Below are 107,961 nucleotides of genomic sequence, written 5' to 3' on the forward strand. Positions count from 1 at the left end.
TTTCCTCGTGCCCCTCCAATCCATTCTTCACCCAGCAGACAGAAAGATCCTATTAAAATACAAGTCAGTGTGGCTTACTCCTCTGCTCAAAACCCTCCAGTGCCTCTCATCTTGTGTCAATTAAAGTTTCATATCAACACCGAGACTTCACGGCATCACAATCTGGCTTCGTTACCTTTCCAACGTCATCTCCATCACTCTCTTCCCTATACCCACTCTGATCCAGCTACGTGGGCCTCCTTTATTTCTTAAACACACCAAGTGTGGACGCACCTCTGGACCTTTGCCATTATTGTTCCTTCTGCTTGGAACACACTTCCCCTAGATTGTCACATGACTCGCTCTCCCAACCCAGTGAGTCTCTGCATGTTCTCTCCTCCTGAGGTCTTTCCGACCACTCTGTCTCAAGTCACATCCCGCCCTCTTTCCCTGATTTATTTTTCTTGGAATTCTTATCACCCCTGCGTGTAAGATGTTGATTGATTTTCACAACAACTCGCTGAGATAAATACTGTTGTTATTTCCACTCGACAGGTGAGGAAACTGAGGCTCAGAGGGGTGATTTGATTCATTCAAGATCACTCAGTTGGTACATGGTAGTGACAGGGTTTGAACTATAGACTGACTCCAAAGATGCAGCATTTAACACCACTTCTTGGGGTCTGCTACATTCCCCGTGGCAATGAATGAATAGGCAAAATGTTTGCCATCCCGAGTACTGGTAAGGATGTGTTTCCGGATAAAATTTGTGATTGTACAAATGTTTTTTAATGCTAATATGAGGTAGATAAGAAATACTTTTTTTAATTAAAAAAGAGTGACAATACCAAATTGGCAAGGATGTGGAAAAACTGGAAATCATACGTTGCTGGTTTGAATACAAAATGATATGCACGTTTTGAAAACTGATTTAGCAGTGTATCATCAGGTTAAAACTTACACGTACTATATGACCCAGCAATTCCAGTCCTAAGTATTTACTCAAGAGAAATGAAAACATGTGCAGACAAAGTCTTGTACCTGAATGTTCGTGCAGCTTTATTCATGTAACCAGAATCTGAAAACAGTCCAAATGCCCATCACAAACAAATGGATAAACAAATAGTGATACATTTATACTATGGAATACTACTCAGCAGTGAAAAGGAACAAAATACTGCAACATGTAACAACATGGGAAATCTCAAAAGCAATCCCTAAGTAAAAGAAGACAGACAAGGGATGCCTGGGTGGCTCAGTCGGTTTACTGTCCGACTTTGGCTCAGGTTATGATCTCACAGTTCATGGGTTCGACACCATGTTGGGCTCTGTGCTGACAGCTCAGTTTGGACCCTATTTTAGATTCTGTGTCTCCCTCTCTCCCTGCCCTTCCCCTGCTCACGCTCAGTCTCTCTCTCTCAAAAATTAATAAGTGTTAAAAAAAATAAAAAAGAAGACAGACATAAAAGAATCATACTGTATGATTGTGTTTATAGAAAATTCTAGAAAAGACAAAGCTAATCTAGAATGACAAAGAGCCAAACAGTGGTTCCCTAAGGCAATGGGTGGGAGACATGGACTCCAATAGGCATAAGGGAACTCTCTGGAGTGAGAGAAATGTTCTGTATCTTTTTTTTTTTTTTTTAAGTAGGCTTTACATCCAGCGTGAAGCCCAGAGCGGGGCTGAACTCACAACCCCGAGAACAAGACCTGAGCTGAGATCAAGAGTCGGATACCCAACGAACTGAGCCACCCAGGCACCCCAAAGTGTTCTCGATCTTGATTAGGGTGGTGGTTACACAGATGTATACCTTTGCCCAAACTCATCAAGTTGAATGTTTTAATGGTGCATTTTATTTATAAAACTATGCCACAGTAAAGTTTATAGGAGCTTTGGAAACACATACAAGAATTTTTATTGCAGAAGTACTTCAATAGCAAAAAAAAAGGGGTGGGGCGGGGAGGCAGAATAGGCTATTAAGAGGAGAATGTTTCAGCTATCTGTGGTCCTTTACCATCAGAATAACAAATTTGTGGAAGGTGTAGCTGATGCTAATGATGACACTCTCAAGTCCCCAGAACACGTATCTTTCTTCCTGGAGGCTCCCTGTGGTGGCTGGAGCACACATGGGGCAGGCCAGAAGTGCTGGAGGATTAATACCTCTTGGGAGCATCCCTCAACCAATGTCTGCCAGGAGTTGGTATAGAAATGCCCAGGCTCCCTCATCACCTAGGCAGGGTAACTCTGAAGTGAAAATAGTACACTGTCTCCAGAGTTCCTGCTCCAGCAGGAGTGAGCTCCAAGAGCCCACAGTTGTAACTTGCTTAACAATGCTCTCTTTCAAAAGAAAAACAAACAAAAAACCCCAACTTTATCTTGAGAGAGAGCAGGAGCAGGGGAGGGGCAGAGAGAGAGGGAGAGAATCCCAAGCAGGCTGCGCTGTCAGCATAGAGCCCCATGTGGGGCTCAATCTCATGAACCATGACATCACGACCCAAGCTGAAATCAAGAGTCAGATGCTTAGGGTGCCTGGGTGGCTTAGTCAGTTGAGCGTCTGACTTCAGCTCAGGCCATGAACTCATAGTTCCTGAGTTTGAGCCTTGCATCGGGCTCACTGCTGTCAGTGCAGAGCCCACTTCGTATCCTGTCTCTGCCCCCCTTTCTGCCCCTCCCCCCCAAAAAAATAAACATTAAAAAATTTAAGAAAAAGAAGAGTCAGACGCTTAATCGACTAAGCCACCCAGGCACCCCAACAATGCTCTCTTAGTTGGCTTTCTTCCCTCTCCTGTCTCATCCACCTACTCCCTACCAGTGTTTTCTGCATCTCCCAGATAACCTACTTTCACTCGAATCTGTGTCTAAGGTCTGCTTCTGGGAAACTCAAATTAAGACTAATGGATGATACCAAGAGTCCGTCAAGATGTGGGGAAATGTTGGAAGAATGTTGGCAGCAGCCCTTCTGCAAGCATCCATCATTCTTGGCAAAGAAAGTCTTTACAAAATTCTTACAAGTCCATAGGAGGCATGGTAGTTGGGTACAATGTAGGTGTCCATGACTAGGGGAATGGGTAAATAAACTGGAGGATGTAGACAACGTGGGCTACTAAATATTAGTAACAGTGATGTTGTGGGGGGGGGGCACAAAACTGAGTCTTATTCAAGTACATTAAACACAGAATTAAATGTATTTTTAAAACTCACACATATGTATTTAAGCACATATACCAAACACGTAAGAGCAGGGTCATTATCTTTTAACTCATGGTTCTACCGCCCCTTCCCCCCACCCCACCCCACCCCCCACACACATTTGGTCATGTTTGGAGACATTTTTGGTTGTCACAACTGGGGAAGGAGGTTAATCTAGTGAGTGCAGCCCAGGAATGCTGTTTATCATCCTACCATTCCCAGGACAGCTTCCCACAGCAAAGAATCATGCAGCACCAACCCACCCCAAAAGAATTATGCAGCCCAAATGTCAGAAGTACTGAATTTGAGAAGCCCTGTGTAGCCCAGCACAGCATTGCTGAATGAATGAATGAATGAATGAATGAATGAAGAGATGGTAGTGGTGGGAACATAGAAACGCACCAGGATTCTTACACATCTCGGAAGCGTGCGTGGCAGAATTTAGTGCGACAATATCTCTCTTTTTCCAGGAACAGGTGTGCTCTGCCCTTGCCGGGTCCTGAGCACGATCGTGTGGGGCCTCCAGCTGCCCTCCAAGCCCGGCAGGCATCCCGCCCCCCTAATTTTCGAAGTCCTCTGAGCTGCCGGAAGCCGGCCAAGAATGAGCCAGGGCGGTGCCTGCGGGTGAGAAAATTTGCATGAGGTTTGAATAGCGTAGGGCCTGCGGAGCGGAAACCGCGGACCACAGAAGTACCAGGAAGGCTTGGGACACGGCCTGGGGGAGGGATCTGGGCTGGGACACGGCCTGGGGGAGGGGTCTGGGCTGGAGAGAGTGGATCGGAATGGTAGGGTAAACCGATCAGAATGCTTGGGGCGGGAAGAAGGGGATTAGAATCCTGTGAGAGCGAGGGGGATAGGGGTTAGGATTCTTCTGGACCCAGTTGGAATCCTTTGATGAGAGATTAAAATCTTTGGAGGGTCGGATTGGAATCTTTGGATGGATCGGATTGGAAACCTGGGGCGGGGTGGATTAAAATCCTTTGTGAACAAGATTGGGGTTACCCAGGAGCGGGATTAGAATCCCTGGGGTTAGGGTTATAAATCTGGAGGGCTGGGTCAGAATCGTTTGAAGAGAAGGGTTGGGATCCTTTAGTTAGCTGGATTAGAATCTTTGGGGACAGGATTAGAAACCTCTGGTGGGCGAGATTACAAATTATTCAAATGTGAAATTCAAAATCCTTTGGGGCAGAATTGGGATTTTGGGAGGAGGAGAGGGTGTTGCGGTTCTTGAAGACAGGTTAGGATTCCTGGGGTGGGGTTAAATCCCTTGGGGACCGCGTTAGGTTTGGGGAGGGGGGGATTACAATGCATTGGAGGTGTTGGAGGGGATGGGGTTAGGATCTTTGTGGGACTGGTTAAAGTTCTTACGGGCGGGCTTATTATCCTTTAGGCAGCGGTTTAGGATCCTTAGGGGCAGGTTTAGCAACCTCGGATGGGCGACGGGATTAGGATGCTGGGAGGTGGGGCCTGGGATTAGAGTCCCTGCGGCGGGGTTGGAGTCTTCAGGGGCGGGGCTAGGATACTTGGGGGCGGGGCTAGCATCGCTCAGGGCGCGGCTAAGGAGCCCAGATGGCCTGTGGGTGCCACGGCGTTGCTGGTCCCTGCCCGGGCGCACCGCCGGGGCCTAGAGGCGAGCGGGAGAGGACGCGGGCAGTTCTGCGCCAGGGGAACCGGAGAAGCCCCGCGGCGCCCGCCGAGGCCCCTCAGGGCGTCATCCTTGCCTCTCGAAAGTCAGCCCGTCTCCCTTAGGGAACGGGCGCCCCGGGACGCCGGGGGCTGCTGAGCTGGGGGGGGGCTCGAGCTGCGAGGATCCGGGCTGCCCGCAGGACGAGGAGCGGGAGCCCAGGTGAGTGCGGCGGACGGGGGAAGCGGGGCAGCCTGAGGGTGAGCGCGGCCTGAGGGTCTTTGGCTGTTGCGGAGGGAGGGGGGTGGGGGGCTGGGGCTGCACAGGGCGGGCTGGGGTGCGCAGCGGGAAGGTGCCGTCTGGGAAGCGGCGGACGGGCCGTGGGATGAGGGGCCCACGGAGCGGGGAGTGGGGCAGATGAGGGGCGGGATTGCCCTGCGAACCTGGAAAAGCTCGAGGGGAGGGGAGCTCTGGCCACGGAGTGACTTTGTTCCAGCCTCCACTTTTCGGGGCCGTCCAGGTTCCCCTTCTGCAAAAGACAAGAAAAACGAGAAGGAAGGGATGGGGCTTCGCGGAGACCGGGAGGGGAAGGCCCTTACGGTTCCTGGTGGGGGTGGGTGACGGGTCACGGCAGGTTGGCAGCCGGGTTGGCGACCTTCGTGGGGAAGGGGCCAGCTGGCCGTAGGCGTGACGTGCGAACCACACCCGGGCGGAGCTGCAGCTGGGCCGGCTGTGCTCCCTCCTCCTCCCGCGCTGGGCCCTGATCCCCAGCAGTTCTAGGTCGAACCTCAAAACCTCCTGGACAGACCGCAGGGTGGCTGCCGGTCGCTTTCCTCCTTGTGACACCTTGGGCAAGTCGCTCTCTTTCTTCCAATTCCAGTTTCCTCATCTGTTAGGTGGGGCTGTTGTTTTCCCAAGGCCACAGGGAGCCGGAGTATGTGAAGTCATGTTTAGTGTGGTGTAAGGGGAAGGGGGTTTCCGGGAGCAAGCTGCCTGTTGACCTTGAGCAAGGGATTTTGCCTTCCTGTGCCTCCGTTTTTACACCTGTCGGCTAGGGATAATAATGATAATGGCTCCCTCAACAGGGTTGTTTTGAAGGTTAGATTAAGTTAAGCTCTTAGGACACCACCTGACAGGTATGCATGCTTAATACACGTTAACTGTTGTCATAGCTACATTATGGTCTAGCCCAGTGCCTCGCAAACTTCAGCAGTACCCCGGAACCACCTGGAAGGTTTGTTAAGACACAGGTTTCTGGGTCCTGATCCCAGGGTTTCTGATTCAGTAGGTCTGGCCTGGGAGTCTGAGAATTTACATTCTGGAGTAATGCTGCTGGTGGTCCAGGGACCACACTTTGAAAGCCACCACGTTAGCCTTCGGCCAGTACAGAGAAAGGCCTCAATAGATATTGCTTCCTTTACCCATGGCTTTCTCTTCACTATCCTTTTTTTGTTTTGTTTTGTTTTCCTTAGGAGGGGAGGAGGGAAGGTTAAAATAAAGAAAAGTGAAGAAGACCCTATACCAAATATCCCAGGAACCCCACCACCCAGAATTAACAAATGTTAGCATTTTGTCATGTTTTTGCTTCTGATTTTCAAAAAATGAAATTATTAAAAGTGATGATAAAACGGAAGCCTTTCCGCCTTGTATCCCTCTCAGTCCTGTTTTCTCCCTTCCCAGAGGCAACCATTGCCATGAAATATAATCCTTCCTGGTCTGTGCTTTCATGAATGTATTACATAGAGATGAATGCACAAATTATACATAGAATTGTTTTCTGTGTATTGAAGATCTCCAAAAATGCTATCCAGCTGTGATTCCTCTACAGTATCCTTTGTCCCTGCCTTCTCATCATTAAGGTGTCAGGGTCTAGCCAGGATGAGAAACAGAGGGAGGCCTAGTTCATTCCTTCTAAGTGGAGTGTCCCAGCAAGTGACTGACCTCCCTACCTTAGTACCCGTTCCCCTGCTGCTAAACATTCAGGTGTGGAACAGGTGTTTACTACAACAAACCATTCTGCTGGGACCATCCTGGATGGATGGCTTTGGAGGTGTGGGGTGCAGGTGTTTCTTGGGGAATATGGAGAGAGGGGCCACAAGTCCTCTTGTGTATGAGGTGGACTAAAGCCGGGAAGGGTCACCTGAGGAGTCTGGGTCTGCTGACCTCCCAGGGCCGCTCGCTGTTCCATGTCTCCTGTTCTCCAGCAGGAGGGCAAAGCTCTTCATCTGCCTGACACTTGGTAGAAACTCAGACCATGGAATCACGTCTCCTTTAAAAAAAAAAAAAAAAGTTTTTGGATAACAAATAGTTTGTTTTTGCGTAGTCTTCTTTTCTGTGCCCTTTTTATTTAACATAATCAGTAAACTGCCGCGTATACAATTTTCATCCTAGTGATTTGCTTCGCACTACATTGTAAACATTTTCCTATGTCATTAAGACAGCCTTGGATTTTTTAAATTGTCATTTTATTTTTCTCAGTTTACTTATTTATTTATTTGTTTAAGTCATCTCTACAACCAACATGGGGCTTGAACTCATGACCCCGAGGTCAAGAGCCACATGCTCCTTCGGCCAGGCCCTCCAAAATATCCTTGGGTTTTTAATGGCCACATATCATTCTACTGTTTGGATGCACTATAATTTGCTTAACCGTCCTAGGAGAGCACTGTTAGGTAGTTTGCCATTTTTAAGAAATGTTTATTTATTTTTGAGAGACAGAGAGACAGAGCATGAGCGGGGGAGGGGTGGGGAGAGAGGGAGACACAGAATCTGAAGCAGGCTCCAGGCTCCAAGCAAGGGGTCCGCACAGAGCCCGACACGGGGCTCAAACCCACAAACCCACGGACCATGAGATCATGACCTGAGCTGAAGGGATGCTTAACCGACAGAGCCACCCAGGCGCCTCTGCCATTTTTTTAACTGTTCATTTCTTTTCAAGAGAGAGTGAGCAAGTGGGTGAGGAGCAGAGAGAAAGACAGACAGACAGAAGATCTGACAAGGGCTCCATGTTGACAGTAGAAAGCCCTGATGCGGGGCTCAAGCCCACCAACCGTAAAATCATGACCTGAGCTGAAATTGGACACGTAACCCACTGAGCCACCCAGGCACCCTGTAGTTTGTAATTTTTGACTTTTGAGTCGAAATTCACATAGCATTACAGAATTAACCATTTGAAAACTAACATTTGAGTGGCATTTAGTCCATTCACCGTGCTGTGCAACTGCCACCTCTGTATAGTCCCCAAGTATCATCATCTCCCCAAAAGGAAGCCCTGTACCCATTAAAGCAGTCATGCCCATTCTTCTTTCTGCCCCACCCCCCACCCCCCGGCCCTTGGCCACCACCTGCCTGCTTTTTGTATTTTTGGATTAATTTATTCTGGCATCTTCCACCTAAGATAATAATGTTTTCAAGCTTCACCCAACTTGTGGCATGTATTCGTATTTCGGTTCTCTTTATAGCTGAATAATATTTCATTGTATGTATATGCCGCGATTTGCTTATCCGTTCATCTGTAGATGGAAATTTGGGTTGTCTCAGCCTTTTGACTGTCGTGAATATTCACCTAGTGTATTTGTTTGAGCTCCTGTTTTCGATTTCTTGGGTATATACCTAGGAGTGGAATGGCTGCGTCCTGTGGTAATTCCATGTTTAACATTTTGAGGAATTGCCAGATTGTTTTCCACCGCTTTCCACTCCCGTCAGCCATGTAGAAGGGTTCCAATTTCCCCACATCCTTGCCAACACTTGCTATTTTCCTTTTTAAAACATTACGGTTGGGGCGCCTGGGTGGCTCAGTCGGTTGAGCGTCCGACTTCAGCTCAGATCACGATCTCACAGTCCGTGAGTTCGAGCCCCGCGTCAGGCTCTGGGCTGACGGCTCAGAGCCTGGAGCCTGCTTCCGATTCTGTGTCTCCCCCTCTCTCTGCCCCTCCCCCATTCATGCTCTGTTTCTCTCTGTCTCCAAAATAAATAATCATTAAAAAAAAATTTTAAAAAAATACCAAAAAACATTACGGTTATTATAGCCACCCTAGGGGGTGTGGGAATCTTAATCTCACCCCAACCAGGCTGCTCGCTGGGGGCCCTTACCCCTGAGGGTGAGGAGAAAATTACCTGCATTCAAGGGATCTTCCAGGCCTTGCACACTTTAAACGCTTCTAGAAAGTAAAGGCTCCTAAACCACTCTGCTGCTAACACATACTAAGTGCCTGGCACATGGTAGGGCCTCAGAAACATTGTAGGAATGTTGAACAACCTCTCCCCTCTCTTGCCTGAGATATTTCAGCATATAGGTGTATTTTAGTTGGCCCCACATACTGATTCTTTATAATTAGCTGCCAACTTTTTTTTTTAAATGTTTATTTATTAGAAAGAGAGAGAGAAGTGTAGGGGAGGGGCGGAGAGAGAGGGAGACACAGAATCCGAAGCAGGCTCCAGGCTCTGAGCTGTCAGCCCAGAGCCCGAGGCGGGGCTTGAGCTCATGAACCTTGAGATCATAACCTGAGCCGAAGTCTGCTGCTTAATGGACTGAGACACCGAAGCGCGCCTAATTAGTCGCCAAGTTTTAAAGTCAAGAGAACTCACACAAATCTGGGTTTCTGTCTTGTGAAAAACTGGCAGAGTTGGCCATAGCGAGGCTAGAAATTCCGTCTCCCATGCCCATCTGCTATTCACTCACGGCAGCATCGGTGAAGCGGTGTGGGGGCCGCCCTGTACACTAACCCTGAGCTGTCGGCTTGCACCACCCTTTCTTGGATCACTTTCCTCCCGTGGGTGTCCCTGTGGGCCCCTGTAGCCGTTTTAGTTTTCAAGTCCCGCCTCCCTATCATGACAAGGCCTTCCTTTTCACCGAAAAGGAATGTCAGGTCCGGAGAGGGTAAGTAGCTTTCCCAAAGTTACACAGAACATTAGTGCTACCATGTCTCTTAGCCTCCACCTTTCTAAACAACCCCCGCCCCCGCTCCGTTTGTCCAGTTTCCTTAAATGGAAAGTGTGCCCTTGTTCCTGGCTGGTGCCTGTGGCCACACAGGCTGCACCCTCTGCGTGTCACTGCACCCGCCGGATGGCACCGAGTAGGGCCTGCATTCCTAATACTGCCCTAAGCAGCCCAAGCTCTCACCATCACCCTGAAATCCTCTGGCCTGGGAGACGTAGGTGCAGCCAAGCGAATAGCAGACTTTCCCTCATCTCTGCCAGAGAAATGAAGAACCGGAGATCGGGCGTGGGAGACCTGAGTTTGGGTGCTGACGGTGCCTCAGATAAGTTGTGGTGCATTCAGCCAAGCCGCTCACTCTCCTGAGTCTCAGTTTCCTCATCTGAGAAATGGGGATAAGGAGGATACAACCTCACAAATTCACGAAGCACAAATCCTTTGAGGTCAACACACAAAAAAACAATACTCCACAGTACACAAATTCACGTAGTACAAACCTTTTGAGGTCAACTCACGTAGTACAAATCCTTTGAGGTCAACACGCAAAAAAACGATACTCCGTAGTTTCCATGGACATAGGTCTCAGTTTGAGTTTCCTTAGAAACAGACCTTAGAAAAAATCTCATATGCATTTATTATTTAGTGTCTTTGGGAGAGGGTCCCAGAAAGCCCTGGTAGGAGAGTGGGGAAGTGAGACGGAAGAGAAGGCAGCCAATAAAAGTGTGTTATCGCACCAGTCACTAGCGTGGACACCTGGAGGGCAGGGAGCCCTCGAGCTCTGAGAGCTGGTGAACGTGTTCAAGAGGTGAGGGAGCTGGGGTATTTATGCACCTGCTGCTATCAGTCACTGGTTGAAGGTTGCTCCCGGGGCGGGGGCGGATGTCTCTCTAACACTCCCACTTGCCAAGCTCACGGGCTGAGCAGACACCGATGGCCACAGAGAAATCTCTCAGGGGAAGAAACACAGGTGCTGCCTGCAGGAGTGTTCTGAAACGGTAACAGGCAAGGTGATGGGATGTGCATGGACAGGTTCACGTGCATCAATACGCATAGGTGTAAACACAGAGGCAGAGGCTACCTGAGGGGAAAGGAGTGGCCATGGAGAGCCTGCAAAGGGAGTAATCCAATGGCATCTTAGATTTATCTGCAATGTTATATATAAGGACGATGTACTGTTTACCAGGTGATGAAAGGTAATTTAAAAAACAAAATACCCTCCAAAACAGAAAAGAAACCGAGATTCTGTCAACTATAAAAAAGCAACTGTAACATGGTCAGAGCAGGCATTATGGCAGCTTCAAGGTTTCCCTCTGGGGTCGGGGGGAAGATTTGGGGGCAGTTGACCTTGGAGCATGATGAGAAGCTAGGGTGAAAAGCTCTCCCCACCCCTGGGGGCAAACTGGCCACCATGTCCTGGGTGAAGGGGGCAGACTCCAGTCAGTCACAGTCAGGGAAGGATGTTGCTCTTCTCCAAGCAGAGAGGAACAAACACGGATATCCCTTTCCAGTTTAAACCTGCATATGTAACTTGTTTTGATGGGGAAGGCTGGGGCTCCCAGGAAGCTGAAGGAGACTTAATTCACTTGTTCAAGAATTTATTGAGCACCTACTGCATTCTCATTTTATACTGGGATACAGCAAGGCACATGTGTCTTACATCCTATGGGAGACAGATTATAAACAAATCCCTAGGTAATATATTAGTGCATTAGGTGAGAAGCAGACTCTCACTTCAGAGATTAAATATGCAAGAAAAAATTTTTAAATGTTTATTTATTTTGGAGAGAGAGAGAGAGTGTGAGTTGGGGAGGGACAGAGAGAGAGGGAGACCGAATCCGAAGCAGGCTCCAGGCTCTCAGCTGTCAGCACAGAGCCCGACATGGGACTCAAACCCATGAACTTGGAGATCATGACCTGAGCTGAAGTCAGATGCTCAACCGACTGAGCCACCCAGGCGCCCTGCAAGAAAACGCTAGGAAAGCCAGCCAGCACACAGCAAGGCATGTTTGACTCCAGATGAAGAAGAAAGGGAAGGAGAGGCGGAAATATCTTAGACTACAGTCCAAGGAAGGCTTGGCAAGGCTGCCTGAACCCCTTAGCCAAAGCCCCCTGTCACAGGCCCCCCTGGCACGGCCTGCCTCAGTATCCCTGCCACATTCCGTCATTGGCCGGGAACAGCCCATGGCAACAGTGATGATGCACTTCAAGCACAGCAGCTGGGGCCATTGGTCAATGCCACTGTCTGCAGTCAGAGATCTGGGAGGCTCATCTTCATGGCTGCCACATCAGCTGGTGGTCAACGCCATGAAGAATTCGGCTGGGAAGGGCTAGAAAGTGATGGGAGTTGGGGGGGGGGGTTCCCATTCTTAGCCAGGGTGGTGAGGGAAGGCCTCTCTGAGACAGAGAGGTCTGCAAAGAGACTTGGGTGGCATGAAAGAGGCTTTCTGGGGGAAGGACATTCTGGAAAGTAGCATGTGTGATGGCCCCAAGGTGGAAGCGTGGTTGGTGAATTGAGGGACAGCAAGAGGCTAGTGTGGCTGGAAAGGAAACATCAAGGGAGGATGACAGGACCTCAAGGTTGGGAAGAGCCCAGATCATGGAGCCTTGGCAGCCATAGAGGGGACTTGGCTTTTATTCCAAGTGAGATGGGAGCCCAGGAGTTGTTGAGCAGAGGAGGGATATGACCTGATTTACAGTTTAAAAACCTTGCTTGGGGCACCTGGGTGGCTCAGTCTGTTAAGTGTCTTAACTCTTGATTTTGGCCTAAACCATGATCTCACAGTTTATGGGTTCAAGCCCCACATGAGGCTCTGCACTGACAGTGCAGAGCATGCTTGAGATTCTCTCTCTCCCTCTCTCTGCCCCCCCCCTCAAAATAAATAAATAAACTTTAAAAAAGAAATAAACTGGGGTGCCTGGGTGGCTCAATTGGTTAAGCGTTCGACTCTTGATTTTTGGCTCAGGTCATGATCTCACAACTCATGGGATCAATCCTCGTGATGGGCTCCATGCTGACAATGCAGAACCTGCTTGGGATTCTCTCTCTCCCTCTCTCTCTGCCTCTCCCCCACTCATTCTCTCTCTCTCTCTCTCTCAAAAATAAATAAATAAACATTTAAAAATAGATAGATGATAGATAGATAAATGAATAAATGAAAAGGTTTGCTTGTCTCTAAGAGGCAGGATTGGTATTCAGAGTTAGCTCTTTGTGACTTCAAATCCCATCCCATATTTTCCAAACTTGCCTGCCCCCTGCTTACCTTAGAGATAAAAGTATTCCAAGGAGGGTCACAATTGCCCTGGCATTCCGGACTTTAACAGGTGATCCAGAGGTCGCAATGACCATGCTAGGAATCTAGTACATGTTTGGAGCAAACAGGTGGGAAAATGCACCTCAGGGCCAGGCCTCTGGGCGAGTGGGGCAGATGACCAGAGGCCTTGAGTTCCTCTTCAGCGTGTTGCTCTGTCACTCGCTGTTGTGTAAACGTGGGCACAACACTTGCCCTCTCCGGGGCTGCTGTTCTGCCTGTGTAACAGAGGTCTCTCCGCCTCCTTCCTTTTGAAAAGTCCAAGTTTTGAGCTCTTTGATCAGAAAGAAGCTGGGGGTCAGGAAAGGGGAGAGATGAGGAGTTGGGGTGATCCCCGCACGTCCATTAGGGATAACAGTCACTTTGGGTGGTTCATTGAGAAGATCGTCAGGGAACCAGAGGAGAGGGCTCTGCAGGGCTCTGCACCCCTGCAAACTCTTTAGGAAATTGTCCCGGATGGGGGAGGACTTTTTCCCCACCTCCATGGCTGAGCTGTTCCGAGAAGGGAAAGTTCCTCTAGTGAACAGTCTTGAGCCCTGGGCCCCTTGAGGTCTGCCTTCCTGAACTTCCTGTTGGGGTTCCTCGCCCTCACCCTGCAGTTCCCCACTGCAGCCTCTGGGGCTGCCTACTCCCCACCCCCCCCCCCCCCCCCCCCCCCCGAGGATGAGAGGCAAGAGAGCTGTGTTCTCATTCTACCTGCCAGTGACCCCCTGGGGAATCTCTGTGCCATGGATCTCCGTTTCCCTGTCTGCAAAATGGGCTCTTAATTCTGGTACTGCTGACTTCAACCAAGTATGGTCAGGCCTGTAGAAGGTTGAACACAATATATTTAGTCCACAAATATATATGGAGGTCCTAATACATGCCAGGCACTTCCTAGGCATGGTGTCAGTGCCATCAGCTGCTTGGGGTCCATATTGCATACATCCTCACCTATCCTAATGGGTCTAGTACCCTCTTCTCATCCATCAGTACCTGCTGTCTACGAAGTCTTTGCCCTAAGCCATTTACACTGAAGTATGAATTGCAATCCCTTGTAAGAATTTCCTCTGCATGAGGCGGCACTCTTTGAGGTTTAAGGGGGAGGGGGCAGAAATCCAACTTAAACTGGCTCAAGCAGAAGAGGGATATTGTTAGAGAGTCCGCAAACACTTCCACTTTAGGAAGGGCTGGATTCAAGGGCTTGGGAATCTGTATTCCTCCATTTCTGGGCTCTGCTTTGCAACTCTCTTCCAGCCAAAGGCCAATGGATGACTCTCCTTGTCCAGGACTGGGTCACACATCCAGCTCTGCTTCCGTTACTGCAATTCCGATTGGCCAGACTTGGTCAGACTTCAGCCAGAGGTTGAAGTCAGCCCTACCCCGATGCACGAAATGAGAATGCGGGAGAGGTGGTGACAAAAGGAAGACTGGGGAGCTGTTCTCCGAAAAAGGGGGAGCAGAGACTATGTAGGAAAGAACTATAGCTGTCCCCTTCAGACAACTTATCCAACACCTCGCTTCATATTTGGAGAAACTGAGGCCCAGAGAGTTTGGGACTTGCCTGAGCTCACACGGTGAGCTTGTGGTAGAGGCGAAACCAGAATCCAGGGCTCCTCGGCCCCAGCCCTGACAGGCCTCTGCTTGACCCTAAAAACTCCTTGAAAACAGTCTCCCTCCCACTCCACAGGATGCCCAGGCAGTACACTGGCCTCTCTCCTTGGGCTTCACTCTGAGCACGCAGGAGGAGTCTCTAAGGCTCCATGGCCTACATGGAGTGACCGTGGGAAGGTCCCAGGGCAAGGATGCCGACCTTTCTCATATCCCTCCCATGTAGGGCCAACAGAAGCTGAATGGGGAAGGAGCGAGTTTCAGTTTCCAGGATTTGGGCAGTGACCTGAGGACGTGCCTTTGTCAGGGGTCAGCAGTTCTCAACTGGTCTGGGGCCAGGCAGGCCACTTCTGCTCTCAGAGCCTGGTTTTGAACCACAATTAGACAAGAATCATGTGTACAGAGGTTTTCAAAAGCCTTTCACATCCCCGTCACACAGGATGTCAGGCCAAACCTGAGAAGCAAGAGCCTCCTATTTTACAGGGCAGGAAATGAAGTTGAGGGGAGGTGACTTACCTGAGGTCACATAGGCTTAGGGGCAAAACCGGGATCCAAACCCGAGCATTCTCACCCCAGGTTCAGCCCTCACTCTACTACATTGGTGGATCTCACATCTTAGTGTGGATAAGAATCTCCTGAAGAATTGTTAGCAATGCAGATTCCGGGCCCTCATCCCCAGAGACTCTGGTTCATTCGGTCCAGATCATGGCACAGGGATATGTAAGAAGCAGTGAGGACTGTTGGGGTACCAATGGTAAAAATCCATTTCAAACTGTCTTAGGCAATTGAGAATTTATTTGCTCACAAACTGGAAAAATCCTGAGGTTGGCAAGCTTCAGGCACAGCTGGCTTCAGGTGTTCATACATGTCTTCAGGAATCACTCTGTCTTCATTGCTCGGCTCTGCTGTCCTCTGTTACGGTCTCACACTAAGACAGTCACTCACTTTAGTTTCCTACGTCTACATCTATATCTGCCTCGACACCTGCACCTACATCTGCATCAGCAATCCTTATAGAAACAGAGTGCCTTTTTCCTAATTTTCCCAGCAAAATCCCAGGGCTAACTTTGATCGCCTCAGTCAGGGTCACTTACATACTTATAAGTGAATCGGCCACCGTTGGCTGCCAGGGGGACACAGAATTCTCTGATCGGCCAGACCTGTATCAAGTTGTCACTCCCTGAAGGCAAGAGTGGGGTTAGCCTCCTGAAACACCTTGCGCTGAGTGGGAGAAGGCTGGCTTCTCGAGGAAAAGCCAGGTGCTGTTATCAGAAGAGGGATGGATGCCGAGATGTTCACTGCTTCTCAGCTAGAATGATCACGCAATTCATCTGGGCCTTGTTGGAGTGCACGTTCTGATTTGGGCGATGGGGCTTGAAAGTCTGTATTTCTAACAGCTCCTCTGTGCTGCTGCTGCTGGTCCCCACCGTGATCACACACAATAGCCAGGCATTCGGTTACAATTCCTTTTTTTGTTTTTGTTTTTGTTTTTAGTTTCTTAAGCGTTCATTTATTTTTGGGAGAGAGAGAGGGAGGGAGGGAGGGAGAGAGACACAGAGCATGAGCGGGAGAGGGGCAGAGAGAGAGGGAGACACACAATCCAAAGCAGGCTGCAGGCCCCAGGCTCCAGGCTCCAGGCTGTCAGCACAGAGCCCAACGCGGGGCTCGAACCCATGAACCGTGAGATCATGACCTGAGCCAAAGTTGGAGGCTTAGCCAATTGAGCCAGGTGCCCCTATATATCTTTTTGTTTTTAAGTTTATTCATCTGTCTTGAGAGAGAGAGAGAGAGAGAGAGCATGAGCAGGGGAGGGGCAAAGAGAGAGAGAGAGAGAGAGAATTCCCAAGCCGGCACCACACTGTCAGCACGGAGACCAATGTGTGGCTCGAACTCCTAAACCATGAGACCATAACTTGAGCAGAAACCAAGAGCTGTAGGGAGGTGCTAAGCCAAACACTGAGGGGCGCAGATCTATGTAGGACCAGCCTCTGCTGTGTTGTGATAATGGAAATGTTCTATGTTTGTGCTGTTTGATACATTAGCTTTGAGCCCAGCCACTTGCACCTGAAACATTGGCAAATCTTAACGGAGGTGTGCTAAACATGTAATATACACACTGGGATTAGAAGACTTAGAGGGAAAAACAAGTATAAAGTATCTCACTGATCATTTTTAACTTTTTTTTAACTTTTTATTTTTAAGCCTAGGCCCAACGTGGGGTTCGAACTCACAAACCTGAGATCAAGAGTTGCATGCTCTACCGACTGAGCCAGCCAGGCGCCCCTCATTGAGCATTTTTATATGGGTTACAAATCAATCATTTTTTACATATTGGAGAAAATAAATGTATCTTAAAATTAATTCACTTGTTTCTTTTTACTTGGAAAAATATGGCTGTAGAACATTTTTTTTTTTTTTTTTTGCTGTAGAACATTTTAAATTACATACATGGCTCACATTACATTTCTAGGTCTGGTGGTCACGAAAAGAACATGTCTGAGGCCATTCCACACCAGGGAGTAGAACAGTTCTCCTGATTTAGGGGGACTGTCACATTTTATGCAAATTTGACTCTTGCCAGCATATCACTTTTTAAAAATAATATTTTATTGTGCAAAAGTTGAACTAATGGGAACTCCAGTTTAACTTCTTTTTTTTTTTTTTAATGTTTATTTACTTTTGAGAGAGACAGGGCATGAGAGGGGGAGGGGCAGAGAGAGAGGGAGACACAGAATCCAAAGCAGGCTCCAGACTGAGCCGTCAGCACATTGCCTGACGCGGGGCTCGAACTCACAAACTGTGAGATCATGACCTGAGCCGAAGTTGGACGCTCAACCGACTGAGCCACCCAGGCGCCCCTAAAGGGTTAACTTAAGTGTTGCTGTTATCTCTAAGCTTGTGGGTCAGAGGAATTGCCATGTGGTTTTGCTTTATCCCCCAGAGCATGTGCATGTTTGCTAGTAAACAGAATTGGTTATGGTCAACATTTTCTGTAGTGCTTACTGTGTGCCAAGAACCTTTACATTTATCAACTCATTCAGTACTCACCCTGTGAGGGAGAGCCCCACCATCCTGTCTCAGAGGTGACCTTGGATCATGCACGAACATGACCTCAGAGACCCATCCCTCCGTCCCCTGTGGCTATCTTGAATATGTAAATTGACGATATAAATGAAATTCAGTAGGTACTCAGAGAAGCAGAAGGAGCTGTTCTGCATCACAGCAGTGTTCTTCCCAGAACTTTCTTATGTAATCAAAATATATGCAATGTAATATAATTGTATCCCATACAGAACCACACACTATGCGTCTTATTTCCAGAACTGTAATGCATACGTATCACAAATCAAAGAGAGGTGTTTTAAATGCATACAAGTACATTATAAAGCAGTGATTAATTGTGATAATTTTTCAAATTAATGATCCAGCACTCCGGGAGTCTGAACCAATTCCTTACTTTATTCACAACAGACAGGCAAGTGAAGCAGAAACCGCTTAAGTCTTGAAGTGGTAAATTGTTGCCAATTCCCACCAGGACAGACAAAAACATCCTTGTGATTAAAAATCTTTTTTTTTTTTTTTTTAAAGTAACTCCACTGAGCCTACGAATATGGACTTTTTTCCTTAAACCACAAACATGTGTTTATTTAGCCAGATAAGTATAACTGAGGTCTAATTGCTTTGGAAGAAATGCGTAATTGTGCAGAGATGAGGAAAACAATTACTCTCTTATGTGGATGCCTATGGCGTGTCTTCTCAGCAAATACATGTGGGCATTTTGAGAGAAGAAGTAAAACATTTCTGCCACTTTCTGCAATTAAGTTTTGACTCTGATCAGGCAAACAGGTTTTCTTTAAGTATCTTTAAATTTCATGAACCCATCAGCAAAGTCTGTCATCCTTACCTCCCAAATGTCCCCCTGAATCTGTCCAGTCCATTGCTTACAGATGTCCTCGATGGTCACCACCCTAGGTCAGGCCACCATCCTCTCATGCCCGGACTCCTGCAGTGGACAGGGTTCCCTGCCCTGCCTCCTACAGTCCATACGCCACCCGGCAGCCATTATTTGAAGTGCAAATGAATCCCATCATTCTCCTGCTTAAAACTTTACATGGTTTCTCATCTTTGGAATTAAATCCAGATTGCTGATTGGCTGTAAAAGATATGGCAACCTTGTGCCATACCACACTCCTCTTCTATGCCTGTGATCTCCAGCCACACTGGCCTCCTTTCAGTGCCTTATTCTTTCCAAGCACATTCCAGCCTCGGGGCCTTTGCGCTTGACGTTTCCCTCTGCCCCAGCACGGTTTCCTTAGAATGTTACACGACTTGGCTGCTTTGTGCCGTTCGGGTCCCAGGTCTGACGTCACCTCCTCAGAGAAGCCTTCCCCAATCATCCTGTCTACAGAAGCCCTGCACTGTTGTGTTCTGTCACATCCTTTTGAATTGTCCTCACACGTTTCACTAAATTTATCTTGTTACGTATTTGTTTGCCTGTTTTTTGTCGGTGTCTCCCATTCATCTCCAGGGTGAGCTCTTTAAGGGCATGACCTTGCTTGTCTCATTCGTGGCTTCGAAAAATACTCCATAAATCTTTGCTGAGTAAATGCAGGAGGGAATGACCAAATACACCCACAAGAGGAAGAAAAGAAGGAAGAAAGAAAGAGAAAGGGGGGAGAGGAGGAAGGAAACTAGTGCAAGGCAATTGTAAAATGATACTAAGGGATATGGTGCCTTTACCATGATCATTTAGCTAGATTGTTTGAGCCATACGATGTGACCTCACCTTGGTCATTTCATATAAAATGATAATTTATTACATGATAATAGTGTGATTTCACTTTACTCTTTGCTCTGAGCCCCACGCTGGGCTGAGTATTTCCCCGCCTACATGTTTTCTCACCCTTCCAACACCCTGCGAGTAGGCTACAGTATTATTATCCCCACTTTGCCGATGAGGAACTGAGACTGGGGAGCAGGGCGAATGACAAGTGTGGTGTCGGTGGGGTGGAGGGGCCACGTGTCAGCTCAAGGCTTTCTGATCCCAGACCTGTGGTGCCTACCACCCACACTGCTCCAAGGCTCTGCATGTTGAATTTTGATGATCATCATGATTCATTGTCTGGATAAGTTCCCGGTGGCAGGGGTCCTCGGTAGCAGGACTGTGACAGCTAGTCAGCCCTGTGTGGGTATGTGGCCGACATGGACGTGGGGAAACCCAGAAGTGGCAAGGGCAGAGTGAGCTCGTGTGGCAAGGGTGGGGTGAGTGGGGCTGGTAAGGGGGGGGGGGGGGCGGAGACAGGGTAGGGGAGAGGGAGCCAGTCTGAAGGCAAGGGGCCTGGAACTCGGCATCCAAGACTCCCCTGTGTGGGGCTCGGGGCAAGCTGGGCTCACTTCCCTTCTCTCTGCCGCAGGATGGGATGCATGAAGTCCAAGTTCCTCCAGGACAGAGGCAAGGTCTCAAAAACCGAGCCCAGTGCCCTGCACAGCCCCGTATATGTGCCGGATCCCACGTCTGCGGGCAAACGGGTGAGTGGGGGAAGAAAGAGGAGTTCAGTAGCCTGTGGGCTGCCCCGTGCTGCCCCAACTCGCCCTCACATCCTCCTGTGTTTCCGAGGGTGAGCAGGGTGTGTTGGGGTGACATGGAGCTTACCCTTCACCAGCAGATGTAGTCCCAGCTCTCTGGGCTACATCTGCTCCGAGTACCCAGGGCAGTGACGGCTCTCCCGGTCCCACTGCCCAGGCCCTGGCCTCTCAGCCTGGGCTCCAGGGACCAGGTCCTAGAGGGCACGAGAGAGGCCCCGAGCCTGGGAGGTAGCATGAGCGGTGCTGAGAGTTGTGAGTGACCTGACCAGTAGCCAACAGTTAAAGTAGAGGCAGTGATCATGGTACAATTGTGGTAGCAATCACCATGGTAACAATTGTGGTAACAGCAAGAGGGGTGGGAGTGGAACGGCCAGCGCAAAAGCAGTAAATAAGAGAAGCGGTCACACTCGGTAGAGGCATCTGCTTGCTTACCTTCTGCTTAAACAGAGCTTATGAGGAACCGAGCCCCGGCCCAAGGGCTATACGGTTGTCAACACCCTGAAGCCTCACGGTCACCCTAGGTCACGATTTTTATCATGCCCATTTTCCAGGGGAGACGCAGAGCTTCATAACGTGCCGGAGGCCACGTGGTTAGTAAAGGGTAGAGGCGGGATTCAAACCCAGGCAGCGCAAGTTCCAACCGCTCGTGAGGCGTGGCGGTAAGGGCAGGAATAGTGGTGATCATGGCAGCCGGTGTAGCGGGAATCTCTCGCCGCGGCTTTTTTTCCAGGAAGCAACTTCATTCGTGCCGGCCCCGCTCAGTTGGGGTTCGTCCCCGAAGCACCGAGCACCGAACGTCACGTGGCATCGTTTTTTTAGTGCATTTTCGATGTCTTTGTCTCCCACGGATGATAACGCGCACAAACGTGTAGTCTGATTAACTGGTCGCAGGTCACAGGGTCATGAGGGGTGTTGTCACAGAGGCGCACAGCCAGGTCACCTTGAAGTTGTTTTGTTTTGTTTTGTCCTTCTCCTTAGGGAGGGGACCCTCCCACAAACAGCAGCACCACTAGCCACGTAGTTGTGATGGTAAAATAGGACAGCGGCAATGCTAGACACGGGTGGTGCCAACAGTAACGCCACTGGCAAGGGTGGTGACGGTGGTTATAGCAGCAGGAGCAGTTGTAACAACCGTTACCATTCTTGGAACACCTACCGTGTTCCGGGCAACTGGGGTGAAGTGTTTCTACATCGTTAGTCCCCACCGAAAGCTGTGAGCCAGGACTTATGCCACTTGAAAGCCACTGTAAGTGAGGATCGAAGAGGTGAAATGCCTCCCCGGGGGTCATACAGCTGGGCAGCAACAGGGCTGGGTCGCTCTAACCCCAGGGCTGGGGTTCTGTCTCCTCTGGAGTCCTGGAGTCCATGCCCTTATCTGAGACCATCTAGGGAAGCACAGCTTCTGCTTGCGGTCTCTAGAGGTGGGGGTGGACTGCTTCCTGGCCTCTCTCCATTCTGCTTGCCCTTCCCCAGCATGATGCCTAGAATAGGACTAATTCTGGGAATGGGCAGATGATGGAATAGTCAGTCGCCTCCCTCCCTCTGACACTTGACCTCTATTAATACAGCCTGCGATTGCATGAGCTTCTCACCAGTAATGTCCTGAACTGACATCCTAAACCCTAAGTCACTCCTAGATCTGTTCCTTCCTAACCTGTGTGGCCCTGGTCCCTTTCTGTGGCTAGGGTTCCAGATTCTCTGAGTCCCTCTAGCCTGGCACCTGTGGGAGGCCGAGGGCTTTCTCCCACTAGTTTTTGGTTGTCTCCTGAGCATCAGGTTTAAAGGATGCTATTATCAGCCTTTCGTTGTTCTCTTGCAGAGCATTAGTTCAGTGATGAGTTAGTAAGTGTTCTTCAGACAGAGGGTTCCTAGGCCAAATCAGTTTATAAAACACTGGGCAAAACAGGGTCCTTTCTGGGGCACCTGGGTGGCTCAGTCGATTGGGTATCCGACTTCGGCTTGGGTCACGGTCTCACGGTTTGTGGGTTCAGGCCTGTGTCGGGGTCTGTGCTGACAGCTCGGGGCCTGGAGCCTGCTTCTGATTCTGTGTCTCCCTCCCCTCAGCTCCTCCCCTGCTCACACTCTGTCTCTCTCTCAAAAATAAATGAAGATTAAAAAAAATTTTTTAAAGACACAGGGTCCTTTCTTGTGGAAGTCCTCAGAGCTTTCATGAATCTTAATGTGCTTTTTGAATCTCCCTCCAAAAAGACATACTTGTCATCGTTTCCCACACCTGTTTCTGTAAGTTGACTTATGTGTGCAACACACAAATACATTCCCCTTGAAAAGAAAAATCATCCAGCCCCAGTTAAAGCTACAGTTTCTTCTCATCAATGGCCCCCCTCCCCAGAGGCATCAACTGTTGTCAGTTTGGTGTGGACCCTCGCAAACCTTTTTCTATGAATTTACACTCACACACATATAGTAACATGTGCACAGAACATATTTAGGATGTGTGTGTATGTGTTCTTTATATATGTATCATGTTTATCCTTCTGAAGAACTAGCTTTGTTCACTCAACAATGTATCTTTAAGGTCTATTTGCTCCAGGAATGAAGTCCCTCCCCCTCCCTCCCCCCCCCCCCCCCCCCCCCCCGCCTCCACCACCGCGGCTAAGGGCTGCTCAGAGCACCACAGTGGATGCCAGTTCCCTCTGGAGGAACAGTTTCTTTCATAATTATAATGGAGCCTTTACACATGGGACATACTGGAAGACCTACAGTTTCTTCAAATGTATCATAGAAAACACTGATCTGGACCAATCCCTCACCATATGTCAAGGTGGGGGGAACAGGCCAGTGTCCCCCAGTATACCCAAGGCCAAGGCCACAACCCAAGCGACCTGGATCTTTGTGGTGCCTCTAATGCGCTGTGTGACCTCACATCGGTTCCTAGCCCTCTCAGGTCCTCCTCCCATGACACACAGGGCTGAGATGAGATGCTCTCGGGTATCCTTTTGGACACAGACCTCCTGTGGCTCCCTACACACTATTGGATTCACCCCTTCTCCCATTTCTTCCCCGCAGCGGCCTGACAACAGCAACGACAACCCACCAGGGCCGACAGAGGGTAAGTATTGGGCAGACGAGTGGTGGAGTCTTGTGTTGTGTAAAGGATTAGGTTAGGTTCTCAGTCAGAGCTTAAGGCCCAAATCCCAAACAGTCAAAACCACGCTTGCAAATCCTTTCAGTTGCTCGCAAAGTACTTTGTATAGGCTATTTTGTTTCTATTACACTGTCTGGTAACACAGACAAAACACCATTAGCTTTAAACTCCAGAATCCTGCCCCACATGGCAAGATGCTCATACCATGAGACAGATCCCTCAGTGGCTCCGGGGCTGGGTGCTGGTTGTTGGGATGGGAAACACCCAGGACTGTGGCGGTGCTCAGATAAAGCCTCACCATCCCGTGTCTCTCTCCCTGAAGGTCCTGACGACATCACTGTGATTGCCCTGTATGATTACAAGGCCATTCACCATGAAGACCTCAGTTTCCAGAAGGGAGATAAAATGGTGATCCTGGAAGAGTGAGTTTCCCACTCCTAAGACATAGCTACCTCCAACACTCAGTGTGCTCTCCTCTGTGCTTCAATAAAGAACCTGACAGACTATCTTTAAAAAAAAAAAAAAATGTCTACGTAGGGGCACCTGGATGGCTCAGTTGGTTAAGCGTCCGACTCTTGGTTTTGGCTCACATCATGGTCTTGCAGTTTCATGAGTTTGAACCCCACGTCTGGCTCTGCACTGACAGCAAGGAGCCTGCTTGGGATTCTCTCTCTCTCTCTCTCTCTCTCTCTCTCTCTCCCTCTCTCCCTCCCCGACTTGCACTGTCTCTGTGTCTCTCAAAGTAAATAAACTAATAACAATTTTAAAAATACATTTATTTATTTATTTTTGAGAGACAGTGTGGGCGGGCAGGGGAGGGGCGGAGAGAGAGGGAGTCAAAGAATCCCAAGCAGGCTCTGCGCAGAGATCGACGCGGGACTGAAACTCACGAACCATAAGATCGTGACTTGAGCCCGAGCTGGACACTTAACCGACTGAGCCACCAAGGCCACCCCAACAGGCTATCTTAAAGTAGGGAGTAAATGGCTGATAAGAACCTCATCATAATAGAGGAGAAAGGGTTTGCTATTAATCTGGACGAAAGCCACCAAAGAGGGCCTTGTGTACTTACTAGTGGTGCACATCCAGGTGACAGTGAACGGGCGAAAGGCTTTCTCAAGGAGGCTTTCCTTGGGCTCCTGTAATTAAGGTACAGGTTTATCTATGGACCAGACCTGCTGAGGTACGTTTGCATTCAGGAATCTCCAGATCTCGGAGTTTGCTACCTCCAATCCCCAATACTCTTCACCATATGGTGGGGGGGGGGGGGGGGGGGGGGGGGGGGGAGGGACTGTAGTTTCACTGTGAGATGGGGCTCAAGATATGGGAGTGCTTGTCCTTGGTCAGACCACTCTGGTTCTTGGCCCACAATGAGTCCACCATGGGCACAGGGCCCTATACCCTGAGTAGGGACCCCTGTAGGTCCCGGGGAAAAGAGTGAGGCCAGAGACCTAGGGCTGTGGGCTGTGGAATGCAGGGATAGGGCTTGATTCCAGACCCTTGGACGCACAGTGGGGACTGTTGTAAAGATCCCTACCCTAATCATGGAGTGCGTGCTGAGGACTGGGACACTAGCAGCCTTGCCCCTTACCCTATCAGCTTCCTGGGGTTGGGGGTGTATTCTAGGCCAAGGCTGGGGGGCCCAAGAGGACCGGGGGGATTCCCTCTGCTCCCTGACTCCTTTGCTCCCTCGTGTCCTTCAGGTCTGGGGAGTGGTGGAGGGCTCGATCCCTGGCCACCGGGAAAGAAGGCTACATTCCAAGCAACTACGTTGCCCGCGTTGACTCCCTGGAGACAGAGGAGTAAGTATTCCGTTTTTCCTGCTCTACAGAAGGCAGTGTGGGCTCTATCAGGTTTGTTCCTGCCTCAGGGCTTTTGCACTCGCTATCTCCCCTCTCTGACACACTCTTCCTAGGGATCTTGGCTTGCCTGGCTCCTTCTCACCCTTCATATCCGAAAGAGGCCTTCCTTGACCATCCTGTCTAACGTGGATCCCTCCGGGCCTCTGTCTCTCACGGACACCTGTTTTATTCCCTTCTGAACACTCCTCGCTAGCAAAAACAATCCTGTTTCTGTGGTTGCTCACACGTTCACTGCCTGTCTCCCCCTCCAGAATGGGAGCAGGGGCCTTGCCTGTCTGTGACTGCATCCTGGGCACAGGCTGGCATGCAGTAGGTACTCAATACGTGTTGGCTGAAGTACACGGCCTGTGCCAACGAGGGTCTTCTGAGAGACGAGCCAGCCCACGCTTGTTCAGTCACCCTTTGTTTAGTTCATTCGATAAATACGCACCTGCACGTCACCAACCCTGTGCCAGACCGGGGACTGCAGGATCCAGGAAGACACAGCCCTGCCCTCAAAGAGCTCCCTGTGACCCAGTGTGCTTGGCTGCAGGCTCTTCTTTGCATCTGTCTTGACTCTGAAAACATAGACAGTTATACGTCATTTATGCACCCAGCAGCCCCGTTCCAGGGACACTAGGTGACTCAGACAGGGTTTTTCCCTGGAGACGTTCACAGCGTGGTGGGTGGGACCGGCGAGTACAAAGATGGCCATGCCACAGGGCGACGAAAGGGTCCAGTTCAGGACGAGCCATTCAAAAAGTTAAGACACGGCAGTCCCTACGGTTTTCTCTCCTCTGCCTCCTCCCTCTGGTTGACAGTTTGAAATACTGACCAGTTAAAAATGACAATGTTTGGGCTTTTTTTTCCCCATCTTAAAGTCATGCTCTTGTTAGTGCATATGAAACCTCTTTGCCTTGTGAAGTCTCCCTTCTTGTGGCCGTGAGGAAGGCCCCTCTCCTACCACGGACTCTTCTGTCCTGGACTACCCCCCAGCACACCTCCAGCCTGCTGCAGGTGGGTGTTGCTTCCTTCTTCCTCCTTCTAGGCTTTCTCTTGGCACATCCAGTGCTCTGCTCCCGGACTCCAAGATCTGAACACTCACTGAATCCCTGCACCACACCTCCCAGCAGCCTTGGAGGAGGCATGGCTGGTGGTACTCCTCAAGGTCAACACGCTTGCCAAGTGGGAAAGGCAGGGTGCAGACAGCATGTATGATGGGTTATCATTTGCAAACAAGGGCGATAACCTAAATGGTGGTTCTCAAACTTGAGTGCATCAGCATCACGCGGAGGGCTGGTTAAAATGCTGGTTTCTGATTCAGAACCTGGTATTTCCAGCAAGTTCTCAGGTGAGGCTGCTGCTTGTGTCCAGGTTCTCACCTTGAGAACCACTGACCTAAATAGACACAGCAGTCTTGCAGACTGCACTCACAGGTTCTTGTACCTGCATCAAGAATCTGCTAACAGAGGGTGCCTTTGGGGAGGGCCTTCCCAGCATTGGAAAGCAGAGGGGGAGGGGATCTGACTTCCTCTCCCTCCTTGAAATAAACAATGCTGTAAATGTTTCAAAATGCAAACGGAGGCGAAGGACATAGAAGAGAGTGAAAAGTCTCCCTTGCCCCCTTGTCCCCCCACCAGCCACTTCCCCTCCCCCAGAAGCAAGCAGTTTTATGAGTCTTCCCAAATGCTTCCTACGGTGGTAAGAAAAATACATACAGCTCCCATTGTTTTTACACAAGTGGAAGGTACCACGCCTGCTGTTCTGCACCTTTTGTTCAGATCCTTTCACAGCTGCAGTGTCCATTGTGTAGACGCCCTACCGCCCCCTGTCAGTGGTCATCAAAACTGCTTCCAGTCTTGTGCTATAATGACTCTCCGTGTGTATATGTCATTTCTTCCTCATGCAAGATCCCCTGGGATAACTTCCCGGCGGGGGGGGGGGGGGGGTTGCCAGGGAGACAGCTCTTACCGTGTACCCTGTTCCGTTGCTTGAAAATTTTACCACCGCAGGACTCACTCCACAAAATGAAAGCAAAGAAGGCGGGTGGGCAGTGTCTCAAGGTGATTAAGAGTTAGCCTGCCCAGATTTGAATCCTGCCTCCACCACTTCCCAGCTGGGTGACGCGAGGCAAGTAGCTTGCTCTCTCTGTTCCTCAGTTTCCTCATCCATAAAATGGGGATGATAAGGGCCACAGTTCCATGCAGTTGTTAGGTGGATGACAAGAACTTGATGAATGTTAGCTGTCTTTCTCCCCCCGTTGATGCAGAGGAAACAGAGGCCCAGAGAGGGAAAGCAACTTGCTCAAAGTCACACAGCAGGTTGGTGGCAGGTCTAAGGCCAGCTGACCTTGGGTCTGGGACTCTTTCCTTAAGAGCACACAAACCACTCCTCACCCTGCTGACGGTAGGATTTGACAGCTGCTGCTTGGACTTTCCCACTCAATATCCCAAACATCCCCGGGGGAAAAATGAAAAGATCCAAGAATATGGGTCCAAGTATAAAATTATTTGAAATCTCACATTTTAGCTTGAAAATTCATGCTGAATTTATTTTTTAATGTTTATTTATTTTTGAGAGAGAGAGAGAGCACACATGAGCTGGGGAGGGACAGAGAGAGAGGGAGAGAAAGAATACCAAGCAGGTTCCATGCCATCAGCACAGAGCCTGATTGGGGCTCGAACTCACGAACTGCACGACCGTGCCCTGAGCTGAAATCAAGCGTTGGCTGTTTAACCGAGCCACCCAGGCTCCCCTCTTGCTGACTTTGTATTCAACTTTACACACAGAAGAGGATACACTGTGAAGTTTACAAATCTCAGGCCTCCACTCACATGGACCTCGGAGACCCTGAGAGGATGGTCATGTGGCCTTGTGAAATTTGCAAAAGCCAGATTTTGACCACAGTTGGTTAAGACTGCTGTTACCTTACCATTCCCGTCTTTCTATCCATCACCATATCCCTAACACTGGGTGGGTGGCATTGGAATGACCCATGGGCATTTTGTATTTATAATGCTGTATTCTTTTTCTTTAAAAACAGTTTTCTTTTTCTTTTTTTTTTTTTTAATAGTCTTTTGGGGAGGGGGGCTCTTTCTTTTGGTATCATTTTTCTTAAAGAAATCTCCCCAAATTGCATAAGTTTCTATCTCAGCAAACTGGATTCACTCCTAGTAAAAATGTCTCTGTTTTGATTTCAAATCACCATTTGGGAATGGTGATTTTTCCCAAAAGAATCTTGTAGGAAAATGAACGCTGCAGGAAGCCAGGCACTCTGTCTCCTGGCGCCCCGTGGAGGTGGGACAGGACTGGCCTACTCCGAGGTTCACACAAGGCTCCCACCCCTTTCCACCAGGTGGTTCTTCAAGGGCATCAGCCGGAAGGATGCGGAGCGCCAACTTCTGGCCCCGGGCAACATGCTGGGCTCCTTCATGATCCGGGACAGTGAGACCACCAAAGGTAACACAGCCCTCCCCACCCTGCCCGCCCTGCAGGGGTGCCCCAGGCATGACTGGCCGCCACGCTCCCTCTACAAATGCAATTCTGCTGAGTAACTCACCCAGCCCACCAGACTGCCAAATTTTCTCCTGCCCTTTGCTCGAGCCTGGTTTGGGTCTTCTTAGCTTCTGTAGTTCCTGGTTGGGTCCCTAGAAGTAAGCCCCAGTGCTTGTGGACCCTTAACAAAAATATTCTAGTGAAGCTTGATCTTTACCAGCTTGTATTACTTAAAATACCCATCGCAGTGTATCTTGTCCACAAAGCTGATTGCCCCTCCTTCCATAAGGAAGGGGTAGACCAGCCCGCAGGAAGAGCCCCAGGCCAGGCTCCTCTGAGACTGCTTCAACTGTCTCTTTTGATGTTTTTTGGAAGTTTTGATGTTGGCGACCTGCTTCCTGAAGTTCCTGGGCGGTGAGGTTGGTTTTCTGCAGGGCCGTTGCACGGGAAGCTAGAACAGTACCCAAAAACATCACATCACTCAAACTGGCATCAGTTGAGGCTAACTTTCCCAAAGGAAGGAATAGAAATAAGGAGTCTCGTGATGTCAGATTTCATACATGGAGGCATGTTTCCTAATATGTTTAGACTCGAAGCTGCTTGGTTCAGATTAGTCAAGTAAATTGTACAAAGTGTGACCCCACAGTACCCTAAGCAGTTTTGGGGCCATCCAACAAAGGCGTCTGTGTGGTCCTCTACTCTACTGCTGGATGTCTGAATTGGCCAAGCCTGAACATGGCAGGATAACACCACTCACAATCAGTGTTTCAGACCAGTGAATATTTAGGCTTAATTTTCTCCCACCCAACAAGCCCCCTTCAAGCCCAGGGACAAGAGAAATAGGACAAAAAGGCAAAGCTGTATACAACCCCCAGCTTCTCCTCTCCAGCTGCTCCCAGGGCAGCTGGGGGATTGGTTGAGCTGGTCCATTCTGCAGATAGAGGCTGAGAAGCCAAAGAAACAACCCAGACCTGCAGGGCAGAAGGGTGAACCTGGTTCCCTCTCACAGCTCTCCAGAGGTAGGGCCGTAGGGACCCATTTAGCCAATTTAATAAAAGCGGCAGCACGAGTGCCCTGAATCCCGGCCTGCTGTTTCTTGGATTCTGCCCCACCCCATCTAGCATCAGCCAAGCCAGCCTCACCTTGGCTGGGCAGAGTGGCAATGAGTGCGGTGGGGAGCCAGCGGCCTGGGTTTGAATCCTGGCTCTGCGGCTTACCAGCTGCATGGCTGCAAGTGAGTTAATGCACCTGCCTGGACCTCAGTCTCCTTGCCTGTAAAATGATGGTGCTATAAAACCTGTACCCATGTGGGGTTATTCATTCATTATAATAAGTTATGTAATTCATTATATTCATATCATTACAATTCATTGTAGAGGCTATTATTCATATTTATTCATAGTTTATTTGGACAAAGTTCTTAGGACAGTGGCTGGCATATATGGTCACTTGTTATTCATGCAACAATTTAAACCCCTGCAAGATCCTGAGACACAGTGGAGCAATGGAGCTCCATTGTGGTGGAGCAAACTGAGAGACAGAGAGGCTAATAGCGTGCCCAAGGACACACAGCTTGCAAATGGCAGAAGTATGGTCATGGACTGAAAGACTTGGGTGTTTCTGCTCTATGCGATGTCATGCACATTAGGTTCTATTCTTGCGGTCACAAATTACCACGAACTCTGCGGCTCAAAACAAGATAAATTTATTATCTTACAGTTCTAGAGCTCAGAAGTCTGAAATCAGTCTCGCTGGCCTCAAGTCCCGGTGTCCGCAGGGCTGGTTCCTTCTAGAGACCTCAGGAAATAATCTGATTCCTTGCCGTCGTCAGCTTCTAGGGGCCACTGGCATTCCTTGGCTCATGGCCCCTTTCTCACTTCTCTCCAGCTTTGTGTTTCCATCTTCGCATGTCATAGCATTGCCTTCAACCTTCCCACCTCTTCTTATAAGGACCCTCGTGCTTCCATCGGGCCCACCTGGACAATCCAAAATAATGTCCCATCTCCAGATCCTAATGGAACCACATCCTCCAAGCCCCTTTACTACATAAGCTAAGAAAGTCATAGGTTCCAGCCATTAGGACAGGGACATCTTGGGGGGCTGCTGTTCAGCCTACCACAATATTTCATGTTTACATTTCAATAACCAGACTGCATTTTGTTGTTGCTAATTTTTTGTTTGTTTCTGAGTAACGTATTTACCAATCCGATGTGGTGTCTTGGCTTTTGTGATAGATGATAGATAGATATAGATGATAGATAGATAAATGAGAGCCAACATTTACCGAGTGTTCACATCTCGAGTGCTACATTGCATTACTTCTTTTATTTATTTATTTATTTATTTATTTATTTATTTATTTATTTATTTATTTATGAGAGAGAGAGAGAGAGAGAGAGAGAGAGAGAGAGAGAGGGAGAGAGAACAAGCGGGGGAGGGGCAGAGAGAGAGGGAGACACAGACTCCGAAGCAGGCTCCAGGCTCTGAGCGGTCAGCACAGAGCCCGACGTGGGGCTCGAACTCACAGACCGTGAGATCATGACCTGAGCCGAAGTCGGACGCTTAACCGACTGAGCCACCCAGGCGCCCCAGCATTACATCTTTTAATCCTCAGGCAATGTGATAAAGTAGGGGGAGTGATGGTGACCAATCCCATCTCACAGATGAGGAAGCCGAGGCACACGGCGGTGACATAGCACTTGTTCAGAGTCTGTCTGCTGGACGTGGAGGAGGCTGGGCAAGAACCCAGACGGCCTGACTCCACAGCCCACTCTTAACTTGACTCCACTGCCCAGGTGCCCACACAGTGTCAGCAGTGGCCTTACAGGGGTGTCGGGAGGGGGTGTCAGAGTGCTAACACGAGGTGGCAAGGCTGAGACCCCACTCCTGAAGGATTTCTCTCTGGCCAATGCAGGAAGCTACTCTTTGTCAGTGCGAGACTACGACCCCCAGCACGGGGACACGGTGAAACATTACAAGATCCGGACCCTGGACAGCGGGGGCTTCTACATCTCCCCACGGAGCACCTTCAACACCCTGCAGGAGCTGGTGGCTCACTACAAGAGTGAGTCCTGCCCAGGGCTGCGTCCCAACCAGCGTGGACTCGTCTCTCAAGAATCCTAGTGAAGGGTGCCCTGTAGCCTCTAAGGCCTGCCGAGCTCTTCCTGACCCTCCCCAGACAAATAGTTGCTGTGAGGGTTTTTTTTAATGTTTAGTTTTGAGAGAGAGAGAGACAGAGACAGAGAGAGAGAGAGAGACAGAGCGTGAGTGGGGAAGGGGCAGAGAGAGAGAGGAAGACACCGAATCTGAAGCAGGCTCCAGGCTCCGAGCTGTCAGCACAGAGCCCGACCGCGGCTCCAACTTATGAACCACGAGATGATGACCTGAGCCGAAGTCGGATGCCTAACCAACAGAGCCACCCAGGCGCCCTGACAAATAGTTGCTTTGATTCTCCTGAAGTCTCAGGCTTGTTGAGCAGGAAAGTCAAGGTGGCATCTTGGGAATGTCCCCGATGGTAGCAGCCACAGGCAGAGGACAAGGCAGGGAGGCCTCCAAGGGCAAGCCTCTAGCTGGCTGCCCTCCACTAACCAAGGGCTCTGTTCCAGAGGGGAGTGATGGACTCTGCCAGAAGCTGATAGTGCCCTGCGTGTCCTCCAAGCCCCAGAAGCCATGGGAGAAAGATGCCTGGGAGATCCCACGGGAATTACTCAAGCTAGAGAAGAAACTTGGAGCCGGGCAGTTTGGGGAAGTCTGGATGGGTAAGGATCCAGGGCCAGAGGGTGGAGGGAGGGCAGAAAGACAAGGAGGTCTTTGCTTCCAGGAATGGACTGAGGCAAAGTGGGGATGCCACCAGGTATAAGGGGAGATTTGAATAATAACCATAAAGGAGCAATTCCTTTGATAGCAACCACATTGTCCTGCTATGCAAACACTGATTTGCCTTGGAGGCCAGGCTTGTTGGGGTCCAGGTCTTCCTTCTGGGAAGGAGAAGTCCTGGATGAGGAATCTGCTTCCTTGTGTGGAGCTGGAACAGTCCACCAGTCTGGGGTAGAGATAACCAGAGGCCTCCTAGGATGATGAAAAAGTGGGGAAATGTAGTTTGGAGATTTTCAGGTAAGTTCAATGTTGCCAACTGATGAACAAGCTGCCCTGAGCGCTCGTCATGTGCCCAGTGCCACGCGAAGGCATCGTGGGGCACCCAAAAGGCAGGCTGTCCTGCCCCTAATAACTTGAGAACATCAGTGCCTTCTCTGCAGGACGTGGGGTAGATGCCTGGCCAGTGCCCGGTGCACTCCACCATGTTCCAAATGGGAGCGAAGGTGACTTACAGAGATGCAAACAATTCAGCCAGAAAAAATAAGTTTAAATTTCATGTATTTCAAATACATTTACTAAGACCCTGTTGTGTGCCAGGTATTGAATAAGAGAATGTGGCAGAGAAAGTATGGAGAAGAATGTAAAATGGATCTGGGTGATAAGGTTAGAAAACCAAAAATATTATGTAAGGCCTTAGACTCTCACCACAGGAAGACCTCAGATCTGGATTTGAGCTTCCTGGCAGCCAAGGCAAAAATGGAAACACAAGTAATTATGAGATTTACAAGATCAACAAGATGAAGCAGGGGTGTGGTGGGTTGGGTCCCTGTGGTGGGAGGGGGAGTTGGGTGCTTGAGAGACTGATTGATAGGCAGGCTGATTGGTGCACAAAAAGGAAGGGGGAGTTTGGTGGATGAGGAGGTGGGCAAAGCGGGCAAGGCCAAATCATACAGGGCCTGTGGACCGTGATATGGCTGGTGTTTATTTTGAGAGCAGTGTTAAGATTAAAACATTTTAAGCAAAGATAGTGTGTATGTATGATTATGTGTCAAAGCAAAAGTGATGTGTGTGTGTGTGCCCATGCGTGTGCAAGTAATAACTGAGCGTTGTTTTGAGGCGATTCTTGAATCCTGACAACAGCCCTTCAAAGGCAGTACTGATCCTTTCCACTTGGCACATGAGGAAACCACAGCTCAGAGAGGTCAAGTGACTTACCCAAGGGCACATGGCCAGGAAGTGGTGAACTAGCCTTCAAGCTGCATCTTTCTGAGGCCAAAGCCTTTCCCTTTCTGAGGACTGAGATAAGCAGGGAAGGCTTTCTGGAGGAGGCAGGCCTGCAGCAGGGCCTCCCAGAGCTGTGGGGAAAGAGCAGTGGGTTCTGACCACCTTTCCTGTTCCCTCTCCTGCTCCAGCCACCTACAACAAGCACACCAAGGTGGCCGTGAAGATGATGAAGCCAGGGAGCATGTCCGTGGATGCCTTCCTGGCAGAGGCCAACCTGATGAAGACTCTGCGGCATGATAAGCTGGTGAAACTGTATGCAGTGGTCACCAAGGAGCCCATCTACATCATCACAGAGTTCATGGCCAAAGGTGCTGCCCTCTGGGGGCTGGGGATGCAGGCCGTGGCTCATACTAGTCGATTACGGACTCAGAGGTGACTCTGACATGGCTCTTGCCCTCAAGATGCCCCTGGTCTGGCCAGGAGCTCTTCTTGAACTTGAGTGCTTGGGCCTCCATTGGCAGTGAGTGGCCCAGCCCTCCTGGTTCATGGGGTAAAATCATGGTAAGGGGATGCCAGAGGACGGGGAGCTCACGGAGCTACAGGAGAGGGCAGTATGGCCAGAGCCCCGCTGGGTAATGCTAGAAGAGGCTTAAGCCTTCGAGGCTGGGGGCAGCTCCCTGCCTCACCAGCCATCCCTCCTGTGTGGACCATGCTCTGGAAAAGAGTTGGCCAAGCACTCGTTCCGAGCTGCCCGCACCTGGCCGACCTGTGATTTCTCAGGGAGTTTTTTTAGGCCACCGCTCCACAACTATTTTCAATCCCTGCCCATTTTTTGTAAACAGCAGCACATCACGCAACCTCATTTAGTGCAATCTGGAAACCTGAAAACGCTTTTCATTTTCTAAATACACAGTTATGCCGGCGCCCTAAAGCCATGGCCCTGTTCCACCAGGCTCAGAAAGCTCTCTTTCCGTCAAAAGAAATAGAGATTGCCCCCCGGTCTAGGAATCACAAAGTCATCTTTAAAAACACTCAAATTGTATGTCTCAAACACAAGGAGTGGCAAGTAAATGTTTTTATTGAAGTCCATCACAACAAACAACTTTAACCATTCACCAAAACAGTGACCGCAGTCCTGTGGCTTCCCCTCCTCCCCCCACACAGGAAGCCTGCTGGACTTCCTGAAAAGTGCAGAGGGCAGCAAGCAGCCATTGCCAAAGCTCATCGACTTCTCAGCGCAGGTGAGTCTGATGGGGAAGTGGGGGGAGGGGACAGGAATTCAATGATTTATGTAACACGTTCTCATTGGACACGTGCTGTAATAATAGCACGCAATCATAGCTAACATGTACTGAGCGCTCAGAACAACAGTCCAGCTGATCCTCCAACAACGCGAGTGAACTGTGGCAGGTCCACTTATAAGTGGGTTCTTTTTTTTTTTTTTTAACTTTTTCTTTACATTTATTTATTTTTGATAGAGAGGGACAGAGCATGAGTGGGGCAGGGGTAGAGAGAGAAGGAGACACAGAATCCGAAAGCAGCCTCCAGGCTCCGAGCTGTCAGCCCAGAGCCTGACACGGGGCTCGAGCTCACCAACCCGAGATCATGACCTGAGCCGAAACTAACAGCCGGATGCTTAACCGACTGAGCCACCCAGGCGCCCCGCGGATTCTTTTTTATAGAGTACAGTACCGTAAATGTATGTTCTCTTTCTTATGATTTCCTTAATACCATTTCTCTTCTCAGGCTTGTTTTATTGTAAGAACACAGGATATAATACACATAACATACAAAACACGTATTAACCAATTGTTTATGTTATCGGTAAGGCTTCCTGTCAATAGTAGGCTATTAGTAGCTAGGTTTTGGGGGGAGTCAGAAGTTATATGTGGATTTCTGACTGTGTGGGGGTTGGTGCCCCTGACCCTGTGTTGTTCAAGGGTCAACTGTATACTTAAAAAAAAGGGTTTTTTTACATTTATTTATTTTTGAGAAACAGAGTGAGACAAAGCATGAGCGGGGGAGGGGCAGAGAGCGAAGGAGATGCAGAATCTGAACCAGGCTCCAGGCTCTGAGCAAGCGGTCAGCACAGAGCCTGATGGGGGCTGGAAACCACAAACTGTGAGATCGTGACCTGAGCCGAAGTCAGACGCTCAACCGACTGAGCCACCCAGGTGCCCCAACTGTATACTTTTTATGTGTCTTGTAGGTACTGGTTCATCCAGTCCTCACATGAACCTTAGAGTGGGATTTTTATGATCTGTTCTTATGGAACAGACTATTCCAAAGCTTAGTAGCTTGAATTAACAGCAATGTATTATTTCTTGTGATTCTGTGGGTTGACTGGGGTTGGCTGGGTGGTTCTTCTGTTCCACATGGTGAAACTGAGGTCACTCATGTGGATGCATTCTGCTGAGAACTTGCCTGGGGCTAGAATGGCCAACATGGCGGCTCATCCTCCGGGGTCTCTCTCCTGTGGACCTTCGTCACTTGATAGTCCAGTCAGAGCTTCTTTACAGCATGGTGGCTCGGTTCCAAGAGGGAGTATTCCAACAGGTCTAGCTCTGTGTGCAAGGCCTTATGAATCCTCTCCTCCTATCATGCTTGCTACTGTTTCATTGGCCAAAGTATGGCCCACAGCCCAGACCAGAGTCAGTGTGGGAGGGGACTGCACAAGGGCATGAGTCCCAAGAGACACAGTCCATTGGGGGCCACCAGTGTAGCAGTCTGGCCACAGATAGGTAATTGTAATCCCATTTTACAGAATAGGATATTAAGGCATAGAGAGGAAACTGAGGCCCAGTGAGGTTAAGTAGTTTGCCTAAATCACTGTGTTGATTTGGGGGGATATGGCAGTGAATGAAATGGAGAGTATTTCTCTCCTCCCAGAGTTTAGAGACATTAAACAACTGAATCTCTGAAAGAGCCATTACCCAAGTGATCCTGGCTCAGCGTCAAAAGAAAGCAGTATCCAGCAAAACAAATAATGTACACAAACCACAGAAGCACTCTTAAAATCCCAATTTCTTTCTCATCTTCCCTTTACTCTTTGCAGCTCTTCTTACCCGCGGCCTGAGTGCTTTTCACTTCTGTCCTCTGTCATCCTCTCCTCTCTGTGGGAAACCGGGAGGAAAGGGATGCTGTGGGAGTACATGGCTAGAGCATTTATCATGGTCCAGGAGCAACCCAAGAGGTCTTCCCAGAGGAAGAGGCTTCTAGGCTGAATCCTTAAGGGTGAGTGGAAATTAGGCAGCTGGAATGGAGAGAGAAGGGTATTCTAGATAGAAGAAACAGCCTGTGCCAAAGCCCATGGGGGAAAAACAAAAGAGCTGGGCCTGGTCAGTAGGAACCTGGGACTGGCAAAGATAAAGGGGGTGTGGTTTGCAGCCTGAAGGGTGTTAAGTGAGACGTGCCTAGGGCCTAGGGCTGTGTCTTCTGGAGATCTTTAAGGCAGAACTCATTTGAGTATGAAAATCCCAATGGTGGGGGAGGGGATGTTCAGAGGTATAAAAAAAAGAGACCTTAAATTTTTTTTATATTTATTTTTGAGAGAGAGAGTCAGACAGACAGAGCATGAGTTGGGGAGGGGCAGAGAGAGAGGGAGACACAGAATCTGAGGCAGGATTCAGGCTCTGAGCTGTCAGCACAGAGCTCGATGCAGGGCTTAAACTCACGAACATCGAGACTGTGACCTGAGCCACAGTCAGACACTTAACCGACTGAGCTACCCAGGCACCCCAAAAAAAGGCTTTAAGTTTTGGAGCCTGGAATGCCAGAGGCATATGGAAATCAAGGCCTGATATTTATTTTCACTGTAATGGTCCCTGTCCCTAGGCAAACAATAGTCTGGCCTGTAACTAAATTATAACCATCAGACTGGCAAGTAATCTTGCTGGGGGAGAGTCAGGCTGGGCAGAAGCCACTTTCCCTGTTTCACAGATGGGAAAACAGAAACCAAGGGAGCGAAAGAGGTTCCTGGCCCTTGTATGTCCAGGGCAGAGGGTCTGGGGATAGGAAGGAGGCAACCTGGGGACTTGGTCTTCACCTCCAGTCCTAGAGAGGCAGATTGTGCAGTAGAAGATGCCCCAGCCCTGTCACCAACTGGCCGTCTGGGCCTCAGATCTACCATGAACCTGAGTGTCTTCATTTGTCAAATGAGGGAATTAGACCACATCTGTACTCTTCAAGTTCAAAAGCCCTTTTTTAAGCCATAATTCTGTTGATCAAATGAAATCTTATATAGCAGCTGAATATTTTGTTTAATTTTTTAAAAACGTTTTTATTTATTTTTGAGAGAGAGAGAGAGAGCATGAATGGGGGTGGGGCAGAGAGAGAGGGAGACACAGAATCTGAAGCAGGCTCCAGGCTCTGAGCTGTCAGCACAGAGCCTGACGTGAGGCTCAAACTCACGACCTGAGGCAAAGTCAGATGCTCAACCGACTGAGCCACCCAGGTGTCCCAGGAGCCAAATATTTTAAAACAGAGCGGCTCTGATTGAAGAGGGTGCCCTTTGCTTTGTCCTGTCATCCACAAGACAACCTTGAGGTATCAGTAGGATTCGGTTTGAAGAGCCCGGAGCTGGAACAGCCCTACAGACCCTTCCAGCCCTAATTCTGTGGGTTCCCTGATAACTCTCAGAAGTAAACCCAAGTTTTAATGCTCAACATCAAGGCAGCCTGCTTGGTGCTTATGAAATCTCACCCCCTCAGCGACTCCTAGTTCTTAGACCACCCCTGAGCCCAGGGAACCTCTTCGTTACTCATTCAGGTGACAAATCCTTGAGAAGCAACGCTGTGTAGGTACATGGGCGGAGGAATCACAGAGTTTTGGTATTGATCCCAGTTCTGCCTGTGTAGCTTTAAGCAAGTTGCTTAACCTCTCTGAATGCCACTTTCCTCAACAGGGAGCATGAATAGCCACTGTTAAAGTGGATACTTACGTGCCAGACACTGTTGTAAACCCTTGATGCAGGCATGGAGGATTAATCCTCACATGACCCCTCAGAAGCAGGTTCTATTGTTGCCCTCCTTTTACAGAGAAGAAAAGGAAAGCACAGAGGAGTGAAGTAGCTTGCTTGAGATCACAGAGCTGTGGGGCTCAGGCTGAGCTGGTCCAACTCCAGAGTCACTGAGGCATTAACCTCTACTATCTCCCAAATTGGGTTAATCCCACCTGCCCCACTGAGCATATGTGAATATCAATAACGTGAATGTCTGCCTGTGGGCACTAAAAAATGGTAACTGGTAGCGTGAGTGCCTGTTCTTTCAAATCTAAGGCCACAAATCCAGGTAGAGTAATGGATTAGTGCACAGATGCTGAGCTGGGCTTTTGGGGTTCCAATCCTGGTCTCCACTTGGACCAGTTACTTATTTCTCTAGGATTAACCTTTCTTGCCTGGGAAATATGGCTGATAGCAATCGTGCCTCCCCCCAAAGCACAGAGTAAATGCGATTTCAGCTCAAGTATCATCTTCCGATAAATGAATAAACGACAATGTTTTCCATTAACATAATAACCCTTGTTAACTCTTCTGTCGTCTAAGGACTCCTGATAAATGTCCCCCTCCCCCCGCCCCGGCAAGACCTTGTCTCATCTCACCCCTAGCCTGCGATTCCCAACAAAAGCACAGTCTCAAGTTTTTGCTGGAAAGCTTGAAGACTCACACCTCAGTTCCAGTAGCCATGGGTGCCCCCTGCTGGCCACTTCCCAAAAGTGTGCCCCCCACTTGCCTCTGACCTTGAGTAGGCTTGTTTTGGTTTGGTCTGTCTTGCCATGCTCCCCTATCCCACCCCCCAAATCTCACCAGATTGCACCCAGCTGCAATCCTCCAAAACAATCCTCCAATTCTGCAGTAATTAGAGGCAACGTGGGGCACAGGTATTGGAAATCCACAGACTGGTTTGAATCCGGCATCCAAAATTTTCCTGGTTGTATGATCTGGAAAGTGTCCCCCCTCTATAAAACATATAAACGTATTATAATGAGACCTGGCCCAAGGAGCTCAAAGCCCAATTTGTAAACTGTAAGTACTGTTTTCTGGGTGTCTGGGAACTCATTATAAACCTCTTTATGAGAGTTAAACGCACAAACCCTTGTAAGTGAAAAATGTCTCTGAGGAAAAAAATCCCACATCTTTCTGTCAGAGGCTTCCAGGGACCCATTCATTGTGAATAAGAATCCTCCATACAGGGGCACCTGGCTGGCTCAGTTGGAAGCGCATGCGACTCTCGATCTCGGTGTCATGAGTTCAAGCCCCATGTAGAGATTACTTAAAAAAGATTTTTTTAGGGGCACCTGGGCGGCGCAGTCGGTTAAGCGTCCGACTTCAGCCAGGTCACGATCTCGCGGTCCGTGAGTTCGAGCCCCGCGTCGGGCTCTGGGCTGATGGCTCAGAGCCTGGAGCCTGTTTCCGATTCTGTGTCTCCCTCTCTCTCTGCCCCTCCCCCGTTCATGCTCTGTCTCTCTCTGTCCCAAAAATAAATAAACGTTGAAAAAAAAAAATTAAAAAAAAAAAAAAAGATTTTTTTAACTTAAAAAAAAAAAAGAATCTTCCATATAGTCTATTATTCATTCAGCAGCCATAATGGCATTAAAATATGTATCAGGCCATGTCATACTCCTGCTCCAGTCCTTCTACCATCCTCCCATTGCACTCAGAATACAGTCCAACCCCTCTTCAAACCTAGAAGGTTCTTCACAACCAGCCGCCTCCCTTTCAACTTCAACTCCATGTGGCAACTTCTGCTCAGCCCCCTGTTCCGTGAACACCCAAACTCATTCCTACCTCTGGGCCTTTGCATATGATGTTCTTGCTGCCAGGAATACTCTTATTTCACACACTTAGTACCACCACTTGGATCTTTGCCAAAACTTCACCTCCTCAAAGCAGCCTTCCCTGACCACCCAATCCAAAACAGCCCTCTACACTTCATGTCCTGCTTCTGCTTTATCCTTTATGGCACTTACTGCCACCTGCAGGGGCATTGCCTGCCTCAGCACCCGCTCAAGTAATAGGTCTGGCACCCGGGAGACACTCAGATTTTTGTTGAATGAATAAATGAATTTTCCCCACCCAAGCTTGAGAATGAAGAAGGTACAAGAGATATACAGCAGAGTATGACATTAGCCTAGGTTGTCCCCAGAAAGAGGGCTGGGGATGAAAGTACCTCACAGTATCCTGGTGTGTGTGTGGGCGGGGGAGGTTCCTGGGAAAATAATGCCATTGCTTTTTCCTCAAAGTAGTCTCTGGGAGTTTGGGAACCCTAGAGAAAAACCCCCAAAGAGAACCAGGCCCTGAGATTCCCCCCAGCCTGGACATGAAGGGAGAGAAATGCCAACCTGAGCTCAGGACCCTTCCATAAGAAAGGGGGAGCTGCGTGCACACACTTCCCCGTTTTCTCAAACTTGGACGCTCCTCTTGTGTTTTGGGGTGGGACCCACCTTGGACTGGGCCACTTGTGAGGATGAAGGTGTCTCTGTTTTGGGTGGAGATTGCAGAAGGCATGGCCTTCATCGAGAAGAGGAACTACATTCACCGAGATCTCCGAGCCGCCAACATCCTGGTCTCTGCGTCCCTGGTGTGCAAGATTGCCGACTTTGGCCTGGCGCGTGTCATTGAGGACAATGAATACACGGCCCGGGAAGGTAGGGAGCGCCGCCCAGGGACCGTGGGGCCACTTGGGTGGGCTGTGAGTGCTGAGAGTTGAGACATGTGTCTGTCCTGGCACCAGCTCTTGTCATTAAGCTTGATGGAGTCCTTCTGGATAGAGTCTCCAGGCCTGTAGTCTCACCCAGTGGCTCTGATCAATTTTAGGTTGCGCTAGCCAAGTGCATGTTGGATTTAAGGGGAGGGCAACTTTGTGGGTAATAGATGAAAACTGGGAAAAATCCAAATGTCCATAAGTAGTAGAATGGATATATAAGTTGTGGTACATTCATGTAATATGATGTTATGCAGCAATGGAAAATTCCAAACCAGTGCTACATGCAAAAGTCGTTGCAGGATGGCTCCATTTATATACAATTCAGAAACAGGCAAACTCGCGTATGAATAGCAACATTATTCATAACAGCCAGAAAGTGGAAGCAACAACGGAATATTGTTCAGCCACAAAAAAGGAACCAAGTACTGATACATGCTAACCGTGGATACACTTTCAAAACATCATGTTAAGTGAAAGAAGCCAGACACCAGGATGGCATATTGTATGATCCCATTTATACGAGGCCTTAAGGACCCTACTCTTCAGGGGCTGTGGTTCACTGCAGTATCAGCTGAATCAACGAGGGGGCCCAGAGTGTCAGCTCCCCCGCCACACCCCACACCCCTCTGCCTGTTCCTCTCTACTCTAGATATCTGTCCTGAGGATAGATACCCCTTGCTTCCGCAGAGGCGGGACTGAAGGGTGTGCCCCTGTCCTGTTCCCTAGCACACACCCAGCCCCGACTGCTCCCAGACTCTCGCTGACTCTGCTCTGTCCAACCCCACAGGGGCCAAGTTCCCCATCAAGTGGACGGCTCCTGAGGCCATCAACTTTGGCTCTTTTACCATCAAATCAGACGTCTGGTCCTTTGGTATTCTGCTGATGGAGATCGTCACCTATGGCCGGATCCCTTACCCAGGTAGGGAAGGGGGCATCAGCTGCGACTGCTTCCATGGCCCAGCCTGGGTCCCTTCACTTGTCAGTGTGTCCATTCAGGCAGAGATCTTGATCCTTGCCCCCAACCTCCCCTCACCTGCCCCATCTCAGTTCAATGTACCACCATCCACCCAATTTCTTAGGCTGAAAATCTGGGGGCTTCCTTGGTCCTTCCTTTTCTCTCACACCTTGCTACATGCAAGCAGTCACAAGATTCTGGCCATTTGACTCCAAAATACACACCCAGGGGCACCTGAGTGGCTCAGTTGGTTAAGCAACCGACTCTTGATTTTGGCTCAGGTTATGATCCACGGTTCTTGAGTTCGAGCCCTGCAGTGCAGAGCCTGCTTGGGATTCTCTCTCTTTGCCCCTCTCCTGCTCATGCTCACTCTCTCTCTCTCTCAAAATAAATACACTTTAAAAAATACACATCCACTTTTTTTTTTTAATGTTTATTTTTGAGCATCATGATCTCACAGTTCGAGGGTTCAAGACCGGCGTCGGGCTCTGTGCTGACAGCTCAGAGCCTGGAGCCTGTTTGATTCTGTGTATCCCTCCCTCTGTCCCTCCCCCGCTCATGCTCTGTCTCTCTCTCAAAAATAAATATTAAAAAAAATTTTTTTTTAATTTTCCCCACCAGACACTGAGCTCTATGAAGCCAGAAAACACGTCTATATTCCTCATTAATATATCTGCACTGCTCACCTCTGTGCTTGGCACATAGTCGATACTTAATAACTATTTGTTGAATGGATGAATGTATCCCCAATGTCTATGGGCAGCACCCTATGCTGAATAGACCACGTAGGTACAGATATACCCAACATGTAGATTGCCCAAGACTCAGTAAATAATGTCATTTTCTGTTCCTTTTTGGTCAGGATGTGTCCTTATGGATCTGTAGCCAGAATACTGGGAAGAAGGGGACAGGTAGATATAAAGGGTCCCTGACTTTATGTTCTTGCCCCATCCACGATTACACTTTGAGAAATTCACTTCGCTTCTTCTACCCCAGTGTTCTCACTTTTTAAAAATATAGGCAATGACATCAACCTTGCAGAAGTGGTTATGAAGATTAGAAATAGGGGCAGCTGGGTGACTCAGTCAGTTAAGCATCCAACTCTTGATTTTGGTTTAGGTCATGGTCCACGGCGTGTGAGTTAGAGACCCGCACTGGGCTCTGTGCTGAGAGCGCAGTCTGCTTGGGATTCTTAAAAAAAAATTTAATTTTAAAATTAAAAAAAAATTAAATGTCTTTAAAAAAATATTAAAGGGGGCACCTGGGTGGCTCAGTTGGTTGAGCTTCTGACTTCGGCTCAGGTCATGATCTCACGGTTCGTGAGTTCAAACTCCACATCAGGCTTGTTGCTGTCAGCACAGAGCCCGCTTCAGATCCTCTGGCCCTCTCTCTCTCTGCCCCTCCCCCGTTTGCACTCTCTCGAAAATAAATAAAATTTAAAGACATTTTTGAAAAGATTAGAAATAAAAGATGTAGATACTTGGTTCATTCATCACTATTGATCAAATACCTACTATGTGTTGGGCACTGAGGATACAGTGAGAGACGAGGTCTCTGCTCATAAGAAGCACATCCTAGCCATGGAGCACATCCAGGCTAGCATGTCATCCTAGGCTCTCCATCTCAGCTGGAGATCACTGCTGAGGAGAATATGAAGCAGGACGTGTGTGAGGGAGTGACATGGGGCACCTGTGAGAGAGGGTGACATGGGGCTCCCCAGCACCTGTCAGAGCAGGTCATATGTGACTTGAAAGACAGCTCAGTGAGGATCTAGAGAAAAGATTCCAGGGAGAAGGCATTGCTTTGCTAGCTCTTAGGTTAGGCCCGGAGGTGTGCCTGAAGAAAAGCAAGGAAGCCTGGTAGCTGGAGACAAGGAATGAGAGCAGATGGTGAACAATGAGGTTCGCAGGGACCAGATCAGGTAGGGCCCATGGTCATGGTGAAGGGTGTGGATTGTGGATGTTAGTCTAAGTGTACGGGAGCCATTGGAGAGTCTGGAGCAGGGAAGTAGCATCATCTGATTTCCATCTTTAAGTGATGCTTTGGTTCAACATGGAGAGTGGGTTGGGGGCTGGGGAGAAGGTAGCAGCCATAGCAGTGGGGACAGGGAGAGGTGGTAGAGACAGACGCAAGTTGATGGGTTGATACTACATTTCAAAAGAAGGAAAAATGTGACTTGCGGATGTGGAAGGTGAGACAGAGAGAGAGAGGGAGGAGAACCAAGGTCGACCCTCTTGGTTTTAGTGGAGTAGCTAGGTAGATGTTGGTCGATGGTCTAGGGATAGAACTTCAAGAGTTCTGGTTTAGCCCTGTTAAATTTGACGTGACTTGTAATATCCAGGTAAAGATGTTCAAAGAAGCACTTGGATGTATGAGTTTGGTGCGACTGGTAATATAAAATCGGGGATCATAGACATGTGGAAGATTGCTCTTAGGGATACCCCACATTGGGGCGCCTGGGTGGCTCAGTTGGTTGAGCGTCAGACTTTGGCTCAGGTCATGATCTCGTGGTCTATGAGTTTGAGCCTTGCATCGGGCTCTGTGCTGACAGCTAAGAGCCTAGAACCTGCTTCGGATTCTGTGTCTCCCTCTCTCTCTGCCCCTCCCCCGCTCATGCTCTGTCTCTGTCAAAAATAAATAAAACATTAAACAAAAATTTTAAGGATACCCCACATAAACATCAGTTGAACAAGGAAATGGTCCCACTCACAGAGTGACATAGAGACAGGCTGCCTGTTTTTTTCTTGAGAGTACACCAGTAAAAACCAGGCAATCGGTTATGGGACCTGAATCCATTAGGATGCATTAGGCTGGAAGTAACAAAATAACTAAGAGTGTGGAAACAGTAGGCGAGTTCTTAGTCCCCAGGATGAGGAGCCTGGCAGGATCATGTGTCTGTGTTGAAGGAAAGCGGAGGGGTGTATCTTCCAAGACCTCTTTTCTCATCAGGGAGGAACACCTTTCCTGCAGTCTCCTGGGAGAATGCCCCTCAGCTCCCATTGGCCAAAACTGGGTGCCATGTCCCTGCCCTGCCTGCAGGGGAGGCTGGGGAAGGGGTACCTGGCTTTCCCAGTGGGAGGGGCTCAGCTCCCAGGAGAGGTAAGAAGTGATGGCTCCTGGGGATGCAACAGTGTCTGCCACCCCAGGATTCCCTGTCCCAGTCCCTCCCTTTTTCACTCCATGGCTCCTTCTCAGGGATGTCAAACCCTGAGGTGATCCGGGCACTGGAGCATGGATACCGGATGCCTCGACCCGAGAACTGCCCCGAGGGACTCTACAACATGATGACACGCTGCTGGAAGAACCGCCCTGAGGAGCGGCCCACCTTCGAATATATCCAGAGCGTGCTGGATGACTTCTACACGGCCACGGAGAGCCAGTACCAACAGCCATGATGGGCAGAGCCTGGGCAGGGCCGAGTATCCAGCTGACGCCCGAGAGGTGGTTCCAGCACCATCTGCCTGGTGCCTGCTTGTCCTTCCCACTCCCGGACACCCACCCTCGTCCCAGCCACAGCGCCTCATCTGTCAGGTGGGTGGGCTGAACTGGACAATCTCTTTTTGACTCTAGCAATCTCCAGTCTGCCATCCTCAGGAGACCCCAAGCTGATATTTCTTCTAGTGCCTGGGACAGCTGGATTCCGGTTACAGCTGTGGTTTGGACGGGAAACTTTTAAAAATCATGAAATAAATATTTAAATAAAAGATACAAATGCTAAAGGTTTTCCTGACAGCTTGTCTTGTTCTGCCAGTTCCTGAATATCTATTTGCCTTTTTGCTAGATGACAAGACAGAAAGGGGCAGGGACCCTTCCAAAGACCAGCAGTCTGAAGAGAAATGGGGGCCAATGCTCCAGCTTTTCTAACTGCCCCCCAAGTAGTCGCTGGCTATGTTAGTTTCCTTTGGCTTCTGCAACAAATGACCACAAACTTGGTGGCTTAAAACACAAATTCATTATCTCACAGCTCCAGAGGTCAGAGTCTGAAATGGGTTTGGCAGGCCTACGTGCCTTTTGGAGCCTCTAGGGGAGAATTCATTTCCTCGTCTTTTCTGACTTCTAGAAACTGACACATTCCCTGACTCGTGCTTTTCTTCCACTCGTCACTCCAGACTGCTTGTCCTCACATCTCCTTCCCTGATCGGCTCCTGCCTCCCTCTTTCACATGTAGGGATACCTGTTAGTACATTGGGCCCACCTGGAGAATCCAGACTAACTTTTCCCTTTCAAGATCTTTAATCACATCTGCAAAGCAAAGCCCCTTTTGCCATGTAAGGCAACATCTTCACAGGATCCAGGGATTAAGACAGGGACATCTTGGGCAGGGAGGAGGGGCCTTATTCTGCTAATCACATTGGCACTGGGATGCTGGATGGGTTGTGTCTCCAAAGAGCTGAGTTTGCCAAGATGATAGGAATGATTTTTCATGACTGGAGCCCGGACTTTCCTGCCAAGCCACAGTGATACTTGAGCTGGTTAGTCTGGGTCTCCCCTAGGGCTGCAGGGCTGTCCGAAGCCGGGGCATTTCCCATGGCCAAGCAGCCATCGTGGTTGTTAAGATGGTATCCACCATCGTAGGAATACCAGAGTCTGGAGATGTAGTTGCTGAGACGTATCTGGTTCCCTGCGTGGGAAGTTCTCAGTAGAGGGGAGGGAGATGTGGGAAGGAAGTAGAGAGGACAAGGATCAATGGGCCCTTTCTGCATGTTGTCTCAGTTGAAAGTGCCTGACATTAGCTTTCGTTGGAAGGGGAACAACGGGAAGAGGTGGACAGCGAGATGGGGAGCCAATGACACCTTTCTATATCATTGCATCCCCTGAAAGATTTACTTCACAGCACCTGCCAGGGTCCCCTGGAGCCCTATCCTGAATTGCTTCTGTACCCCCGAGTAGCACAGAGGAACTGGGTATAAGCAGTGGAAAGCACATCTGGCAGTGTTTCAACTTACCTAGTTGGTAACTGAATTTCTCTCCTGCTATCTTGTTTGGGATATGTTTTTGGGTATCTGAAAGCGGAGCTCATCTCCTACAGTAGGAATTTGCACTAATGATTTGTGGTGCATTGGATTGCTGTTCAGTGATCCATAGGAGGGAGCCTATTGCTACATGGACAAGACCAGGGGTCAATGCCTACCCTCCTGCTCTTTCAGTTTAACTGCCCTCTACTGTGATTTATCCATCTGGTCACAGGAAAGACAGATTAAAACATGGGGACATATACAGCACCAAAGCACAGCCCATGAAAGAAAATATTGATACACTGGACTCCATTAAATTTAAAAACTCTGCTCTGAGAAAGACACTGTTAAGAAAATGAAAAGACAAGCTCCAATCTGGGAGAAAATATTTGCAAAACACATATCTGATAAAAGACCGGTATCCAAAATATACAAAGCATCCTTAAAGGCCAACAATAAGAAAACAAACAAGCCAATTAAGAAATGGTCAAAGACCTGAACAGACACCTCACAAAAGAAGATATGCTCAGTCTGTTAAGTGTCTGACTTCAGCTCAAGTCATGATCTCACAGTTTGTGAGTTCAAGTCCCGCATCCAGCTCCGTGCTGACAGCTCAGAGCCTGCAGCCTGTTTTGGATTCTGGGTCTCCCTCTCTCTCTCTGCCCCCCCGTGGCTTGTGCTCTCGCTCTCTCTCAAAAATAAAATAAATGAACATTAAAAAAGAAATAACAGATATGCAGGTGGCAAACAAGCCACCTGAGAAGATGTTCACCTGAGAAGACAAGAAGATGTTCAACATCATATGTCATTAGAGAAGTACAAATTGAAACAATGAGATATCACCACACATTACTTAGAATGGCCCAAATCCAACCACTGACAATACCAAAAGCTGGCAAGAACTTGGAGCAGCAAGAACTCTCATTCATTTGCTGGTGGGGATGCAAGATGGTGCAGTCACTTTGGAAAACATTTGGTCGCCTCTTACAAAACTACACATGTTCTTACCATACAACCCAGTAATTGCGTCCCTTGACATTTACTCAAGCATGTTGAAAACTTTTGTCCACATAGGAACCTACACGCTAATGTTTGCAGTAGCTTTATTTACAATTGTCAAAATTTGGAAGTGACTAGGATGCCTTTCTACAGGTGAAGAGATGAACAAACTGTGGTATATCCATATATTGGAATATTGTTCGGTGATCCAAAGGAACGAGCCATCAAGACACGGAAGAACCCTACACAACACAGAGCTAAGTGAAAGAAGCTAACCTGTAAAGGCTACACACCATGAAGTCCAACTGTGCCATTCTGGAAAATGCAAAACTTCAGAGATAATAAAAAGATCAGTGGTTGCCAGGGGTTTGGCAGAGAAGGAGGGATGAATAAAGAGGAACATAGGGGATTTTTAGGGTAGTGGAACCATTCTGTATGATACTTTTAATGGTGGATACATATCTGTCAAAACTCAATGCATAGCACAGAGTGTATTATAATGCAAATTACAGAATTAAGTTAATGAAAATAAAAATAATAATAGGCTCACCAATTGTAACATGTAGCATACTAAGGCAACATGTTAATAATAGAGGAAACTGGAGGCCAGGTGAGGGAGTATATGAGAATTTTGTGTTTTCTACTCATTTTTCTGTAAACTTACAACTGCTCTAAAAAATAAAGTCTGGGAGCACCTGGGTGGCTCAGTCGGTTAAGAGTCCGACTCTTGGGGCGCCTGGGTGGCGCAGTCGGTTAAGCATCCGACTTCAGCCAGGTCACGATCTCGCGGTCCGTGAGTTCGAGCCCCGCGTCAGGCTCTGGGCTGATGGCTCAGAGCCTGGAGCCTGTTTCCGATTCTGTGTCTCCCTCTCTCTCTGCCTCCCCCGTTCATGCTCTGTCTCTCTCTGTCCCAAAAAAAATAAATAAACGTTGAAAAAAAAAAAAAAAAAAAAGAGTCCGACTCTTGATTTCAGCTCAGATCATGATCTCACAGTTCATGGGTTCGAGCCCCATGTCAGGCTCCACAGTGACAGCACAGAGCCTGCTTGGGAATTCTCTCTTTCTCTCTCTCTCTCTCTCTCTGATCCTCTCTCTTTCATGTTTTCTCTAAATAAATAAATAAATAAATAAATAAATAATAAGTAAATAAACGTTAAAAAATAAAGTCTGCTGGGGTGCCTGGGTGACTCAGTGGGTTAAGTGTCCAACTATTGATTTCGGCTCAGGTCACGATTTTTCATGGTTTGTGAGATCAAACCCCGAACTGGGGGCTCTATGCTGACAGCACAGAGCCTGCTTGGGATTCTCTTTCTCCCTCTTTCTCTGCTTCTCCCCCTCCCTCCCTCTTTCTCTCTCTTGCTCTCTCTCTCTCTCAAAATAAATAAACATTCTTTAAAAAGTCTGTTAAATAAAAAAGTGAAAGAAAAAAAACATGGAAATAAATTTTGTGCCACCAATGCTTTGGGAAGACTTCATGGACTCCTCCCCTGCAAGGTGGCAAAGGAAAGTGTAGATAAGATGCCCCATTCTAAGGGGGTACTTGGGTGGCTCGATCAGTTGAGCATTGGACTCTTGATTTTGGCTCAGGTCCATGATCTCATGGTTCTTTTTTTTAAACAACTTTTTGAAAAAGTCTCTGGTAACACTGGTACTGTATCCACTTTACAGCAATACATGGAATAAATGAACTTTCAGATCTTTCCCAATTTTAACACCATGACTCTTTTGAGTCCCCTTTCCAGATATTGGAAATTGAGGCTTAGCAAGATTGAGTAACTTACCTCCAGTCACACTCTTAGCTAACCAGGCCATGGTGAAGTCCATATTCAAAGATGTCTTCCTCCATGAAATACGCTGCTTTTCATCGTTTAATAAGTAGTGTATTGTATTGGGCACCTACCATCTACCTGAAGGATTATAAAATAAATGTAAAAAGACAATTGTTTATTGAATACCTACCATATAACATTATATCATTAGATCCTCATCATAAGCCTATTATTATAATCCCTACCTATTTTGCCAATGAGAATAAGGTAGTACAAGGTTAAATAAAAGAGCGGATCCTACCCTCATAGGAATCACAATCTATTAGAGAGGATATAAAATAGTCAAGCAAATAATCATATACTTAATTACAAATTATTCTCGTACTTGGACTGCTATTGGAGCTCTGGTACCCATCCCACTCATTAAATCAGGGCCTCAAGTAACCCTGGCAACGGGTCTTCCTGCCAATAGTAAAGATGTCGTCCAGAGAACAAGCGCGTTTACGCACACCCCCATTACCCACAATACAGTGGGGAAGAAGAGGAGGAGCAGTCTCTGCCAGGAGTTAATATGGCCCCCATAGTTACACCATCCTTTCGTCACCTAATCAGCGACCTCCCTGCCCAGACCAGGCTGCCGATCAGGAGTTAAGTCTTCTCGCCCCCCTGCTGAACACGACTACAGGAGAGATCGAAGCCAGGCAGCACCCCACGGAGTTAAACTCCGTAACCAGGGAAACACCACTTCCGCTGACGTCATTACGGCGACACGTGGATCCAAGATGGCGGCGGCGATGGTGAGTGAAGGAGACTCCGGGAGCCAGAGCTGGAGCGGGGTCCTCCGGGGGCTCCCAGGACCTTCCAGCGCCGCATGCCTGGCCCGAGCCACCTCCGGGACCCCTAGCTCAGTCCTGAGGGACGTCCCTGACTGGGCTTGTCTCTCCCAAACTCCCTCTCCCCGACCCTGGCCCCACACTCAGGCTTGTCAGGGCCCAGAGTTTTGGGGGAGGCACTCGGTAGGAGGGAAGGTCTCGGTTACCGTCTCGGCCGGTTCCTGTTCCTGCTTTGGTCCCCACCTCCTGTGACCCCCTTTTTTTCTAATTTTCACTTCCCAGCCCCGACCCCTCTGAAGAGCCCCCTATTATTTATTTCCATCCTTGCTCCTCCTCCTCACGTCCAGACTTTGGTCTCTCCGCCTTCCGCCTCCCCTCTGTCCTGACCGGTTCGCGGATGCGACCTCACCTCTGACCAGCCTCCCAGCCCAAACCCCGTCTTAGATCCTTTCCGGAGCCCTGTCCTCACCTCCACCTTCAACTGTTCCCACCGCGCACTGGTCTTGACTGTCGCTACCCCGGAGCGTGCCCTTACACTGCCCCCCGCCCCCACCCCCCCATCTTCTGTCTCCAGACCCTTCCCTAAACCTTTGTCTGGTCTTCTCTAAATCACCTGTCTGCCTCTCTTCGGGGGAGCTTTTATCCCATTGGTTCTCAGACTTCACTGTGCATAAGACTCGGGGTGTGCGTGGGGGAGGCATGTTAAAAATGTAGTTTCCTGAGCCCCACTCCCAAAGTTGTAATTCAGTAGATCTAGGTGATGCCCAGGAATCTGCACTTTTAGAAGCACTCCAGTGATAATGATGCAGGTGATCTGTGAACTGCGTTTTGAAAAACACCTTACCAGCCTTGTCTGCTGCCTCCCTCTTGGGTGCCCCTGCAGGGCCACACAGCTCTTTAGGTGGAGGGTTCATTAGAATGGAGCTTGTTAGGATGAAGCCTGTGAGTGGATAAGAGTGCAGGTAAAAGAGCTGTGCCTGGAATGTGGGTCAGAACATTATTGGCTCCTAGTACAGAACCCGGGAAGTAGATCTGTGAAAGACAGACCTTCCTTCCAGAAGCTCAGCTCACATTCTCCTTGTCAAGAGACCAGAACCAGAATTGAAGTCACTTCATCCAGAGCGATTTTCTAGGTCTTCCTGTATGTTGCTTCCTCAGCAGATAATTTCATCCTGAGAGTAAATGCAAAGGAAGACAAAAAAAAAGGAGCTGACATTTAACTTCAGCAAAAAAAAGAAAGAAAGAAAGAAAGAAAGAAAGAAAAGATTCTTGTGTAAATTCTTTGGTGTTGGTTTTCTCCAAACAATGGTATGTTAATGGCTGACAATGAGTTTCCCTCCTGTTAACCAATTGGTAACATCCTTTTTGTTTAATGAGGGATTCCTTATTTAGAACCTCGGAGGTTAGGTAAAAGATTTCATAGCCTTGCTTGATTTCTATGGTTTCAGACTCCAGTTTAAACCACAAGTGGTGTGTTGAAACTGATTTTTCTCTGGACTATGTTCAAAACAAGAATGGTGTAAGAATGTAACAGAAAAAGTCACACCCTCCTTTGCCGGAGGGGAAAAGTTCAATAAAGTGGCATTTATCACATTGCACTGGGGAAGTTCCTGCCCTGTTCAGAGGTTTTTAAAGAGGTAATAAGTTAGCAATACGTATTTCTGGCACACATTGACTTAATAAATATATGAGTGCCTGCTCTGTGGCAGGAACTAGGATGTAGTTGTGAATTCGAGGGTCATGATCCCCCACCCTTGTGGAGCTTTTCTAGTTCTAGGAGAGGAGACAGGCAGTGAACGAGTGAACAAGTAGATGAATGATATAAGGTCAGATTGTGATAAATGCTGTGGAGACAGCAAGGTAAAGTGATAGTGGTTAGGGGCGATGGGGTGATGCAACTACTTTGGATTAAATGGTCAGAGAAGTCTTTTCAGAGGTGATGTGAGTTGAGACCTGACTGACAAGAAGGAACCAGCATAATGCAAAGAATGTTCCAGGCAAAGAAAATGGCAAGCATAAAGGACCAGCGTGGGAAAGAGCTTAGTATATTTGAGGAACACAGAAGGCTGGAGGGGCTGAAGCATGGTGAGGGGTGGGGGTGGGAGAGAATGATGCAAAATGAAACTGGAGAGGCAAGAGCAGCTGTGTTTCTAGAAGCACGCCTATCATTGCAGTGGATTGTAGTCTACAGTTTGTAGTCTGTGGGCTGCATTTTGAAATAGACTGTTCTATTAGGGTGCTTCCCTTTCCCACCCCTCCAGAACATTCCATTTGGGGAGCCGGCTTGTTTTCAGCCTGCAGGGAAACCATGAAAAGGAGTTGGGATTTTATTCTAAGTTCGGTGAAAAGCACGGTCAGTGATTTGGTGTTTGTCACATCACTTGGGAGTATCGTCCTGTGCTTTCATGGTGTATAGAGTAACTGATTTTAAGCTGAAGCTGTAATGTATACAGTGACTCACAGAGGCCAGTTTAAAGGGTGCACACGAGAAACTTCATGTTTGATGCAATAGTGAAAATGAGTGGAAGCAAGTGTATTACAGAGGGACGTGCGTAACAGGGCAGAGTGGGGTCACAGATAGACTTGAGTTTGGTCTGTGTCAAGAATTTATTACACGGAAGTGAGAACAGTCCCCACACCCTTGTATAATTAATGTTTCACAACCAGTGGGGATGGAGGTGTGTGGATGTGCTCTGGGGGTATATGGGTTTCCGTGGTAAGTCATACAACTAAAGAGGAACCGAGCTAGTGGATTCAGTGACCATGGGAACAGGCTGGGTTTTTGGTTTGTCCTTTTGTTTTGAAAGTTAGGGTTATGGGTGCAAGCTGCTAGAGATGTTTTATGGAATTTTCCCTCCCTCCCTTTTCTTGGTGAATGGCTCTTCTTCCTCAGGGGTTGGGCTGCCACCTCTCAGGTCTGTGTTTGCACAGTGGGTGTTTCCTAAAGCTGCAGGGCAAGACTTCTCCCACCATAGCAGTGGATGGCTGATCTAAGTGGAAGTTCTGTCAGTTTCCTGCTTTCCTCGTACCCTGGATTTAGATGACTTTATAAAGTAACAGGATACTGAGTTGTTCTACCTGGGTCTTGGGTGAGAGGCAGGCCCATATCTCATTGTTGCTGGAATTACTGAGCATATGAAATATGTTTTGGGAAATATTTTGGTGGCATTTGGAAAATCCATTGAGTACATTTGTAGGCACCTCAGGAATGTGGAGACCTCCAGTTGGAGAATAAAACTGTACTTCTCTCACGTGTATCATGGTTCATACGATCTGGATTTTATCGTTTTCCTTTCTTTATTGGATATAATTCATATACCATTAAATTCACCCTTTTGAAATGGCAGTTTAGTGGTTTTTCATATATTCACAAACTTGTGCAATCCTCACTACCATTGACTTCTAGAGCATTTCATCACCCCAAAAAGAAATGCTTTAGTAGTTACCTCCCAGTCTCCTCTGTCCCTGTCAACCACTAACCTACTTTTTATCTGTATAAGATTTGCCTACTCTGGACAATTCCTATAACTGGAGTCATAGAATATGTGGCGCTTTTTTTTTTTTTTTTAACATAGTATAATGTTTTCAAAGATCATCCATGTTGTAGCATGTATCAATATCTCATTCCTTTTTGTGGCTGAATAATGTTCCACTGTGTGGATAGACCGCATTTTGTTTATCCTTTCATCTGTTGATGGACGCTGGGACTTTTGGCTGTTGTGAAGAACGTGGCAGTGAACATTTATGTGCATATATGTTTTTTTGTGCAAACATATTTTCAGTTTTTTGGGTGTGCACCTAGGAGTGGAATTGCTAGCTCAGGTCACAGTGTTTTGAAGTTATTTGGGTTTGATCCAGTCCAGAAGCAGGGGAATGGGCCGAATGACCACAAGCTTCATTTGGACAGATGGAGGCAGTGTAGCCAACTACCCCCATCCCAGCAGTTCCAGTCAGAAGCACAGGAACTGTTTTTAATGGCTCAATCTGGATGGTAGAGGGCTGGAGTGCAGGAGGCCTGGACTCTGCCAGCAGTCCCATGTGTGGGAAAGTTGCTGTTTTGTCCGGGCCTCGCGTGTGGCTTGGAATCTGCTCATTGAGAACAGAGCCCTGGAGCCCGAGTCAGCAGTCTGGGCTTAGTCCCAGCACTGACAGCGATCCACTTTGTGGCCTGAGGCAAGTCACTTTGGTGTTTTTTTGGTTTGTTTCCACAAGTGTCATATATGAGATTAAAGTTTGGACTTAATGGTTTCAAAATTTCAGGTTGAAAATTCTGTACTTCAGAATACTCAAATTTAAGTGTTTTTTTTTTCCCCCGTGATCACAGTGTCTGTAGTCTTTCCCAGCTGCTGTCTACTGGGTGTGCTGCCTCTTTGATCTCTCCAGTTGCCCTACCTGGTATGGATTGGATTCCACAGGAGCCGCTGTGTCCTTGGAGTTAAGGTGCCGACCCCAGGCCCTGGTTCAGATGTGTTTCTCTGAGGAGTCCCTTTAAAGGAGCACCTTAATCCTCTCAGGAAGTACAAAGGAGACTGAGACAACATTAAGTTGCCTCTTGGTTTCTTTTTTACAACTTGGACAAAAGTTCTCCTTTGATCTTGGCATTAAAGAAACAGGTCACAGAATGCTGGAGAAGGTTGAGTTTTGATCTCTGGGCACTGGCAGGAAGGTGGGAAGGACCCAGGATGAGCAGGGCCATCTGGCCACGGACGAATGATAGCCACCTACCACCCCCCAACCTGCTTTGATCCCTGAACCATTTGCTGACACTAGTGTTTCCCAAATGGGGCACTGTTGGGGACACCCAGGACTTCTCAGTTCCATCTCCGTCCTCTTCATTGCTTCCTTCTCTGCCTTCCTAACATGATTTCTCACCTATGCCTGAGCATTAAACTGACAGGCCTCCCACGGTTTGAAATCCTGAGGTTTTGCATTCAGAGGATATGCTTAGTGCTACTAACAGTTCTTAAAAAACAAAATCAAATCATAAGTTGGAACTGAATTCTTAAGCCGGTTTAGAAGGAAGTGTGGGTGCCCTGGCAAGTCACTTAACATCTTCGGGCCTTACTTTCTACTCGTGGTACATTAGATGCTATAAATTTCGCAGTCCATGGGCCACATCTTCACGTGGAGTTGATTTGGGGTGGGGTTTTTTAAATTTGTTTTGTTTTGTTTTGACTGGCACAGGCTTAAAATTTTTTGAGTTGGTTGCCAAAACATTTCATAATTGGGAGATTTCACATTTAAAAGCTTCTAGGTTTTCATTTTCTCTTGAGAATTTGGGCCCAGATTCCCTGTCAAGGGCGTTCTCCATATGGGGCCCAGCTCACCAATCCTCGGTGCCCTCCTGTGTTACTCTTGAGCAGCCTCACCGTTTAGGTCACGTGCATGGTCCCACTAAGTGTTTAAATTTGCAACCCCCGAATAAGTTGGTCTCTTTATAAAGTGTGTCCTACTCTGACATTCTGATTCAAAAGCTATCAAAGGTTTGTAGTAACCACCTATGTGACCTGACTTTAAGAGAAAAATTTCTACTCACATGATACATTTCAGTTGATAAACCATATGCCCATCCAGTATTCCATATAATCCTTACAAAAGTCCATTTTACAGGTGAAGAAACTAAGCCTTGGTCTAAGGACCTGGGCTAGAATCTGACACTGTGATTGATTTCATAACTTTGGGCAAGCTGTTTTTTAAACCTCAGTTGCCACTTTTTAAATTTTTGTGTGTGTGTTTAAAACAAAATACATATATATACACCTGTATGTACACATTTATCATTGTAACTTTAAAAAAAATTTTTAATGTTTATTTTTTGAGAGAGAATGAGCAGGGGAGGGGCAGAGAAAGGGGACAGAGGATCTGAAGCAGGCTCTGCACTGACAGCAGAGAACCCGATGAGGGGATGTGAGGGGATGAGGGGCTCAGGAGATCCTATCATTGTAATTTTTTTAAAGTATACAGTTCAGTGGCATCAATTACATTCACATTGTTGTGCAACACTCACCACCATCCATCTTCAGAACTTGATATCATCCCATACTGAATCAGTTTCCTGATTTAAAAAAAAAATTTTTTTTTTAATGTTTATTTTTGAGAGAGAGAGAGAGAGAGCGAGCACGAGCAGGGGTAGGTGTAGAGAGAGAGGGAAACACAGAATCCAAAGCAGGCTCCAGGCTCCGAGCTGTCAGCGCTGAGCCCGGTGTGGGGCTCAAACCCACGAACTGTGAGATCATGACCTGAGCCAAAGTCGGATGCTTAACCGACTGAGCCACCCAGGTGCCCCCAGTTTCCTGATTTTTAAAACGAGAATGATACTGTCCTCAAAGGATTGATGTAATGATTAAATAGACTATGAGATGAGAGTGCCTAGCACAAAAAGAGCTCTCTGTAATTTTTCAGTTCCAAGGTTTGAAGTCTTCCAGAGGGGAAACATTTAAGCCTGTTGGTTCAACAAACTGAGCGTTCTTTTATAAATGCCCAAAGGGGAGAGGGAAGGTGAGTGCATTTCTTGTGTTTTATTTCTGCACTTTATGGCCTGTAGGTTTAGGCCTGGTTGTCTGTTGCTTGGTGAGGGTAGTTATTATTTTCACTTGGACTCTTGCACAGCTGGCTGTGGGTTTTCCCAACTCCCAAAGAACAGCTTTGAGTCTTTTATGTATCTGCTCAACAGCAACTCTGTATCTATGAGCTCTGAAATAAAGGCTACATTTTCAGAGCCTCCTGTGGCTAATTTGGTTCTCCCTCCTCCCTTTTTCTTTTTCCTTTATTAGTTCTTTAGCTCCATGGGGGCTGCTTGGTAAGTGGTCCTAAGCTGTCATTAGCCATCTTGCATGTGTGGTTGAATTCTTAGGGAGCTTTAACTGATTGGGTAATTGATTTCAGTTAATTGTTGGCAAACTGTGCCCCAAAGCCATTTTCTTTTCCTTTATTTTTTTCTTAATCTGGGGAGCAGTTACTACATGATCTTAAAATGGTGACTGTATCTTTGAGAAGGAAATGAAAGAATCTAGCTTACTGTTCAGGAAGGCGCTGCTTTTGCAGCAGGAGAGGTGTGGAATAAGAACCAGAAAAGCTGTTCAGACAGGCCAGACTCGATCACTGGGGTGATGCTATTTATGGGAAAGAAGACTGCAAGGCAGGGGGCTCCAGAAGAGAAAATGTTAACTTACGGCTACAGAGAAGTATGAGTGAATGAACTAATTTTTAGTTCGTAGGGGGAAGAAACTTATTTTCCTTGGAAGAAGTTAATTGTTCACACCTTTCAAACTGGGTGGAGCAAATTTTAGGAGGAAAGGGGTACTTTTTAGTCCTACCAGTTCTTCATTGGACTCTTGGGAGAGATTTTTCTGCCTGCCCAGCCCCCCAAGAATAAAATAGGTAGGGAGGGCAAGACCTTGATTCTTGGGTCTCTTGAGCTTTATAATTTTCCAGGTCACCCATATCTTTGCCAGTGATGGCGTGTTAGATTACAGCATGAAGGGCTTCTAGATTGCTATCGCCTTGTTTCTTGACATGCTACCTTTGCTGCCTCGTGACTTGGAAACCGAGTAAAGCAAAATAATGTTGAATGGGCTGGTTCACATGTTAGGACTCCCACTCCTTGGCTCTGAACAGACATTTGCTAACTACTTAATTGGCTTTTCATACTGAACCACACATGGAAGTTGCTATGATGATAATTAAAAGTTACAGGAAGGTACAAAGGAATTTCCTAAAAAGCAGGTATTTTGCTACTTCCTAATTTCCTTACAGAAATGAAGTGTGGATCAAACATCCTCTATCAGGTTGTCTGGGCTGCAGCGACAATGAAGTCAAAGAGTCAGAAAAAGTTGGAATGGTAACAAGTACAAGGGTCTTATCTCTGGGACCGGTGAACTTCTAGGTCCATAATCCTCCTGGGGTCATATTATCAGATTGTGTTTTTTATTTTATTTTATTTTATTTTATTTTTATTTTTTTTTTAACGTTTATTTATTTTTAAGACAGAGACAGAGCATGAACGGGGGAGGGTCAGAGAGAGAGGGAGACACAGAATCTGAAACAGGCTCCAGGCTCCGAGCGGTCAGCACAGAGCCCGATGCGGGGCTCGAACTCATGGAGTGTGAGGTCGTGACCTGAGCCGAAGTCGGCCGCTTAACCGACTGAGCCACCCAGGCGCCCCCAGATTGTGTTTTGGAGTGTGTTTTCTGGGAGCAGGTTCTAGATCCTTCTTTTTTTTTTTTTTTAATTGAAGTATAGTTGACACACGTGTTGTATTCGTTTCAGGCACACAACATTGTGATTGTTAACTTTAATCGTTATGCTCTGCTCGCCATCTGTCACCTTACCACACTGTTCCAGTATCATTGACTGCCTTCTCTATGCTGTACCTTTCATCCCAGTGACTTAGAAGAGTTTCAGAGGGGTCTGCGGTGCTCTCCGCAAGGTTAAAGATTACTGATCTTGTTTGGTTTCTCACACATCTTTGCACAGGGGCCATGCTAATCGCCGTTATCGTTCCAGTTCTAATTAGTACATGCGATGCTGAAGCCAGCACTGGTTATTCCTACATCTGTTGCCAGAATCCCCTCTGCACCGTCCTTGCCTTCTAGCTCCCGTTTTCTGTACATCTAAAGAGGAATTTGCCCAAGTATTTTCAGAGGCAACCCATTTCCTTTCCCTTCTTAAAATGTAAGTATTTATTTTGAATACGGGTGATCCATGTACCTGGAAAACAGGATAAATAAGTTATCAATGAAAAAGTCATGCAGCTACCCTCCTAGTCCATTCATCAGGGGTACATAGTCTTTGATGAAAAAAGAAAAGTTCCTCTAGAACATTTTTGTACACATAAAAATCTCTAAGACAACTTTTTATTATAACAAGTGTTCAACATGTACAAAAGAAGAAGACACGGCATAAGGAGCCCCCATAGCCCATCACTCAGCTTCAACAACTACCATTCTGTTGCCAGACTTGTTTCCTCTGTGCCTCCCTTGAGCTGGTTATTTTTTTTCTTCAGGTTTATAAGGGTGTCATTCAACACCATAAAATGAGTAATGTTAAGTGTAGAATTCAGTAAGTTTTAGCGAATGTATAGACTTGTGCAATCGTCATCACAATGACACAAAGTTTTGGAACATTTCTGTCACCCCAGCAGGCTCCCTTCCAGCCAAGGGGATGACACTTGGAGACCACCCCTGCTCGAACACCAGCCCGCCACTGATCTTTCTGTCTCTAGATTTGCCTTTCTTGGGCATTTCGCATAAGGGAATCCTATACCATATAGACTTGCATTTGGCTTCATTAACCTAGTGTAATGTTTATGGAGTTCATCAATGTTGCAACATGAATTGGTAGTTCCCTCATTTCTGTTACTGAATGGTATTCCATTGAGTGACTACTACATTTTATTTCTCCATTCACCAATTGATGGTGTTTGGATTGTCAGCTTTGGACTTTGTGATTGAAGCTGTTAGAACATTCATGTACAAGTCTTTTTTTTTTTTTTTTTTTAAATGTTTATTTACTTATTTTGAAAGAGAAGGAGCATGAGTGGGGGAGGGGCAGAGAGAGAGAATCCCAAGCAGGCTTTGCCCTACCAGTGCAGAGCCTGACAGAGGGCTCCATCTCACAAATCATGAGATAGTGACTTGAGCCGAAATCAAGAGTTGGAGGCTTAACTGACTGAGCCACCTGGGTACCCCCATGTACTAGCCTTTGCATGGACTACTGTTTCCTCTTCTCTTAGGTAAATGCCTAGGATTGGAGCTGCTGAATAGTATACTAGGTTTATGTTTAGCTTTTTAAAGACACTGCCAAACTTTCCCATGGCTGTACCATTTTACACTCTTATCAGTATATGAGAGTTCCAGTTTCTCCCCATCTTCGTCCACACTTGTTACTGTTTTTCAGGTTAGCCATTCTTAGGGATGTGTGGTCTACCTCATTGTGGTTTTGGTTTGCATTTCCTTAATGACAAATGATATTGAACATCTTCTCATGTACTTATTAGCCTTTCATACATCTTTGGTGAAATGTATATACAGATCTATTGCCTATTTTTATTTATTTAAAAAAAAAATTTTTTTTAACGTTTTTATTTTTATTTTTGAGACAGGGAGAGACAGAGCATGAACAGGGGAGGGTCAGAGAGAGGGAGACACAGAATCCGAAACAGGCTCCAGGCTCTGAGCTGTCAGCACAGAGCCCGACGCGGGGCTCGAACTCACGGCCCGCGAGATCATGACCTGAGCCGAAGTCGGCCGCCTAACCGACTGAGCCACCCAGGCGCCCCCTATTGCCTATTTTTAAATTGGGTTGTTTGTCTTATCATTAAGTTATAAGAATTCCTTATATATTCTAGATACAAGTCTTCTATCAGATATGTGATTTAGAAAGATTTTTCTTCTTGTCTGTGACCTTTCGTTTTCTTTTTTTTTTTTTTTTCAAATTTTTCAAATTTGAAGTATAGTTGACCTACAGTGTATTCATTTCAATTGTACAGAATGGTGATATTTTATATACATAATGAAATGCTCACCACTATAAGTGTAGTTACGTTTGTCACCATACAAAGTTATTACAGTACTATTGACTGTATTCCCTATGCTGTGCTTTACATCCCCATGACTTATTTGTTTTATAGCTGGAAGTTTATAGTTCTTAATCTTCTTTGCCTATTTTGCCCATCCCCCTCATCCCATATCCTGTGGCAACCATTGATTTGTTCTCTGTGTTTATGAGTCTGGTTCTGTTTTGTTCATTTGTTTTGTTTTTTAGATTCCACATACAAGTTAAATCATATGGTATTTATCATTGTCTGATTTATTTCACTTAGCTTAGTACCCTCTTGGCCCATATCTTTCATTTCCTTAATGATATCTTTTGAAGTGTAAACGTTTTAAATTTTTATGAAATCCATTTTATCAAATTTTTAAATATAGATTGTGCTTTTGGTGTTGTATCTAAGACATCTTTGCCTAACTCAAGGTCACAAAGATTATCTCCTTACTGTTCTTCTAGAAGTTTCAGCTTTTGTATTCAGGTCTAAGATACATTTTGAGTTAATTTTTGTGTATGGTGTGAGGCTCCTTTTGCAGATAGCTACCCAGTTGTCCAAGAACCATTTGTTGAAAAGACTATCCTTTCCCTATTGAATTGCCTTCTCAACCTTGTTGAAAATCAATTTAAACCTATAGCTTTATTTCTGGACTTTGAGTTCTGTTCCTTTGGTCTTTATGTATATCCTTACCACACTGTCTTGATTATTATAGCTTTATAATAAGCTTAGAATTTGTTCTTTTTATAAGTTGTTTTGGATGTTCTGCGTCCTTTGTGTTTCCATATAAATTTTAGGATCAACTTTTCAATTTCTACAAAAAAGGCTGCTGGGGGGCACCTGGGTGGCTCAATCGGTTAAGCGTCCGACTTCGGCTCAGGTCATGATCTCATGGCTTGTGAGTTCGAGCCCCATGTTGGGCTCTGTGCTCACAGCTCAGATCCTGGAGCCTCTTCAGATTCTGTGTCTTTCTCTCTGTCTCTGCCCCTCCCCCGCTCATACGCTGTCTCTCTCTGTCTCTTAAAAATAAGTAAACATTAAAAAAAAAAAAAGGCTGCTGGGAATTTGATAGGGATTGCATTGAATATATAGATCAGTTTGGGAAGAATTGCTACCCTAACAATATTGAGTCTTCCAATCCATGAATATGGAACATCTCTCCAATTACTTAGAATGTTTTGTAATTTTCAGTATACAAGTCTTTTTTAAAAATTTATTCCTAAATATTTTATTCTTTTTGAAGGTATTACAGATGGAACTATTTTCTTAATTTTGGGGTTATTGCTAGTATGTGGAAATACAATTAATTTTTATGTTTACCTTGTAGTCTCTGACCTTGCTCACTTTATTAGTTCCAATAGTTGTTTTGTGGGTTCCTTAGGATTTTCTAGATATATAATATGTGATCTACAAATGAAACCTCCTTTACTTTTCAGTATGGGTGTCTTTAATTATTGCTTCAGTGCGCACTGTCTGCATTTATGGCACAGTGTTGAATAGAAATGGCAAAAGTGGACATTCTTGCCTTATCAATCATTTTGGGAGGATCATTCGGTCTTTCACCATTAAGAATGATGTTGGCTGTGGGTTTTTCATAGCTGCTCTTAGACTAGGAATAGGAGGGGCGCCTGGGTGGCGCAGTCGGTTAAGCGTCTGACTTCAGCCAGGTCACGATCTCGCGGTCCGCGAGTTCGAGCCCCGCGTCGGGCTCTGGGCTGATGGCTCAGAGCCTGGAGCCTGTTTCCGATTCTGTGTCTCCCTCTCTCTCTGCCCCTCCCCCGTTCATGCTCTCTCTCTCTCTCTCTCTGTCCCAAAAAAATAAATGTTGAAAAAAAAAAAAAGGATAAAGACAATGTCTTTCCTTTCTTAAAAAAAAAGAATAGGAATAGGAAGTTCCTTTCTATTCCTAGTTTGTTGAGAGGTTTTATCATGAGTGTGTTGGATTTTGTCAAGTGCTTTTTCTTTGTGAAGGTTGCGTGGTTTTTGTCCTTTATTTATATGGGGTATTACATTGAGTTTCTGATATTAAGCCAACCCTCCTGTATTCCTAGGATAAACCCCACTTGGTTAAGATGTATCTTTTTTTTTTTTTTTTTTAGAGAGAGAGAGAGAGAGAGAGAGAGAGAGCGCGTGCATGCAGGAGCAGGGGAGAGGGGCAGAGGAAAGGAGAGAATCTTAAACAGATTCCACGCTCAGTGTGGAGCCCAGTATGGGGCTTTATCCCACAACCCTGGGATCATGACCTGAGCTGAAATCAAGAGTTGGACACTCAACCAACTGAGCCACCCAGGTGCCCCATGTAGACCATTTTATATATGCTGGATATGATTTGCTAATGTTTTGTTAAGAATTTTTTCCATCTGTGTTCATGAGGACGATTTGTAGTTTTCTTATGATGTCTTTGGCATGCTTTAAAAAAAATTTTTTTAGATAAATGAGATTATGCTATACACACACTGCTGTGCATCATTTTTTTACACTTCATAACTTATGTGGGCAGTCCTTCAAAAATAGTTCTACCTCCCATTTAAGTATATATTACTAAATTGCCTTCCCTAAAGACTGTACCAGTTTACCTATATCTAGTATATTCAGATTTTTTTAAAGCTTTGTGACTCTGACAGGTAAAAAGTCAGATGTTGTTATTTTGACTTGCATTTTTAAAATTATTTTTAAATTTCTGTTTGGCCTTTTGAATTTTTTTTTTTTAACTGCCCATGCATATTCTTTTCGGTTATTTGTCCTTCCGTGGTTTGTAAGAGCGCTTGGTATACTGAAGGAATTCATCCTCTGTTGGGTGTATGGTAAATATTTTTACCCAAATTGTCTTTTTCTTTGTCTATAATGTATATAATTGTACATTTTCCTTCCTTTTTCCTATATATATCCTTTTTCTTTCTAGCTTCTGGATTTTGTTTCATTCTTAGAAAACTTTCCATGTCAAGATTGTTTAAAAGTATATCTATATTTGCTTCTAACACTTCTGTTTCATTTTGTCTGTTTAAGACTTTTTTGCCTTCTCCAGTACCAGTTTGGAGGGCTCTGTATTTTAGTATTTCATAGAACGTAACCAGCATTCAGTCAGTGTTAGCTGCCGTTGTGATCAGTATCATCCTTACATGCTCATCATCTCTTAATGCAGCTCACCTGCCTGAAAAGAGCATCCCTGTTCCTCTGCCTTCTCAGCTGGGTCAAGTTATTTAATCTTTGAGTCTCGGGTTAACTGGCAGTCATCTGTGAGATGGTGACAGAAATCCCCAGGCAGTTGTCGTTGTGAGAATGGCACCAGTCAGTATTTGTAAAGTGGAAAGGACTGTGTGCCACAGTGCCTTGTACTTACTTGGTAGGTGCCCAGTGGCTCTGTGGCTTGTTGCTTTTTCGTGTTGAGTTTTCCACCAGGGTGAGTATTGTCGTTGTTGTTGTGTCTTTTTGTTTGGTTTTGGTTTTGGTGTATGTACTTGTGCTATGGGTTCAAGACTTTGGAACAGAAGCGTATTGAAGCCTTTCAGGATTTGCTTTTCATTTCTCTGCAGCCTTAAGCTCTCAGGGAGCCCCTTAGTTGTCCAGGGCAGTATCTCTGTTTCACAAGAAGGTAGAACTGGAGTAACTTCTTAGATTTAATTGGCTTGATGACTACAGAAGGTTGTAATCCTCTGCCCTGGCTTCAAATCACATATTAGGTAAGGCAAAAAGGTCCGGTATCTGGCTTTCTGAGAGGAGAAATTCAGAACACATATATTTTTGATTAGCAAGAAATAATGATGTTAACTGTGGGCTTTTCATATATGGCCTTTATTGTGTTGAGGTAAGTTCCTTTTATATCTTTTATGTTGAGAATTTAAATTGTGAATGGATGTTGAATTTGATCATATTCTTTTGCTGTGTCTTGAGATGATCATGTGGTTTTTTTTTCCTTTCATTTTATTGTGGTGTATCACATTGATTTGCTTAAGTTGAACCATCTTTGCATCCCAGGGATAAATCCTGATTTTGGTGTATGCTCCTTTTTTTTTTTTCTTAATGTTTGTTTATTTTTGAGAGAGAGAGAGAGAGAGCACGAGCGTGCGTGCAGGAGTGGGGGAGGGGTAGAGAGCGAGGGAGACACAGAATCTGAAGCAGGCTCCAGCCTCTGAGCTGTCAGCACAGAGCCTGACGCGGGGCTCAAACCCACAAACTGTGAGATCATGACCTGAGCTGAAGTCGGACACTTAGCCGACTGACGCACCCAGGTGCCCCTGGTGTATGCTCCTTTTAATGTGCTATTAGATTCAGCTTGCTAGTATTTTACTGAGAATTTTTGCATCTATGTTAATCAAGGCTATCGGCCTGTAGTTTTCTTGTGGTATCTTTGTCTGGTTTCGGTATCAGGGTGATGGTGTCCTCATAAAATGAGTTCAGAATTCTGCCCTCTTTTATTTTTGAAGAGTTTAAGAAGGATTAGTATGTATTATTTATTGAATGTCTGGGAGAATTCACCTGTGAAGGGAGCTCTTTGATTACTGATTGAACCCTCTGCCCCCCCCCCCCCCTTTTTTATTGGTCTGTTTTAGTTTTCTGTTTTTTCTTGATTCAGTTTTGGGAGGTTATGTGTTTCTAGGAATTTACCTATTTCTCCTAAGTTACCCAATTTGTTGGTGTATAATTTTTTATAATAGTCCCTTATGATCCTTTTTATTTCTGAGTCACCTTTTATAATGTCTCCTCTTTCATTTCTGATTGTATTTGAGCATTCCCTCTTTTTCTCTCATTGGTGCTGCTAAATTTTGTTTAGTTTCATTTGTCAATTTTTAGCTTTTCAAAAAGCCAAAACAGTTCTGTTGTGGGTGGGGTTATTTTTGTTTTATTTTGTTTTGTTTTTTACTATTTTTAAAATCCTCCTTTTTATTTCTGTTCTAATCTTTATTATTTCCTTTCTTCTGCTAACTTTGGGCTTCATTTGTTCTTTTTCTGGTTCCTTGAAATGTAAAATTAGGCTTTTTGAGATATATAAATGTATAATGTAGTTGTTTACCCCTGTAAACTTCCTCCTAGTGCTAGTTTTGTTGCATTCCATAAGTTTTGGTAGGTTGTCTTTTTCTTTTGTCTGAGGTACTTTTAATTCTCATCGGATTTCCTCTTTGACTCCATGGTTGTTCAAGAGTGTGTTGTTTAGTTTTCACATATTTGCTTATTTCCCATTTTTTTGTTAATGATTTCTAGTTTCATTCCATTATGATCAGAAAAGATATGTGGAATGATTTCAGTCTTCTTAAATTTGTTAAGACTTGTTGTGTGAACCTAACATGTGAACTGTCCTGGAGAGTGTTCTGTGTACAGCTGAGAAGAACGTGTTTTCTTCTGTTGGGTGGAAGGTTCCATATGTGTCTGTTAAGTCCATTTGGTCTATAGTGTTTTTTGAGTCAGCTGTTTATTGATTTTCTGTCCGGATGTTCTGGCCCTTATTTTAAGCGAGATATTGAAGTCCCCTGCTATTACTGTATTGCTGTCAGTTTCTTCCATCAGATCTGTCAGTATTTGCTTTATACATTTAGGTGCTCTGATGTTGGGTGTGTATATGTTTATAACTTAGATATAACTGTTATATCTTCTGATTGAATAGACCCTTTTCTCATACAGTGACCTTCTCTGTTTCTAAACACAATTTTAAACTGTAAGTCTGTAGTGTCTGATAGAAGTATATCTACCCCTGCTTTCTTTTTGTTATGTGGAATATGTTTTTCTATCCCTTCATTTTCAGCCCTCGTGAGTCTTTAGATCTGAAGTGAGTGTCTTGTAGACAGCATATTGCTGGATCTTATTTTTTTTATCCATGCAGCCAACCTGTGCCTTTTGATTGGGAATTTAATCCATTTACTCCCAGCTTATTCTGATATGCATCAGGGTTGAGAACCACTATCCTAGATGTACAGATAGGGTATAGGGGTAATAGATATTCTCCAGGAGTCTCAAACTAGATCCTTGGACAGGCGGAAAGGTAGGAGGTATCAAGAACTCCTTAAATTTAAGAATTAAAAAAAAAAAAAAATCAGATTCTTAAGGATACAGCAGAGATTAAGAACCATAACATTCCCCGGTGCCTGGCTGGCTCAGTCCATGGAGCATGCGACTCTTGTTCTCAGGGTTGTGAGTTCGAGACCGATGTTAGGCATAAAGCTTACTAAAAAACAAAACAAAACCCATAGCATTGAATCTTATGTGAGTGGATGGTTTTATATTTTTATAGATCAGAGGTTGGTTGATGCTTATTATTAGTTTGAGTACTCCCATAACATGGCTAGACAAGTAATTAGTGCAGGTGGACAGATGGCAGAAACTTAAATGACCACAATTCAGCATGAAATGTACTATAGTAGTGCCTTAGACAAGTGCAGATTTAAGTATTGGCCAAATAACATAAGCACTAATCCTTGAACATGTACAGATGTGAAAGTTGGGTACTGGGTAGTTTCCATTCTCTTGCCTCTAGTGACATCATAGAGATATTTACAAGGTACCTTGAAAAGAAAGGGAAAGAATAATACCACAAAATATGTACATAAAAGGATGTTCACAGCATTATTTGAAATCGTGAAGTTGTTCACTAAAATAGCCAGTATTGGGGTGCCTGGGTGGCTCAGTCGGTTAATCGTCCGACTTTGGCTCAGGTCATGATCTCGCAGTCCGTGAGTTCGAGCCCTGCGTCGGGCTCTGTGCTGACTGCTCAGAGCCTGGAGCCTGTTTCAGATTCTGTGTCTCCCTCCCTCTCTGACCCTCCCCCATTCATGCTCTGTCTCTCCCTGTCTCAAAAATAAATAAAGGTTAAAAAAAATTTTTTTTTAAATAGCCAGTATTAGTGGAATAGGTTAAATTATAATGTATCCACTTACCCAGTTATATACTTATTAACGTAGTATATAACTAGGTAATTAAAAAGGAAATTGCGTATATTCCAGAATTTCACGATTTTAAATAACGCCATAGTGAGCATCCTTTTATGTACATTTTGACATATTTGTGGAGATCTGAAGGTCTTGAAGAACATTTCAACTGGACCTTCAAGTGTAGGTAGACTTGAATAAGGTGAGAGCAGGTGTGAAAAACAGCTTGAGCAGAGGCTTAAAGGCAGCCTCACCTGACCAAGTCTGCTCACTAAGGGGCAAGACAATCTTGGGATTTTCCTGAAGGCTTAGAAACAAAAGGTGGAAGGTGCTGATGGAAAGGTATCTTGGGCCAGCAGGTTCAAGTCCTTCCATACCGACCTAGAATTACTCTACCCTAGGTGTTCAGAAGGGTGATTTTTTTTTCTGTGTAATTTACTTTATTATTTTTCTTAATTGATATAAATGCTTTATAATCCCCTAAGAAAAGTTAGAAATAGAGATATAAAAAAAGGAAGAAAGTCCATTACACCCAGAGCCCGTTTTGCCTGCTACACATTTTCTCAAAGGTAACTTTTTTAAAAAGGGGAGAATCCTGCTATGCAGTGTTCTATCCCCTGCTTGTTCTACTTAGATCTAAAGCTTAAATGTTCCCATTCAAGAAATATTTCCTTTTTAGTGAGTATATAAATAGGTAAGTGGATACATTATAGTTTAACCTATTCCACTAATATTGGCTATTTTAGTGAAAATTTCACAATTTTATTTTATTTTTTATTTTTTATTTTTTTTAAATTTTTTTTTTTTCAACGTTTATTTATTTTTGGGACAGAGAGAGACAGAGCATGAACGGGGGAGGGGCAGAGAGAGAGGGAGACACAGAATCAGAAACAGTCTCCAGGCTCTGAGCCATCAGCCCAGAGCCTGACGCGGGGCTCGAACTCACGGACCGCGAGATCGTGACCTGGCTGAAGTCGGACGCTTAACCGACTGCGCCACCCAGGCGCCCCGAAAATTTCACAATTTTAAATAACACCATATTGAACATCCTTTTGTGTACATTTTGGCATATTTGCCGTATTTTTCTTTTGTTAAATAATTTTTCCTTTTTATTTTGAGAAAGAGAGCGTGAGAGAGAGAGAAAACAAGTGGGGAGGAGCAGACAGAGGGAGGCACAGAATCCAAAGCAGGCTCCTGGCTCTGAGCTGTCAGTACAGAGCCCAACATGGGGCTCTATCCCACGAACCATGAGATCATGACCTGAGCTGAAATCAAGAGTTGGACACTTAACCAACTGAGCCACCCAGGTGCCCCTGCCATATTTTTCTTAACATGTCTCAAAGTAGAATTGCAGGGTCAAAGAGTATGTGCTTGGGGAGGAGGGGGAATGCTTTTGATGGAGTGCCAGATTGCCCCCTGCTCCAGAAGGGTTCTAGTTAATTATCCCTCCAGCCATATGAGAATATCAAAACAGTGACATTTTAATATCTAAAACTGACAGTGTCATTTTGATGCACCCCCTAATTCTCAACTGAACTTCTGAATTGCTTTTGGTTGCCAACTTGTATTATTCAAAGATGATAGCACATTAAGGAAATAGCCTTTGCCATTTTTCATTGGTTGATCCTTCCTCTAAGATCCATTGATGTGTGCTATGTTGATAGTATCTTTGCGTGAGGATGGTCTGTCTTCTGCCTCGTTTTTCAAAAATTCACAGGTGGTTTTTTTTGTTTTTGTTTTTTAAACATTTGTGTGGCGGTTTGTGCCAGAGCTGCAGGATTTGTTCTCCTTGCATTTAGTGAACTGGAATTCAGGTAGAAAGAGGAATTTGGGGAAAGAGGACCTGATTTGTTTCTTTGACTCAAAGCACTCACATTCCTAAAGACTGACCAATGAGGCCTAGCACAGGGCTCCAAAGAGGAAGGGCCATAATCTTCTCACAACAGGTCAATTAGAGGAAATTGTCTGCTGGAGAGGAAATCAGATGCTGTAGCCAGCCTGGGTCCGTAGGCTTTCCATCACAAAAAGAGAGAATAAATCCTATTTGTTGTTGTTGTACTCAAGACAAACTCATACTACTAAACCCTTCTCTTTGTGAGTGCGTAAAATGTCTCTAGAGGGATTTTCAAGGAACTGGTGATAGCAGTTGTCTATAGGGAGCCCAAGTGGGAGGAAGATTTCTTTTTCATGGTATATCCATTTGTACTGTGTGAATTATTTACTGTGTATGTGCTACTTTTTCAAAACATTTTTAAGCTAGTTATTTTTAAAAGCCTTGCCTGCTTGTAGTTATGTAAACTGTTAACATTAGAGGAAACTGGGTGAAGAGTACATGGAACTCTCATAGTATTTTTACAACTCTTTTATAAATCTAAATTTACTTTAAAATTGAAAGTTTCTGGGGTGCCTAGGTGACTCAGTTGGTTAAGCATCCTGCTCTTGGTTTCAGCTCAGGTCATGATCTCAACGGTTCTTGAGTTCAAGCCCCATATTGGGCTCTGTGCTAACAGCGCAGACCCTGCTTGAGATTCTCTCTCTCTCCCCCTCTCTCGCTGTCCCTCCTCCTCTTACTCACACACACACTCTCTCTCAAAATAAATAAACTTAAAAAAATAAAATTAAAAAAATTTTTAAGGGACAGAAAGGGGAAAGTATTGTTTTCCTATATAGAATCCTACCCCATTGATAATTTTCTACCTTCTGGTCTGGTCATTTCTTTTAAATATCCTGCTGTCAACCCCTGACCCCATTGATTACTAAGTACAGTACAGCTGTCATAGTCCTCTTTCACTGTTTTTATTGGGGTCGCACTGTTCCTTCGTAATTTCATAATGAACAAGCTGGCAGATACTTACATTTACAGCAAATTGGGGGGGGGGGGGGACACTCTGAATATATTCTTTTTAAGGCTTTAACCAAGCTATGCATCTACAAAAAGTACACCAAGCTCAGAACCTTAAACTATTAAAGCCACTTTTTCTCAGCTTGTGCTCCTGGTAAGAATGCAGATGAGGCCACATTTTTGGCAAGCCCCCTGAGCAATTCTGACTCCATATAAAACTGAGTTCCCAAAGAACCATCTGAGTTTGTGTGTGTGTGTGTGTGTGTGTGTGTGTGTGTGTGCGCGCGCGCGCACGCGCGTGTGTGCTGGTAACTTGAAGGATGGAGGGGCTGTGGAGGCAAGGTGATCAGAAGGCTGTGTCCAGTGAGAGGAAACAAGGGTCTGAAATGCTGTGACAGTACAGGGGGCAGAGAGACAGGGCAGATGCAGGAACACTAGTGAATCTGTGATCCGGGTGTCTGGACAAGAGTCCCTTGTCTAGACCAAATGGAGAGAGAGAATCAGGAAACTCTTCTAGTTCTTTGAGGGGGTGAAGCATGTTGTTAAGGGAAAGAGATGTTTCGATGGAGTGCATTTCTTGAGGCCAGTAATTGGTCACTCTTGTCTTTTCCCAGGTGACTATCCTGCAGGTAGGTCATTTACTGAGTGCCTGCTCTGTGCCAGGCACTGGGGACACACGGAGATCACATTCAAGTGGAAGGGGACAGACTGCACAAATAAACACATGCATATTGTACATATCAAGTACCAAAGTCCATGAAGAGACATGAAGCAAGGGGGCTGGAGAATGGGTAATGGGAACCGTGGGGGTGCTTATTTTAGATAGGATTGTCAGTGAAGGCTTCTCTGAGGACGTGACGTCTGAGAGGGACCTGAATGAAATAAGGAATGAGATTAGCCATGCATGTATCTGTGGGAAGGACATTCTGAGCAGTAAAGGGGATGGCCCTGAGGGGTAGAGAAGGGCCTGCTATCAAGAGACAACAAGAAAGCCAACATAGCTGGAACTGAGTGAGGAGGAGAGTGGCAGGGGATGAGGCCCATACAGTTTGGAGAAGGCGTGTATGAAGCTGTATTGGTGATATGGAACCTTCCTGACAAAGTAAGCCCATTGCTACATAGAAAAAAGGGAATTTGTGGAACATTGTGGAGCTTAGCTTCCTGCTAGCTATACTGAAGAGTGATACAACATGACATGGTGGAAAGAACATTGATCCGGAAGTGGGGAAGTGTGGCTCCTGTATGACAGTCTTCCCTTTTGTCCCCATGTTAATTACTTCACTCATTTTGTGACTCGTTTCCAGAAGTGCAGAAGTGCAAGATCTGTGCCGTGTGGGACTCTTGGGGGCATGTGGAAGGCAGCACTTACAGAGTAGGGATGACACTGGGTCAGGTAAAGCAGACGTGAAGGTGTTATGACTTGACCTGCCCCAGGGAGATGTTCGCTTCTTTCCCCCATTCTGACTACAGCCTCTCTTCTTCCAAGCAGGATTGGTTGCCGTGGTCCCTGATGCTTCTCTCGCTCGCGTGTGATTCTCACGCCTTCTACGTCCCTGGGGTTGCACCAATCAACTTCCACCAGAACGACCCTGTAGAAATCAAGGTAGGTGCGTTTCTGGACTGTTGGAGCCTCTGTGCTGGCAGCCTGGCTGGAGGGCCCTGGTGAGATGGGCCCAAGCTTGCAGAGAACAAAAGCCCGTGCCAGTCGCCCTGGGAAAAAGCGAGTCCGCTGCGTGCTGCTTGGCTGGAAGGGGAGTGCTGTCCCGAGTCCACCGTTCCGGGCACTCTGCCTCTTCATCTCTCTCTCTTTCCCTGTCTGCAACTCTGCTTGTGGGAGTGTGTTCTCTCTGTGTCCCTTTCCGGCTTTCTCTTTGGTTCTGGCTCTGGCCAGGCCTGTGTTTCTCTCTCACTTTCATCCTCACGTGTGTCCCTGTTCCTAGTTGTGAGTGTGTGTGCGTGTCTGTCTGTCTCTCTCAACCGGCTGCCTCCTCTGTGGCACCTCTGCCTCCCTCTTTCATCAGTTTCCCTTCTCTTCTCAGTCACCAGTTTCTCTTGCATAACCCACATTGTCCGCACATACACAGCCTATCGTATACGGCTGTGTTTTTGCTTGCAGATTTTGCCACAGCTGGATTCCCCAGTTCAGTTTTTCTAAACTGTGTACTACCCATCTGAGTGGGGGTATATGAGGTGATTTCAAGTAGTTGACAAATACGATTTATTTTAATAGCTATTTTCTTTTAACGTGTATTAAGAAATATAAGCTACTGCTTCAACTCATGATTTTATGGCTGCTCTTGGTTTTCCTTTTTTTTTTTTTTTTTCCAACGTTTATTTAATTTTTGGGACAGAGAGAGACAGAGCATGAACGGGGGAGGGGCAGAGAGAGAGGGAGACACAGAATCAGAAACAGGCTCCAGGCTCCGAGCCATCAGCCCAGAGCCCGATGCGGGGCTCGAACTCACGGACCGCGAGATCGTGACCTGGTTGAAGTCGGACGCTTAACCGACTGCGCCACCCAGGCGCCCCGGTTTTCCATTTTTAATAGTGATAATAGTATTAGCTTCTTAAATGTATTTCCTTAAAAAATGAATCAGATCCAAATAAATAGTGGAATCAATGGTAAATAGATAAGGCAAATTGGTGCATGAACAATTCAAGTGTAAAGAGAAGCCATCCCACCAGACACCTTTGCTTTTCAAGCTAGATGTCCACCTGTCGGTCAGTCAACTAGCCAGGGTGGGGAACGAGTCTCTTAACATATGGTTGGTCAGGGGCAGTGGGCAAGCTGGCACTTTGATTAGTGGCTCTTTAACAGTGTACTGGTGGTGGCATTCTCAGAGCCCCAAGTAGGGCTAGGGGTTGGTGGTGGATCTTTTTGGATCCATACAAACTCTGAGGTAGAGATATGGTACAGATTTATTGGATAGGCTCTCAGGGTCAGCGCTCGGGAGGGAGTGAGGGAAGCAGGACTGGGCAGAGGGATTCACTGAGGCCTGCAGGAAGCTCTGGAACTGGAATGGCTGACCCTTCAGAGTTGTTCCAAGTTGAGGCAAGAGGACTGGTTCTTTGTATCCCTCAATGAACCAGTCATTGGATATGGACTGCCACCAGGGAGGGCGGGGAAGGGGCGTAATCTTGTGCAAGGGCTCCCAGCCAAAGGGTCTTTCCTCTGTCGTCACCCAAATATAACCACTCTTAATACTTTGGTATTTTTCTGGGTCTTTTTTTTCCTGTACAGTGTTGACCGTGTAGGGCACTTGGCATCCCCTCGCCTCTGTAAATCCCCAGTTACTTGACTACTACACTGTTCCTCCCTTGGCAAAGTAACCAGTAGTTGAAAGTTTTGAGTAGTCCTTCACATCCTTAGTGATTTTGTAAAAAGGGCTAACAAAACTTAGTTCCAAAAATAAATCCTGCTCCTAAAATAAACGTACATTTCCTGCCTCGTTATCGTGGTGATGTGAACCACATCTTCACTGGTCTGTGCAGAAGCGACTCAGTAAGATTGCATGAAAATCAAGTTTGTATCCTTTCCTGAGCGTCACAGTGTCCAAAAGGAGAAACAGAAGACAAGAAGGTCACAAAGGGCCGTCTACCTAATGTGCCACCATGTATGGGCCCCTTTGTTTGACACCACATTTTAGGTATTAGCAAAATGACAGCTTGCTATGTGTCGTGCTTATTTGGGGCATCACATACAAGCAGTTTGTGATTGTCCAGGAGTTGTTAATCAGTGAAGAGGATAAATATATAAATAATACATTTGTTTAAAAAAAAAACAAAAAAACCGAAAACTGCTATGAATCAAGTTGTAAAAGAGCTGGGATCTTATCTGTCTCAATCACTGCTGTGTTACCAGCTCCTAATACATAGCCTGGCAGGGTGTATAAGTATGTCTGAAAGCATGTAAATATGTTAAAAAGCATCTGCATTTAGAACTAAGCAGTAATTAATGAGTAGATGCAACATTAGGTGTGTTGCATTATTGTGAGCATCTCTATTCCTCGGAGGTCAGACTGTTACTTTCAGGAGCAGTAATTAAAGTAACATTTATTGAGGGTTATGTACATGCCAGGCATTATGCCTGATTTAACTCACTATTCCTCCCTCTCCGCCCCCCCCCCCCCCCGGCCCAGGAACCCTCTGAGGCAGATACTGTATATTTTACAGATTTACCGTATATTTTATAGATAAGGAAACGAAGGCCCAGGGAAGTAAACCAACTTGCCCAAGGTCATATGGAGACAAAGAAGTAGGATTAGTTCTTAACTGCTCCATCTCTTAACTACTGCAGTGCCCTTCCTCTCAGTGCTTTTGTCAAAAGCTGCCTCCAGAGCAAAGCTTGTGGCACAGGGAGGAGAGGGTGGCTCTGGCTTCCAGTCCTGCCAGGCTGGGGATGGAAGAGGGCACACTTTGGGTTGGGGGAGGGAGGGTGGGAGGGAACATAAAGGTGGGGCTCAGTTTCTTTGCAATGTGGATTCTTTTTTGATTATCCAGAAAGAGAGAATGGGAGAAACACAAAATAGCAGGCTGTTCTAATAGACAGTAACTTTTTGGCCATTTTGTCTCAAGCAATTCATGAAACGCTTAATAGATGTCCTCTCTCTCTTAGTTGACATCTAAAAAGCTCTGAAACCCAGTTTTTCTAAGTTCCTTATAGACAAGACTTGGCCTGAAGTGTTTGACTTTATTTATCCCACTTAGTATGAACATTTTTGCATTTCTTTACACAGATAGTCATTAAATATGGGGTACTGCTCCAGACTCAGCTGGAGGGCATTGTCCACCCTGCCCTTTTAAAATAAAAATTTTTGTGGCTCCTGGGTGGCTCAGTCAGGTAGTGGCTCAGGTCATGATCTCGTGGTTCATGGGTTTGAGCCCTGCATCGGGCTCTGTGCTGACAGCTCAGAGAGAGCCTGCTTCTGATTCTGTGCCTCCTTCTCTGTCTGCCCCTTCCCACTCATGCTCTGTCTCTCTCTCTCTCTGTCAAAAATAAACATTAAAATGTTTTTAAAATAAATTCCTAATTTCAAAGCATGAGATTTTTTTTTTAATTTAAAGCCAAGTTTGTTAACATATGGTATAATAATGATTTCAGAAATAGGATTTAGTGATTCATCACTTACTTGCAACACACGAAGCTCATCCCAGCAAGTGTCCTCCTTAATGCCCCTTGCCCATTTAGCCCAACACCCCTCCAACAACCCTCAGTTCGTTCCCTGTATTTTAGAGTCTCTTATGATTTGTCTCCCTCTCTGTTTCTATATTATTTTTGCTTCCCTTCCTTATGTTCATCTGTTTTATATCTTAAATTCCACATATTAGTGAAATTATATTTCTCTTTCTCTGACTGACTTATTTTGCTTAGCATCATACACTCTACTTCCATCCATGTTGTTGCAAATGGCCAGATTTCATTCTTTTTGATTGCCGAGTAATATTCCATTGTATATAGGGGCACCTGGGTGGCACAGTCAGTTAAACGTCTGACTTTGGCTCAGGTCACAATCTCATAGTTTGTGTGTGGGTTCAAGCCCCATCAGGCTCTGTGCTAACAGCTCAGAGCCTGAAGCTTGCTTTGGATTCTGTGTCTCCCTCCCTCTCCCTCCCTCCTGTCTCTGCCCCTCCCCCACTTGTGCTCTGTCTCTCTGTCTCTCTCTCAAAAGTAAATAAACATTAAAAAATTTTTTTAAAAAGTTATATTCCATTGTGTATATGTATATATACACATATATACACCACATCTTTATCAATTCATCTGTCGGTGGACATTTGGGCTCTTTCCATACTTTGGCTATTATTGATAGTGCTGCTGTAAACATAAGGATGCATGTGCCCCTTCAAAACAGCACACCTGTATCCTTTGGATAAATATCTAGTAGTGCAATTGCTGGGTCGTTGGGTAGTTCTATTTTTTCATTTTTTAAGGAACCTCCATATCAAAGCATGAATTTTAAAAAAGGATTGTGGACCTGGATTCTAAAAATTATTTGTCCTTTTATAGATGATGCATGAGGAATGGTTGATAGTTTCTAAATAGCAAAGATAATTTTATTTACACGTAGACTAGAATTTTTTTTTTGCGACATTTTGTTCTGTTTACCTACGGTTTGGTGTTATCTATGACTGTCACTATTTTCAGAGCTATAGTCTGTGTGCATGTTATCAGTTCCTAAACATTCTCCTTCATGGTCTTCTTAAACCTCATTTTTAATGGTTGCATGATATTTAATTGGATGAGTATATTATGGCTTACTGACCATTGTGGGGGCTTATACTTGTTTTCACGTTTTTCCTCTCTTCTGTCATGCAGCAAACATTTAATGAGCATTACTGTGTGCCTGGCTCTGTAGGTCCTTGCCCTCATGAAGCTTAAATCTTAAATTCTAGTGGGGGAAACTGATTTTTTAAAACAGGTAAACAAAATAATTTTGTTGTATCAGACCTGTTACCTGGGAAACTACACATGTTGGAGTACAGCAAATGAAGGAATGCCCTTAGATGAAATAGTTGGGGAGAGACTTCCAGACGAGGGGCCTTAAGCTGGGACCTAAATGTGAGAAGGAGCCAGACAGGCACGGGGTCGGACCAAGAGGAGCAGCGGGTGCAGAGCCTGATGGGCTCGAGGAACTGTAGGCACTGTAACCACGCTGTGGTTATGAGCAAGGAGTGGACCTCTTTGTTCCTAAAGTTTATCCTCGTTTGGAGTTATTCCTTAGGAAAGATGCCCGGAAGTGAAATTATAGGGTCAAAGGACATCAGACTCTCAGTGTATTTGAATTTGGTTATGATTTTAAACAAAATCTGTGATGTAGTCTAAAGCTGATGACACACGAAATCAGAATTGTAGACTTTCTCGTGTGTAGTATGCTACAGTTGCATCTGCTGCACTTAGTTTGCTTATTTGATAACGTTGCAACTATACCAACGATGTGTGGGTACAGGTGGAACTCTTGAAACAGCTGTCTTGGTTTCTGGATGGAGGAACAACAAACAGCCTCTCTTCTCCCACTAGGCTGTGAAGCTCACCAGCTCTCGAACCCAGCTACCTTATGAATACTACTCGCTGCCCTTCTGCCAGCCCAGCAAAATAACCTACAAGGCAGAGAATCTCGGTAAGTTTTTTCTCTCACTGTCAGCCTGTCGCAGATGGGAAGCCAGATCTTTGCGTAATGATGATAGCCGTGAACCCTGACTTTACCGTGTGCTGGACACCATTCTACGTGGTTTACGTACATATCAGCTCATTCAATCCTCGTAACATCCCCGGGGAGGTAGTTGCTGTTTTTATGCCTATTTTACAGGTTAAGTGACTTGCCTCTGGTCATGTTGTTAATGGCTAAGCTGGGCTTGGAGTCCATGTGTTTGGACTTCAGAGTTGCAGGCTACTGCTCAGACTGGCTCTCCCTTGATTTCTAGATACTCCCTTCTGTCTCTCTTGGCTTCTGTAACCTACTCTGCTTTTAATTAAAAGAATGAGTGACTACCTCTGGCCCTAAAGGAAGCAGAAACATCACCATAGTTCTTGCTAAGTGGTTGTGCAAGACTTGCCTCAAATAATGTGTGAAGCACCCAGCGCAGTGTCTGACATATGTGTTCCATAAATAGTAGCCATTTTATTCTAATTCAAATAATTCTTCATTTGGTAGAATTTTAGACTTAAAGCAAAGGACACTCATTCAGAAGCCTCTGTTCCTGACAAAATTATTAGTACTTACTCTGTGCCCATCTTGGTTTTGGAAGGATGCTGTCCCTGACCTCAAGGAACTTAGGAGACTTCCCTCTTTTAGCTGAGGAGGGAGAAAGGAGAGAACTTTCTTGAGCAGGCCTCTGAAAGGGCTGCCTTCTCTGTCAGGGCTACCCATGGCTCAGATGTTTTAGTCAGCTTAACCAGAACCAGGCAGCACCTCCCAGCCCTCAGTCTTGACTCGTACTGTTGCCTCAGGGCTGATTTCCACTGACTGTCTGGGCTGCCCCTCCTGCCTGTCACTTATGCTTCTTTTCTCTTTCCACACCACACCATGCCACGCCCAACCACCTGTCTCTGTCTGAGAAACGTGACCTGCTTTGTCTTCCAGGCCCCTTGCTACCCGGACCCTTGAGAGCAGCTCCTCCCTTCCCATGAGCTGGTGTGGATTCGTTGGCAGCCTGTGGCTCAGCACCTCGGTGTGACACTGGGTGATCTTAACCTCTCTGAGCCTCTGCCATATCTTCTATGAAGCTGGGGGATGTTCCTGCCTCATAGAAATGGAAACCTCTTGGGGCACCTGGGTGGCTCGGTCAGCTGAGCTTCCAACTTCAGCTCAGGTCATGATCTCATGGTCTGTGGGTTCAAGCCCCGTGTCAGGCTCTGTGCTGACAGCTTAGAGCCTGGAGCCTGCTTTAGATTCTGTGTCTCCCTCTCTCTCTCTGCCCCTCCCCCACATACACTGTGTGTGTGTGTGTGTGTGTGTGTGTGTGTGTGTGTGAAATAATGGATAAACATTTAAAATTTTTTTTAAAAAGAAATAGAAACTTCTGTGTACAAAAGTTATCCTGCTGTATTGTATCATTCTGTCTTCAAGGAGTGGCTCCCTTCATGGCCTAGGGGCTCTTAGAGTGGAGGGATCATGCCTTCCATTCCTCTCTCTCCCACTTCTGACCCAGTGTAAGAATCCACAGGAGGATTCAGTCAATGTTAGTGTCCTACCTGAATGGAGCAGAAACCTCCTTCATTATATACCTGTTGGATGGCAAGCCTTGTACTTAGCATTATCATCATCACCACCGTTAGTATTTACAGGGCTCTTCTAGGAGCTGGGCATTGTTCTAGGCCCTTCTCTGCTTTAACTTAGTTAATTCTCACAGCAGCCCTTATGAAGGTAGCTACCCTTACTATCCCCTTAACATAGGTAAGGGAAGTGAGACAAAAGGAGGTAAAGTCATGTGCCCCAGTCATTCACCAATAGGGTTACCCCCATTTCATAGTAGAGGGAACAGCAGCTTCAGGAGTTAAGACTTGCCAATAGGTGGAGAAACTGAGATATTAGCCCAGGTTTTTTTTGTTTGTTTGTTTTTAACTCTAAAGACGATTCTTTCTGTTGTCCTGGCTGCCTTCCCCAGAAAGGTTCATTTGGGCTGTCTGAGGGCTGTGCTCATGGTGATCGCACTGATGGAGGTTCATATCATGGCGTGCGAGGGAGTGTCTGTGGCAGATGCACTGGAGTACAATGTCAGGCTCTCTTAGAGGGTCCACGTTCATAGCTTGTAGCTCATTCAGCCTGGCTGGCTCTCTGCTCCAGCTATTAAAGGTTGAAAGGAATACTTCTGTATTAGAAATGAGCCGTTCCAAACCAGCATGTCCTCTTTCCTGGTTTAAATTTAATTTCTAAATATCAAGAAATGATACCTGCTGGCTTGGTCTGCAGATTGGTTTCTCTCTGTGTATGTCCTTCCTTTTCTCAGGTGAGCTCCTTGTAAACTAAAAAGAAGTGGGCATTAGGGCATGGTGTAGAGGAAGGGGCCCAAGAGCTTAGCACTACCACAGTCCCCTTGAATGATCATGGGCTAGTCACTGTCCCTGTCTGGTTCTAGCATGGCCGTCTGTGAAATGAAGAGTATGACCTGAATCATTTCGACAGTGGACCGTGCACGTGTCTTATTGGCATCCTTGTTCTCCACTGGCCAGTTGCTCCCTGAGTTTAATGGACTCAGCTGCTGTTACTAGGCTTCTAAAAGGGGGAGAAGGGGAGTCCCTCTCCTGAGTGGCCTCGTCCACACTCGTCACGGCTGCTACTTTGCATGGCTGTGTCGTACTCCCTGAGGTGGCACAGCTCGTGCCCTGCCGCACGGTTTACAGGCCAGCAACTCACAGCTTCTATCCACAGCCCTGACCTGGCCTTTGAGCCCTAAATTTGGATATCTCACCTCCTGCTTGACATACCCACCTGACATCTCCAAACTGAAAAAATGCCTTCGGTCTAAATTTGCTCTTCTTCCTGTTTTCCCCCTAGCACTCGGCTGTGAAAACCTCAGTCTACCTGATGTGCACCACTCCTCACTCATCCCTTTTATCAGTCAGCATCAGGTCCCCTAGTTTTGCCTGCTCGGTAGCTCCTGAATCTGTGTACGTGCTTCCAGCCTCAGCATAGCCCTGACCAGCCACCGTCATCGCTTACGTGCATGACTGACTGGCATCGCCCCAACCAGTCCCTTGCCTCTTCTGTGTTTCCTTGACAAAACAGCCAGAGTGATCTTTCTGTCATCAGAATCAGATACTATCTTCCTTCAGCTGTTAGCAACCCTTCACTGGCGTTTCTTGCTCCCTGGATAAAGATCGGACTTCCAGCACAGCCCCCAGGCCCTCAGGTCCAGCTCTGGCCCATCTCTTGAGCTCACCTTAAGTCACTTTCCCACGTGCCCTCTGCACTGCAACCACACAGGTGTCTCAGACTCACCACACTTCTCCCACCCTCAGGAGCTTTTGCATGTACTGTTCCTTCTGTCTAGAATGTTCTTCCTCTGTCTCGTTACATAGTTAACGCCTCTCTTCTTTTAGAGCTCACTTTAAACATCACTTCCTCAGAGAAACTTTCCTAGACCTGCTCCCCCATGTCTAGAGCAAGTTCCTCTTGTTACACGATGTAGTCTCGTTATCCTGATGATTTAACCAAAGTCTGTCTTCCCACTACACTGTAAGATCCATGAGTATGTCTGTTCAACATTGCATCTTCAGGGCCCAGCACGTAACCAATACTAGTTAGGAACAAATGAACAAACGAATGAATGAATGAACAAATGAATGAACAAACAAACAACTGAAGGAATGACTGACTGACTAGGCAGAGAGTGCTGTATCCAAGCAGGTCCATGCTGGGAAGCACGTGTTAGACCAAGTGTTCGTGCAGGAGCTAGTCCTGCCTGTTGGCTTTGGTGGGTCTTCAGCTTGCCCCAGTTTCACAATGTCCCAGAAGAACTGTTAGTAGAGTTCAGAATGAAAGTGCCATCGGTTTTAGTTGACAGTCCCTAACTGCTCAGTGCCTGCTAGCATGACATCCGGAGGCCCCTCTGAAGCAACAGGCATGCACAGGGTGTGCCAGTTCGTTAAGTAAAAACATGTTTTGGCTAAAAAATCTCAGGTGCTGGATTTCAGTCCACTTCCTCTCCCTGCCTGAGCTAGGATCTGAAGACACAGAAATGAATAGGACACATTGTCGGCTCTTAAAAGAACTCAGAGGTCGCAGAAATTTAATATATTAACACATTGTGCAAAGTCACATCATTGACATGGAAAGGTGCAAAGGTGATGCTGATGATAAAAATAGTATTTGTTATCTGCCTGCTCTGTGCCTGGTACTTTATTTTTCATTGTAACCCTGTGAGATGGTTACTATTATAATCCCCATTTTACAGGTAAGGAAATTGAAGTTTGTTGAGATTAAGTAATTTAACCAAGACTGCTAAGATAGTGAGTGGCAGAGCCAAGGTTCAATGGCCAGTCCTGTCTTCGCCACTGTACAAGACTGCCTGTATACAGAGGCAAATCAGGGAAGAGGGTGACGGGCTCAGCCCTGAAGAACTCAGAAAGCACTTCCCAGAGGGTGAAATAGAAACAGCTTGAAGAGTGAGGAGGAATTTCCCAGGAACATGGGGCAAGAAGTAGCACTCTGGGCAAAGGAAGTGACATGAGGCCCAGAGGCATGGAATGACATGGCATATTTGATGTGCCCTGGAGAGTCTGGGGGTGATAGAGCAGAACGGGGGTGGAACGTACAGGTGGGAGTAGGATGGGCAAGCTATCTACAGACAGGGCAGAGCATTGAGTGCCAGGTGCAGAACTGCCAGAGGCCCTGCAAGTCAGCCTGGTGTCCCCGTGGCTCTGCTGGCCTCAGCAACCTCAGGGCTGAAACTCTGAGATCCATCTGTCTCTCTTACGGCAGGAGAGGTGCTGAGAGGGGACCGGATTGTCAACACCCCTTTCCAGGTGCTAATGAACAGCGAAAAGAAGTGTGAAGTTCTGTGTAGCCAGTCCAACAAGCCAGTGACCCTGACCGTGGAACAGAGCCGGCTTGTGGCCGAGCGGATCACGGAAGACTACTATGTCCACCTGTAAGTTGTCCTCTGCTCCCTGCAAGCCTCGCCTTGGTGGATGGGAGGGCACTGGCGGGAGAGGCGGCCCAGAGGGACTGAGCGGGCCTTCGGTTTCCAGCATTGCCGATAACCTGCCTGTGGCCACCCGGCTGGAGCTCTACTCCAACCGCGAAGGCGATGACAAGAAGAAGGAAAAGGATGTGCAGTTTGAGCATGGCTACCGGCTTGGCTTCACGGATGTCAACAAGGTAGGGTGTCTCGGCGGGCTGAAGGGCTGTGGGAGTTTCACCCTTTAAGGCAGGAGCTCTTGGGGCCCCAGGGAAGGATATATTTAGCTAGAGGTTTATCACAAAGGTAGGATGGCCAGGGCAGCTTTCTCTTAGTGCCCCTAGGCATGGCCTGTCAGAGTCCGAGTGCTTTGGGCAAGGCTCTGGCAGATGCTACACAGGAAGTGGAAGGCACAGTCCCTAAAAAGTTAGATTCCACATTTATAAGACTAAAACAAAAGAAAAAACACAGAATTCCATCAGTATGTAGGAAAGAGAGCTTTGTAGTGGTCTAGAGCATGCTGGCTTCCTGGGTTTTGGATCTCACTTCCACCACCTACTAGTTGTTGAGTGACCTTGAGCCTACCTATTTCCTCACTGTGCCCTCGATTCCTTGTCGGTGAAATGTATGTAATGGCCATACCCGCCCTTTGGGGTTGTTATGCAGTGTAAATCAGATAATTTGTGTGTCTGCTTCATAGCACAGCCTCTGAGAAATATGCTGATAATGGCAATGGTTGTAATAGTGATTCTCCTATCTTTCTAATTTTCTAAACGGAACTCCTACCGCGTGGGGAATAAAAGGCAAAACCATTTCTTTTGAGGCAAAATCCCTGTCCTCAAAGGGCTTCTGGTCTCAATTAGGAAGAGGACTGACCATGTAGACCCTGCATCTTAAGTCCTAGTTGCTGCTCACTGATGGTGCTGGCGCCATGACGACTGATGCCAGCGGAGTTCAGAAGAGCTTGTTGTGCGTTCAGGTTGTCATGGAGGAGGTGGGCCTTGAAAACTAGGTAGGCTCGAGCTGAGTGGAGTCGGGTGGTATCCTAGCTGCAGCAGATGTGAGAACACAGCTGCGGAGTGGGGACTGTGCACGGGGCAGGGAGATGTCAGGGGAGACTGCGGGGGAGCTAGATGTCTGAGAAGATGATAGAAGGCCTTGAATGGTGGGCCTAAGCCCCAGGGACCCCTAGAGGGTTTCTGAGTGGGGAGTGCTGTGAGAGCAGTGTTTCTGGCAGGTTGAAATAGCTCGGCATGCTGGACGAGGGGAGGGACCTGCTACCTGGGGTGATTCTCTGGCTATTTCTTGACTGCTGGTATTTTGTTCTCTCCATCGCTGTTTTAGATCTACCTGCACAATCACCTCTCGTTCATCCTTTACTACCACCGGGAGGACCTGGAAGAGGACCAGGAGCACACGTACCGCGTCGTCCGCTTCGAGGTGATTCCCCAGAGCATCAGGCTGGAGGGTGAGTGGGGAGGTGTGACCAGAGGGGCAGGGCTGGATGGGCCTGGGCTTCCACACCCAGGGTCTTCTCACACTCGTTTCTGAGACGGCTGATAGGCCACTGTGTTATATGGGCCCGGCCAAGGTAGGGTCACTGCATTCCCATCAGAAAAGGTGACGAGCAAGGGGAGAGCTGCCATCTGTTGTGTCCTGGCCTGGCACCTTCCCAGTTTACCACCTCCCGGCAACCCCTGGAGGTATGTGGTGATCATAGATGAGGAACCAGAGACTCAGAGAGATTGGTGACCTGGCCAAGAACACACAGCCACTGGGACTTGGCTAGGCCTCTCATAAGAACCAGCCGGCTTACCCTCAGTTGAAGAACAAAGGGGCAGGCAGAGCGGTCGGGCAGCTGGTTTCTGTGCTTCTCTTCCTCTGTGTGAGTGATTGGCGTAGGCTAGAATTGGCCCAGGTCAACAGTTGTGCAGGAATCTGAGAGCCCAACCCTAGCCCTATAGGCCTGATAGGACCTGGTCCAGCTTCTCACCTGTCAGCCTTTGCTCACCATGGGACATACTTGGATTTAGCAGGCCTGGCCTTGGTCCAGGTGGTAGTGGGTTTCTGGCTTTTTTTTTTTCTTTGTTTTTCTTTTTAAGCTATGGAACCTCGTTTTCAGTCATACCCAGAAATCTCATGTAAGACATAGATCCTGTGCTTTCAGAGCACTGTGCTGCTCCTCCTTCTGGTGAGTGTCGTGAGCACAGCTTTACGTTTGCCGTGGGATTTTTTGACATCATCTCTCCCCTCAACTGTTTCCTTGAGTTTAGAGACTCTGTCTCCTTTTCTCCCCATTTTGTTTCTAGCACAGTACTGGGCACGTAGTAGGTTCTTATTATGTGTTAAATTGGTGGACAGATAACAGGATGAACAGATGAGTAAATGAAGAACGAAGCATCTGATCGCAGTACTGAAGTGTTGGGCCTTTGGAGACAGTGAATGAGAAAACATGATAGCATGAATTGGTGGTATTTTTCCTGTTTGGTGAGGGTGACTGAGTGAATACGTGAATGTTTGAATTGAGTGAAGGAAGACATTAAATGAGGGTCTCAGACCCCCTCTTGCACACCCAGCACATGCCTCTCTGCATCCCCAACGGCCCTTAGGAAGGTCAGGGCTCTGGGATGCACAGTTTTACAACCGTCTTGCATTCTGCTCAGACCCTGGGTCCCAGCAGCAGGCCTCTGAGGCCCCCCTCCCAACCCCACAGAACAGTCCATGGGTAGTGTCACTGGCCCCCACAGGAACAGACTGAGTCTCTATCTCTCACAGACATCAAAGCAGACGAGAAGAGTTCTTGCACCCTGCCTGAGGGCACCAGCTCCTCGCCCCAGGAAATTGACCCCACCAAGGAGAATCAGCTGTACTTCACCTACTCTGTACACTGGGAGGTGAGAAGGGGCTGGAGCACATGACAGGGGAGGCGGGTTCTGGTCTGGGCAGGAATTGTCTAACAAGAGACCTGACTCCCAAGTGCTTCTTTTCCATCCTATCTTCCCCCTCCCCCTGCCACCCTCCAGGAAAGTGACATCAAATGGGCCTCTCGCTGGGACACTTACCTGACCATGAGTGATGTGCAAATCCACTGGTTTTCTATCATTAACTCCGTCGTGGTGGTCTTCTTCCTATCAGGTGAGAGATCTGTGGGATGGAAGGTAGAGAGGACAAGAGGGTGAGGGAGGAAGGTCTGAGGCATCACATTACTTAAGGGGGACTTCTAGGGTGTTCCAGGGGCCGAGTGTAGGTCAAAACAGACATCAGGGCTCTGTGCTAGGCATCAGGTGTGCAGAGGTGAAGAAGATTCAGTCTCTACCTTGGAGAGCTCCCTAGGGAGAGACAGATACATCTCTTCGTGCACACCTTCCTTGATTCATTCGACAAGATTTTGTTGTTGCCCATGCTGTGCAGGCACTGTGCCACAGGCCGGGGATGTGGCATTGAGCGGGTCCAGCCCAGTCTCTGCCCCCAAAGAGTCTGTTCTGGTGGTAGGAGAGACAAAAAAGCAAAAACATGGTTGAGACCTGAGGGTGATAAGTGCTGTGGAGCAGATACAGGGTGACCAGACGCCCAGCTGTGGAAGGCTGCTTTAGAGAAACCCTCTCTGAATGAGGAGCCACCATTCAGAGACCCGGGGAAGGACTGGTCCAGCAAGGCCACGGCCCTGCGGTAGGACAGGCTTGGTGAGAGGCTGGCGAGCAGGGGGAGGGTAGTGGGCAGAGGTAGAGTAAAACTGGTCATTTCAGTATCATATGGGAAGTAAAGATAATGCCTGCTGCTCTGTATTTCACACTTACTGAGGGCCAGCTGCTGTGTTAATAAGCACTTTACAAACCTCTCATTCCTTCAGATTCCATGAGCTAAGCCTAAAATGTTAAGTTAGCTTGAGGTCATACAACACGTTCTCTTAACCACTGTCGTGTGCTGCCCAGAGAGGCAAACGAGCTACTGTGGAGGTACAAGTGAGGGGACCTCCAAACCATTTGGTGTGTTGAAAGGCAAAGATGCCTAGAGTGAGTCTTGCAGCGGGGGTGGGAGTCAGGGCAGAGTGGGGCGTTGCAGGCAAAGGGAGCAAGGAATAGCCCCAGTAGAGGCGTGAGGTGAGAGTAGAGGAGGCTGGGAACGGATGACAAAAGGAGCAGACAAGCAGGGCAGAGTAAGAGGTGAGTCTGGGAGGAAGTGAGGCTACAGAAGTCAGTAAGACCAAGCCACAGAGCAGCTGGGTGCTGTTCTCCCTGGTATAAAAAGCACTGTGCTTTGGCTGCCCACGCCTGTCCCCTGCCCTCTTTCCTGCCCCTACCAGGGGAGCAATCCTCCGTGTGCCCTTGTCTGGATAGCTGGGGTAGAGCTCTGCTCAGGAGAGGCAGCTGCATAGCCAGTTCCCACTGGAGGAAGTTCCCAGCCATCACTCAGCAAAACACCAAGCCTAGGAGGGCATGCAGCCCAGGAGACCGTATTGGCAGTACTCACAACTCTTCTCCCCACCCGTTTGTTTCAGGCATCCTGAGCATGATCATCATTCGGACCCTCCGGAAGGACATCGCCAACTATAACAAGGAGGATGACATTGTACGAGGTCTTGGCTGGGGAGGGATGGACTTGGAGAGGGAGGGCAGACTAGCAGTAGGGCCATCAGACTGTGTGTGTGTGTGTGTGTGTGTGTGTGTGTGTGTGTGTGTGTGTGTGTTTCATAGAGTAGTTTGAAAGGGAAAATAAATGTGTGTGTGTGTGTGTGTGTGTGTGTGTGTGTGTGTGTGTGTGTGTTTCATAGAGTAGTTTGAAAGGGAAAATAAATGTTTAATCCCAAAATGATGGGGATAGGCTTTCTGATTTCCAAGCACAAAAGGATTGGGAGAAATCACAGAAAGAAAACTTAATGGATATGACATTAAAAATCTAAAAACTGGGGGCACCTGCCTGGCTCAGTTGGTAGAGCATGCAACTCTTAATCTCAGGGCCGTAAATTCAAGCCTCGCATTTGCTGTGGAGCCTACTTAAAACAAAAAATCTAAAAACTGTTCTGCATGTCAGAATACATACACACACAAAACAGAAAAGTGGGAGACAGTATTTGCAACAAACTTGAAAAAAGATGATACAGTTAAAAGAATTAAAAAGCCCCAGAATTTCTAATGTGAGAAGGAACAAAAAATGTATAGACTATACATGGCTAGTAAACTTGCAAATAACCATTTTTACCTCAGGGATAACCGCCCCCCCCTCCCCCCCCCACAAATACAGAGTCCAACAATAATGAGAAGACAGTGGGGCACTTGGGTGGCTCAGGTGGTTAAGCATCCAACTTCGGCTTGGGTCATTATCTCACAGTTTGTGAGTTCAAGCCTCTCACCGGGCTCTGTGCTCACAGCTCAGAGCCTGGAGTCTATTTCAAATTCTTTGTCTCCCTGTCTCTCTCTTCCCCTCCCCCTACTTGTGCTCGGTTGCTCTCTTTCAAGAATAAACATTTAAAAAAAAAAAAAGTTTGGACCTTCAAATCAGCTCAAGTGTTTTTTAGTATAATACTTACCATTGGCACGGTTGACCTGAGCTAAACACCTTTGCACACCACCCAAGCAAGTATAAATTGGTAGTTTTCTGAAAAGTAACTAATCAGTCTATATACCATAAGCTATAAAATGATTTGCTTGCTTTGACCCAGTAATTCTTCTAGAATTTTCCTAAGGAAAACAAAAACACAAAGGCTTGGTCTAGAAATATTTATTATAGCTATATTTATAACTCGAATAAACTGGATGTAGCCTGATATTCCATAATAATGGATTGGTTATGTTATGGTACAATTACACAATGAAAAATTGTGCAGACATTAAAATAGTAATGCAAGGAATATTTATTGGAAATGATGAAATGCTCATGATCAAACATCAACTGAAAATAACAAAGTACGCAGTAAATACAGTATGATTCCAATTCCATTGTTTAAAAATTATATGTACATATGCACATATACATATATAAAGGGCTAAAGGAAATGTATCAAAACAATGGCATTGTTTTATGTCTTTCTGGGTTTTTAAAAACTTTTGACTGTTTACTTATGAGTTTTATATCTTTTGTGTAGTCTTTCTGGATTTTTAAAAAATTTTCTACTTTTTGTCCATTTGAATATCATGCCATATGCCAAAAAAATATTTTTTCACTTTTTTATTACACAAGAACACATAATTTTTTTAAGTGTATTTTGTGAGTGAGTGAGAGACAGCATGCGCATGTGTGAGCTGAGGAGGGAGGGAGGGAGGGAGAGAGAGAGAGAATGAGAGAGAGAGAGAATGAGAATCCCAAGCAGGCTCTCTACATTATTAGCGCAGAGCCCGATGTGGGGCTCAACTCAATGAACTGTGAGATCATGACCTGAGCCGAAATCGAGTTGGATACTTAACCAACTGAGCCATTCAGGCGCCCCACACATACTACTTTTATAATCAGGTAAAAAAAGCTGGCGGTGGGGGGGTGGGGCACCTGGGTGGCTCAGTCGGTTAAGCATCCGACTTCGGCTCCAGTTATGATCTCACGGTTCATGGGTTCAAGCCCCGCATCAGGCTCGGTGTTAACAGCTCGGAGCCTAAAGCCTGCTTCAGATTCTGTGTCTCCCTCTCTCTCCCTGAAACCCCCACCCCCACCCCCCGCTCACACTCTCTCTCTCAAAAATAAACATTAAAAAACTAAAAAAAAAATTGCTTCTAAATCTCACCACCCAAAACCCCTCAGAGTTAACATTTCATTTTGTTGATGTTTAAATTATTTTTTCATGCCCGAGGCATGTGGAATTTGGAGAGGAGGTTTGCCTTTTATGTAGCTGTCAGCCTCATATTTGTGCCCTCCTTTTCCATGTGACAGTTCTCTGGGAAGCGCTATTTCATTTGCTTACACCCCTGTCAGAGTGGAGGCTGGTTGATACCTGAGGGACCCTCAGCCCTAGTCAGGTGGCATGGGTCCTTGGGGATGGTCCCTGCAGGAGCTGCCTCCTCTGAAGCCCAGGAAGCAGCCTCATTCTCTTACCCTTTCCTGCAGGAAGACACCATGGAAGAGTCTGGGTGGAAGCTGGTTCATGGTGATGTCTTCAGGCCCCCCCAGTACCCCATGATCCTCAGCTCCCTCCTGGGCTCAGGCATTCAGCTCTTCTGTATGATCCTCATAGTCATCTGTGAGTGGGCCTGGTGGGGCTGGGTGTGGGGTCCTGTCACCAGAGGCACACAGGCCTGAGTCTGAGAGAGGAGTGGCTTCCCCCCTGGAGAAGGGGGGCATGTCAGCAACACAGGGCCAGACAGAGTCAGCCATCCCAGTGGGAAGGCTGGGTCCTCTCAGCACCAGGCTCTGGTGGTGTGATGCCCCTCAGAGTTTTCCAGCACTATTGATAGCCTACCACGCCCACTCCATCAGTGAAGCCGCACATCAGCTGTGACATCAGCCTCTCTCTACAGTCAGGCCTTAGTGACTAACACAAGTCAGCAATGGCATTGGGAACAAAATCAGGTCTTTTCTCAGAGAACAGCCAAAAAAACCCTAATATATGGTAATTCTAGATGGTTCTTAAGTCAGTCTGCCTAAATTTTTTTTTTCCATTTTAACTATTTTTTGACGTATAACACTGTGTAAGTTTAAGGTAGACAACACAACAACTTGATATATGTATAGATTGTGAAATGATCACGACAGTACGTTTTGTTAACGTTCATCACCCCACGTAGGTACATAATTTTTTTTCTTTGATGAGAACTTTTAAGATCTAATCTCTCAGCAACTGATCTGCCTAAATTTGTATCTCAGCCTCACGCCTTTAAGCTTTGTAACTTTGGATAAGTCACTTAACCTCTGCGAACGTGTTTTCTCATTGGAGAAATGGATAACCAGCCTCTACCTTGGAGGGCTGATAGGGCAGATTCAGTGAGCTGGCGTTCATAATGCTGTCTGTCAGCTCAGTGCCTGGCTGGTTGCAAGTGCTCTGTGGGCTGGAAGCCACAGTTAAGATGTGTCCAGCCAAGGCCCAGTGCCACTGTGCCCCTCTGCATCGCAGCTGAGACCGGTCTTCCCCTGCAGAGAGGAAGGGAGTATGCTGTCAAGAAGGCCAAGGGAGAAGGGAGCCTCATTTAGCCTCATCTGCCCTGGGCCCTGTGTGCTATCCTGGGATGGGGGCTGGGGCCTGGGACCATGGCCATCAGCCACCCTGACTCTCTCTCTTCCCCCACTCCCTCCACAGTCGTGGCCATGCTCGGGATGCTGTCGCCCTCCAGCCGGGGAGCTCTCATGACCACGGCCTGCTTCCTCTTCATGTTCATGGGGTAGGTGTGTCTGAGCAGGCTCTGGGGCTGGCATAGGCTGCCTGCCCTTCAGCCAGCAAATCCCATTGGTGTGGATCCCTCCCATTTCCCTGCAGGGTGTTTGGTGGATTTTCTGCTGGCCGTCTGTACCGCACTCTAAAAGGCCATCGGTGGAAGAAAGGAGCCTTCTGTGTAAGTATCCTAACCTCCTGCCAGTGTTGGTGTGGAGCCAAGAAGCTTCTTCCTAGGCTCCTCAGCAGTGTAGGCAGTCTGTGGTGGGGGTTAGGACCAGAGGCAGAGCAGCAGAGTGATAGAGTTGGGGCGGGGGCGTACTCACCTGAGGGTCAGGAACACTGGGCTGTCGCCATAGGCACCTTGAGACCTCCAAGGGCCTTTTGCTGCATGTGTAAGAAGAGAGGATTGAATTGAGGTGATTTTTAGCTTACACTGTCTGATGGCTCAAACAAGAGAAGAAATAGAAAATTCAGAATAACAGGATTTGGGCACCAAGCCTAGGTGTCAAAGTTTAAGGCCAGAAACTGACCACCAGGGCTGCTGAGAGAACATCCTGCGCCATGGAGCAAAGACAAGTACCCGCCAGGGGTAAAAGAGGCCTGGCCGTGGTGCTTCCAGCCTATCTTCTGGACTTTGTTGTCTCCATTTCCTCTTCGGGGAGAACAGGTCCTGCCTTCTGTCCTCCTGGTGGTGAGGACAGTTCTTGGCAACAGAAAAGACCATAGAAACCCAGGAGGATGCCTGGGACTTGACCCTACCTCTCAGGGAGCCCTGAGCCCCCTCTCCCAGACAAGTGAGGCCCTCCAGGACCCAGGAACTCCCTGGTGCCAAACTCAGAGAAGCTTGTGGTCCCAGCTTTCTGAAACCCTTCTCTCTCTCTCTCTCTCTCTCTCTCTCTCTCTCTCTCTCTCTCTCTGTCTCTCTCTCTCTCTCTCTCTCTCTCTCTCTGTCTGTCTCTCTCTCTCTCTCTCTCTCTCTGTCTGTCTCTCTCTCTCTCTCTCTCTCTCTCTCTCTCTGTCAAAAGCCCCAGGGGAGCTCTAGCTGCGACACCCCTGGTACAAATTAAGCCCTCCCTGTAGAAGAGCTGTGAAGGGGACTGTTCTAGAAGGATCAAAGAAAGGTCCTAAATTCTTGATGCATTGAGTATTTTTCTCAGGCCACGGTGTGCCAAGAACTGAGGACCTATGGAGGCGTGGAACCCAGCCCCACCTCCCCTGGTGCGGCTCTTCCTCCCACAGCACCCCCAGGACCTCCCTCAGCCAGCCCCACACCAAACCCAGCCTCTCTGCTCCGCACCTGGGCCTTGCGTCTGAGGGCACCATCATTCACCTGGACCCCCAGGCCAGACTGTTGCGTCGCTTCCCAGCCTCCTGCTCCCTCCTGCCCACCTCCTCTCGGGCAACAAGTGTTGAGAGTTTTCCTGCCAGACAGTCTGTGAATTCCCTCCCAGCTCCAGCTCTGGCTCTGGCTCTAGAACTCTTGCCCAAGTTTAGGATATCTTTACCTCTCGCCCGGACCCTTGACTATCTCAGGCGCCCCTGGTGTCCCTGCAAGAGATGACCCTTCCCTGGGGCTCTGCCTCTGCCCACAGGTGAGCATGTGCTACGGCCCACAGCTGTGCAGATACTCATCTGCCCTTCTCCAGCCTGTCTTCCCCTGTGCCCGGCCACACCACCCCCTCTCTCCTCCCACCTCATCCATAAGGTCTAGCTCCAGTGTCACCCTCTAGAAGCCTCCTCCTCCATTCTGACCTCTGTGTCCTCCTTGACACCCCAGAGGATCCTGGGCAGAGCCTCATGCCTACAAATAGTGCCATGGAGCTAGTTCTCCATTTACGGGTCTGTCTGCCTCGCTGGAATCTTCTTCCTGTTCTCACCCCTGGTACCTAGCACAGTGCCCACTCTGTAAATTTTGGCCAGGAGGGCAGATGAATGCCCTGCTGCACAGTGGTATGAAGCAGGAACACGCAACAAGGGAGGAAATGGCATTTGAAGTGGGCCTTGAGGAAGGTTTCAGATGGGCGGAAGCAGCCAGCAGGGTGGTCTGGGGTTCTGGAATCTCCTAGTTCCCAGTCCTGGCTCTGTCCTTTCTCTTTCCCCATCTCCGGTGGTGGATGGTTGCACCTACCCCTCAGAGTTGTTGTGTGGATAGACAAACTGAATGGAAGGCCCTTGGCACGGCATTAGCACTCAGGAGGCAGATACCCTGAGATGTTGATAACTCTGCATAACAGCACAAGGGCAGTGACCCGTTGTGGAGGGCGGGGAAGTGGGGCTATGGGCCTAAGATGAAATTGGCATTGGAGGTTGAGTGCCGGATTGCAGGGGGCCTCAGGCAATGTGGTTAGTGGCCCTCCTGGGTGCTTGGGCGGCCACAGCAGTGAAGAAGGCTCCTGTAGGCCCAGGGCTTTGGTTCCATTTGCCTGGGCCCCAGTCCAAGAGATCTGAGTGGATGGTCTACAACACAGTGGGTCAGGAGCTGGGACTCAGGTTATACTGCTTGTGTTTGAGCCTCTGATCCACCTTAGCTGTGTGGAGTCAGGGTGTGTATTTAACATTGCTGGGCCTCAGTGCCCTCTTCTTTAAAAAGGGTAATGCTAATTCTCCATCGAGGCAGGCATGTAGTGAGGAGTAGGTGAGAGGATGTGTTGTGAGGCCAGCACCCACCACCCCTAAGATTCAAAGCTTATCCACCACTCTAGGCTGTTTGGGTGAGGCCCAGACATAGGTGTTTCATAAAAGTTTTATTCATTCATTCCTAGGGAGTTGCATTCATTGCAACTAGGGAGCTGCCATTCCTGTTCAGCAAATGTGTATTGAGCAGCTACTGTGTTCTAAGGATTGGGAGCAGCTCAGTAGGCAGGGGGAGCTCCTGAGGAGCTTCCAGTCTCGGGGATAGGCAGACATTGACCAGGTAACAATACATATTCACAGACTGGGATGAGGGCAGGGGAAGGGCAGATGAGGGAATGTTTTCTGGAAGGAATGGTCCTTGAGCTGAGTCCTGAGGGACAAGGAGGGTTGAGGGCCTCTAGTCTGGGGACCCCACTGGAACGGGTGGCAGCTCCCTAGTTGCAACCCCCAACTTGGTCTCCCTTGCTTCCAGACGGCAACACTGTACCCTGGTGTGGTTTTTGGCATCTGCTTCGTTTTGAATTGCTTCATCTGGGGAAAGCACTCATCAGGAGCAGTAAGTAAGGGAGGGACGGCTATGCTCGGTCCCACTCCCACAGGTCACTTCCTGCTGTTCCCTTCCCTTTTCTGAGTCCCCAGCATTCTGTTCCCAGTCCCAGGGGCTGTGGACGAGCTGGGGTTTCCCCAGCCCTGCCCGTCCGGCTGCCCATACTCCAGCCCTGGCCTTCTTGTGGGCTCTTGCAGACAGCTGGCCAGAGCTCACTTCTCTAAAGGGAGATTTCCACAGTCCAGGGGCCAGCTGGGGAATCTCCCGTTGCCTCGGCCAAGGGAACGTTGCCTGCTGTGGGTTTATTAGGTCAGTATCCCAAACAAGGCTCTCCGCCTGTCGCTGTCCCGCAACACCAGCCCCCGCGCGTTGTCCTGCCCTCAGAGCGGGGACCCTGCCAGCCCCGGCCATTGGTAGTAACTTGTGCGGGACTCATGGAGTAGGATTGCAGACTCAGCTGGGGGTGGGTTTTGATCCTGTGGCAGGATTGCAGTGGAGGGGGAGGGCAAGCATTTGCCATCCTGGCCTCAGTGGCGAGAGCCACCTCCCCTCCACCTGCAGGTGCCCATTGATCAGAGGTCCTTGGGTGAGGCTGGGAGTCCGGGGTGCCAGTGGACTGGCTTCTCTGCAGCGGTTGGGGAAGCCGCCCTCAGGAAAGACAGAGTCATGTTCATCCTCTCACTTCCTCTTTTATACCTGTGTTCCTTCTCTCTTTCAACATTTTCCTCCCAGTTAGTTACCAACTGCTCATTATAAATACTCATTGTAGAAATTTTGGAAAGTACAGAGAAGTTGTAGTATATTTTTGCAGTCTTTTCAGCTATATTTAAAATAGAATGATATAACTTTAAAATTGCAATGTAACAGCAGGCATTTATATTGTGCTTACATTGGAATAAGTACTGTTCTCAACACTTTGTATATATTAATTCACTTCTTCCAGTTTGCATGACTCTTGTAACAACATAATACTGTGTAGAACAGGATAAAGAAGAAAATGAAAAATCACTTGTAATCCCTACATCCCATCTGATGAAGTACTGTCAACTTTTCAGCATAGGCCTCTGTAGGCACATATACATATAAATACTGGGCTGTTTCTATTAAAATGGAGTCCTATACATACAGTTTTATAACCTGCTTTTTTGGCTTCATAGTGTATTACGGTGTTTCATTTTAACAAAATTGGGAACACACAATTTGTGCACTTTTGTTTTTTCCCTTTTGTCTTCGGTTAACATACCATGTAATTCTTCATCCTGACCTCTTCACCACCCCATTATGTTCTTGCTTCCTGCCTCCTCCCTGGATGACGAGCCCCTCTGGGATGCCGGGGCTCCTTCTTTAAGGTCCTCAAGCTGCCCTCCATGTTTTCTCAGGGCTGGATCAGCCCCAGGAGGTTCTGGCCAGGAGCCTTGTGGGGGATGTGTCTGCAGGATCTTCTCCGTTGTGGTGGCCTTCCTTCCATGGGACCCATTAGGTCCCCCTCCTCCCTGCATAGCCCCTGGCCTGAGCTTCAGGGCCTTGTGGGGCCTCACGGTGCTGTGCCCGCAGGTACCCTTCCCCACCATGGTGGCCCTGCTGTGCATGTGGTTCGGGATCTCCCTGCCCCTTGTCTACCTGGGCTACTACTTCGGCTTCCGCAAGCAGCCATATGACAACCCTGTGCGCACCAACCAGATTCCCCGGCAGATCCCCGAACAGCGGTGGTACATGAACCGATTTGTTGGGTGAGTCTCTGGCAGGGGTGAGGCCAGGGAATTCTAGAGTGGGCAAGGCGGACACTGCCCTGAGCCATTTCCTTAGAACGTGGAACAGGGTACCCTCCCCTGGGATGTTGTGCCTGGTATTTTGCAGCTCCAACAGGCTCTCGTAGACTTCGTGAAAGCTTAACTCGACGCCACATTAAGGAGACCAAGTTGTAACCAGACTTGGTGTTGGCCTAAGAACCCCCAGGATAGGGAAGGGAGGGATGGAAAAGTGCAGATGAGACAGGGGAAGACCATCACTTAGATCTAGGCAAGTTATGCCACCTCTCTGTACCTCACTTTCCCCATCTATAAAATGAGAAGATTGATGCCCAGCTTGCCTCTCTCTCAGGAGGCTGTCATGGTCCAAAAAGTATGCCAGAGAATTAGAACCACCACACCTGTGTGAGCACCATCCCTCATGCTACCTGGGAGGAGCCTGGATGCCCAGTGGCCCGGCTCTCCTAGCGGTGTTAACCCTCCCCTTCTACCGTAGCATTCTCATGGCTGGGATCCTGCCCTTCGGCGCCATGTTCATCGAGCTCTTCTTCATTTTCAGTGTGAGTACTGCTTCTCCCCGGGGCTAGGTCAGCCCCAGGAGGTTGGTAGGGTGCTCCCCCGCCCCTCCACACAACAACCTTCACCCCTACTAGCCTCGTCCCTGTCCCTCCACTTATGTGCTCTGCCTCTTACCACCTGAGAGATTTCAGACAGGCCCATTTATGCTCTCAGGGTGTCCACTCCTGCCCCTCAGATGGCTTGGAAGGATAAATGAGATAGGCCATCATATATGGGGTCTGGTGTGTGGGAAGTGCTCAGTAAATAGAAGCTGTGTCAGTAATATGGCAGCCAGTCTCCACCATGACTAACATCATGGCATCTGATTTGATTTCCAGGTCCCTATACATCTTTTTACCTATTATACTCTGAACTCTCAGGAAAGCGGGGGGAGGGATTCCTAATTCTCAGGATTGTTGTGAGGCTAGAATGTGACAATGTCTATAAAAGGCACAGGGCTTGGCACTCAAGCAGAGCTTGTTAAGTAGTAGCTGTTGGGATGATGTGACTCCTGCCCAGGCTTGCCAAGATGGAAGTTGGCAGAAGGGCTCTTTAGAGCCATCTGCACCTGGCTGAGCCAGCTCGGCACTCTGCACCTAGAGTGCCTTGCACCAAATCTATACTGGGCCAGCATCCGCTGCCCTGGAATGGTCCAGCCCCTCCCTGCTGATATACTGGCCCAGCATCTGCTGCTCTGGAATGGTCCAGCCCCTCCCTGCTGGGACCCCCTTGCCCACCTAGCCCTGCCTAGGAAAAGGGTCAGAAGATGGGTTGGCTGCCCCCCAGAGGGGGTACCTTACTCTTTTTGTGTGACCCTGGGCCAATCGCCAGCCTCTCTGAGCCTTGACTTCCTCATCCATGAATGGCCACGCTTTCATAGGCTTATATCTGGAGATGCACATAAAGCATGTAGCACCTTGTCTGGCACACAGTAGGCTGCCCGTAAGTGGTGGTGGCTGCTGTGTAATTTTGATTTGGGTGGGATTCATTATTTTCCACAAGTTGTCAAGTTCAGGCTGGGGCCCACCCATTGCAGGATCAGCCATGCTGCAGCTCCTCCCTGAGAACAGCCTGGCTCCCCCTGTGCTCCAGGGAGGAAGGGCCAGTCAGACCCACATGCGAGGCCTACAGGCCCCAATGGTATCATGATGGTGTCTCCATTCCTGTCCTGATGGCAGGTGGTGTACCAGTTGGAACTGAGGGGTGGCTTTTCGAGAACAGGCAGTATGTGCCAAGGGAAGGGGTCGCTGGGTGGAGGCAGGCTAGCTGAAGGCCAGCTGTGATGTGTCCACAGGCAATCTGGGAGAATCAGTTCTATTACCTTTTTGGCTTCCTGTTCCTTGTCTTCATCATCCTGGTGGTGTCGTGTTCACAAATCAGCATCGTCATGGTGTACTTCCAGCTCTGTGCAGAGGTGAGGGGAATGGGGCCAAGAGTTGGGGGTGAGGAAAGCTGGGTCTGGACTGGATGGGTCATGAAGCTGTCTGGGTTTCCCATGTGGGCCCCCCTCCTCTGGCTATGAGGTCTTAGGCAAGTACATCACTTCACTTAGCTGAACCCCCATTTATTCAGCTGTAGACTGGATTTAAGAATCCCTACCTCACAGCATAGTCACATGGAGTAGTCACTGCGACTTGACAGAAGGACACTTAGATTTGTCAGTACAGAGTCCACTCCAGTAGTGGTTTCTCCAGTAGCTGAGGCAGATGGGACGACCTTCCCTCCCTCTGCAGACTAGCTCTTGGTGGAGCCCCTTGGGAAGGGCTCTGGGACAAACAGCCTGAGCTGAATCCCTGGCTCCTCCATTAGAAGCCCTGGTTGGGCAGTTGGTTAACCTCTCTGTGTCTTCTGTTCCTCATCATGTGACAGGATAGCCAGAGGGCCTGACTCAGCTACTACAAGGAGTAGATGAGCTGATTCATGTATAACACTTAGAATGGTGTCTGGCCTGCAGCGAGCATTTGCTCAAGAAATGTTAGTTGTTGTTATTACTGCTCTTTTGCTGTGGTCCTTGTTGATTTTTTTTTTTTTTTAATTGAGGTATCACGTATGCAGAATAAAGTTCACCGATTTTAGTCTACAGTTCAGTGAATTTTTAGAAATGCATATGGTTGTGTAACCATGATCACAGTCAAGATAGAAAACATTCCCATTACCCCAAATATTACTGTTCTTATCTAGGGTCTTTAGCCCCTCAGGCAACCATGAAACTTGGGGAAGAGAGATTGTGCCTAGAGACAATAACTCTGCTCTGTTTCCTCCTCAGGATTACCGCTGGTGGTGGAGGAATTTCCTAGTCTCCGGGGGATCTGCGTTCTACGTCCTTGTCTATGCCATCTTTTATTTTGTTAACAAGGTACTGCCCTGTGTGAGGGAGCCCCCAGCCCTTTCAGGGCTGGTGGAGACGAGGGTGCTGGGGGAACACCCAAGTGTCTGAGTCTTTCCCACCAACAGTGGGAAGAACCAAAGTCATTGTGTTCTAGAACATGCTGCCTTTTAGGACAGAGAGAATCTGTGTTGTGTGTGTTTGGGAGACAAAAGCCTTCAGGATAAGTGGCACAATATTGCACGCGAAACCTGTGAGATACAGCCAAAGCAGAACTTAAAGGAAATCTCTCACCTTACAGCACTGTTCACAGGAAATTGGAGACACTGATAATGAGGTACTCAGCTCAAACTAAGAAAGAAAGAGCAAGAACGTGAAAGAACAAAGAATGTAGATGAGAAGAGTTAATGAGGATAAAAGCAGAACATTCCGAAATAGGCTTTGGCGCCCAAATTTAGGAACTCGGGTTCACCCACTGGTGGCATAGAAGGACACAAGCAGATCCCCACTTGCCACAGTGGTTTTGGTAGGTCTGTGCATGACACATAAGCCAGATGGATGGGCCACTGAGAGGAGTTTGGGCTCACTGTGGTGGACCCCTCCCTTCCAAGGCTACCACCGAAGACGGTCTCACCCGCTGTGCCTCAGGTCTCCAAAATCCAAAAACAGGCAGAGTCCTCTCTGCTTGCAACCAGGGTGTCCTCCCAAACCAGAGTCACAGGTCAGTTGGTGGAGGCTTAGAACGCCCTTTGGCCGAATCGTCAGGTTGGAAAGAACTGTGTGGATCATCCTGTGGTACTCCACCCCTGCTTCCGGTTTGCCGACTGTGCCCCTCTTTTCCAGAGATCCCAGCAAGTAACCATGTAGTTCAGGGGTCAGCAAACTATAGTGCGTGCGCCAGTGAGCCTGTTTCTGTAAATAAAGTTTTATTGGAACACAGCCATGCTCGTTCACTTACATATTGTCTATGGCTGCTTTCACACTATAGTGGCAGTGTTGAGTAGTTGTGACAGAGGCCACATGGCCTGCAAAACCTAAACTATGTATTATCTGGCTTTTGAAGAAAAAGCTTGCTGACCCCTGCTCTAGCACCTCCAGTGACAGAAGACATTCCCTCCTGGCATTCTCAGTCTCTTTGGTTAGCTCCTGTCATTATCAAAGTCTTCCTTGATTCACACTGGAATCCATCACCCTGTAACTTCCATCTTCAGGCCATCCTCTTATTCCTGGAATCATCCAGAAGAAATCTAATTTCCCTCCTCTATAGCCTGTATTCATCAGAACTTTTGAGCGGAAAGTGACCAAAACTCATTTCCAACTGGCTTAAGCAAAAAGAGAATGTATTAACTGGTATAACTTGGGAAGTTTGAGAAGCTGGAGTTCTAGCTTCAGGCATGGTTAGATCCAGCATTTCAAATGGTGCTCCACATCCATTCCTCAGCTCTGTGTGTATTCTTGGCTTTAATCTGCATGCAGGATCTTGCCTCAAAGTGGAAAGATGCCAGTGGCAGCCCTAGAGCTAAAAGAACATCTTTCCTCTACCGTCAAGTTACCAGTCCCAGGGAAGATGCTCATTGGCCTGGGTTACATGCCATCCCTCTGCTCCTCAGGTCCCATGGGATGGCGTCCTCTGATCGACCTGCTTAGGTTCTGTATTAAAACTGACAGCCCCAGCAGGGCCACAGAGTAAAGGAGTGGGTACCCCAAAACACTGGGAAGATGGAAGATGGGAGACAGTGTTGGGCAAATGAAACCTAGCTACAGGGCCTCCTAGACTGCCCCCGGGGTCATATCATGATCTCCTTTTCTTCCCTGTGCCCCAGTCTTTCTTCTCTGCTCTAAAAACCTCCACCCCAGCCCCAGATCCTGTCTGTAAAATGACAGCCTTGGCCGGCCTGAATTCTAGGGGCCTTTCCAGCTTTGCCTATTTGCCTTGTACCTTTCCTGGTTTTGCCACTGGGTTTACCTACCACTGTCCTGTCCCCTACCTCCCTCACCCCATCTCCAGACACAAGAAAGTATGAACCTGGGGAGGGTTAAGCCTGAAAACATGGCCTTCACCCCCCCAGTTAGAGGATATATTGATTTTTTCCGAGCTCCTGGCATTTTGTGACCATGTGTCTGCCCATGAGCCCCAGCACAGGCCCCACTCAGGCCCTGGTGTGCCGAGTAGGTCTTGATACCAAGGTTCCAGATTAGCTCTGCCCAGCCCAGCAAACACCACCACAAACAGGTCTCTAGCATCCCTGCCAGGCCCCTAAACTCTGCAGGAGAGTCCAGCGTGCTCCAAGATGAATTCCCTGTGAGATGTTAACAAAAGTGACAGAAGCATTCTTAGGAGGAGAGGATTGTAGGCTGGCTTAATGGTGGCTCCTGCTCTTTAATCCTGTCTCCCACCACCTCCCGGCTGCTGCTCCAGCCATCCAGGATTGTTGCCATGCTGTTCTGGGGACTGTGGAGGGTGAAGAAGTGACACAGCTGTGGCCATTCCTAAGGCATGCTGGCCCTGGCTCCTCTCTCTCTCCCAATGAGCTCTCAGGCCCTTCTCCAGGAAGATTCCTACCCCTACCCGCCCGCCCCCCCTCCCCTCCACCCCCCCCTCCCCCTTGCACAAGAAATGGCCTAGGATAGTGGAATTGGGCCTTGGACACCCCTAGCCCTCCAGCCCAAGGCTTAAATTCTACCTCCTTCTGCTTCCTAGCTGTGGAACCATGGGTGGTGTTGGACCCCTCTGTCCCCCATCTGTGGCTGGTTAAAAACCTGCCATGGTGGTCATGAGCACTCAAGGCGGTACCCGGGCCCTGCTGCCGATGAAGGCTCGCCATGGCTGTGAGCTCCGCCTGCCCCTCCCTGCCAACTCGGAGCAAGCCCCTTCCCCTACCAGGCCTCCGCTTCACCACAAGATCAGTGAGAAGGTCGGGGGTGGGGGGGAGCGGTGTCCAGGTTGGCCATGGCAGGCTGACACTAAGTGTCCACCCCTCTCTTCTCTCTCCACTCGCCCAGCTGGACATCGTCGAGTTCATCCCCTCTCTCCTGTACTTTGGCTACACGGCCCTCATGGTCCTGTCCTTCTGGCTTCTCACGGGCACCATTGGCTTCTATGCAGCCTACATGTTTGTCCGCAAGATCTACGCTGCTGTGAAGATAGACTGATGGGGGTGGACCATGGCCAGGCCCACTCTGTCCACGGACAGGAAGCCACTCTGCGTGGGGAACTGCAGGCACGCAAATAAAATAACTCCTGCTCGTTTGGAATGTAACTCCTGGCACAGTGTTCCTGGATCCCGGGGCTGCGTGGGGGGCGGGAGGGCCTGTAGATAAATCTTGGACTTTTCTTCATCAATTTATTCCAGTTCTGTGGGGGATGAGGTTTTTGTGGGTTGTTTTTTCTTCAGTGCTATGAAAGTTCCCTCCAGCAGGAACTCTCAGACCTGTTTATTCAGGTTTATTTTTGGTTGGGGGTTTTTTCCTTAGTTTTTTTAACGTAAGGATCCAGGATGGATAAATCACCAAGACACTGGGTTTGGTCACTGTCTCCACCTCAGTTCCTCAGGCTGTTGGCCACCCCACAACTAACTGGAAGAGGAAACGCCTGGCCTTCTGGGGCTTCGGTGAGGTTTCCGAGCCTCTCACGGCCCATCCTCACCTCTGATGCCGCGACAAAGCCCAGCTCTAGCCCGGACGTGCATCCTCAGTGCCGACCAGCCTCTACCAGCCCTCTCCCTCACTCTTCTCTCCCCCCAGCCTCCTCCCAGGGCTGCCCAAAGCAGGGCTTCCAGCCAGGCCTCCAGGGTGACCAAGTCTTATTGCTACAAGAAAAACCCCGGGAAGTACTTGGGGCCAAGTGCCCCAGGACAGCAGGACTCACCCCTGCTCAGAGCAGCGGGAGTTTGCTGGACCAGAGAAGAGACTTGCAGTGAACTGTGCGTGCCAAGAAACCCTGGATCCAGGGCCAAGTATTTACAGAGTCAAGCCAAGCATCCACGTGTCTGTCTGGGACAAGGGTCCTCACCCCTCAGGATTGCTCCCCAGTTCTTTCCCCGGGGGGTTGCTGCTCTTTGCGAAGTGTGCTGGTGGCGGGCCCTCTCCACTCTCCCTACCAGCACAGAACAAGGCCGGGAGACCTCAGATGCCCTCCTTTAGGTGGCATTCTATCCCTGACATTCCCCAGCCTCAGTGCTCATGCTCAGCTCTTTCAGCCAGACCCATCCCCTCCACCTCCACCTCCATCTCCCGTCTGTCTGATTCTTGCCTCCTTGGGTGACACCTGCTTGTGGGAAGGAAGATGGAAGGTCAGTTCTGTCACTCTTTCCCTGATTCCCAGGAATAGGCAAAGAGCCAAGTTAGAAAGAGGGAGCTAGCTTTGCGAGCCTGGCTCCTCTGTCAGCACCCAACCCCCTGTGCACCCTGTGCATGTCCCAAACCAAACATTTGTTCTTAAGTTGCAAGTGGCCAAACCCACCCTGGGGTTAGCGTTTAAGTAACAGCCGCTCACCCTTGCATCAGCCCCTTTGGGACTCCCACCACAAGACAAAGCTCAGGATGCTGGCTAAGCTCGGAACACACCCCACCCCCATGACACCCTGCACCCCGACTCCAGGTTCTCCCAGCAGCCCCTACCAGCTCCACCAGTCAAACCAGTGGACTTCTCAACCTTGCTCACAGTGACTCCGTAGCGCCAAACGGTGTCCACCAAGAATCAGGTTGGAGAAAAAGGAACCCAAGCAGTAGAGAATGATAATGGAGGCTTTTGTTCATTCAAATCTCGGATTTTTTCCCTAAGAGATTCTCTTTTTTGGGGGTGGGGGGAATTAGGAAATGGACTCCTCATAAAAGGTTCAAACATCATCAATTTTTCTGACTTTTTTAATCATCATCATTATTATTTTTAATTAAAAGATGCCTGTATGCCTTTTTTTGGTCCGATTGTAAATAAATATGCCATTGACCTGTTGTCCTGTCTCTTGAATCTCTTCGAGGGGTTAGGAGCCTGAAGTGAGACATCGTCCCTACGTGGGTTGAGCTGAGTGGTTTCCCTCTAAGCTCAGTCTCATGTCAGGCTTTCGGGAGCTCAGGCCCCTGTTCCCCTGTGTGGTACAAGCCCATAGCGTTTCCCATTGGCTCGGTCCCTCCATCCTGAATCGCAGGCATCTGCCCTGGTCCCACAGGTAGGAAGTGGCAATCAAGTTTGAGCTTGGGTAGCAGTGAGACCTGGTTTTGGATTCCCAGCTCCAATATTTTACTGCCAACTCACTTCACCTCTCTGTCCTCTAAGACTCCTTCAAATAGAAACATAGGTCAAACTGTCTTGTGTCCCAAGGGGAATTGACTAGTTCGTAAGTCATCAAGGAAAGGAGTGGTTCGGCTTCAGGTATGGATAGATCCAGGGGTTCAAAGGCTAGCCTTAGGATTCTCCCTTTCTCCATTTGCTTCCCTCAATCCCATTCTGCCCCATTGTCAAAAATCTTTCCTATGAGGGAGGCGGTAAGGGCATGTCACAGATCACTCTAGGCTTACGTTAGCCAGTTTGGAAAGCCTAGAGGAAAAAGACCTCCCCTTCCTTGCCTCAGTATATTCAATTTAGATCAATCCCAGAAAAGGTTTTTGATGGGCCTGGATTACTGTTTGCACATACTTTAGAGCATCACTCTATCCAGGAAGACAGGGTTCTGTTATAGGCTGCATGCTCCAAGGGTATTGGACACTGAGTTTTAGCCCCACCAGAATCCCTTGGAAGGGGTAGAAAGAATAATTAACCACAGCAAGGGATGCAAAGCAAACAAAAACAACAATTACCTCATACCCTACTCCCTCCGCTCGTGCCTTGGTTTCCTCTCCTGTGGTGAGAAGGGCGCTGGGTGCCACTCATGGAATACTTCCAGTGTTCCAGATGCTGTTCCACTTTCCACATATTAGCCATTCATTCTTGAATATGATCCTCTAAGGCATGTTCTGTTATTAGCCCCTTTTTACAGAGGAGGTAACTGAGGTATCCTGTGGTTGAGGTAGCCTGCTGGGGGTCCCCTGGCAGGTGTGTACCAGAGTATTTTTCAGCTGAAAACTCCCAAACATGTTCTTCTAACCACTACCATAGCTGCCTTTTAAAAGAACCATCCATCCATTGGGTCTATCCATCGACCTGAGTTTCCTATGTTGTTTGGAATTCTGCCCAACAGCCTCTAACCATCCACAAGAAAACACCAATCTACTTTCGGTCACTATAGAGGAGTTTGCATTTCCTAGGGCTCTATATAAATACAGTATGCTTTTTCTCCCATCTTTCTCATTCAGCAGAAGTCTTTTGAGACATCCGTGGTGTCGTGTGTCAGCAGTTGATTCTTTTTTATTTCCAAGCATCATTCCTTTGTATGGATATACCAGAATTTATTTGCTTATCTCCTGATGGATGTTTGGGTTGTTTCTAGCTTGGGTCTACTACAAAGAATGCTGTGAATAAGTGGAGAAGGAAAGTGCCTAGACCATGTGATAGGTGTGTGTCAGTTAAACGTGGAAGCTCTTCCAAGATGATCATTTCGCTTTTCATTCCCATCCCAGTATATGAGAGTTCCAGTTGCTCCGTATCCTAATACCTGCTGTGAGTAATCTTTTTAATTTTAGCCATTCTAACAGGTGCATAACATCACACTGTGATTTTAATTTACATATCCCTAAGTGACAAATTATGTTGAATCTTCTCATGTGCTTATATGTCACTCGTATATCTTCTTTGGTGAAGTATCCAAATCTTTTGCCTTTTTTTTTTCATTGAGTTGCTTGAGTTTTTAAAATTATTATTATTACTAACTTTTGGGAGTTCTTTATATATTCTGCATACAAGTCCTTCACCAGATCTACGCTTTGCAAGGATTTTCTCCCAGTCTTTGGCTTGTGTTTCCATTCTTTTAGCGGTGTCCTTTAGAGAAGAGCAGAAAATTTTAATTGTGAGGAAGTCTGGTTTATCAATTGTTCTTTTCTGGATTTAGTTTTTGGTGTCATATCTAAGACATCTTGGTCTAACACAAGATCACAATGATTTTCCTCCTCTTTTTTCTTTTAGAACTTCCATAGTTTCGGTTTTGTGTTTAGGCCTATGATCCATTAGGTAATTTTTGTATATGGTGCAAAGTATGGATCCAAGTTCGTTTTTCTTACCATTTGTTGAAAAGTCATCTTTTCTCTTTTTGTGCCTTTGACAAAAGTCAGTTGCCCATATATTTGTAGATTTATTTGTGGAATTTCCATTCTGTTCTACTGATCTATTTTTATACCAATACCATACTTTTTGTTACTGTAGCTTTATAATTCTTAGGATCAGGTGTTTTTAGTCCTCCAATTTTGTTCTTTTTCAGGGTTTGTAGGCCCTTTGATTTCCATATGAATTTTCAAATTATCTTAACAATTTCTATAAAAACATATGCTGGAATTTCAGTCAGGATTAATATGGATCAATTTGGGAATAATTGGCATCTTAATAATGAGTCTTCTGACCCATGAACAAGATATATCTCTCCCATTTATTTAGGTTTTTAATTTTCTCTCAGCCATATTTTGTACTCTTCAGTGTTTGGGTCTTTCACATCTTTTTGTTGGCTTTTTCCTAAGTATTTCATATTTTTGATGGCATTATAAATGGTATTTTTTATTTCTGATTTTTCATTATATAATTGAATGCAAATTGAGTTTTATATATTGATCTTATAGCCTGACAACCTTGCCAATAAATTCATTTACTAGTTCTAGTAGCCTTTTTTGTATATTCCATCAGATTTCTACAGATACTCATGTTGTCTGTGAATAAAGACAGTTTTACTTCTTTTTAAAATTTTGAATGTTTTTTTATTTTCGAGAGACAGAGAGAGACAGAGCACAAGCAGGGGAGGGGCAGAGAGAGCGGGAGACACAGAATCTGAAGCAGGCTCCAGACTCTGAGCTGTCAGCACAGAGCCAGACATGGGGCTCGAACTCACAAACTGTGAGATCATGACCTGAGCCAAAGTTAGACACTTAACCAACTGAGCCACCCAGATGCCCCTCGACTTTTTCTTTTTAATGCCTATTTATTTGTCTTGAGAGAGCACATGTGCAAGTGGGGAAAGGGCAGAGAGAGAGAATCATAAGCAGGCTGCATGCTCAGCACAGAGCCTGATGCAGAGCTCGATCCCACGGCTGTGAGATCATGACCTAAGCCATGAGTCAGACACTTAACTGACAGAGCTACCCAGGCACCCCATATTCTACTTTCTTAAGACAGAAGCTGAGTCATTTATTTGAGGCCCTTTTTGTGTTTGTGTGTCTCTATTATGGGTGTTCAGTGCTCCAAATTTCTTCCTAAGTAGTACTTTAGTGACATCCCAGAAATTCTGATATGTTGTGTTTTTATTGTCATTCCATTCAAGATAACTTTTAAATTTCTGTTTGGCTTCTGTTTTGATTCATTATTGAGACGGAGAAGTGTATTATTTAGTCTATAAATATTGGGAGATTTTTTTCCAAGGATCTTTCTATTACTGATTTTTATTTTATTTTATTTTATTTTATTTTATTTTATTTTATTTTATTTTATTTTAATGTTTATTTCTGAAGG

At 47.2% G+C, this 107,961-nt stretch overlaps 2 protein-coding genes across 4 annotated transcripts; both read left to right on the forward strand.

The window, feature by feature from the left end:
• Positions 1-4,719: 4,719 nt before the first annotated feature.
• On the forward strand, positions 4,720-46,072 carry HCK (HCK proto-oncogene, Src family tyrosine kinase). Its single transcript, XM_086701949.1, has 13 exons — positions 4,720-5,015; positions 20,042-20,156; positions 23,241-23,283; positions 23,642-23,741; positions 25,023-25,121; positions 28,516-28,619; positions 31,570-31,719; positions 32,261-32,413; positions 33,884-34,063; positions 34,860-34,936; positions 41,186-41,339; positions 42,186-42,317; positions 45,549-46,072. The coding sequence occupies exons 2-13, from the start codon at positions 20,043-20,045 to the stop codon at positions 45,746-45,748; spliced, it is 1,506 nt and encodes a 501-aa protein (XP_086558075.1). The 5' UTR covers positions 4,720-5,015; position 20,042; the 3' UTR covers positions 45,749-46,072.
• A 4,603-nt stretch (positions 46,073-50,675) lies between these two features.
• On the forward strand, positions 50,676-104,331 carry TM9SF4 (transmembrane 9 superfamily member 4). 3 transcript variants are annotated; one of them, XM_025931863.2, is made up of 18 exons: positions 50,676-50,873; positions 72,641-72,754; positions 78,170-78,269; positions 83,073-83,241; positions 83,342-83,471; positions 84,616-84,739; positions 86,047-86,165; positions 86,295-86,406; positions 87,770-87,840; positions 90,304-90,436; positions 91,490-91,571; positions 91,667-91,742; positions 94,671-94,754; positions 96,300-96,475; positions 96,990-97,053; positions 98,346-98,465; positions 99,318-99,407; positions 102,381-104,331. In XM_025931863.2, exons 1-18 carry the CDS (start codon positions 50,859-50,861, stop codon positions 102,528-102,530), a joined length of 1,929 nt encoding a protein of 642 aa, XP_025787648.1. In that variant the 5' UTR covers positions 50,676-50,858; the 3' UTR covers positions 102,531-104,331. The 3 variants fall into 3 exon arrangements, with proteins under 3 accessions (XP_025787648.1, XP_086558077.1, XP_086558078.1); XM_086701951.1 differs by lacking the exon at positions 50,676-50,873 and adding an exon at positions 72,523-72,544; XM_086701952.1 differs by lacking the exons at positions 50,676-50,873; positions 72,641-72,754 and having other exon boundaries at positions 83,117-83,241.
• Positions 104,332-107,961: the final 3,630 nt, after the last annotated feature.

Source organism: Puma concolor, chromosome A3 (assembly GCF_028749965.1).
Source record: "Puma concolor isolate L17-30 chromosome A3, mPumCon1.1.hap2, whole genome shotgun sequence".
Classification (NCBI taxonomy): Eukaryota; Metazoa; Chordata; class Mammalia; order Carnivora; family Felidae; genus Puma; species Puma concolor.

Excerpts from the sequence above, each read along its gene's own strand:
- TM9SF4 (XM_025931863.2), top strand. Across the intron at positions 97,054-98,345 it reads AGCTCTTCTTCATTTTCAGT|GCAATCTGGGAGAATCAGTT; the intron begins GTGAGTACTGCT and ends ATGTGTCCACAG. Across the intron at positions 99,408-102,380 it reads TCTTTTATTTTGTTAACAAG|CTGGACATCGTCGAGTTCAT; the intron begins GTACTGCCCTGT and ends CCACTCGCCCAG.
- HCK (XM_086701949.1), top strand. The coding sequence starts at position 20,043 with ATGGGATGCATGAAGTCCAAGTTCCTCCAGGACAGAGGCAAGGTCTCA. Across the intron at positions 23,284-23,641 it reads CCCACCAGGGCCGACAGAGG|GTCCTGACGACATCACTGTG; the intron begins GTAAGTATTGGG and ends CTCTCCCTGAAG. Across the intron at positions 25,122-28,515 it reads GACTCCCTGGAGACAGAGGA|GTGGTTCTTCAAGGGCATCA; the intron begins GTAAGTATTCCG and ends CCTTTCCACCAG.